Source organism: Impatiens glandulifera, chromosome 3 (assembly GCF_907164915.1).
Source record: "Impatiens glandulifera chromosome 3, dImpGla2.1, whole genome shotgun sequence".
Lineage (NCBI taxonomy): Eukaryota > Viridiplantae > Streptophyta > Magnoliopsida > Ericales > Balsaminaceae > Impatiens > Impatiens glandulifera.
In genome coordinates, this window is record NC_061864.1 from 15441089 (window position 1) to 15584558 (window position 143470).

General features: G+C 30.2%; 17 protein-coding genes, 1 long non-coding RNA gene and 1 other non-coding gene across 22 annotated transcripts in view; 11 read left to right on the plus strand and 8 right to left on the minus strand.

The window, feature by feature from the left end:
* The window catches only part of LOC124932322 (cytochrome P450 CYP82D47-like), a 1927-nt gene extending 435 nt beyond the window's left edge, over positions 1-1492 (minus strand). The window contains exons 1-2 of the mRNA XM_047472943.1: positions 495-1492; positions 1-366 (exon numbers count right to left, since the gene is read on the minus strand). The exon at positions 1-366 is cut by the window's left edge and continues 435 nt beyond it. Coding sequence (XP_047328899.1) covers positions 1-366; positions 495-1481 — 1353 coding nt within the window. The 5' untranslated portion in view covers positions 1482-1492. The remainder of the gene's footprint in view (positions 367-494) is intronic.
* Positions 1493-8436: 6944 nt separating this feature from the next.
* LOC124929825 (nucleolin-like) lies at positions 8437-14093 on the plus strand. Its single transcript, XM_047470212.1, has 7 exons — positions 8437-8642; positions 12903-12942; positions 13086-13183; positions 13284-13448; positions 13547-13630; positions 13748-13865; positions 13975-14093. Exons 3-7 carry the CDS (start codon positions 13106-13108, stop codon positions 14091-14093), a joined length of 564 nt encoding a protein of 187 aa, XP_047326168.1. The 5' UTR covers positions 8437-8642; positions 12903-12942; positions 13086-13105.
* On the plus strand, positions 12570-12950 carry LOC124929824 (histone deacetylase HDT1-like). The gene has a single exon (XM_047470211.1). It carries the CDS (start codon positions 12570-12572, stop codon positions 12948-12950), a length of 381 nt encoding a protein of 126 aa, XP_047326167.1.
* Positions 14094-22934: 8841 nt separating the features above from the next.
* On the minus strand, positions 22935-24860 carry LOC124928735 (cytochrome P450 CYP82D47-like). The gene is made up of 2 exons (XM_047468982.1): positions 23864-24860; positions 22935-23735 (listed from the first exon to the last, which is right to left on the minus strand). The coding sequence occupies exons 1-2, from the start codon at positions 24848-24850 to the stop codon at positions 23112-23114; spliced, it is 1611 nt and encodes a 536-aa protein (XP_047324938.1). The 5' UTR covers positions 24851-24860; the 3' UTR covers positions 22935-23111.
* An 8057-nt stretch (positions 24861-32917) lies between these two features.
* LOC124929826 (histone deacetylase HDT2-like) lies at positions 32918-34632 on the plus strand. The gene is made up of 5 exons (XM_047470213.1): positions 32918-33462; positions 33608-33708; positions 33809-33988; positions 34259-34376; positions 34490-34632. The coding sequence occupies exons 1-5, from the start codon at positions 33090-33092 to the stop codon at positions 34630-34632; spliced, it is 915 nt and encodes a 304-aa protein (XP_047326169.1). The 5' UTR covers positions 32918-33089.
* Positions 34633-37958: 3326 nt separating this feature from the next.
* Positions 37959-39608, plus strand: LOC124932443 (histone deacetylase HDT2-like). Its single transcript, XM_047473072.1, has 6 exons — positions 37959-38065; positions 38325-38395; positions 38463-38745; positions 38830-38981; positions 39061-39153; positions 39236-39608. Exons 1-6 carry the CDS (start codon positions 38053-38055, stop codon positions 39422-39424), a joined length of 801 nt encoding a protein of 266 aa, XP_047329028.1. The 5' UTR covers positions 37959-38052; the 3' UTR covers positions 39425-39608.
* A 6362-nt stretch (positions 39609-45970) lies between these two features.
* On the minus strand, positions 45971-49176 carry LOC124929216 (glucomannan 4-beta-mannosyltransferase 2-like). The gene is made up of 6 exons (XM_047469517.1): positions 48719-49176; positions 48527-48625; positions 48191-48443; positions 47310-47420; positions 46593-47238; positions 45971-46500 (listed from the first exon to the last, which is right to left on the minus strand). Exons 1-6 carry the CDS (start codon positions 49040-49042, stop codon positions 46344-46346), a joined length of 1590 nt encoding a protein of 529 aa, XP_047325473.1. The 5' UTR covers positions 49043-49176; the 3' UTR covers positions 45971-46343.
* A 12375-nt stretch (positions 49177-61551) lies between these two features.
* LOC124931840 (DDT domain-containing protein PTM-like) lies at positions 61552-69183 on the plus strand. Its single transcript, XM_047472412.1, has 11 exons — positions 61552-61678; positions 61771-61785; positions 61900-62811; positions 63211-63909; positions 64078-65290; positions 65609-65900; positions 66003-66127; positions 66215-66681; positions 66784-66812; positions 67204-67704; positions 67785-69183. The coding sequence occupies exons 3-11, from the start codon at positions 62006-62008 to the stop codon at positions 68783-68785; spliced, it is 5133 nt and encodes a 1710-aa protein (XP_047328368.1). The 5' UTR covers positions 61552-61678; positions 61771-61785; positions 61900-62005; the 3' UTR covers positions 68786-69183.
* Positions 69184-69554: 371 nt separating this feature from the next.
* TRNAR-UCU lies at positions 69555-69627 on the plus strand. The gene has a single exon. It is a non-coding gene; the product is annotated as a tRNA-Arg (tRNA).
* A 1738-nt stretch (positions 69628-71365) lies between these two features.
* On the plus strand, positions 71366-72722 carry LOC124929827 (GDSL esterase/lipase At5g22810-like). The gene is made up of 5 exons (XM_047470214.1): positions 71366-71624; positions 71692-71825; positions 71896-72123; positions 72190-72445; positions 72524-72722. The coding sequence occupies exons 1-5, from the start codon at positions 71366-71368 to the stop codon at positions 72715-72717; spliced, it is 1071 nt and encodes a 356-aa protein (XP_047326170.1). The 3' UTR covers positions 72718-72722.
* A 9077-nt stretch (positions 72723-81799) lies between these two features.
* LOC124932138 (protein argonaute MEL1-like) lies at positions 81800-88742 on the plus strand. Its single transcript, XM_047472744.1, has 21 exons — positions 81800-82370; positions 83235-83434; positions 83541-83690; positions 83809-83942; positions 84037-84146; positions 84255-84358; positions 85323-85461; positions 85562-85678; positions 85917-86024; positions 86096-86155; positions 86250-86372; positions 86458-86629; positions 86704-86825; positions 86944-87081; positions 87186-87328; positions 87410-87472; positions 87547-87610; positions 87708-87843; positions 87930-88003; positions 88102-88228; positions 88331-88742. Exons 1-21 carry the CDS (start codon positions 81885-81887, stop codon positions 88504-88506), a joined length of 2946 nt encoding a protein of 981 aa, XP_047328700.1. The 5' UTR covers positions 81800-81884; the 3' UTR covers positions 88507-88742.
* Positions 88743-97771: 9029 nt separating this feature from the next.
* Positions 97772-102923, plus strand: LOC124929828 (protein argonaute MEL1-like). The gene is made up of 20 exons (XM_047470215.1): positions 97772-98250; positions 98808-99007; positions 99086-99235; positions 99372-99505; positions 99597-99706; positions 99800-99903; positions 100191-100323; positions 100422-100538; positions 100652-100759; positions 100833-100892; positions 101018-101137; positions 101227-101398; positions 101513-101634; positions 101717-101854; positions 101945-102087; positions 102178-102240; positions 102312-102375; positions 102451-102586; positions 102658-102731; positions 102825-102923. The coding sequence occupies exons 1-20, from the start codon at positions 97777-97779 to the stop codon at positions 102921-102923; spliced, it is 2721 nt and encodes a 906-aa protein (XP_047326171.1). The 5' UTR covers positions 97772-97776.
* Positions 102924-105669: 2746 nt separating this feature from the next.
* On the plus strand, positions 105670-112327 carry LOC124928674 (paladin-like). Its single transcript, XM_047468926.1, has 18 exons — positions 105670-105770; positions 105886-106096; positions 106234-106365; positions 106559-106630; positions 106729-106799; positions 106897-106996; positions 107100-107198; positions 107586-107712; positions 108286-108419; positions 108503-108562; positions 108639-108874; positions 108947-110270; positions 110361-110534; positions 110689-110919; positions 111028-111314; positions 111391-111642; positions 111723-111848; positions 111925-112327. Exons 1-18 carry the CDS (start codon positions 105745-105747, stop codon positions 112055-112057), a joined length of 3795 nt encoding a protein of 1264 aa, XP_047324882.1. The 5' UTR covers positions 105670-105744; the 3' UTR covers positions 112058-112327.
* LOC124928672 (protein COP1 SUPPRESSOR 2) lies at positions 112081-113697 on the minus strand. Its single transcript, XM_047468924.1, has 6 exons — positions 113531-113697; positions 113206-113454; positions 113003-113126; positions 112837-112910; positions 112578-112735; positions 112081-112495 (listed from the first exon to the last, which is right to left on the minus strand). The coding sequence occupies exons 1-6, from the start codon at positions 113644-113646 to the stop codon at positions 112317-112319; spliced, it is 900 nt and encodes a 299-aa protein (XP_047324880.1). The 5' UTR covers positions 113647-113697; the 3' UTR covers positions 112081-112316.
* Positions 113698-114402: 705 nt separating this feature from the next.
* Positions 114403-116842, plus strand: LOC124928673. The gene is made up of 7 exons (XM_047468925.1): positions 114403-114550; positions 114696-114770; positions 115625-115682; positions 115999-116054; positions 116209-116271; positions 116349-116417; positions 116490-116842. Exons 1-7 carry the CDS (start codon positions 114491-114493, stop codon positions 116697-116699), a joined length of 591 nt encoding a protein of 196 aa, XP_047324881.1. The 5' UTR covers positions 114403-114490; the 3' UTR covers positions 116700-116842.
* Positions 116843-116968: 126 nt separating this feature from the next.
* On the minus strand, positions 116969-121912 carry LOC124929829 (ABC transporter B family member 4-like). The gene is made up of 12 exons (XM_047470216.1): positions 121616-121912; positions 121471-121525; positions 121214-121389; positions 120919-121140; positions 120605-120843; positions 119989-120514; positions 119626-119899; positions 118618-119447; positions 118202-118468; positions 117861-118124; positions 117406-117699; positions 116969-117323 (listed from the first exon to the last, which is right to left on the minus strand). Exons 1-12 carry the CDS (start codon positions 121910-121912, stop codon positions 116970-116972), a joined length of 3798 nt encoding a protein of 1265 aa, XP_047326172.1. The 3' UTR covers position 116969.
* A 3550-nt stretch (positions 121913-125462) lies between these two features.
* Positions 125463-128602, minus strand: LOC124928675. 3 transcript variants are annotated; one of them, XR_007098576.1, is made up of 4 exons: positions 128543-128602; positions 128042-128219; positions 127853-127941; positions 126382-127614 (listed from the first exon to the last, which is right to left on the minus strand). It is a non-coding gene; the product is annotated as an uncharacterized LOC124928675 (long non-coding RNA). The 3 variants fall into 3 exon arrangements; XR_007098575.1 differs by having other exon boundaries at positions 128538-128602; XR_007098574.1 differs by lacking the exon at positions 128543-128602 and having other exon boundaries at positions 125463-127614; positions 128042-128531.
* A 3545-nt stretch (positions 128603-132147) lies between these two features.
* On the minus strand, positions 132148-134010 carry LOC124929203 (S-adenosylmethionine synthase 5-like). Its single transcript, XM_047469504.1, has 2 exons — positions 133872-134010; positions 132148-133557 (listed from the first exon to the last, which is right to left on the minus strand). Exon 2 carries the CDS (start codon positions 133554-133556, stop codon positions 132378-132380), a length of 1179 nt encoding a protein of 392 aa, XP_047325460.1. The 5' UTR covers position 133557; positions 133872-134010; the 3' UTR covers positions 132148-132377.
* A 4473-nt stretch (positions 134011-138483) lies between these two features.
* LOC124929581 overlaps positions 138484-143470 on the minus strand; it is a 9141-nt gene continuing 4154 nt past the window's right edge. For both annotated transcript variants that reach the window (XM_047469982.1, XM_047469983.1), the window contains 11 exons: positions 143125-143296; positions 142503-142685; positions 142149-142346; positions 141984-142076; positions 141418-141602; positions 140664-141173; positions 140504-140584; positions 140329-140414; positions 139145-139726; positions 138874-139027; positions 138484-138791 (listed from right to left, as the gene is read on the minus strand). In XM_047469982.1, the coding sequence (XP_047325938.1) occupies positions 138728-138791; positions 138874-139027; positions 139145-139726; positions 140329-140414; positions 140504-140584; positions 140664-141173; positions 141418-141602; positions 141984-142076; positions 142149-142346; positions 142503-142685; positions 143125-143296 (2308 nt within the window). In that variant the 3' untranslated portion in view covers positions 138484-138727. The remainder of the gene's footprint in view (positions 138792-138873; positions 139028-139144; positions 139727-140328; positions 140415-140503; positions 140585-140663; positions 141174-141417; positions 141603-141983; positions 142077-142148; positions 142347-142502; positions 142686-143124; positions 143297-143470) is intronic.

A 143470-nucleotide genomic window follows, 5' to 3' on the forward strand; every position in this document is an offset into this window, starting at 1 on the left:
AGTTATGAATCTCTCTGGCCGAAACTCTAATGGCTCCGACCATATCTTAGGATCGCGATGGAGTTTCCAAAGATTTAAAAAGAGCCTTGTCCCTGCTGCCACATGATAGCCATCCACGACACAATCTCGTATGACCTCTCTTGGGGCTCCTAGTGGAGCCGGTGGATATAGTCTTAACGATTCTTTGAAAACAGCTTGGAGGTATACCAATTTGGGAATATCCGACTCCTCCACGTTCCTTTCTTTTCCCACATGGATGTCCAACTCTTCCTCCACCTTTTTCAACGCATGGCGGTGGTTCATGAGTAAGCAAAGAGTCCATATAAGCATGGTGGAGGTGGTCTCTACTCCCGCAACATTCAAAACCTGATAACCAATTACCATACATCACATTAATTAGTTTCGTTACCTGATATCTAAACAGGACGAAATTTTTATAATAAAAAGAATTCATTATATGATCATATGAGATAATACATAATAAATTGATATACCGAGCAGGTAGACTTGTTAATTGTATCAGCATCATAACCATTTATATCAGTCTTTTTAAGCATTGAGATCATTACATCCATAAAATCACGATCAACATTGTCTGGACCATTATGTCCCTTCCGCCAATTATTGTGCTCTTCTAGCAACTTCACCATGAGATGGTCGTATTCTTTTGATGTTTCTTTCATGACCTTCTCGTAACCTCCTATATCTAGCCATCTAAGCCACGGTATCATGTCTCCCACCACATTTAAACCAAATAGATATGAGAACCTCTTAAAAATTCTTTGATACTTTCGAGCTTCCTCTATGTCAACATCAGCCCCAGAATATCTTTTCCCATAGATCATCCTAAAGATCACGTTTGTTGTCAAGTCTGATATCCATTGCTTCATCTCCACTGTGACACCATTAGTCAAACTCAAGTTGTCATCTCCTTTTTCCGCCCACAACTTATAAAGTTGTTGGATTGCGGATTTTGTCTCGGACACCCTTATATGGCCGAACGAATTGACTCGCCGCATAGACAACAGCTCCAAGGACACAAACTTTCGAATCTCCCTCCAATATGACCCGTACGGGGAAAAGGCAAACATGGCATAGTTGTACCCCAAGTGCTCTGAAGCTAGCATTCGAGGACGCGATGCCACGGCTAGGTCGTGAGTGGTGGACAGTTCTTTGGCCAACTCCCAATTGCTAACCACAATGGCCCGTCGAAGTCCAAGACGGATGCTGAAAATTGGGCCATATTTGTCGGCCATGTCAGACAGTGCTAAGTAGAAAAAGTTGGGACCACGGAGAAGAAGGAGGTGACCCAGTACAGGCCAGGCTCCGCTTGGTTCGGGCGGTTTATTAAGCTTATGTTGAGCTCCAGCACCACCCAGGTAGAGGAAATAATAGAGGGACATTAATACTAAAATAAACAACGAGCCCGCTATTGAAGAGCTAACAAGATCAAGTGAGGAAAAATAATCAATGGAAATCATGGCTGTATGATGTGGGAATACTGAATGCTTCCAGCGGTCAACTTGTAGCTTTTTATAGAAAGTCTCATTATTTTTCTTTTTTTATTGACCAGACATTCTAAGGCAATTAATTATATCTTATCCTTTTAAATATTTGGATATTTAATACTAAAAATTGGCTGTATGATGTGGAATACTGAATGCTTCCAGCGGTCAACTTGTAGCTTTTTATAGAAAGTCTCATTATTTTTCTTTTTTTTTTATTGACCAGACATTCTAAGGCAATTGATTATATATCAGTATGAACTTATCTTTTAAATATTTGAATTTTTAATACTAATTTTTTAATTTTTTAAACGGTTAGATAATTTCATTAAAATCTCAAAAGTGAGAGGGTTAGAAATCAAAGGACAAATCCTAACTATGATTAAGGATGATAATCAAATGAGCATGAAAAAAATTGATTCAAAACATTCATACATTCTATTAAAAATAGATATTACAAACAGAAAAGAATACATTCAAACATAACTATTCCAGCCTAGCATTTTCCCATGCCATCTGTTTTCATTGAGAGTCATTCTTCCCCTTCCTCTTCCTTTTTCTGCTCCTCTGACGATGAAAGGAGGTTGTATTGAAAATGATGATGAGTATTGTTGTTTTTCATTTTGAATTCTCTCTTTGTACGAGTCCGTTTTGATTTGATAGAAATAATTATTTCTGAAAATTTTAGGGCTTTTATCTTTGTTATCTTCAACTTAAATTTGTGTGTTCTTGTCTTCATTATCTTCGGCTTCAGCTTCAAACTCCACATTGATTTTGGAATCTTTTTTATCGGCTTTAGAATTCTAAGTTTCAGTTTTGAAATTTTGGGTATCTTCCTTTTGAGTTTCCTCAACAACAACTCAAGGTTCATCTTTCATTTCCATTTTGATCATTCGCATTATAGAAAATTTTCTTTTCCTCTTCACCTTGATTCCCTTTACTTTTTCCTTAACTGTTTCCTTTTTCCCAGAATATTTCTTATTTTCCTCCTCTAAATTTTCCTCATTTTTGTCTTTTTTATCACTATCCATTACTTCCACAATATGCTCTTCCATTCTTGATTCTTCCGTTTCATTTTCCTGTTTTTTTACTTCCTGGGCTTTCATGATTTTATGTTCTTCCTCAATTGTTTTTGCACATTTAGTACTAACATGTTGGAAAGTATTGCAGAAAACACACATGTTTGGCCTCTATTCATATGAGATTTTTATTACTATAGTCTTTCCCTTCCTATCAATAACTGTCATTTTTTTGGCAGTGTACTTTGAAGATGTACTTCAATGCTTATTCTAGCAAAAGTAAGGTGCTCTCCTCCCTCTGTAATTGGGTTCATATATAATGGTTTCCCCAATAGACTTGCAAATTGACTTAGAGCTTCTGCATTATACATGTGTGTTGGGATGTTCCTAAGTTTGAACCATATTTGGGTTGTTTTCTTTGGCTTGCTTAGAAGGCTCAATTCTTCAGACCATCTCTCAAAATTCATACAGTTGGATCCAATATAAGTTTGCCCAATTTTCAGAATATCATCCAAGTTCGTTCCCTTTTTGAATTGTAGAAAATAGAGATCATGGATGTTTGCATAAACCTTCTCTAGTCCTTTCTTCTCCCATTGTTTCATTAGTGATTCCTTAGTGTTTGAGAAAGATACACAATTATTTCCTATGTAGTTCTCAACAACTACATTTTCTCATTCTTTGACGCATTTCTCCTCCATTTTAGTGGGCAATTTAAATTCAAAATGAGAGTTGGGAATCTCAACTTTCGTTTTAAACTCACCCAAGTAGATTTGACCTTTGTATGCATGATCTTCTGCTTTCTTTTCTGCATTCTTTTTCCTGACTTCATTTACTTTCTAATTGGAATTAGCTCTCTATAATATAGCTCTTTGATTTGGGGGACTTCATTAGCTCCCTTATTGTTTCCACTAACTAATTTATTATCTTTTCGTATTCTTCCTTCTTTAGTAAGTTTCAATCTTGAAGATAATGTATATTCAATTGGACGGTTATTTATTGTATTTTCTCTTTGTTGAGAACAATCTCTCATTTCTTTGCATGCATCAGTAGTTTTGTGATTTGATTTTTAAGTCCAAAGAGGTTTTGCTTTCATTATACCCAACCTTCCATATTTCTTCATTTTTTCTCTATTTTTCTACTGCACGTTCTTCAGAATTTATATAAGTAATTGGTTCTTTACCTTTGCTGCATTCCTGATTTTCATGGATAATTTCTTCAGCAATCCTATCGATTTCTTTATTAGCTACCTCTCTTACTCTTTTCATCACAAATTCTCTGACTTCCTTATTCTTATTGCTTTTCTTTCTTTCAATTTTGATGAAAATTTAAATTCTAATTTTATAATAAATAAAATTAATTATAATGTACAAATCATTACATTAAAATAAAAAATAAATAATAATAATAATAATAATAATAAATAAGTTAGTATCTCTTCTATAATTAACTTTATAATATAAAAAATAATTATTATATTTTAATACTATTTTGAACTTGTTTAACTTTTTTTAATAAATAAATAATTTAAATTTATATACATATAATCATATTTATAATATTAATATTTAAATTATATAATTCGTATTTTATTAAGTGAAGTTTTAATTATTATTGTTATTATAATTTATTATTATTATTTAATATTTTAGTTCCGTATTTATTTAGTAAATATTTTATTTCAAAATAGATTTTATATATATATATATATTAAAATTTACAATAAAATTATAATTTCAAAAGAAATTAAATAAAATTATTAAATGAAAATAAATAATCTGAACAATTGAGTATTTTGCAAAATTGATTAAATGTAAATATGATGGATAAGTTTGGTTAGTTTACAAAAAATCCTATAAACCTGTGGGATGCTTATGAGGTGATTTTATGCTACGTGGAAAGATTATCGGGAGCATTCAATTGTTATTGTGAGTAATGGATGTTCGATTAGTTTTGAGACGGCACTTGGTGTGCGGGTAATTGCTTAACAAAAGTGTTCCTGACCTCGCTTCTATTTATATTTGTAAAGATTCGGTAAAAGATATGTTTGACATCAAATCTAGTGGTATTGCTAACCGTATTAGATATAGAAGAAAATTAACATAGAGAAAATCATTTCCAATGATTGACCTTTGTTCATGGTTAAAAATCATGAGTTATATATACCCGTCTTCTCGGGATTATATGTAGTGACGTGGTCTGGATAACTTTCATGTGTGATATTGTTACACTATGTTTAATAAAGTTAGTCATATTAATCTTTGTTGAGAAAATTTATGGGAGATTAAGATGTTTACAAATATTTTTTTTTGGAGTATTATTCAAAGTAGAATTTTCATTGATAATAGATGTAAAAGAAAAAAACATGATTATTTTTAAGTTGTATGTGTTACAATGAGGTGATGACAGTCAGTTTATCATATGTTTTTACATTGTCACGTTATTACAAATATATTTGGTAGAATTTGACTAGTATCCAATTAGTTATGTCGGAGACCGTTAGTGACTATTGGGAGACATAAATTGTGACAACTAAAAAAGAAAAACTTAGAAGATTCACTTTGTTAGATAAAATTGACCGGTTAACAGAACTTAACAAAACAAACTTATTGTGCAGGAACGGTCAAGAACTTCAATCGGTCAAGTAATCAAGCTGGCTAGAAGAAGCAAGTGACAAATCTAAAACCTAAAGTCATCCGGTTGAACTGAACAACCGGTTAACATGACCATTTGAAATGAAGTATTCAATCCAAATCCAACGAGAAAACTATTTAGATAAAGAAGTCAAGGATATCAAATTGAGAATAGTGGACAAGTTAGTACAAACAGACACTTTGAGTATATGCAGAAGATGACATCAAAAGATCAAACTGTGACATTGCCATATTCATACAAGTCTGATGATATGCTGCAGGCTGCAGAAGATTGCCTAAAGAAAAGTTATCATTCTGGTACAAGTCAAAGGAGCAACCTCCCATGTGCAGGCAACTGTCCAACCGACAATTGCTATAATCAAGCAAAGACAAATCAAGTCGGTATGCTCCATGCCTTGGAAGTCTAAACCGCATTTAATGATTATGTTGATCCTCTACTCAACCAATCAGATTCAAGGATTACCCTAAAGGTATCCGTTGAAGAAATGTGATTGTTGGCACATTTCACCTATAAAAAGAGAAGCTGAAGAAGCAAGAAGACACATAATAAAGAGAGTGAAAGTACAAAGAAAACAAGTTATAAAGTGATTATCTCTCTAAGATTCAAAGCTTAAGTGTGTTTGTGAAGTGTATTACAATTACTGTGAGAATTGTAAGAGTGATTATCGAGCAGTAAATAAGACTCGATCGTGTATTGTGTTTGTGTATTCCTTAGTGAATATCCTTCTCGTGGTTTGAGAAGAAGGGGTGACGTAGGAGTTTTATCTCCGAACATCCATAAAAACTTGTCTCGTGCTTTATTTCCTACCGGTTCCATATTCTAACTGACTCATACTATTCTAACCGCCCTACTATTTTTCAAACCGATATTCTCCAAATCCCACCTTTATTCATCCTGTGTGTGTGTTGCTTCAATCTGAAACAAACCACTTCCGCACTTGAACTCGGTTCAAGGGTTTGTGACAGCTTGTGTAGTATTGAAACCAGGTGTTAATTCTTAACCGGGTTAGCGCCAACCATTGAGTGTTGTCAGAGAGTATCCTTTAGCCGGACCCCGGTCCACTATCGGCGGTCTAGATCCTAACACACTTATATCCCTATAATTTTCTGGTGGACTATATATCTAATGGAAAAAAATCGAAGTGTATTTAACAACCAAAATAGGTCGTTCATAATATCATTATTATGATGATATCGATATTAGATTTGAAAAACTTGTGAATTCGTGTGAAGACCTTATTGCTCTGTTTGAAGTTCTGAGTCAATTAAGTATTTCTCAATAATTAATATTTACTCTCATGTTATTTTGTCTTTGTGAGTAAACAATTTTTTCAATTAAAGGGTTATTTTAATAAGAATATTTTATTTTAATGTTATTGTAATTATTTTATTTTAGTTTATAATATTTATTTGAATTATTTAAATTAATATGTTTAATTTTAACCATATATATATTATATTTATAAAATTAAATAAAAATAAAATATATGTATTATTTTTAATATTTATGTAATATATTTTATTTATTTTAATATATAATATTTAATTATATATATATTTTTTTAAATGTGGTAGACAAGAAATTGTCCACAAAGTTGATGGTCCCCTTTCAAGGATGTGGAAATGCAGACGATACACTCATTAGTAGTTTATTAAATTGTTAATATATTAATATTAAGAAGAGTCTAGACTTGCTTAAAGTTTTTTCCTAAACGTTAAAAATTAAATAACAATATTTTAAGAATCACGACAAAAAAGTATTGTAGACACCACATTTTTACATCTTAGATATCTAATAAAAAACTCGGCCCAAAATAATACTCATGTTTGTTTATTGAACCGGGAAAATAAAAATAGAAACACCTCATGGAAAACCGATCTAGAAAAACTTAAAAAATAACGATCCAAATATCGAATATCATAACGACTCTGTTTTCCCAACTCGTGACACGTTCAGGTTGTACGTTTTGAAAAATCTTGAATTTGAGTGTAATATTATTATTTGCAAATTTGTGCAGAAGTGCTCGAAAAGAGGGAAAACAAGAGAACGGGTCAACCCGAGTCAACCTGCCAACCGACGAGTCAACCCGGGTCAAAGAGGGATCAAGCACGTGCCAAGAAGAAGTGGAAAAGAGTAGACTGGTCTTCTAAAGTGGGAAAATCGGATTATTTGAAAAGTGGGTTATTTGAAAATTGGATTATTGAAAAAGAAAATCAAGCATCTTTAAGTTTGAAGTCCCCATTGAGCTTCCATTGGAACCCTAGACTTCATGAATTTATCTCGGCTTCAATACTTGATGAAATTCAATGATCTTGGATGTTTTGAAATAGAAATTAGTCCTCTTTCATATGGTGTAGCCCAATCTCCCATTGGTGCCCTATATCTAGACGAAATCCGGTCATGAGTGGAAGGTGTTCCTAAAAGGTTTAAATCGAACACCCTTTCACTTAAAAATTCGCAACTTGATCTGTGCTTGATGGTTTTGAATAATTCAAGTTGGGTTGAAAAGATAACTCGCATATCTTTCCAATGGCACCATCCTCGAATCGTGATTCGAAGGTTAAAGCCCTCATTCGATCTGTACAAGAGAAGCAGTACTACCGATTCAAATCCTGGGAGCCAGTTGAACTCATATCTTTTGAACCAACGATCCATCTTCAGTGTATGAGCTACCGTTGGAAAGTCCTTTGAATTTTATTTCCAACGATACCAAATAGTTCTCCCAGTTCTCCCTGAAGCTCAGTCCAAGTCGCCTACAGCGAAGGTGATGCGTGAACTGACACGTTTCTGTGAGGCTAGTCTCCTGACCAACATGTACCATTTAGTGAGAAAAGGAGAAAATGAGGATGTAGGAAAGAGTCTTGCCTTTCCAATGGTGCCAACCTCATTGTGGGGAAAGCTCTGTGCACAAAGTTATGGGCTATTAAAGTTATGAAAATGAAAACCGCAGGATTGAAAAGATTGAAATGGAGGGGTGACTTTAAAATATCATAACTTTGGGTTCATTCAAAAAGGAGATTCACGTTCTTGATGTTAAGGATTGACCATAAAATTTTCACAATTTTCTGAGCAAAAACGAGGCCAGGGAGATTTATTTGGGATGATGGTGCAAATAAAGGGTAGGAAAAACGGGAATAAAATAAAGCTGAAGAAATATTTTTTTTTTCAAGCGTACCCTTGATTTTATGAAGTATTTCCAATTTAACCTCTGAGGTTAAGAGGGGCGGTTTTTTTTCAGAAGACTACGGAAATAGATCCGCTGTTGAACAACGAAGATCTGTAGAGATTTTTTTTCACGGGCGTTCTTGAACGCGAGCCTCGCTTAACGCGAGTAGAGTTGAGAAAAGAGATTCGATAGTATTTGAAGAGAGGAGAAGTTTGCATTGACGAAGCAGGTTCCGGTTGAGATTTTTGCAATTTCAGCCGATTCGTTTTTCTCTTCATTTCCTCCTTCTCGCTAATTCAGGTAATTACTGAACCAATGTAGACCTGTATTCAATGATTGAGGCATCGGTTCTGTACACCGATGTCGTTGTTTCGTTTTTTATTTTGTTTTCGTTTGATGATGAATCTGTTAACTGTTGTTGCTGAATACTATATGTGTTGATTCAAACCTTGGCTGATGATTACTTGGATTAGGATTAGCCTAGATTTAGGGTGAGATTAGGATTCTTTTCGTCCTAAAATCACTGTTGTGTTCTGTTGAAATTGTGAGAGTCGTCTTTGCCAAAAGAGAGAATACACATGTGAGTTTTTTTGTAGTTGTTCTTTATTTGGTGCCTCTCCTGCGAGTTTCTGTAGTTGTTCTTCCAGCGCGAAACGATTTCCCGGTGGTCAGACGGACCGTTGCGGCAAGCTTCATCGTGTTTTAGAAGCGAAGGTGGAGATTCAACAGAATCTCTAGTTGTCCTTCAGCTCAATAGAAAAGTATTCTGATTCTTTTTCTCTTGAGGATGAGATCCCTCCGAACTAAAGCTGTGAACGACAGAAGGAGGATGGAGACGGAGCTTCGACGAGCCAAACAGATCAACGGAAGGTCATCCTCGAGCGCGAGGGGTCGCCGGAAATCGCCATCGCCGGAGGACGAACGAAGGGACGCCGGAGAAGACGCCGGAGAAGTCGCCGGAGGAGAGCATAGAGCCGGCTGGAGTTCTCATTCCTTTTGTTATATTTCATTTCCTTCAACTTCTGTAGAAGTTTCAAAGAGGCTCCTGGGTCTCTTTTATTTTTAAATAAGTCTGAGAATTTAATTTCGAATTAATTTATTAATTCGAAATTAAAGTAGTCCCTAATCTCTTCCTGATGTTTTAATTGGACCCCTAAACTTTCTTTTTCTTTTATTTTAATTTAAACTTAAAAAAAACAAAATTAAAATAAACTTAGGTCCTGTTTGTTTCCCAATTTTAACAAACCACCTTAAAATGATGATTCTAACATTCAAACCACTTTCAAACTTTCTAAAATTTTCCCAAAAACTCCAAAATATTATTTTCTTCAAAAATAATTTTTCCCGTAATTTTTAGGGCCCGTTTGAAAAAATGTCTATCTTTGCAATGTCATATCGGGGGTTCTATAACTCCGAAAATTCCAAACTTGATTCCTGTGAACTTCTAATAATAATTTTGACTATCATACGAAAGCTTTGGGATTTTTAGGATTTATTTTGAAAATCACTTGTTTTAACGTGTTGTACTCGGAGTTCTTTTAACTCTGAAAATTTTAAAAGGAGAAACATTTGGAACCTTAGGTTATTTCATTCACTTCTCACCTTTACTCAAAAGAATAAAATTCTAGTCCTCTAATTGAATTGTTGTTTTCCTCATCTATTCTTGTTTGATCCTTCTCGGGAATCCTGATTCTTGTTTTTCTTTGAAAATGTTGCCTTATGTCTTGCAATGCTCTTCGATGTCTTTCAATGCCTCTTAATGTTTTTCGATGCCTTTCAATGCCTCTTAATATTTTTCGATGCCTTATCCTTGTCAAATACCCCATGAATAGGACTAGCCCCTTGCAAAATGATTAAGATTTTCTCACACAAGCAAAAGAGTTCTGAACTCAGAACGAAAACGTAATAATCCTTCAAACATCATATGGCCAATTACTTAGGAGTAGAGATTGTCTGTAAAGACAGGCGTATAGGACATAGCGTCGTAGGTTCTTTCCTAATACGTAACCAAACACCGGACTCTTAAAACAAATCTCTAATTTTTTATATATTATTGACTTATATAATTGTAAAATATATTTATTAAAAATATAAATTTAATTATTTAAATTTTAAATATTTTATTTGTTTAAATATTAAAATGATAGATATTTTATATTTTAAATAATAATTAATTTAGTAATGAAATTTTAAATCTCAATTTTATAAAAAAAAAATATTATTTTTAAAATAATTATAAACTATAATTATAAATAAAATAATTATTAATTGATTTTTATAAAAAAATTAAAAAATCAATTATTATTTGTTTAAAATTTATAAATAAATTTTAATTAAATTATTTTGTTAATAACCATATTAATGTTTTTGATTTTTTTTAGTTTTTATACTTTATTTTAGTTTAAAAATTAATTTATTATATTATTTATAAAATTTTATTTTATTAACTAAAAAAATATTTTATATAAAAAAATCACAAAATCTATAATATACATTATAAATAATATAATAAATATATCAAATATTACTTTAATTAAACTCTCAAATAATCAAATCAATATAATATAACTTTAATTAAATTTTATTTTTATAAAAATATATTTTTTTAATGTTTTATGTAATTATAATATCACGATTATAATTTTTTTATTGGTATACTATTTATGTTATTAAAACATATTAAAAACATTTAACTAATTTAAAGTAATTAATTTGTGTGAGAACTATTTTAAATTTTGATTTTTTTGTTAAATATTAAAATATATATATTAAATTGATTTTTATTTTAAAATAATATATAACATTTTTTAACCATTGTTAATTAATATATTTAGTTACATGGAGAAATTAGTGCTTTTTTAAGTTTCTGGGAGGAAAATATATAAGAGGTGTGGAGATTTGTTTTCAAATCATCTTTGTATTTTATTATCTGTCTTATCTTCTCGTTTACATCAAAATCTGATTAAAAACAACTTATTCCTAATAAATACCTCATTTTTAATTAGACACATGATGAATGAAAACTTATAATTTAAAAACTTCAATATCAATATATAAAATGTTCTAATATAGTTGGCTTAGATTATATCTTATACATACGACCAAAATTTAATTTTTACCTCGATAATATTCTTTCTCGAATAACAAATCTAAAATAGGGCGAGGAGTTGATGAATTGATCCGCTCTTGATACACTACCACCGGTCTACTCTTCATTTTTATAGCATTAAAAGTGGCATCCCACCGTCCAATCTCAGCTTGCAGAACACCTCAATTTGTCAAATACAAAGTCGACAACTCATACATGCTGATTCGACAAAAACTCCCGATAAAATGGGACAAGATAGTATAACATTCGAGGCCACACAATCACCTTATATACACGTGTTAAGTTATAACACACTCTGATTTATATAGATTAGAATGATGCAAAATGATTTTAACCCAACCATACACCTACACTATTTAAGTATTTCCTGCTTTTATTTTATTTATTTACATATTTTTTTAAAATTTAAGATTTTTTTGGGTTTAGTTTTTCTAAACTAATATATTTTGTTAGTTTATTTTTAAATTAATTTAATATTAAAGTTCAGCTTTAAATGTATAAATATAGAGATAATAATAGTTTTAAATATATAAATAATATATTAAATATTTTAACTTAATAAATAATAATAATTTAAAATAAAATATTTTTAAACAATAATTTTATTTTGCAATATTTTTTATTCAGATTAATATATATATATATATATATTAATATATATATATATATATATATATTAAAATATTTGTAAAAAAAAGTAATACTATAAACTTATTTAAAAATAATGTTTATATATATATATATATTTAAAATAGCAAGATTATATATATTATTATTAATATTATTAAAAAAATTATAAATAAAATTATTATGTATTTTTTTCCAATATATAAAATCCATTAAATTTTCATAAATTAAAAAAATATATATTTTTTATTTGAATATAAAATGAAAATAAAATCAATCATAAATTTCGGTGTTACAGTTAAAGAAATAATAAATATTTTTAAAGATTTATTTGACCTAGTACAAAAATTTTTTATTTAAAGGTATAATTTCCCATATTCCTATTGCCATCTTTTCCTCTCTCTCTCTCTCTTTTTTTTTTTTTTCCTCCGGAGGAGATATCCTTGTTTTCACGCACGAGAGCAGCATCCATCAATCCATCATAATCCATCATGGAGTTTTGGGGTGTGGAAGTTAAGGCTGGTGAGTCCGTTAAGGTCTTTGATGAAAAGTTTTCAGTCATACATATTTCTCAGGCGGCTCTAGGCGGCGATCTAAATGGAGAAGACAAGGGTTTATTAATCCCTCTTCGTGTAAAGATAGAAGGAAACACGTTCATTATGGGATCACTATCCGTCGAAAACTTTCCTCAAGTTTTCTTTGACCTAGTTTTCGATAAAGAGTTTGAATTGTCTCACGATTCCAAGCATGCCAGTGTCCACTTTATTGGATATAAGGCTATGGTAGATGATGATGATTTTTCATCATCTGATGATTCTGATCAGGATGATTTGATCGCAGCAAAAACAACAACAAAAGATGATGGTACGTAATTAATTAGTACTATAACTTGCATGCATATATAAAATTTGATATTTTTTCTTTAATAATTAACCTAGCTAGCTAGCTAATTAATTAACTAATTAAGGGGATTGTTTTATTTTTCAAATAATTCTTATTATATATAGTTCATACTATTGAGAAATTAATGGGTACCGTAAATGGGGACAAATCTACTCTGCCCAAAGTAACGGAGCCAGAGAAGAAGAAGAAAGAGGGTGATAAGGTATATATAATTGTATATAAAAAAAAGTTTCTTTAAATAAATCCCAATTGAAAAACTGATCAATTACTTACTTCTTCTGTTTATTATTATTATTATCCAGGCCATAGACGAGGAAGAAGAGTCGGATGATGATTCTGAGGACGAGTCAGACTCGTCAGAAGATGAGGAGGAGGAGACGACACCTATAAAATCTACTCATAAGATGATCAATGAGGGTGATGATCATGATAGCTCTGATGATGATGATGATGAATCTTCAGATGATGTATATATATTTGTTTTTATTGATTAATTAAAAATGAAAGTATATATATATAAATTAATTATAAATGATCCCAATTGATTTTGTTTTCTTTTCCTCAGGATGATGATGATGATATCGAAGATTCAGAAGAAGAAGATGATGATGAGGATATAAAGACGAGAGCTAAAGAAGAGGAGGAGGAAGTATGTTTTTGATAATAATCTATAATTGGATCGATCGATGAAGATGATGATGATGAAGATTAGTTAATTTAAATATTTAATCTTGTTGTTGTTGTTTGTTTTGATGATTTTTAAAAGATGATGATGATGATGAAGGGTACTGGTGGTAATAAGAAGAAGAAGAAGAGAAGTGCCGAATCTGTTTCATCGATTCTATTCTCCTCTAAAAAGGCAAAATCTCAAACTGATCAAATAGGTATAAATTAATCTTCTTATATTGTATTGTATTATTGTTATGGCTTCATTATATATTAATATTGTTTTTCATTGAATGATTAATGTAAATTGTGTTTTATATTAATTAGGTAGAAAGAAGGGCGGCGGCGGCAGAGGCGGCAGAGGCGGCGGCGGCCGTGATCGTGGAAAGAAATCTGATGTTGGGAAGACTCCTTCTTCTTCTTCTCTCAACAAATCAAGGTTTTAAATCGGCAAATTTGATGCATAGAACTTATAATCCACACATTTTTTTACACTTTATTTATTTTTATTTTCTTATAATTACAAGTATAGCACTCTTTTTTTACCCTATATTTTACTATTATAAGTATCCATACAATTTTAATAAGTTTTGTTTAATTTGGTTCAACTATAAGACCTTAAATTCATTCTCATACCCAAATTAAATCATTCTCTTTAGTTACTCTTAATTACTGAAATATAGAATGAGTTTAAAATAATATATATGTATATATATTTTTAAAATATTTATTTTCAAATATCTCATTTAAATATTAATTTTAATAATATAATATGTTGTAATATATCTTAATTATATATATATATATATATATATATATATTTACAATTTAATAATCATAACTCTAGTTTTAAGTATTTTAAAACAAATTATTGTTTTTGTTTTTATTTCATATTTCAACTATCTTGAAAAAAGTGGGGATCTTCTTAAATTAATATAGATTTTATTTTATAACTTTTAAAATAAGATTATTAATAAATAATAGATTGTATAAATTTTTAATTTTATTTCCAAAAATTCAATATTTGTAAAGTGAATATTAAGAATATATAATTATTATTACTTCTATTATTATTATATATAATATATTTATATATGAACAGATTTTTCTAATATTAATATTTAAAAAGATTCATTCATATTTTGAATATGTAAAAGTTTATTTATATATATATATATATATATATATATATATATATATATATATATATATATATATATATATATATATAAATTTACAACGTTAAATTTTGTAATTGTAACACTCTAATATTTGAATTAAGTAACAATGTGAATGAAATGTTTAATTAACCAAAATTTAAATAAAATAATGAGATTGTTGGTTGAGTAATACTAATAAAAAAAGTCTTAATACGGAGTAGTTTTTCATTCGGTAATATCTTGATTTTCAATGAGTATAAGAAAACACCGATCAGTTCTAATACGAAAGATAGAAGTACAAAGAAAGAATTTCTTAAAAAAAAAATTTAGACTAGTAATTTTATTAAGGAGCTAAGAATGGTAATGATTTCATCTTTTTAGAGTTTGTCTCATATATTTGGTTTGTTGGATTTTTTACGTATCAAAATTTTTGATCACTAGTAAAAAAAGAGTTTTACCGAAAGATTTTCCCGACAGATTTATATCTCAATCGATAGAGGTGCCGAAAGGAAGAAATCTGCAGCAAATGAAAAAAGATGCCGACAGGTTCTATATATCTTTCGGCTTTGAATACTTTCAAAAAATAATATTTTTTTGAATGATGAATACCGAAAGATATAGACTATATCTTTCGGCTTTAATCCTTTTCAAAAAAAATCAAAAAACGACTAAGTGTTGGTTTTTTTAGAGGTATACTGAAATATATAGATTATATCTTTCGACTTTAATCCCTTTAAAAAAAATCAAAAAACGACTAAGTGTTGTGTTTTTTTAGGGATATACCGAAAGATATAGACTATATCTTTCGGCTTTGATCCCTTTAAAAATAATAAAAAAAAATGGCTAAGTGTTGAGTTTTCTTTAAGGGTAAAACCGAAAGATATAGACTATATTTTTCGGCTTTGATCCCTTTAAAAAAAGTTAAGAAAACGGCTAAGTGTTTAGTTTTCCTTAAGGGTAAAACCGAAAGATATAGACTATATCTTTCGGCTTTGATCTCTTCAAAATAAAATAAAGAAACGGCTAAGTGCTAGTTTTTTTAAACCAAAACCGAAAGATTTAGGTATATCTTTCGATTTTGCTAAAGAATACAGAAAGATTTATCCTATTGGGTTTAACTATGAGAAGATAGATGCATGCTATTTTGGAAAGAACGACAAAAATTTGGAGTCTTGCAGAGTTTGCGGCCTTTCTAGATTGAAAGTCGACCAAACAAGTGACGTAGTTCGGAATAAGCAAAATGGAAAATTTATGCCCACTAAGGTGTTAAGATATTTTCCTTTAATACCAAGACTGTAGAGGATGTACATGTGCTCTAAGACCGTTCCAATGATGAGATAGCACAAGAATGTAAGAGTTGAAGGTGATATGTTGAGACATCCAGCTGATTCATACACTTGGAAAACGTTTGTTGAGAGGTATAAGGATTTCGCGTCGGACCCCCGTAGCGTGAGACTTGGTTTATCAAGCGATGGGTTTCAACCTTTTGCAAATGAAAAAAAAGTCATTCAGTATTTGACCGGTTATTTTAATTTCTTCTAACGTGTCACCCACTTTTTGCATGAATTCTAGCATGGTAATTCCAGGTCCAAATAGTTTTTCTAAAATATATATATACAATATAGTTCAAATTTCATCGTGAGATTAACGTATTAAGAAATAAATAATTTAAAATACATCTTAAAAATATTTTGAATATATGGGAGTCAAATTTTGACAACCAACCGTCTATTTAATTAGTTGGATATTGGATGTACTTTTACAATTATTGTTTTTTATTTTTTATTTTCTCTAGTTTTTTATTATTAAATACTTATATTTTAATTAAATAATATATTATATAAAAAATTTAAGTATATATATTTATTTAAAAAAACATTTAATTATATGATTTAAGATAAATTATGTGTAAATTATATAAATTTTTTTATTAATTTATTAATTTAAACATGAATATAAATATATATATAATTTTCAATATTTTTATTATAAATTAATAAATAATTTAAAATATATATATATTAATTAAATAAATATATTTAAGTTTGTTAATTGATATATTATTTAATTAACATATAAAGAAATTGAATAATAAAAACATAAGGGTTTAAAATTAACATACGGGTTTAAAATTTCACTTCTAAATTTCGACTTTTATATTTTTTTGTTTTTACGGAAGTTATGTCACATTACTGTTTTTCATTCGAATGCCTCATCTTTAAAGGTGTGTTGTACAATCTGAAAATTGATTGAGTTCAATGCATGCCTTATCTATCCTTTCGTGTGTTCCGCTCTAGAATGGACGCAACGAAAGACTTTGATAGTAAGCTTAATCTCGGGTACTGTTTTAAAAAAAGTTTTTATGTGGGTTATATTAAAGAACTCACTTACCTTTCTCTCGAATCTCGTAAAAATATAAACAAGAAGACTATCCTTGCGAAAGTTGTCTGGTCTTATTGAGATGAGGAATCGAAAATGATGTTCTTTAGTATGAACATATCATTTGGCCCGTACATGTTTAGATTAGTTCATACTAGGACATATTAATTTAATTAACTTTGAGAGGCACCACTTTAGTTTACTTCATAAAGAATATCAGAGATTTGCTTTTAAGGGTTCGGTTCTTGGTTAAGTATTAGAAAATGGTTGTAGCGTTATGTCTTATATTCCCGTCCAAAATGACAGTCGCTACTCAAACATATTTAGTCATTAGATATTTGAAAAAGATTGTTATACATGTGTTATGAATTCATAAATCTTTTTCTCTTGTGTATCCTATCATGTATCTAAATGAGGGGCTAACCATATATCTTGCTTAGAGATGACTTTATGCGTTCATTAAGTTTAATTTAGACAAGGTTAAGATAAAAGAGTAACGAACGTGTCCCAAGCATGAAGAAAGCACAAATGTGAAGTGAAAATTCACAAGTTACTTGATTGAAATTTAGACCGTGGATCCTTGTAGAAAAGGAGTCCACGAGTGTAGGAAAAATCCCATTGAAAATTTCGATGTATTGAAGTCCCGTTTATGACACTACAAAAGTCGAGTGATTTTTTTGAAAGTATTTGAAAATTTCTAAAACTTTTATGCATGTCAGACATAATTTTGGAGCACGTTGCACTCGAGTTTGAAATTTTTGGAGTTTTAGAACTCCAGATACGATACTACGAAAAAAAATAATTTTTCATACATGCCCCAAAAAAATTTGAAAGTTTTGTTGGAGGTCAAAAATATTTTATGAATGGTCGTAAAAGTTCATAATTTTTATAAATGTAAAACTCAAGATATATATGAACTTTCAAAGATAACTTATGAAATGTAATTTTTTTATTATCGTAAAAAATAATATTTTTGAATAGGATTTGTGGGGTTTTCTAAAATTATTTAGAGACTCCAATTAAATGGTTGAGACTTCATTGTCAAAATTGGACACAAGTGAAATTCAGGAGTTGATTTGAACGTGATCAAATAGTTTAGGGGTTGAAATATTTAGGAATTATTAAAAATAATTCGAAAATGAAATTTTGATTTCAAAATTGGATGTTAAAATAGTCTAAGGGCTCAATTAAAAAGGACTGGAATTATAAGGACTGAAATAAGTTAAAATCGAGAAGATTGATTAATTTAAATGTTCATCAATTAGGAGGACTAGGATAAACATTAGTTGAAAGTTCAGGTATTTGGAACATTTCTGAAAACAAAAAATAACAAGAATCGGATTTGTCTTATTCCCTGTGAGTTTCAATATTGAGTAAGTTAGGCAAGGACGGATATATGTAGTGTTCCTAAGTTATTTTATTTTTTTAACGTTAAAATATAACTTTATCTCTTAATTTTTTTATTTCAAATTCAGTATTTTATTTATTTAATTATTAATAAAAAAAACTTACAATTATTTATCCGTTTAATCCAAAATTTTATAGTTTTTTTCATTTTAGCACACCTAAAATTTTTTTAAGCCTACCCACTACCTCGTTGCTCGGTCGAGAAGACCTCGGAAAGATCTCATGTTCGTCGCATTGTCTTCTGCCTAGCAGCGATTCTATGTCTGAAGGTCTGTCGCGACGACTTCTTTCGGTCTGGATGCAAGGGACTACCGAGTCCGACGACAGGCAGAAGATATGAATTCGGCTTAATCTAAGTCTCAAAGTAAACGATTTCGCAAGATATCCTTCGTGGCATCGAGCCTTTGTCGAGCGAATAATTCTAGCTTCTGGAATCAGCTGCGATAGAGGATCCACCTTCTCTGAATCATTAGAAGAACTTCCGTTAGCATAATATCAGTTCAAGTCATACCTTGACGATGCTTCCTCTACTCGATCTTTTGAACCTTCCTCATCTATTCGTGCATCGATTCACGACTTGTGTTGGTACCTGGTCAAATTGGACACAAGGAAAATGGTGAGATGAGAATAAAAAAAATCTATTTATTGAGTTATGGGTTATAGTAAATGAAATAAGATCCTCTCCTATCAGGTTTGTCATGTTCTACAGGTGAGCAGATAAGCTTTAGTAGCTGAGCATTTTAAGTGGTAGTGAAATAAGATCATTTGCTAGATTTGTATGCTCCTCTTGTTCTTTCTCATCCAGAGGGGTAGTAAGATAATTAATATTTTTTATTTAATATATATATATATATATATATATATATATATATATATATATATATATATATTAATTACTTACCTAAGGCTATGTTTGGTATGTAGTACTACACTGTAGATAAAGTATATGTATAACTACAGTAAGTTATAAATATTGTTTGGTTAATTTATATTTATATGTACAGGATTCTTTAGGTATAATTTATACCTTTAAAGTGGTATAATATTATACCTACTCACACTCGTTACAAGACTGTATAGTTTTTATAAAATTTAATATTTCAATTTTATCTCTTAATTTTATTAAAATTTTAAAATTTTAATTTCTTTTGATATATTTTAAAATATAATAAAAATAATAAATTATAATTAAATATATATTTATATTTAAGAGTGTTTTTTTATTTAATTTTTTAATTTATATATATATATATATATATATTTTATCTCTGTAAACAAAAATTTTTAGAATTTTAAGTATTAAATTTTTATTGTGATATTTTTATAAATAATTAAATATAATAATTGTTTTAAAAACTAATAATGTTAATTAAAAAAAATAGTAATCATATATAAATTAATTTATAAAATAAAATTGTGTTTCTTTATTAATGAACTATATTTATAATTAATTATATAAATTAGTAATATAATTATTAATTAATACAACTTATACATATAATTTATTTAGAAACTAATTTATAATCATATCATTTTAATTTAAAATATATTTATTTTAAAATTATTATTATTATTATTATTTTATTTTTTATAAACAATTAATATTGTTTTAATATACAAAAATTTACAAATAACAGTTACATTTTAATTAATTTATAAATAAATTTTATTTATATAATTATATAAATTAAATTATATATAAAATAATGTAAGTAATATAATATAATAGGATTATTTATTTTTAAAATATATTTATATAATAATTAGAATTATTTTTATTAATTTCAATATAATTAACTATACAAATTATATATAAAATAAATATTAAAATAATAATTTATCCAAATATAAGGGTAAAATAGTCTTTTATACTTCTTATACCATCAACCAAACACAAAATAATAAAATCTATATAATTTATATCTATTTTATATTCTTAACCAAACACTACCAACTTATATAATGTATACCTCCTAATAACTCCTTACAATTTATACCCATTATAACTTATACCAGTATAACTAGTACCATATACCAAACACTACCTAAGCCTCTCCCTTGAGAAGGAAAGGGGAGTAGCTTAACTTTGGTAGCAGAGAGGATCTAGGTGGTAGTAAATGATCAAAATATTGATTGATTCGAACCGAACAATATTGTTATTTAAGAAAAAAAAAATTGAATCAAGATTTTTGTAGCCAAGATTAATTCAAGCTTTTCGTTTATCTAGTTTACTATATAAACTCACTTATTTTATTTATTTTTATATTTTTTTATTAATATCATATTTTATTTTAAATACATTTTAAATTTAAATTTTATATAATTATTTATATATTTAAATTATTAATTTTATATAATATAATAAATGTTATCCTCACTTAATATTTTTATAAACACTTATTTAATATATAATTAATTTAAAATATTTTAATAATTATAATTCAACAAATTAATAATTAATAAACATTTTAATATATATATATATACACATTTAAATTAGTATTTGATCTAATATAATAAATATGCACTTCATTCTTCAAGTAAATAATTAATAAATATTAATAAATTTAAAACATTTTAACTATATATATAATATAATAATAGAATAAATAATTAATAAAAATGATTATAATATCTCTTTATAAAATTAAAAATTTCAATATTTTTAAAAAGAGAAGATTATAATTATATTTATTAATTATTATATTATTAAGATTAAAATATTTTTAATTTATTAATATTTATTAACTATTCATATTCATGAGGATGATTGAAGTGAATATTTATTATATTATATAAATAATTACATTTATACAAAAAAAAATTAAATATAAATAATCAAATTTAAAATAATTAAATTTAAGATGTATTTAATCAGTTATAATTGTTAAATTAATAAACAATAAATTAAGTTGGTTTGGAAATTAATGAATAAAGTAATTAGTTTAGCAAATTAATCCTAAATAATTTAAATTGCAGCATTTGTTGGAACAGATGCATCGCACCTTATCTCCTCATTAATCACTTTGTCTTTTTTATTCAGTAATATTGTCTTCTTAGAGCTTGTTTGTTTGATGAATGACTTATTTACTTATTTGAATAAATATTTTTTTCCAAATAACACTGTGTGATGAAATTAGTAAAAAATCAGTTTTTTTTAATTTTAATCCTATTATACTTCTCCCTATCTTATCTATCTATCTATCTATATTAATATTTATCTATCTATCTATCTATATATATATTAATATTAGGATTAATAATATTTTTTAAATGAAATAATTTAATTTATATTAAATAAAATTTTAAAATATAATAAAATAAATATTAAAAAAATTATAGATATATTAATATTAACTTTTATTAATACATAAATAAAAATTTAAATAAATACTAATTTTATAAATCACTACTATTATAATTTAAATATTACATAAAATAATATATTATATTATAATTTTATTTATATTATTTATTTATTTTTATTTAATATAATTAATATAATTTTTTTACATAAAATAAATGTTATAAGATAATAATCAAAATTCAAATAAGTTTATTAGAATATTTATTTAGAATAATTGTTTAAAGTTAGTTTATACCAAAAAAATTAAATAAATTTATTTATAAATATTTAATTTAAATGAGATATATTTATAAATAAATTAATATTTTTATTTAAATATATTTTACTTTATTTTCTAATATAATTATTTATTTAAACTATTTAAAATTTAAATGGTATATTAGATAATATATTAGGTTATAATTTATTTATATTTTAAACTTATTTATATTTAATATAATTTTTTAAATGAAATAATTTATTAATTTAATTTATATGAAAATAAATTTTATAATGTTAATAAAATAAATATAAGATATATATATATATATATTGTTTTTTATTAATATAAAATAAAATATTTAAATAAGGATAATTTGAGTATTTTAATTAATAAAATGATTATTTGGATTTATGATGGAATTGTTGAGTTTTATCCTAAAAATCCAAAGATCGAACCAACCCTTAAAGATAATATTTTTTATATTATCTTTTGTCTTGTTATTTATATTATCTTGTTATCCTTTTAAAACTAAATTTATAAATGTGATGTTTACAATTAATTAATCAAATTAATAAATAAACACTTTGTTCACCCCACTAAATATCTGAAGTGATGATTAAATTTAAATATCGCGATTTTAATTTCTACTTAAATTAAAGTGATCTTTAAGTGAGAACATTGTTTAGCCAACTCCCAAACTTCTTGAGTTTCATCCTTTATTCCGTCCTTTTGAATGATTAAACTAAGTAGACTTAAAAAAAGACACAAAACATCTAAACATGATCGTAACAAGAAAAAAGATTTAACAAATATCATTGAAAATTCAACTAAACACCAATGGACTTAACCTAGTACCAAATGTGCTAGATAGGAATGGAGGAAGCCAAACTTGAACTAATACATATTCCATGCTTCACATGTATATATATATAGTGGAATGTGCAATGAATCATGCATAAAGATCACTAGAAAGTTTGGGAGTGATGATCAGTTGAAGGGGAGTAGCTTTGGATATTGTACTTCCTTCGGTCTCAGTCATATCTACTAATTCATTGTTGATATTTGAGATCTGAAAAGAATGAAGCAAGCTAGCTAAGACCAAGTGCCCCATTTGCATTCCAAGGTTTATTCCAGGACACACTCTTCTACCAGCACCAAAAGGAATCAGCTCAAAATTCTGACCACGAACATCTATGTTCTTATGTGTAGTTATGAATCTCTCTGGCCGAAACTCTAATGGCTCCGACCATATCTTAGGATCGCGATGGAGTTTCCAAAGATTTAAAAAGAGCCTTGTCCCTGCTGCCACATGATAGCCATCCACGACACAATCTCGTATGACCTCTCTTGGGGCTCCTAGTGGAGCCGGTGGATATAGTCTTAACGATTCTTTGAAAACAGCTTGGAGGTATACCAATTTGGGAATATCCGACTCCTCCACGTTCCTTTCTTTTCCCACATGGATGTCCAACTCTTCCTCCACCTTTTTCAACGCATGGCGGTGGTTCATGAGTAAGCAAAGAGTCCATATAAGCATGGTGGAGGTGGTCTCTACTCCCGCAACATTCAAAACCTGATAACCAATTACCATACATCACATTAATTAGTTTCGTTACCTGATATCTAAACAGGACGAAATTTTTATAATAAAAAGAATTCATTATATGATCATATGAGATAATACATAATAAATTGATATACCGAGCAGGTAGACTTGTTAATTGTATCAGCATCATAACCATTTATATCAGTCTTTTTAAGCATTGAGATCATTACATCCATAAAATCACGATCAACATTGTCTGGACCATTATGTCCCTTCCGCCAATTATTGTGCTCTTCTAGCAACTTCACCATGAGATGGTCGTATTCTTTTGATGTTTCTTTCATGACCTTCTCGTAACCTCCTATATCTAGCCATCTAAGCCACGGTATCATGTCTCCCACCACATTTAAACCAAATAGATATGAGAACCTCTTAAAAATTCTTTGATACTTTCGAGCTTCCTCTATGTCAACATCAGCCCCAGAATATCTTTTCCCATAGATCATCCTAAAGATCACGTTTGTTGTCAAGTCTGATATCCATTGCTTCATCTCCACTGTGACACCATTAGTCAAACTCAAGTTGTCATCTCCTTTTTCCGCCCACAACTTATAAAGTTGTTGGATTGCGGATTTTGTCTCGGACACCCTTATATGGCCGAACGAATTGACTCGCCGCATAGACAACAGCTCCAAGGACACAAACTTTCGAATCTCCCTCCAATATGACCCGTACGGGGAAAAGGCAAACATGGCATAGTTGTACCCCAAGTGCTCTGAAGCTAGCATTCGAGGACGCGATGCCACGGCTAGGTCGTGAGTGGTGGACAGTTCTTTGGCCAACTCCCAATTGCTAACCACAATGGCCCGTCGAAGTCCAAGACGGATGCTGAAAATTGGGCCATATTTGTCGGCCATGTCAGACAGTGCTAAGTAGAAAAAGTTGGGACCACGGAGAAGAAGGAGGTGACCCAGTACAGGCCAGGCTCCGCTTGGTTCGGGCGGTTTATTAAGCTTATGTTGAGCTCCAGCACCACCCAGGTAGAGGAAATAATAGAGGGACATTAATACTAAAATAAACAACGAGCCCGCTATTGAAGAGCTAACAAGATCAAGTGAGGAAAAATAATCAATGGAAATCATGGCTGTATGATGTGGGAATACTGAATGCTTCCAGCGGTCAACTTGTAGCTTTTTATAGAAAGTCTCATTATTTTTCTTTTTTTATTGACCAGACATTCTAAGGCAATTAATTATATCTTATCCTTTTAAATATTTGGATATTTAATACTAAAAATTGGCTGTATGATGTGGAATACTGAATGCTTCCAGCGGTCAACTTGTAGCTTTTTATAGAAAGTCTCATTATTTTTCTTTTTTTTTTATTGACCAGACATTCTAAGGCAATTGATTATATATCAGTATGAACTTATCTTTTAAATATTTGAATTTTTAATACTAATTTTTTAATTTTTTAAACGGTTAGATAATTTCATTAAAATCTCAAAAGTGAGAGGGTTAGAAATCAAAGGACAAATCCTAACTATGATTAAGGATGATAATCAAATGAGCATGAAAAAAATTGATTCAAAACATTCATACATTCTATTAAAAATAGATATTACAAACAGAAAAGAATACATTCAAACATAACTATTCCAGCCTAGCATTTTCCCATGCCATCTGTTTTCATTGAGAGTCATTCTTCCCCTTCCTCTTCCTTTTTCTGCTCCTCTGACGATGAAAGGAGGTTGTATTGAAAATGATGATGAGTATTGTTGTTTTTCATTTTGAATTCTCTCTTTGTACGAGTCCGTTTTGATTTGATAGAAATAATTATTTCTGAAAATTTTAGGGCTTTTATCTTTGTTATCTTCAACTTAAATTTGTGTGTTCTTGTCTTCATTATCTTCGGCTTCAGCTTCAAACTCCACATTGATTTTGGAATCTTTTTTATCGGCTTTAGAATTCTAAGTTTCAGTTTTGAAATTTTGGGTATCTTCCTTTTGAGTTTCCTCAACAACAACTCAAGGTTCATCTTTCATTTCCATTTTGATCATTCGCATTATAGAAAATTTTCTTTTCCTCTTCACCTTGATTCCCTTTACTTTTTCCTTAACTGTTTCCTTTTTCCCAGAATATTTCTTATTTTCCTCCTCTAAATTTTCCTCATTTTTGTCTTTTTTATCACTATCCATTACTTCCACAATATGCTCTTCCATTCTTGATTCTTCCGTTTCATTTTCCTGTTTTTTACTTCCTGGGCTTTCATGATTTTATGTTCTTTCTCAATTGTTTTTGCACATTTAGTACTAACATGTTGGAAAGTATTGCAGAAAACACACATGTTTGGCCTCTATTCATATGAGATTTCTATTACTATAGTCTTTCCCTTCCTATCAATAATTGTCATATTTTTTGGCAGTGTATTTTGAGGATGTACTTCAATGCTTATTCTAGCAAAAGTAAGGTGTTCTCCTCCCTCTGTAATTGGGTTCATATATAATGGTTTCCCCAATAGACTAGCAAACTGACTTAGAACTTCTACATTATACATGTGTGATGGGATGTTCCTAAGTTTGAACCATATTTGGGTTGTTTTCTTTGGCTTGCTTAGAAGGCTCAATTCTTCAGACCATCTCTCAAACTTCATACAGTTGGATTCAATATAAGTTTGCCCAATTTTCAGAATATCATCTAAGTTCGTTCCCTTTTTGAATTGTAGAAAATAGAGATCATGGATGTTTGCATAAACTTTCTCCAGTCCTTTCTGCTCCCATTGTTTCATTAGTGATTCATTAGTGTTTGGGAAAGATACACGGTTATTTCCTATATAGTTCCCAACAACTACATTTTCTCATTCTTTGACGCATTTCTCCTCCATTTTAGTGGGCAATTTAAATTCAAAAGGAGAGTTGAGAATCCCAACTTTCGTTTTAAACTCACCCAAGTAGATTTGACCTTTGTATGCATGATCTTCTGCATTCTTTTTCCTCACTTCATTTACCTTCTAGTTGGAATTAGCTCTCTATAATATAGCTCTTTGATTTGGGGGACTTCATTAACTCCCTTATTATTTCCACTAACTAATTTATTATCTTTTCGTATTCTTCCTTCTTTAGTAAGTTCCAATCTTGAAGATAATGTATATTCAATTGGACGGTTATTTGTTGTATTTTCTCTTTGTTGAGAACAATCTCTCATTTCTTTGCATGCATCAGTAGTTTTGTGATTTGATTTTTAAGTCTAAAGAGGTTTGCTTTTAAATATACTCAACCTTTCATATTCCTTCATTTTTTCTCTATTTTTCTACTGCACGTTCTTCAGAATTTATATAAGTAATTGGTTCTTTACCTTTGCTGCATTCCTGATTTTCATGAATAATTTCTTCAGCAATCCTATCGATTTCTTTTTTAGCTACCTCTCTTACTCCTTTCATCACAAATTCTCTGACTTCCTTATCCTTATTGTTTTTCTTTCTTCCAATTTTGATGAAAATTTAAATCCAAATTTTATAATAAATAAAATTAATTATAATGTACAAATCATTAAATTAAAATAATAAAAAATAATAATAATAATAATAACACTCAATAAGTTAGTATCTCTTCTATAATTAACTTTATAATATAAAAAATAATTATTATATTTTAATATTATTTTAAACTTGTTTAACATTTTTTAATAAATAAATAATTTAAATTTATATACATATAATCATATTTATAATATTAATATTTAAATTATATAATTCGTATTTTATCAAGTGAAGTTTTAATTATTATTGTTATTATTTAATATTTTAGTTCCGTATTTATTTAGTAAATATTTTATTTCAAAATAGATTATATATATATATATATATATTAAAATTTACAATAAAATTATAATTTCAAAAGAAATTAAATAAAATTATTAAATGAAAATAAATAATCTGAACAATTGAGTATTTTGCAAAATTGATTAAATGTAAATATGATGGATAAGTTTGGTTAGTTTACAAAAAATCCTATAAACCTGTGGGATGCTTATGAGGTGATTTTATGCTAAGTGGAAAGATTATCGGGAGCATTCAATTGTTATTGTGAGTGATGGATGTTCGATTAGTTTTTAGACGACACTTGATGTGCGGGTAATTGCTTAACAAAAGTGTTCCCGACCTCGCTTCTATTTATATTTGTAAAGATTCGGTAAAAGATATGTTTAACATCAAATCTAGTGGTATTGCTAACCGTATTAGATATAGAAGAAAATTAACATAGAGGAAATCATTTCCAATGATTGACCTTTGTTCATGGTTAAAAACCATGAGTTATATATACCCATCTTCTCGGGATTATATGTAGTGACGTGGTCTGGATAACTTTCATGTGTGATATTGTTACACTATGTTTAATAAAGTTAGTCATATTAATCTTTGTTGAGGAAATTTATGGGAGATTAAGATGTTTACAAATATTTTTTTTGGAGTATTATTCACAGTAGAATTTTCATTGATAATAGATGTAAGAAAAAAAAACATGATTATTTTTAAGTTGTATGTGTTACAATGAGGTGAAGACAGTCAGTTTATCATATGTTTTTACATTGTCACGTTATTACAAATATATTTGATAGAATTTGACTAGTATTCAATTAGTTATGTCAGAGACCGTTAGTGACTATTGGGAGACATAAATTGTGACAACTAAAAAAGCAAAACTTAGAAGATTCACTTTGTTAGATAAAATTGACCGGTTAACAGAACTTAACAAAACAAACTTATTGTGCAGGAACGGTCAAGAACTTCAACCGATCAAGTAATCAAGCCGGCTAGAAGAAGCAAGTGACAAATCTAAAACCTAAAGTCATCTGGTTGAACTGAACAACCGGTTAACATGACCATTTGAAATGAAGTATTTAATCCAAATCCAACGAGAAGACTATTTAGATAAAGAAGTCAAGGATATCAAATTGAGAATAGTGGACAAATTAGTGCAAACAGTCACTTTGAGTATATGCAGAAGATGACATCAAAAGATCAGACTGTGACATTGTCATATTCATACAAGTCTGATGATATGCTGCAGGCTGCAGAAGATCGCCTAAATAAAAGTTACCATTCTGGTACAAGTCAAAGGAGCAACCTCTCAGGTGCAGGCAACTGTCCAACCGATAGTTGCTATAATCAAGCAAAGACAAATCAAGTCGGTTTGCTCCATGCCTTGGAAGTCTAAACCGCATTTAATGACTATGCTGATCCTCTGCTCAACCAATCAGATTCAAGGATTACCCTAAAGGTATCCGTTGAAGAAATGTGATCGTTGACACATTTCACCTATAAAAGGAGAAGCTGGAGAAGCAAGAAGACACATAATAAAGAGAGTGAAAATACAAAGAAAACAAGTTATAAAGTGATTATCTCTCTAAGATTCAAAGCTTAAGTGTGTTTGTGAAGTGTATTACAATTACTATGAGAATTGTAAGAGTGATTATCGAGCAGTAAATAAGACTCGATCGTGTATTGTGTTTGTGTATTCCTTAGTGAATATCCTTCTCGTGGTTTGAGAAGAAGGGGTGACGTAGGAGTTTTATCTTCGAACATCCATAAAAACCTATCTCGTGCTTTATTTCCTACCGGTTCCATATTCTAACCAACTCATACTATTCTAACCGCCCTACTATTTTTCAAACCGATATTCTCCAAATCCCACCTTTATTCATCATGTGTGTGTTGCTTCAATCTGAAACAAACCACTTCAGGTTTGTGACAGCTTGTGTAGTATTGAAACCAGATGTTAATTCTTAACCGGGTTAGCGCTAACCGTTGAGTGTTGTCAGAGTATCCTCTAGCCAAACCCCGGTCCACTATCGGCGGTCTAGATCCTAACACACTTATATCCCTATAATTTTCTGGTGGACTATATATCTAATGGAAAGAAATCGGAGAGCATTTAACAACCAAAATAGGTCGTTCATAATATCATTATTATGATGATATCGATATTAGATTTGAAAAACTTGTGAATTCGTGTGGAGATCTTATTGCTCTGTTTGAAGATTTTTTAGTCAATTAAGTATTTTTCAATAATTAATATTTACTCTCATGTTATTTTGTCTTCGTGAGTAAACAATTTTTTCAATTAAAGGGTTATTTTAAAAAATATATTTTATTTTAATGTTATTGTAATTATTTTATTTTAGTTTATAATATTTATTTGAATTATTTAAATTAATATGTTTAATTTTAACCATATATACTATATTTATAAAATTAAATAAAAATAAAATATATGTATTATTTTTAATATTTATGTAATATATTTTATTTATTTTAATATATAATATTTAATTATATATATATAAATGTGGTAGACAAGAAATTGTCCACAAAGTTGGTGGTCCCCTTTCAAGGATGTGGAAATGCAGACGATACACTCATTAGTAGTTTATTAAATTATTAATATAATAATATTAAGAAGAGTCTAGACTTGCTTAAAGTTTTTTCCTAAATGTTAAAAATTAAATAATAATATTTTAAGAATCACAATAAAAAAGTACGGTAGACACCACATTTTTACACCTTAGATATATAATAAAAAACCCGGCCCGAAATAATACTCATGTTTGTTTATTGAACCGGGAAATAAAAATAGAAACACCTCGTGGAAAACCGATCTAGAAAAATTTAAAAGATAACGATCCAAAGGTTGAATATCATAATGACTCTGTTTTTCCAACCCGTGACACGTTTAGGTTGTACGTTTTGAAAAATCTTGAATTTTGAGTGTAATATTATTATTTGCAAATTTGTGCAGAAGTGCTCGAAAAGAGGGAAAACAAGAGAATGGGTCAACCCGAGTTAACCTGCCAATCGATGAGTCAACCCGGGTCAAAGAGGGATCAAGCACATACCAAGAAGAAGTAGAAAAGAGTAGACTTATCTTCTAAAGTGGGAAAATCGGATTATTTGAAAAGTGGGTTATTTGAAAGACAACTGAATCTTGACGAGCTCGTGTGGACCAACTAGATGAGCAACACGTGGGGCTCTCATCCTTTATACTACAAGATATACCGAATTCACGCATCAAATATATCACCTTTTCGATAATGTTTTTTTTACAAATTAATATTTGAAATAAAATATAATAATTTTTTAGTCAAAAAAAATATTAAAATTTATAAATAATATATTTTTAATTTATTTTAACATAAATTATATATTATTGACTTATATAATTGTAAAATATATTTATTAAAAATATAAATTTAATTACTTAAATTTTAAATATTTTATTTGTTTAAATATTAAAATGATAGATATTTTATATTTTAAATAATAATTAATTTAGTAATGAAATTTTAAATCTCAATTTTATAAAAAAAAAATATTATTTTAAAATAATTATAAACTATCATTATAAATAAAATAATTATTAATTGATTTTTATAAAAAAATTAAAAAATTAATTATTATTTGTTTAAAATTTATAAATAAATTTTAATTAAATTATTTTGTTAATAACCATATTAATGTTTTTGAATTTTTTTAGTTTTATACTTTATTTTAGTTTAAAAATTAATTTATTATATTATTTATAAAATTTTATTTTATTAATTAAAAAAATATTTTATATAAAAAAATCACAAAATCTATAATATACATTATAAATAATATAATAAATATATCAAATATTACTTTAATTAAACTCTCAAATAATCAAATCAATATAATATAACTTTAATTAAATTTTATTTTATAAAAATATATATTTTTAATGTTTTATGTAATTATAATATCACGGTTATAATTTTTTTTATTGGTATACTATTTATGTTATTAAAACATATTAAAAACATTTAACTAATTTAAAGTAATTAATTTGTGTGAGAACTATTTTAAATTTTGATTTTTTTGTTAAATTTTAAAATATATATATTAAATTGATTTTTATTTTAAAATAGTATATAACATTTTTTAACCATTGTTAATTAATATATTTAGTTACATTGAGAAATTAGTGTTTTTTTAAGTTTCTGGGAGGAAAATATATAGGAGGTGTGGAGATTTGTTTTCAAATCATCTTTGTATTTTATTATCCGTCTTATCTTCTAGTTTACATCAAAATCTGGTTAAAAACAACTTATTTCAAATAAATACCTCATTTTTAATTAGACACATGATGAATGAAAACTTATAATTTAAAATTTTCAATATCAATATTAATATATTGATATAGTTGGCTTAGATTATATCTTATACATACGACCAAAATTTAATTTTTACCTCGATAATTTCTTTCTCGAATAACAAATTTAAAATAGGGCGAGGAGTTGATGAATTGATCCGCTCTTGATACACTACCACCGGTCTACTCTTCATTTTTATAGCATTCGAAGTGGCATCGCACCGTCCAATCTCAGCTTGCAGAACACCTCAATTTGTCAAATACAAAGTCGACAACTCATACATGCTGATTTGACAAAAACTCTCGATAAAAAGGGACAAGATAGTATAACGTTCGAGGCCACACAATCACCTTATATACACGTGTTAAGTTATAACACACTCTTATTTATATAGATTAGAATGATGCAAAATGATTTTAACCCAACCATACACCTACACTATTTAAGTATTTCCTGCTTTTATTTTATTTATTTACATATTTTTTTTAAATTTAAGATTTTTTTGGGTTTAGTTTTTCTAAACTAATATATTTTGTTAGTTTATTTTCAAATTAATTTAATATTAAAGCTCAGCTTTAAATGTATAAATATAGAGATAATAATAGTTTTAAATATATAAATAATATATTAAATATTTTAATTTAATAAATAATAATAATTTAAAATAAAATATTTTTAAACAATAATTTTATTTTGCAATATTTTTTATTCAGATTAATATATACATATATATATTAAAATATTTATAAAAAAAATATGAACTTATTTAAAAAATCATGATTATATATATATTTAAAATAAAATTTTATTATAAATAAGATTATATATATTATTATTAATCTTATTAAAATAAATCAAAATAAAATTATTATGTGATTTGATTCCAATATATAAAATCCATTAAATTTTAAATTTAAATGGGTCAAAACAAAATGGGCTAGTTTTCATAAATTAAAAAATAATAATATATTTTATTTGAATATAAAATGAAAATAAAATCAATCATATATTTCGGTGTTGCGGTTAAAGAAATAATAAATATTTTTAAAGGTTTATTTGACCTAGTACAAAATTTTTTTTATTTAAAGGGAGTTAATTTCCCAATACCCATATTCCTATTGCCATCTTTTCCTCTCTCTCTTTTTCTTTTCTCCGGAGGAGATCTCCTTGTTTTCACGTACGAGAGCAGCATCCATCCATCCATCAATCCATCATGGAGTTTTGGGGTGTGGAAGTTAAGGCTGGCGAGTCCGTTAAGGTCTTTGATGAAAAGTTTTCAGTCATACATATTTCTCAGGCGGCTCTAGGCGGCGATCTAAATGGAGAAGAGAAGGGTTTATTAATCCCTCTTCGTGTAAAGATTGAAGGAAACACGTTTATTATGGGATCACTATCCGTCGAAAACTTTCCTCAAGTTTTCTTTGACCTAGTTTTCGATAAAGAGTTTGAATTGTCTCACGATTCCAAGCATGCCAGTGTCCACTTTATTGGATATAAGGCTATGGTAGATGATGATGATTTTTCATCATCTGATGATTCTGATCAGGATGATTTGATCGCAGCAAAAACAACAACAAAAGATGATGGTACGTAATTAATTAGTACTATAACTTGCATGCATATATATATATATATTGTTGATAAAATTTGATATTTTTCTTTAATAACCTAACTAGCTAATTAACTAATTAAGGGCTTGTTTTATTTTTCAAATAAATCTTATATATATAGTTCATACTATTGAGAAATTAATGGGTACCGTAAGTGGGGACAAATCTACTCTGCCCAAAGTAACGGAGCCAGAGAAGAAGAAGAAGAAAGAGGGTGATAAGGTATATATAATTGTATATAAAAAAAAGTTTCTTTAAATAAATCCCAATTGAAAAACTGATCAATTACTTACTTCTTCTGTTTATTATTATTATTATCCAGGCCATAGACGAGGAAGAAGAGTCTGATGATGATTCTGAGGATGATTCTGAGGATGATGATTCTGAGGACGAGTCAGACTCCTCAGAAGATGAGGAGGAGGAGACGACACATATAAAATCTACTCATAAGATGATCAATGAGGGTGACGATCATGATAGCTCTGATGAATCTTCAGATGATGTATATATATCTGTTTTTATTGATTAATTAATTATAAATGATCCCAATTGATTTTGTTTTCTTTTCCTCAGGATGATGATGATGATATCGAAGATTCAGAAGAAGAAGAAGATGAGGATATAAAGACGAGAGCTAAAGAAGAGGAGGAGGAAGTATGTTTTTGATAATAATCTATATATAATTGGATCGATCGATGAAGATGGTGATGAAGATTAGTTAATTTAAATATTTAATCTTGTTGTTGTTGTTTGTTTTGATGATGTTTAAAAGATGATGATGATGATGAAGGGTACTGGTGGTAATAAGAAGAAGAAGAAGAGAAGTGCCGAATCTGTTTCATCGATTCTATTCTCCTCTAAAAAGGCAAAATCTCAAACTGATCAAATAGGTATAAATTAATCTTTTTATATTGTATTGTATTATTGTTATGGCTTCATTATATATTAATATTGTTTTTCATTGAATGATTAATGTACGTAAATTGTGTTTTATAATAATTAGGTAGAAAGAAGGGCGGCGGCGGCAGCGGCGGCAGAGGCGGCAGAGGCGGCGGCGGCCGTGGTCGTGGAAAGAAATCTGATGTTGGGAAGACTCCTTCTTCTCTCAACAAATCAAAGTTTCAAATCGGCAAATTTGATGCATAGAACTTATAATCCACACATTCTGCACTTGTTTTCTTACACTTTATTTTCTTATAATAATTACAAATATAGCACGTGTTTTTTTTACCCCATATTTTTATTTTTTTTACTATTATAAGTATCCATACAATTTTAATAAGTTTTGTTTTGGTTCAAGACGTTAAATTTCGTTCTCATACCCAAATTAAACTAAATATTTAATCGCAAATAAATCTTATATTTGTAACTGAGCTGTTGATTAAAAAGAATAGTACCTACATGTTCCCTATTTGTGAGTTACTCTTACTGAAATATATATAGAGTAAATCTTATATTTGAAACTAATATATACTATTTTTTTATAATTTGAATTAAAAAAATATATTATTTAAAATATATAATTTTGTAAATATCTCATTTAAATATTAATTTTAATAATATAATTGTTGTATATATATATATATATATATATATATATATATATATATACTATTTTTTTATAATTTGAATTAAAAAATATTTATTATTTTAAAATATTTATTTTTGTAAATATCTGATTTAAATATTAATTTTAATAATATAATATGTTGTAATATATCTTGATTATATATATTTATAATTTAATAATAATAACTCTAATTTTAAGTATTTTTAAACAAACTAGCATGTATCCCGTGCATTTGCACGAGTAATAATATAAAAAACCGTGAAAAAATATTACGGTAAAAATTTTATCGGCGGGTCAACCCACAATCCGACCCAAGTATTCATTTACTCTCACATATATCCAAATTAATCACAGTTCTCGACCCAGCAATTCAGACACTTTAAAAATTAAGCATCATTATATATATAGAAATTAGTTAAAAAGTTGAACTTATATTGTTAAAATGTCACGCGTTTATTAAATTTTGGGTTGAATTTAAAATATGAAGTGTTATTAGTCTAGTTGGTTAAAAGGTTGTACTTGTCCATACCTATAGCATTTTTAATTTTATTTTTAACCGTTTTAAGTTTATGGGCGGGTCAATCCACAATCCGACCCAAATATCCATTTACTCTCACATATATCCAAATTAACCACAGCTCTCGACACGGCAATCCAGACACTTTAAAAATTAAGCATCATTATATATATAGATTATTGTTTTTATTTTATATTTCAAATATCTTGATTAAAGTGGAGATCTTCTTAAATGAAAAAAATAAATATATTTATATATATATATATATATATATATTAATAACTTTTAAAATAAGATTATTAATAAATAATAGATTGGATAAATTTTAATTTTTATTTCCAAAAAATCGATATATTTGTAAAGTGAATATTAAGAATATATAATTATTACTATTACTTCTATTATTATATATAATATATTTATATATGAACATATTTTTTTAATATTAATATTTAAAAGAATCATTCATATTTTTTGAATTATGTAAATATATATATATATATATATATATATATATAAATTAACCATGTTAAGTTCTGTAATGGTAACACTACTATAATGTTTGAATTCCCTAATAATATGGAATTATGTGAATGAGATTGTTAATTAACCCAAATTTAGATAAAATAATGAGATTGTTGGTTGACTAACTGACACTCGTAAAAAATTGTTAATATTGAGTGGTTTTTCGCTTGGGTAATATCTTAATTTCCAATCAGTATAAGAAAACATCGATAGGTTATAATACGAGAGAAAAAAGTGCGAAGAAATAATTTCTTAAAAAAAAAATAAAAAGTAATTACCAATTATATCATAGATTGCTAGAGGAATATCGATTAGGCTTTAACCAATTGATTGCCCAACACTGGTTATAATACCAATGGCTATACATAATTTTTTATATATAAATTGATGTCAGATTCTAGTTGCTTTACTCGAAGATTTGATTCTTTACCCTGTAAAATACTCATTAGACCTTGTTCAAAAGACTAGAAGATTTCTAGAAGGTTGTTGAACACTCTTCTCCCGTCATGGAAAAACATTTCAAAAACATTGGCAAAGGATTGTTTTTCAGCATGTAAAAGTCTACCTAGCTCACAAACAAACCCTAATTGTAGAAGGTTGAGGAATGTTGCAGAGAATAAAAATTTCCCCAAACGATCTACTAACAAGTTTCTAGAGTAGAGATTGTCTTTTCTGTTCCATCAGTATAATCTATCCCCAATTCCTCCTGCAAACCAGTCAGTACTAAATGTTACCTAATTTTATGTTAATATGGAGAAGAATGATGTAGTTTAATTAAACCTTACACACACACACAAAATAAATTTGATCAACAGTATATCCCTGTTCCATAATCACTTCTCCTTGCAGAAAAAACTCCTCGTCAACTCTTTATAAGAGAACTTCAGAATCAGATACTTTTTACTTATGGAGGAGAACAAAAGGAAAACAGTGGTTAGGACTTATTGTCCGACTGATGATTTCGGGTGAGCATCCTTTGAAAAGAAGAATTTTTTCGATGAAAAATTAATATCAAGATTGATAAATCTGCAATAGAAATATTTTTTATCATCTTGGACACCGTCACACCAAACCAGAAAATAAAGAATGTAAATGACTATCAAGAAACTATACTAGAACAGATGTACAAAAAGAAAGAAAGTTATTTTTTTTATCTTACCACGAATAGAATAGAGATAGGCATGTCTTAAAGAAGAGGAGGCAAGGGATTTGGGTTTAAGGGTAGCTCGTCGCAAGGGGATTTCAGAAAAGGGATTTCGGAAATTGGGAAAGAAGAGAAGCTCTCGGGTTAATTAATTGAGCAATACCGATTGGTGTTTCTACCACTCGGTACTTATAGGTTAGTTTGAAATAAGAATTTTGGCTATAAAATTAATATATATAAAAGATACATGTGAATATCATTTGTTAGTGATAGTTTTTTTTTTAAGTCAAAATTTGACTTTTTAACAAGTTTGTATACATAAATAAAATTTTACAACTTAATATATATATTTTATTTTATTTTATTTTGTTGTATTCATATTATGATAATAAATAAATAAAAATATATACATGGAATCTTCGTATTAAGAATATATATTTTAATTTGAGATAGAGAAAATTAAGAATATATTTATATAATATAATTTATTTTGTGATAAAGAAATCTATTTAATCTATTTTGTGGTAGTTGGTAATATTTGAATATCTATTTATATATTATTATGAAAGATTAATATTATAAAATATATTTAGAAATTAGAAATTAGAAAAGGCCAGTATTTGGGCCTGTCAAATGGGCCTAAAAGATAAAAAATAATACCCTAATTTTCATCAGAAGCTGGCGGCAAATTTACTATTTAAAACCTTCTCTTTCAGTTCTTGAAACACAGCCTCCCAATTCCATTCTTATTCTTGCTTTCTCTCTCTCTCTCTTCATTCTCTTCTACGCCTTTCTTCGTTTACAGCATCAATGGAGTTTTGGGGTCAGCTTCTTTCTCTCTCTTTCTATGTTTTATTTAGTTTTTATTTGGTAATTTGATTCTTCGCATATCACTGCATGTGTATCTTCTAAATACATGATTGATGTTGGGTTATTTTATTGAAAGAAATCTTTTTATGTTTGTTTTAATCTTACTCTTTCCGTTTTCTGTCAATTTCAATCTATATGCGCTTTTAGATATAGATAATCGTATGTTAATCTATCAGAATTTTATACTCAACTTTATAAGCTTTTGATTGCAGGTGTGGAAGTTAAAGCTGGTGAGACTCTTAAGGTTGTGCCTGAAGAGGGTTCAATCATACATATTTCTCAGGTATGTTCATCATTGTGTTAATTCAATTTGAAGTAAGTTTAGTCATTGATGTATAAATATTATCTAGGCTGCACTTGGTGATTCTAAAGTGAAAGGGAAGGGTTTTATTCCTCTTCGTTTAAAGATTGAAGACAAGAAGTTTATTTTGGGATCACTATCTGGAGACGGCATCCCTCATGTTACCTTTGACCTAGTGTTCCACACAGAGTTTGAATTGTCTCACGATGCTAAAGATACAAGTGTCTTCTTCCTTGGATATAAGGGTGAAGTTGATGATGATGAAGAATTTCCATCTGATTCTGAAGATGAATCATTGGATTCTGAGGATGAATTGGCTGCAGTCAATGATGGTACTTTTTGAATTCTCAATTTAAGTTAATTTGTATTTTCATTCAATGTTTTATTGACTGTTTTTGTTTTTATATATTTCACAGAAACTCTTAAGAAATTATTGGGCACTACAAATGGAGCCAAACCCAAATCTGATAATAAGGCAAAGGTTGCTGTGAATGAGCCAGTGAAGAAATCAGAGGATGATGATAGCTCTGATGAAGATGATGAAGATGATGATGATAGCTCTGATGATGTAATTATTTTCTCATAAAATTTCTCTAAATCCCTTTATTTTATCATCCCAAGTGAAACTTAATATTATTCTTTCTCAGGATATTCCTGCCATAGGTGAGGAAGACGATTCAGATGATGATTCTGATGATGATGCTGATGAATCCTCAGAAGAGGAGGAGACACCTAAGGAGGTATATTTTGAATACATGCTCTAGAATTCATGATTATGAGTTATTTGCTTATGTGGGTTTTCATTTTGTTTAATTATAAAAGGTCACTCGTGGAAAGAAGAGAACTGCTGAATCTCCTAAAGAGATTCCATCATCTGCTAAAAAGGCCAAAGTTGGAGGTCAAGCTTCAAAGGCTGCTATTGTGAAGGCTGCTGCTGCTCCTGCTGGGAACAAGCCAAAGGGTCAAGCCCAGAAATTTCAAGGAAACAAGGGTAAGAAAGGAGGCAAATGAAAGACAGCAGCTATGATATGAGGACATTCAACATCTTCCCCATATTTTTTAAACAAAAATTTTGATATCTGTTGTCATTTCATTGTTTTTAGTTTTTGTTTTTGAAAGTAATTTCTGCTACTGTCTTGAAAGAACTATTTCTCCATATTATTTATTCAAAGGTTTATTGACCTATTTTGAAATTGTGGTTTGTTATGTTTATCTGTTTACTATTTTTTTTTAATAGTTTTCTATCCATGAATTTATATTATTGTTTGGGATTCACGCCTGCATAATATCTTGTGATGGTTGTCATACATCCACATTTAACATCCCTTTTTTTACAAAACATTCATTCAATCTAATAAAAGACCAGTATTCTTTACATAATTAAAACAGGCATGTGTTTATTTTTATGTATTCCTCAAGATTTGTATTCAGGTTGCACTGATGTTGTGCAAATCTATGTTTTTATTTTCTTATAACAAATTGTGGTTCGTCCAAACCTAATTGTATTCAGCAAGATTAACTCACCATTAATGCAGTAATTTAATTTTATAGATTAAAAACAAGGCCTTATCCAATTTGGGTTATTTGAAAATTTTCAAATAAGAAATAACAACATATTATTTCCTTTCAGTAATTGATCAAAAATATTCAATTTATCTTGAAATTTTATTTATTTTTTAATATTTTTTCTCCAAATAACTCCACTTTTTCCTACCTCTACAATTGTTTAAATAACTCATATTTAAAATAATTATTTATATGTCCAACTCAAAGCTGTCAAAATCGCGAGTCAACTCGTAAACTCGTCCGAGTTTGCGAGTCGACTAAGAGAAAACGAGTTAAGAGTCAAATAAACTCGTTTAGAATCAAAATCGTAGCGATTTAACTCGTTGAAATCGATAAACGCGATAAAATCGATATATTATCGGACCGATTTTACCTTTAGTTTCTTCCTAAATCTTATTATAGTGATCTATGAAATGGAATAGAGAGATCGGTGAAGAATCGGAATAATGAAAGAAGAATCGGTCTAGCTGTAAGTGTTGCTTGTTAATGATGGAAGAATAAGTATGTGAGTCGCTGAAAGAAAATAGAAAGAAAAATCCGGCTTGCGGCTATGGATGGAAGGAAATAGAGAGAAAGAAAAATACGGCTATATGCTTCAAAAAAAAGAGAAAGATAGATAGAATGAAAAAAATTAAGGTTCTCCTATATTAATAATATATTCTTTGAATAATAAATAATAATATATACATTATTCAAATTTATTTAGTTATTTACTATTTTAATATATATCCATAAATATGAATACTTTTTTAAAAATTAATAAATAAAATTATTTTATCTTTATTTTATATATAATTTAATAATTAATCATTTTTAAATAAAATTTTAGGTAAAAATTATGAATAAATAATACATTTATATTATAAAATTTAAATCCATTAAATATTAGAATATATTAATTTTTGTATTGAATAATTATGCTTCTCTTTCAGATATGAATTTGATTATATATTATTTTGAAAATTATTTTTAAATAAATATATATTTATGTAAACTCTTACGATTTTAAGTAAAATCTAGATTTTACGAGTTTACATATGCAAAACGATTTTACGTAAACACTCGATTTTAACCGCCTTTCATTTGGTTAATTTCAAAAGTGGAAAATATTTTTTAAAGTTATCACAATTAGGAGTTCTAATTTTAAAACGTTTTAAATGATAACCAAATTTATTACTTTCACTTTTTATTATTACAAAAAATTAGTTATCACTAAATTTAATTGATAGTTACGTATAATAAATTAGTTAGTAAATAATACAAAATAATTCCTACAAAATTAAAATAAATAATTAATGATTTAGATCAAAAGTCAAAATCAAAAATTTACTTATATAGTAATAACTTCTAAAATTTAGAGTTACTTAAAATCATAAAAATTTAATTAAAAAAAAATATTAATTATATATTATTATTATACTAGCCAATTTTAAAACTTATATATTTAACTATAAAATTAATTATAATAATTATTAATAAGTAAATAATACAGTAAACAAATTATATTTACAAAAATAATTATATTAATTTATTTATTTGAATAAATAATAATTTATTCTTAATTTTAAATATAAATTTGTATTTTTTAGTGTAAAATTATAAAATTAAAATTATTTATAAACTCGTAATTATTATCGTAGATTTAAAATTGTAAGAGTTTACCAATTTAAGAGTTACTTAAAAGCAAATTCGTTAACCTTCTTTGAAATCGTAAAATTATAAGATTATAATAATAAACTCGATATTTTAACGGCCTTAATCTAGATGTTAAATTTTACGAACAATTTATCAAAATAAAATTTTCAATGAAATAGATCTTAACAATTATATAATTTTAACAATTATATAATTTGTTAAGAGTCACTCAAAAAAAAAATTTAGTGATAAGTGTTAAACTTAAGAAATTAATAAAAGGGAATAAAAATATCTCTAGCAAATATTTTGAACAAAAAATTATGTCAAATGATAAATATCAATTTGAGTAGCTATTTATTGAAAAAATAACTCTAAATTCGTTAATTTTTTTTTGTTTTTTTTTTTTTTTTTTTGCTAAGAATGGGTTAATTTTTTTTTGTTTTTTTTTTTTTTTTGCTAAGAATGAGATGAATCTCTTTTTTTTAACCAAACGATAAAAATAGACATGGATATCAATAGCCACTTAATATCTTTGATTCGAGCTCGTTTAATTTCGTGAATTTCTAATGATAGCCATGTTCCAGGGTAAGTATGTAAGTTCGAGCTGCCCCAATCCAAACTATTGTTTTTAATCAATGAATTGTATAAGCAGAGAAAGGAGAAGATAGAAATGGATTTTTTATATAGAAGTTGGTCTTTGGGCTATCCAAGGTTGGGTCTGCCCAGCCCATGGGTTAACTATGATCGTGTTCTATACATACAATAAATTTCGCTCGTTTGATTAATTGATTAAGTGTGTTTGCGAGCTATTTATTTAATTCATGAAAATTAGTCGCACATTGAAGAGGAAGCGGAACCCAGTATTCTTGAAAAAATGGGACATACATAATCTCGAAAAATAATCACCAATACAATCGTAAGGTATGAAAAGCAGACAAATTAGGGACGAATCTATGTAGAAGTTCGGGTGGGCTGAAACCCACCCCGAATTTTTTTATTTTTTTTACGGTAAAAATATGACATTACCCTTAATTTCTTTTAAAAATTTAATATAATTCAATTTGTTTTTCAAAATTTTCTCGTTATTATTTTAAGTCTACCTTAATTTTTTTTCAAGTCTACCCTAGTTCAAGATCTTGGGTTAGTCCCTGAGACAAATCACTGATGTCTGAAAATATTTTTCGAATTACAAAATTTGAGAAGAAAAGTTCAATCAAATTAAATCGGATAGCAAAATAACAAAGTGCAACACTAATTCAAATTTGAATAATTAAAAGCGACTTCCTTCTTCGAAATAGAAAATCCACTTGAAAGAGAAAAAAATGACATTTCAGTTTGTTCTTATAATAATTGAAATAGCCGAAATGTTTTTAGATGAAAAATAACGAAAAAGGTAATTTTTTTATAAATTTTAAAAATAGTTTAAACAAAAAAATCAAAAAGTAATGATTTTGATTTTTGAAAATAAAAATAATTTTTTTTTTTAACAATTATTCATGTACTTACTTTTAGAAAACAATCTTGTCAAAATAATGGCAGGTTTTTACTATTAATCTTTTTTATAAAAAGTTGGACACATGTCTCTGTCTCTATAGTCTATACGCCTAAAACTTCATATTTTAGTAAATGATTTTAATTATTACACTTAAATATTATTATAATAACAAAGTTATTTTGTTTTTCTTTCAATAGATTTTTTATCACTAATTTAGATATTTTATATTTTAGAGAATACATTTTTTCTTCCACTATACTGAATTAATAATTAATAAAACATAAATAAGAGAGAAATGCATCATAAATTTTCTATCCATATAATCACCTATTTCTCTAATGAATTAATATTTCGACAACCAAACCAGGCTGAGATATGTTGTGAAATGGGACCAAAAATTCCAACAAATATTATTTATTGAATTATATATTATATTATAGTGATAGGGTACTTGGGCCTACTATGCTAAAATAATAACAATGATAAATATAAAGATATGGTGATTTTTGTTTTTGGATCAAAGGAGAGGAAATATTGTATTATTATTTATTATTATTGACATATGTACCATTTTTCTTTCCCAATAGCCATATGACATGCATCCTAATAAGACAGCAATATTGAGGAGACATCCCAACAAACACAATCCCTAATTTAGTGCCAAATTATTGTGACAATGTCTAAATATTCTCTCTACATCCTCACTCAAATTCAGCATACATCTACAATAAATGGATTTTTTTATATAAAATATTACATCATAACCATTTAGAGAATTAATTGTACATAATAAAACATCATCATCTACAATTTACATGTTACTATTAAAATATGCATAAATATGAGATGCATCTATTACTATATAAGTTTGTAACAATATGTGTCGTGTTTTTGCCTATTAGATTAAATGTCTCGGATTTTATTATAATTAAAAACAACTTGAATTGAAATTAATGTTTATAGAATATAGTTAGAGACAGATCTAAGAATTCAAGTTGGGTGGGCATAAGAAAAATTTATGTGGACTTAAAAAAAAAAATATAATAAAACGAGAGTAGATAAATGTAAGTTTTTTATTTTCTTTAAAATTAGATAAAAAAAATAATAATATATTAAATTAAAAAGTTAAAAAATTATTAGTAATGTCAAATTTGAACCTTGATTTTTTTTATTTTTTATTTTAAATAGGGTGGACCCGATCTCTTACGTAGATCTGTCTGGGTATAGTGTTAACTTCCTGTAATAAAAAAAATAATATGTTTATTTTTTATATTATAAGCAACTTTAGAGCTAATGTGGATTATAAAAAATCGTAATATTATTAAACATTTTATAATCGCCAATTCAAATATCGATCAGCAAATTAATTTAGAAGCTTCACAGTGGAATAAATTCATAAACCCATTACGGATTTTGAGCTCTATGTTGTCCATTTCTTTAGACAATCTTGATTTGGAGCTTAGATTGAAATGAACTTTTTTCTTATAATGTTTAATACATATTTACTTTTTATTGGATTAACTGATGACAATTTATATCATAATAACTTGTATCTGAACATTGTTTTGTTTGGATACTCCACCTCAATCCATGCAAGTTTCACTTATTTCATGAATTAATAATAATAAAAAGTTTAATCTATTACAAAATACAATAAATTATATATTCTCAAACAATAAATAGTTCTGAACACTTTTTTGCCTTATTTTCAAAATTCATATCCTAGATGAAATGGTATTATTTTTAATGATAATAATATTGTCACAAATCTCAGATTTATTTGGGATAGTTTTATTGAGTTCAAGGAAGATAAAAACATATGATTTGTTTGACAAGCTAATTAAACCATGCTTTTGAAATGATACCACCACCACAAGAAATAAATAAATAATACAACAAATTAATTAATTTCGTGTCATTGAGGAAAGAAATCTACTTTATTACTTTTTCTTATTTATTCAATTGCAAGGAAAAGGAAAGAAAAGTAAGATCATTTGGAAGATATTGCAAGGAAAGTGACTCCAAACATCTAATCTATACATTTTCTTTATAGTCAGACTGGTAGATAGAGGTAACAGTGAAATTCAAATTCAAATTCAAATTTTAAAGAAATTCAAATTAATGTTAAGATATTGATGCCTAGGATGCCACATTTCTACAAATCAAGTTAACTGACAAGTTTTTGTCATTGTTGCATAAACAAATAAGATAATACATAAATAACTATAAAATCACATGAAGATAATTAAGTGTCAAAAATATTATTTAAGAGGCCAAAAGTCTCCAATTTGATTTCCTAAACAAACAACTTAAATTGAATTGGGTCATGATGGTGGGATCGTGTTAGTTTTATATTAAATACAATCTCGAGAAATCTAAAGTTGAGTGAAAAATTATATTCTCTAGTTGGAGTGTTATTCATGATGAGACTTTAACGGGTGGAAATTGATGTATTATGATTAGTCGTGTTATGACAATATGCGCTCTCATGGAGATTGAATCAGTGTTTCAAATTGTCCCAATTTCCTAACAAATATGTTGAGAAATGTGTTTCATAAACCAAAGTTGTAAAAAATAAATAGCAAATTGGTCCAAATTCTAACTTTTCGAAGAAATGTAGTTAGTTTCAATTGCAAATGTCAGAAGAGTTGCTAAAGGTTATTACTTTCAATGCTATTGACAGTTTTCTTTGTATTGTAAAGTGTTGTAAAGGTAGAGAGTAAAGTTGAATATTGATGGATAAACTTTTGGTTGTAAAATATTTCATTAGTAAGGCCATTGAAGGTAAAAATCTCCACATGTTTGAGTTGGAGTTATTCGATATCATCGTTCTAATCCAAAAACAACATAATGAACACATGTTCTAGCCATACAAATTTCTATAGCAAAAAGTTGAATAGAGAAATCAAATACACCCAAAGACATATTACAAACCATTCTCTTTTCTGTTTAAAATAAAAAATCAACACAAGTCTCTAATTAATCTTTTTTTTTCTCTAATTGAACAAACCTTTTGCTGTTTCATCTTCACCTATTAAAATAAAAATAAATTGAGTTTATTGATGTAGTAATAATAATAATAATAATCTAAGACCCGGCCAGTCCACATAACCACTCCAAAATGAACTAAACCATTGATCCGAACTAATGATTCTGGCTGAAGGAAGAGCTTGGCACACTCATGACAAAGACTTTAGCTCCATCGATTCGATTCCACTCGACCCGGTGGCAATTTTAAGGAACAATGGTGCCTATGTAACCGAGTCCGGTAATGGTATATGTAATGGTTTGGAGAAATAGGTATACGAAATAGTAATGCTTTCCATATAGGAAATCATAGCAACCACAGAAGAACAGAAATGCCCCAATACACAGCTCTTGTACTAAAACCCTGCAATTCATAAACCAAATGGAATGAATGGAATGAATGAAACTAAATTAAATTTGTAAATTTGTAATGGGTATTGAATAGAATTGACATACCTGTCAGCCATCTTACTAAAAAAGAGTTTTTTAGGGGCTTTTGACTTGTTGTTCTTGAGAGCATCTCCAAGTTTTTCAGTAACAATCCATTCATTGACTCTTCCTGTCTCAAGTAGACCGATCAAGGAAGCCTTGGTGCGATGAAAAGCCATGACATTTTCAAATAAGATCCAATAAAACAACAGATGAATCGATCTGGGTGTTCCAACTGAATTCAAGATTGTGATGATAGCAGGAATGTAGATAGCTCCCCAAATTGGAACATCAACCTCAGGGATCAAGATTGTGAGAGGAAGAACAAGACAGTAGAACCAGAAAGTAACCATATGGGCAATGATCTTCCTAACGAAGAAGAAACTGTAGATAACATATACCTTCTTCCAGAAATTCACATGTTTATTCCTAACAATCTCCATGAACATCTTCCTGAATAAGTTTGAAGGTCCACATGACCATCGATGTTGTTGAAATCTAAAGGCTTTAAAAGTACTAGGAAGTTCACTCTTCACTTGAAGATCACCAAGATATAGAAATTTCCATCCTCTAAGAGAAGCTCGAACTGCTAGATCCATATCCTCAACTGTTGTCCTGTCTTTCCATCCTCCTGCTTCATCAATGGCTGCTATTCTCCATACACCAGCAGTTCCTATAAACACAAAATCAAATTTTAAAAACCATTTTTTACTCTTTTTCAAATAAACTCAATTAAAACTTTACCATTGAAACCAAAGAAAGCATGAGTAGATGATCCAACTTCCTGTTCAACTTTGAAATGATAATCCAATGACATCTCTTGCATTCTTGTCATTAAACATTCATCAGCATTCACTACACAATCAAACAAAATCATAATTAATTAAAAAAACATTTTTAATAATAATATCTAAGGCACATGATTCAATGTTTGTATATTATAAATAAAATAAAAAGTGATGAGGCAGCTTAGGCGGGGCAGCCACAAGTCACATCTCACATGCAAAAGAGAAATAAGCATCTCGCGAGCAAGCAGGAATCATATGCATCAGGACCCACTATTTTCGTCTGCAATCTAAACACAGCTGGCGATCTACTATTGGTTGGTTGTTATTTTCTCTAACGATAACGATCTCACAACGTTTACTTTTTTGCTATGCCACGTGACTCTAACCCCTTGTTTCACGGCCGTTAGTCTTTTAATTAAGGTGTCGGTGAGACAAAAGTGGGCCCCTCTTAATAGTCAAAATTACTTAATTACCCTTTGTCAACCTAAGGGTAATTAAGGTATTTCCTCCAGTCCAAGACAAAATCTAATTACTGATTTTCCAGATTAAAAACATAACCACTAATTAATAAAATAATATATTTACTTAAAACACATACAACCAGCCCAAAATGGGAGGGTGGTTGTGCTAATCCATTGATCAGAACCGGCCGACAAAAAGAAAAATTAAATAATAATATGATATTCCAATTCTACCCTCAAAATAGGTCACCGACACTTTCTACTTTTACGATTTCACCCTTTCCTATTGTCGTAATCTATGTGTGTTTATTCTTATAATCATGTTTTAAGTAAAAAGGATATGTATTGACTGACTATATGGTAAGAAAAAATTTACCAAATCTCCAGCGAGCTTGAACAAGGGCAATTTTGGGATTATGAATAAGGAAAGGAATGGCTCGTCGGAGATAATCCGGTTCCGGCCGGAAGTCGGCGTCGAAGATGGCGACATATTCACAGTGTTTAACGTAATCGTGTTTCAATCCTTCTTTAAGAGCTCCGGCTTTATATCCTCCCCTGCTTTCTCTAATCTGATACTTTATATTCAGACCTTTACTTGCCCATCTCTGGCATTCCTTCTCCACCATTTCCTGCTCACATTTAAACCATTAATGAATGCATCATTTTCAAGAAGAAGAAGAAGAAGAAGAAGAAGAAGAAGAAGAGTATGTACCTTGATGATAGGATCGGTTGAATCATCCAGTACTTGAATCAACAAACGATCAGACGGCCATGAAAGGTTACAGGCAGCTCCAATGGAGATCTTGTACACCTAATTCAAACAAACAAAACAATGGGTACTGATTATAATCTTGATTCAACTATTGAAAGAGATAGAGAAAAGGGATGGATCGAAAATGGGTACCTCTTTTTCATTATACATGGGGATTTGGATTAGAACATGAGGGAAAGCAGCATTGCCGAATTCAATATCATCACGCATCGGTTCCCAATTATAACGTTTCTCTGGTTTCTTCCAGAAAAGTTTAACAAGTATAATCACGATACCCATATAAAGTCTTTCCATGAACAGCATCAATGACATGGCTAAACATAAATAAACAGCTACCCAAAGAACAGGGATTATCAATGGCTGTTTAATTAGCTCCCACATTAACCCAATTTGACCCATTATGTTTTCACGAGCCGTGAATGTCGTCTCCGGCAGAAAACTTACCCCGTCTGCCATTTTCTCTATCAATTCTCACTCACAGATTATCAACAATCTCTTGAAGATCTCTCTGTTATATATAATGGAAATTCACCCAAATCTCTCTCTCTTTTTCTCAACCCCCAACTCTTTCAGCCACACTGTGAATGGAGAGAGAGAAAGAGAGAGATGAACAAATAAGGAGAGACTTAACTGGTTATATATAGAGAGAGAAAAGGAACTCATTATAATTATTTTTTTTTTAATATTTTCATGATTTGATTTATGAACAAATAATCTATTATTAAGAATGTCCTAATTATCGGGTTTAATTTCAATTTTTTATTATTATATTTTATAACATTAATTTATTTTTATTAATTCTAAATAAATTAAGTCAAAAGTTATCTGAAGATAACTTCAAATCTTGAAAATCTTTTTTATTTAAAATAATAATGATTTTTGATGATGATATTGGGAATTTTGATTTTTTATGTTTTTATTGGTAAAAAGATTTAAATATATAATAATATATAATTAATTAAATGATGGGATTAATAAGATATGAAATTTGATTAATTTTTTTAATTGTGTAATTTAATCAAATCGAACAAGCCCTTAGTTTTATAGAAAAATAAATATTGTTTTATTTGATTAGAGGTTGTTATTACATAATTAATTAATATTTAATATAAAAAAAGAAGAAAAAATAGTTATTAAATAATAAGAGGAAAGTAGGTCAGCGTCGGTGACCGGCGGCGGGAGCTTCAGGGGAATATGCCGGCCAAATATTTTATAAGAGGGAAGGAATCTTCTGCTGCCGAGGATAAATATTTTGCTTGTAATTATATTTTAAATAAATAAAATAATTAATGAATATTGGTTAAATTAATAAGATATATAATTTATATTAAAATACTCTTTTAGTATAAATATAGTAAATTAAATCAACCCATTAGTGTCGGCTGAAAGATGAAAATGAAATGCCAATTATATTTGGGCCCGGTTTGGTTATAATTTTTAATTTATTAGCTATTGTTGCATTCATTGGTCGTATAATCAATTGTTTTTTTATATGTAATAATTTTTCACTCATTTCTATTCACTATGAGACGGCTATTAGAGTCGAAATTCTATTATTATTATTTTTTAACTAATGCTGTTTTAATATAAATAAAAAATATAAACATGAAAACAAAATACCATATTTTTATATTGTCAAAAAGACTATTATACACCATACAGAATAGACTAGACAACCGAAATGAAAACCGGTGGTCAACGTAACTAAATAAGATTTACCATATTACAACCCATTTGGTAATTTATTAATAAATCAATTTATAGTTGTTTTTTTGGAATACAAAATCAATTAGCCTATATTTCAATGGAATTAGCTTACCCGGAGATATTGTCAAGATATTGTCTAAATTTTATACTTTATTTTGAGTAATTATAACATGTTTATATATATATATATATATATGAATACTTTAATTTAAAAACAATGGGTATGTCTTTATTAGTAAAATCTTTAAATTTTAAACGTATAAATATTTATACATCTTTGTATTATTATCTCAACCACTTGCAAATTACTTTATTTTAAGCAATTTAATTTGTATTTTTCCATTTAATAAAGATCTGCATTACTTAGTCCACTAAAGCCATCTTATGTATGAATTTGACTGAAATAATAATGCCTTTTCCGCCCCTTTAATTCAGAAAAGTTTCAATATTGAGGTTTTCAAATCTTATTTTCCAAAAACACAAAATAAAAAACTTTTCTATAAAACACTAAAACATACCAAAACTTCTCTTAATTTTTCAAATAATCAAACTTTATAAATACTATAGCAAATATGGTATGAGCACACCAACGATAGTTTGGAAAATATTGGTGTTTTTTTGTATTTTAAAACATATAATTTAAGTGCAAATAATGAAATTAAGAATCTCGATGAGTTCGAACAACTTTTTTCAAGAAAATAAAAAGTTATATTGTCAAAAAAGAAATGTCAAATATTGACAGCATCATATTTAATTAGATTGTAAATTTATTATCAACATTGGTTATTTGATAACAAAATTATTAGTAAATAATAGTTTTTAAAATAGTATTTTATGGTGGGCGGGTATACTAGAATATGGTGGCTTGATTGAAGGTGAACAAATTTGAAGAGATTTATGGTCAGCAGCCATCAAGAAGACTTATGACTTGATAAAGATTAACAATTTATATTTATGTCTAAGATGTGAGGTGGGTATTTTATTTAATGGTCAAATAGTGGTTAATATAATAAGAAAATTTTGAGTTTTAAAATAATTGAATTGTTCGATCAAATAACAATTGATATGTAAATATAACATAAGACATGTTTAAATTGTGAGTTGTTATATTAGGAATTTAGGATGAGGTATTTTAGTGATTTTATAAACAAAAAAATATGAATTTGATTTTAACTACTATATATTCTAATATTAAGTATATTCTTTTAATGAAACTTCTCACATTAGATAATTGGGACTACAAGTTTCTCACTTTTAAAGAATTTTCAGGTGTATCTAGTTGCGCATAAATAATCACATTGATAAACTGGTAGTCAGTTTTTGTTTTTAATAATTATTTCCTTTTCTTTCTAACTATTTGAAGCTAAGGTCTTCCATATTGCTAGGTTCAATGATATTTTTTTTTTTGTTAATGAGTTGAGTTTTTTTTTTTTTTTTTTTTTTTGTTAAGATTTAACTTCTAACTAGAAATATTTTACAATTTTGTGTGTTTTCGATACGACTTTCTTACCTAAACAAATATGTCGAATTAGCATATGTAACATGTGTTTGTGGTTTAAGAATTGTGTTGCGTTTTCTTTGTTTAATGACAACTTTGAGAAAATAGTTTAATTTTTCATTTGTATAATATTACGACATAACAGTTTTGGGTATTGAGTTTGGGCTATGCTCGAATAAAATGGAGTAAGTGGCTTAGAAACGAAAGTCAATACATGGATTATACATATAAGTTTGGGACCGAGAAATTTATTACGATAAGAAATTTAATCGATAACATCATACGGTCGGGAAGCTACAAAGAAATCTATTGAGTATCCAGTCAAGCGCAAAGATAGTGGAGGGAGTACTAAAAAAAACATACGCTCAAACAAAAAATTACAAAATTCAAATTGATCTAAACTACTCTTAAAAATGAGCGGGAAGACAACTTTACAAAGAGGATGACTTAGAATTCCCGACTCCCCGATTTTCAAATCTCCTAAATATTATAGGTTTTTTTAGAACAAATGATTTGGTTGTGATGTTTTATTTTTATTTTTATTTTTTCAACTTAGTGATTGATTCTTTATTGTTTTTTTTAAATTGTTTTTCATAATTTGAGACAATTCATATCATAACTTGTAATGAATTATTAATTTTGTTAGGTTTTCACAATTAAATGAATTAATGACACATGTGTTTTATTATTTCAAAAAAAAGTAATGATACACCACATGATCTCTTACATTAGCACATTGACTCTAATCAATTAATGCAAGGCTTTAAACACTTTCAATATGCCACATGGCATCATTACATTTACTTGGGCAATCCACAACAATTCAAAGATCGAGGTACTTCATCAATACTTCCCTAGGGTCGAGGAAGAAAAACTTTTCATCTGCCACCTTACAAATTGAGTGGGAGACAACCCAACAAATATCCTTTAGTGGCAAAGTGAAAGGGGTTTGAATTTGATTATCCTAATTTACACAAAAATTAATATTAGATTGAGCAATTGCATCTAAATAGGTTTGGTGATTTTCAACCAAGAACTCATTGTTGAGCCACATCTTCGACTCAAAGTTCAGTTCATGCAATATTGGATGGACCACATTCATTAAACCATGAACAATTGGGATAAGCCAATGGTGGCCTATTTGTCATATATAGATGCGAATGATCGATGAAAACAAATTGTGGATCATATTTGAAGTTTGTTTACATGCATATTTTAACAATATGTGTTCCAATCATAAAAAAAAATATCCAACTATAAAGTAATATATAATTTGTAATGTCTAGTTTGTAGGGCTTTCAATTTCCTAATATAGATGGTATAAGATGCCAAGGTTTTTATTTTTGTGCTATGAAGAAAATCTTATTTAAGTGAAAATAACAAAAGAAATGCAGAAATAGGGAAGGTTCCATTTTTAGTAGTTAGTAATTTTTAACTTAGATTAGAGAATTGGACTAGGTGCACCCGATAGTTGTCGAAACAAAAATTATTCTTATTTTTTTTATTTAACTTATATCTTATATTGAAATATATAATAATATAGAATAATATTGTATTTAAATTTAAAATCGTAATCTAGTCTAGTTGGTTAAATGTTTTAATAATATTATTAAGTTTGAAGTCTGCGGGTTAAACTTATCCTATGTAGTTTATATTTTTTGACACTATGCGGTTGTCTAGCTCTCCTCATCCTAAGGCTATTAGATAAATCTTTTTTCGCCTGATTTTCCTAAGGCTATTAGATAAATCTTTTTTCGCCTGATTTTTGTGTTTGTTTAGTTTTAATTATTATTAATTTTGAAGAATATTTTTTTTTTGTTATCAAGACTATATTTATTATTATTGTGTAAGAAGTTAGTCGGACTTTCATTTTATTTTATCTTAAAGCGTTCTAATTGAAGAATTAAATTTGTGATATAAATTATCAGTTGAAGCTATCTTAGTCTTAATGAGTTATTATGCTTTGTGTTTTTCTAAAAAGTTGTTTAGAATGTAATGTAAAACAAATCTCAATGTATTTTTTTTATATTTTTTAAAATTTTATAAAATAGCACAAACTCTATAATCATTCTTCCACTTCATAATGAAATTTAAATTATTTTTTCACCTCAAATAAATTATATCATTGTACAAGACTACAAAGACCCAGAATACAAGCAACTTTCTCTCTATATTTCTTTAATATCCTTATTACTTATATTATTTGCTAACTCCTAATTAATATATTTTCTTTTTAAAATTTCAATATGAATTTTCTTATACTACATTTCTATACTTCTAATCAAAATTAAATTATACAATTTATACACACCAACCCAACATTAATAATATACATAACCTTAGACCAATTAATACTAGTTTTTTTAAACATTTATATATACCTCCTTATCTTATCGTTTATACTAATATTTCTAATATCAAGTAAATTTATCAAACACACAATTTTGAATATTTTTTTGTTTTTATTTTATTTTATTTTGGACCATGTTAATTCATATTTTCTTTTGATTTTGTTTACAAATTATTGTTGAGATTATGATCAAATTATAGTGTAATTTATTCTTCCAGCTAGTTGAATGCAATTATTTATTTATCATAATTCACTTGTTTTTGAATTATCAAATTATTTTTAGATTTTTTTTATAAACATAATAAATTAGATACTTTTTATGTATCATTATCAAAATTATAAAAATGTATTAACATTATATATATGTATATGAGAGTGGTCATGAAAATAGAAGGACAATAAATAACTAAAACAATCAAGAATAACAAACCCATAAAAATACTACATGGTGTGACAATAATATTATGTACAATTAATTTAAATAAAAAACTAACCGAGTTAACCATAAGATAAATATGCTATTATAATGTCACGTTTCGTAGTCTATTCTCCCTATCTTTGTATGCAAATATTAGATTCTAAAAATATTAGTTGATATTTATTTCAAATAATTTTTCTTAAGGACCCAAATAAATAAAATGATCATTGACTTGACCCTATCAAAAAATGAAATTGTAAGTATGACGAGTCTAACGTTAACATATTGGGGTCCATAACAAGCCCTTAATTAGTGACTTGATTTATGGCATAAAAATAGTAACAATGTTTACCTCACCTAACACGAAAACAACCAAATTGATAAGTCAAATTATTTGATTTTTTTGTTGTTTTTTTATTATTTATATCTTTCTAGTAATAATATTAGTAGTTCAATCATACAAATATATAATATGTTTCTAACCATTGTGACTTAATTCATTTATACTAATTAAAGTAAATTATGCCCAAAAAGATAATTATTAAGTAATTATAATTATTAATTTGATGAGACAAATTAATATAATAATTAAAAATATATGAAAATGTAAAATCATATAAGTTAATGTGTCTTTGTCCTTTAATAATTATTTAGTGCATTTAATTAAAAGGATTTTGGAAGGGTACGGTTGAAAAGATGTGTACACTAACTACATCTTTGTCACGTATATAGATAATTGATCAGTTAATTATTATTATTAATTTTTTTAAAATATAACAAATCAATATATAAATAATTGGTCAACTAATTTATTGAAGTGGAACGGGTAAGAAAATGGTTTATATATAAATTAATTAAATTAAGTCCATATATACATTCAAATGTCAAAACATTGTTTGTCAATGCAAATTTTAATCTTTAAACAAATATATCATTTTAATTTTCATTTCAATAAAATTAAAATGATGTAATATTAAATTGAATATAGAAGATGGGAAAGACATATTAGAAGGAACGCCATCCCATTCACAGTTAAAATTATTATTTGCTTTTCCATCTTTGAATTTTACATTATGAAATTGGCCTAACTTTTATGGGCTCTAGGAAAATAAAATTAATATTTAAAAAATATATATCTTATCTAATTTAAGTGAATTATTTATCGGATTCAATTCTCACTAATAATGTACTAAGTTAGTCTCGAAATTATATTCTTTCTTCTAAATTAAAAATATATATAAAAAAAATTACTAACTGACATCATATGATCAACTAAATTTTGTTACAAAAAGGAATGTAAATATTTTTTTCAAATGGGGATGAAGATTAAAAGCACATATGTAATTATACACTTTATACCACCAAATACATTTATTTATTTTAATTGATCACACACTAATATCTTAAAATTCATAATCACAAAATGCCACATGCAGTTTTCATATTAAATAAAGAAACAATTAAAATAAAAATAAAAAATAAAATAGAGAATGAAACGAATCTCAATAGATTAGAACCACAATTATAAATATATATATATATTTATAACATTTATTATGGTTTTGAAAGCAGCTACTCAATAATTCATCTGACATAGATGGGGCCATTGGCCATCTCACGATCAACAATTGCATAATATATAAATATATATATATAAGAAGAAGTAACGAATCATTTTTACATTTTAATTAAGCTTATCTGTCATACCAGTCTTGTCCCTTTCTTTCATTTTTCTCACATTTTAAATCTACTCTTAATTAAAATTATAATTATTTCAACTTCTAAATAATTTATATACATATTTATTGCTTTTACAATTGATATTACAATTACAATATATAACATATAACATATATAAATATCTTACTTGTAATTTTTATCTTTCTTAAAACAAAAGAAAATATGACTGTCGGTGGGCTTGTTTGTAGTACAAATTAAGAAGATGATAATATAAATTAAGATATATTGTTCATATTAATTATCAATGATCATGACTATAATTCTCATTCCTGAATTGACTTTAATCACTAAAAAAATATAGTATAATTTTTTTAAAAAAATTTCATATTCACTCTCTCACACTGTCACACACACATACATATATATGATTTAAAAAAAGAAAAAAACTTATATAAGTGAATAGAGTAAGTCAATAGTTTTAGTAGTCATGATTAGCTTAATATACAATAAAATGAAATCATATGAAATTGCCCCTATAGGCTAATCTTAACTTATTATTATTTGATGAAATGTTACACTATTACTATTTCAATGAAAGAAGAAGAAGACTGTAATTAATGCGTCACACTCACACAAACCATTAACAAATATATGTCCTGCCATGTCAGACCAAAATTTATATTCTAAAGACCTTTATTTTCTCCCAATCATCATTTGTTATTAAACCCCTTACAATGTAAAAAATTATTATTATTATTATTATTATTGTTAGTTCACATGTAAAAGAGAAATTGTCGGATAGTGTAAATAAAAAAATGAGAGTAAATATGTAATAAAAAAAAAGACAGATGCACCTAACTGTATTTTTGGAATTTAATGGAGAGTCTAATTAGAAGTTTTAGCTGTCAATGCTTCTGCTATCATGTGGATATCACGTGGATGACTTCTCATTGCCATGTTATCCTCCTTCTCACATGCTTATTACAATTCATGTTTACCAATATATATATTTTTTATTTCTTAAACGAAGACTTTAAATATATAAACGTTTTCGTAAAAATTAAACCCGGGATATTTTGATCTCTTAGACTAACTCTTTCCACCGGATAGTTTATTTACTAAAATGATAAGTGTGACGAGTTATTCAGTTGAGAGTCTGTGTATAACTTACATTTTATTTTTACTTTTTACTATAAATTATATATGTATACTTTCTTGATATGAATTTAAAGGAAGCACTGAAATAGTATAAAGCATATTATAATTTCCTTGTGCAGAAAGAAATGCATCGTCAATAAAGCTAAAGTGCATTATCTACTTTAATGTCTTATATATTATTATTATTATTATTATTATAATATCTACATAATAATTCATGCAAATATATATTATTTGTTGTAACAAACTAGCATAATCAATTCAATTTGACTATACCCACCCATTAGGGCTTTGTCTTGTAGCAAATAAAGGGAATGATTCTTTCTTCTTTTTATTTTAAAGAAATTAACTTTTTTTTAAAAATTAATTAATATGGACATAAAAAATTATAGCTTCTACACTATCTACTTGATATATTTTTACTTTTCTAAATAAAAAATATCTGTTAAATTCAGGAAGAAAAATAAGATATATTCTGAATTATTCTGAAAAGGATAAAGCCATTTAAATGACCCAACACTGTTTAGGCGCCTTGAAGCCAGCCCAGCCCGTATTAACTATTTGTAGTTTGGACATAGGTGTAAGATTATTGGGCCAAATTTTCACGGCCCATTACAATTTGTTTTTCTTTTATTTTTTTAATTTTTTTTAAGTGGTACAAATGTAAAAACTTGAAGTCATTACATTTAGTACATCAATTTTGCTCTTTACCCCTGACTTATGAATTTTCTGGAATATTTTCCTAAAACAATATTGCAAACTAATGATTTGAAAACATATGGAGCAAATGAGAAGGAGAGGGTCCTAGGATTCTTCATAAGGGAAAGGGACAATGGATAATTGATGGTTATTTATTGGCCACAAAACCATATATGGAGAAGTAGGTTGGCAGAGGAAGAGGTACAATTTAAATATGTCAATTTTTGGGTTTGAATATTGCTGGATCTACCATTTTGTCTCCTAAAAGCTAAACAAGGCATTATTTTAGGGGGGGAAACAATGATTATGAGATTAAGGATATGGGTTTTTTTTAAAGAGTCAAAATCATCATTAATCTTGATAATCCACTTCTCTCTGGCTTTACCATAATTAGATAGAACCTAAAATATGAAAAACTATGAGACATTTGCTTTAGGTCATGTGGGTTATTGGGACATGATAAAGGTATATGTAAGGCCAGCAAGCTATGAAGAGTGATGTGGTAATTAGGATTATGTTAAGGGATAGGTTTAATGACCCTGGTTTGGATTAAGGGCTGTTAGTGGAATAGTATAAATCCATAATGACTTGATTAATTATAAAACCAACATTAAAGATTTTGTAGAACAGCTTGTTAATGGTTTTCAGAACTCCATAAGCATAAAAGGAGTGGCAAAAATCTTTGTAGGCAATTTTTGTTTACACAAAGAAGACGAAGATGTCTTGGAAAATGGAAGAAACCCATATTGCTAGTCCCAAAAACAAATGGAAATGAGGTAGAGATGACCACGATCTGCCATTCTGAAACAAGAACAATTACATCTAAAGGGATCTAAGTGGTTGTCCTGCAACAACCCCAAAGGGTTAAATGAAGATCTTGTGATGGAATTTGGCATTAGATTGATAAGTTGTTGATCTTTTGTTGACTAATGGTGATGGCGAATTTGGCATAGATTGACAAGTTTTCAATCTAATGATGTTATGAAGATAAAAGAACATTCATACCCTATCCAAGCATTCCCTAGATCATTTGATCATTTGGAGAAACTGCCCTCATAGGGATTATTTACTAAAATTAAGTTCTAAGTTTCTATGTAATAAATACTTGGATACCTAACCATGACCTTCATGTTCATCGATTCAAATGGATGATTATTTCTAAGATTGTTTGTGATAACGATTGATTTATGTGTGGTTCTAGGGTTGAAATCGGTGTATCCATTTCCGGGGCTCAACTAAAGATTCAATTTGATAATATTATTCATGGCAGGGTAGGTACTAGGTAAGGAATCCATGTTGATGCTATACTCATGACATGTTTGGAAATCTGGTGACCAAGGAATGACAAATTTTGAATTAAAATGCAAAATAACAAAATGGTAGAGCAAATGAACCCGCGAAGGAAACAAATAAGTACAATTCATGTACACATACACCATAGTATAAAAAAAAAAGCAAACCAAGAAAAAAGGTTATTAAACTAGCATAAACATAATGGAACAAATTCAAAACCTAAAGGCTAAATGGTACCACTAAATGGATTGAGCCCATGGATCCACTTAGGGTTAGCCCAAGTGTAAGCCCATCAAAACTTCGCACTAGGTGGTCTAGGACAACTCAATCTTTATGACCGACACTAGATTCATTCTTTTTTGAATACTCATTTATACGAGGGCTAGGCAGCAAGTTAATTTTAGAAACAAACACTTTTAAGACTTGTATGGTCGAATCGAGTTGGGTTGACACACTTAAGTTAGCGATTTCGTGTTTATGCTCTGGATCGGGTCAAACATTAAATTTTAAATAGAGCTGGTTGTTAAATATATTAATCTCACTTTATATATATATATGTATAATTGTAGCATTTTATGTTGGCCTTTTATATTCGGGTATAATCAATCTATTAGATTTAAGAATACAACATTATATTCTTATTAGCTCAACCATTAAACTAGTCCAAAAGTCCAAAATGTCTCTTGTTGCCCCAGCAACCTTAGGCTTCAAATTCATGCTCATTGAGCAACCTAGGGTTTCCTCGTGATATGATTGAGTGCGTACTATTCGATGCATCTTTGTCGCGGTGTGTTTTACATTTTTTTGGGTTTTCGTTGCCCTTATTTGCTTATTCGCGTGTTTATTTAAAATTTAATAATTTGTCTTTTTTATTCAAGAAAGCGCAAAATCTTATTAATTATTAATATATTTATTTTATTTTAAAAATAATAATTTTTACTATCCTAGTCCCCAACCTGTGAAAAACTTATTAAGTCTTTAATGACTTATTTTGTAACACCTTATATGTGAAATAACTTTTGAACATGAATTAAGAAATAAAAAAATAAAATAAATAAAATAATGGGTATTAATTATTACGTTACACAACTAATAGTAACAAAAATAGTAATAAATATGTTAATAATAATAAAATAACGGAATTATAAAATATTCTTTTATAAACAAGTCATCGGGGAGTCTTCCCGCCATTTTGAACGACTGCTATTTTATTTTTGTTCCCTCCCTTAATTCACTACGCATTTATTCATTACAAAAAGTGCTCTTAACCACCTCGAGTTATTACTGAGTTGACTCCATTTCCAAACGTCTTCTTCCCCGTTCCATGTTTTCATTTTACACAGATTATATATTAATTAGTTTATTATAAATATTAATATATGCTAATAAATAATAATACAAATATTTCTTTAACAAAACTTAATTTATAATAAATATATTGATAAGTGTGTAATCAAATAGGAATGAAAAATAAATATTATTACTCTTAAAAAACATATTTAATTCATTTAAAATATAAAACAACACCAAAAAATAACAATATTGATTTTTTTTTTAATTGGAAATAAAATTATTTCTTAGATATATTTTTTTCACTTACATTGATATAAAAATTAGTTTTATTTATTTATTTTTAAATTTTAAAAAGTTATTACTACTAGTGTTTTAATAAAACTTTGTGAAATTTATTTGTTTTTTCGACAATCCTCTTACCATCTAATAATAAAAAATGTATAGTATAATTTCTACGCCTTAAATTGAATTGAACCATTAAAATCATAATACTAATGGTATATTTAATTATACTCATCTATTTATTATCGTGACGTGTTTTTATAAAAAAATAATAATTTATATACGATAAATACTTAAAAGTATATATAGTAAAAAATATTGCATTTACTTTCAATTTTAACATTTAAATTTTTTTTCTTATATGGAAGAATCAAAGAATATTTTTAATTAGAAAAAATGAATAACTAATATAATATGCCTATGAAATTATATTTTTTATAATTAAAAAAAGAATTTATATAGAATTAATTTGAGCAATCTGGATCTATCCGAGTTATGAGTGATAGAATCGGAGAAGACGAGTTACGAGTTATGAATCGGTGTTGAATTGGGTGCACTGGTTATAACTAGGCGCAAGTTTCTCTCTCCTCTTCTCTCTCTGCCGTTAGGGCTCCTTCTGCTACATTTCTACTCTCGCTTCTCTCTCTACAAGCCGTAGGAAGGTCCACTCAATGGCGGTTTGTTGATTCTCGAGCGCCCATTCTTCACTCAAAGGTACGGATGTACAGCCATAACCTAGGCAGATGTATATTTTATAATGTCTATCCTGACGTGAAAGTGCCTAAATTTCTTATTATCTGCCTCAGGACTTAATATATAAGGTATTTGTCCCAATCAGAACGGGAATTTCAATATTTTCAATCAAATCGCTCTTTTACGATTTGTTCTTGCGATCTGGATAATGCCTGATTGTGCCTTCATTTTGTTTAAATCAGGCTCAATCGAGGTTTCAATCTTCATTTAGAGAAAGTGACGTTTTATTCATTGGAACATTGGAACATTGGAACTTGATCTAAGCTAGGTTGAAATATAACTTGTCTGATGGAGACTGTGGAGATCAAAACAGAGCGCCGAGGAAGAAAGAGGAGAAGGAAGGATAACCCTGATGATGCAGAAGAGCAAATGGGGAAGAAACAAGTGCTTGGAGCCAGGTCTCAGGCATTTGTGGGGAGATACATAAAAAAGAAATTTGCTGGTAGTAGAGTTTATATTGGTAAGATTGTATCTTATGATAGTGGATTATATCGAGTGGAGTATGAAGATGGGGATTGTGAGGATTTGGATAGCATAGAAGTCAGAAAGTTCAATATCAGGGATGATTGTTTTGATGATGAATTAATAAAGAAGAGGCAAAAGCTAGATAAATTTCTGTCAAGGAAAAAGATTAAGGTAAAGGATGCGGCAGATGAGACTACACCTGTTTCAATTGATGACCTAAAGACAAGTGAAGCTGCAAGACAAAGTGGGTTAAGTACATCTACACCTAACGAAAATGATGGAGATGGAGATGATTTGAGTGACTCATGTGAGCACTCTCAGGACCGTGATTCTGGTTCTAATGTTGAATTTCCATCAATCCCGCCTCCAGATTTGCCACCATCAACTGGCAATATTGGAGTTCCTGAGGAATATGTTTCACACCTATTTTCTGTGTATACCTTCTTACGATCATTTAGCATTCGCCTATTCTTAAGTCCATTTACACTTGATGATTTAGTTGGATCTCTTAATTGCACCTTCTCAAGTACCTTATTGGATTCTATTCACGTAGCACTGATGCGTGCAATAAGGCGGAATCTTGAAACTCTTTCTACTGATGGTTCTGAGCTTGCTTCAAAATGTCTGAGGTATTTATTTTGCCCCAGCTATTTTAGTCATGAAATAGCCATTGAAAGTGCTCTTTTTTGAAAGAAAGAAAGAAGTAAAAGCTAGAATGATATAGTTGGTCTAGTGGGGTTTCAGATATTGCTCCTTTAATCACACATGATATATTTGAATGTGTATATTTGTCCATTATGTGTCATTCGATTGATATGAAAAAGGCAAAGGAATGAAAAACATAGTATCCGTATCAAAAGTAAGAAGTATCCTGTAGTGTCTAGTTCTTAAAGAATTGTAGAATGTTGTGCCATATATAATAATCAACATAGTATATGAATGAGAGATTTTCCTAATCCCTGTCTGCAGTTGATCTTGTACCTTTATATTTTTCAGTGTAGCCCAGAATTAACACGTATTTGTTTTAGGTATATTAATTGGAGCTTGCTTGATACATTAACTTGGCCTGCTTTCTTGGTTCAATATTTAATGGTAATGGGTTCCGCAACTGGACCTGAATGGGAAGGATTTTATATTGATGCATTGGAGAGAGACTATCATGCCTTGCCTACTGGCAGAAAGCTGATGGTCTTACAGGTATTGTGCAATGATGTTTTAGATTCATCGGAACTACGTTCAGAAATCGACACGCGGGAAGAATCTGAAGTTGGATTAGAGTCTGATGCTGTTGCAGCAACTGTCAATGAAAGTGTGACAAAAAGGGTTCAACGTGGGCGCCCTAGAACTTCTGGTGGCATAAATGGAGCTGTGAAATCCTCACTGGAAACTGCTCAACCGAATTCTTATAGCTCTACGTTGTCCATTCCTAAAGCTACGGATGTCAACGCAGGTGATGATGTTGAGGATGATGGTAATGGTGATGAGTGCAGGCTATGTGGTATGGATGGAACATTACTGTGTTGTGATGGATGTCCATCAGCTTACCATTCAAGATGCATTGGCATAAATAAAATGTTTCTTCCTGAAGGACCTTGGTTTTGTCAGGAATGTACAATCAATAAGATTTACCCAATAATTGTGACGGAAACATCTCTAAGGGGCGCTAAAAGTTTTGGTATTGATCAATATGGGCAGTTGTTCGTGGGTACCTGTGACCATTTATTAGTGTATGTACATATCCCTTTTTTCTTATATCTTCTCTTGAAGTGCTTTTTATTTTTGTTATTCATTGATTTATATTTTTAGCTTATTCTACCTTATTTATATTCAAATCATTTTCAATTTCTGATTCTAATTTCACAACCACTTTAACATTTTCAATTTTCTGATTGCAGGCTGAATACTTTGGTCAATTCAGGACTATGTGTGAGGTACTACAACCAGAAAGACATTCCTAAGGCCTTGGAAGCACTCTGTCTATCTATCCCCTATATTGATTTGTACTTAGAAATCTGTAGAGCAATTGTGCAAAACTGGAATCTTAATCAAGATCTTTTGGCTTTTATGGAAAGAATTGAAATGGTTAAGAATTCAGCTGGTTTAAATGGTAATGGTCAAATGTCAGTTCCATTACCGTTTGATGATGAAAGCCAAAGATCTTGTGCAGTTGAAAATGAGAACGCGGCAAATTCTTTAACTACGAATAGTAATTTGAAACACGTCCATTTGGTTACTCCTTCCATGGAGCTTGTTTCAAGCAAGACTTCTTCACATAATATCATTCCAGCAGAACTTGCTTTTCCTTTTGATAATGCCGTGCTACCCAAGCAGTCAAAAGTGGATAACATGTCCTCTAGTTCACTTGTGCAGCAGGCCTACCCATTTGGCCTGTCCTATCAAAGGGTACAGGAAAAATCGAATAGCATAGAACATACTTCTGGTTCAAGGAATACAAATGAAAATTCCAGGACATATGTGAATGGGGCTACAGTAAATGTGCATTCCCAGGCTCATATGCTCAATGGACCATTTAGTGGAAAAAATCATAAGTATTTATCTGATTGCATCTACATGGGATTGCAGTTTAAGTGTCATGCCTATATAAATCATTACACCCATGGTGATTTTGCTGCATCTGCTGCAGCAAATCTTGCAGTTGTTATGTCAGAAGAAAACCGGACTTCTGGGCTACAAGCTTCTGATCGGAAAGTTGTTTCTGCAAGCATATCTTTACAAGTCAAAGCATTCTCTTCAGCATCCATTCGTTTTTTCTGGCCTCATTCTGAGAAGAAGCTTGTGGATGTTCCAAGAGAAAGGTGTGGCTGGTGCTTTGCTTGCAGGGCTGCCGTTACAAGCAGGAGGGGATGCTTGTTAAATGCAGCTGCCTCTAATGCTATTAAAGGGGCTACCAAAATCCTTTCTGGCCTTCGTCCTGTAAAGAGTGGAGAAGGGAGTCTTCCTTGTATTGCTACATATATTATGGTGATAGAGGAGAGTTTATTTGGTCTGACGGTTGGCCCCTTCCAGAATGCAAATTACAGACAACAATGGCGCAAGGAACTTGAACAGGCTAGTACCTGTAAAGCTATAAAGTCAGGTCTGCTTGAGGTTGGTGCATGTATGCCTTTGTCTCTCCTACAGTATAATGAGCATCATCCAGCCTGGATTATGTCTTCTATTTTTTATTATGTTCATAACGTCCTTTATTCTATTTTACAAACACAGTTTGTTGTGAAAACAAAGCTACTCGATGTGGGGCTCTCCATATTTTCCTAAACCTTACATGTTTAAACCTTTTGCTTCCTGCAAGAGAAATTATACTATTTTTCTGAAACTGGGAAAAGAAGATAATTTTTTGTTAGGGCACTTCACATGGATTTTAGTTCCTTCACATTCTTATCCATGCCTTCACTTTTATGTATGCAGCTTGAGGAAAATATTCGGGCTGTTACTCTTTCTGTTGACTGGATTAAGCTTGTTGACATCTTGTCAGTTGAATCATCTGCTTCCCATAATGTTACCCATGTTTCTGGATCAACTCAGAAACGTGGTCCTGGAAGAAGGGGGAGGAAACCTGCTGCAGCATCTGAAGTAACAGATGATGATAGCAACAACAAGTTAAATGTCTTCCTTTGGTGGCGAGGAGGGATGCTGTCTAAACTGATTTTTCAGAGAGGGCTTTTGCCTTCCTCTATTGTCAGGAAAGCTAGTCGCCTAGGTAACGACCTGAATCCCTTGAATATGTAATTGATATAGATTGCATGTTAAATTATATTGGAAATTCAGTTTTTCTTTTATTTTTTCTATGCTTGTTTATTAGGTGGTTCTAGAAAGATACCTGGTATTCATTATACTGACGATTCTGAGATTCCCAAGCGAAGTAGACAACTTGTGTGGAGAGCAGCTGTTGAAATGAGTAAGAATACATCGCAGCTTGCACTCCAGGTCTCTATTTTTGTCATGCATATGATATTTCTTTCTGAATTAATTATCAAATAGTTTTTGACATTAGAGCTGGCTCTTGTTGTTCAGGTGAGATACCTAGATCTCCATATAAAATGGGGTGATCTTGTTCGCCCTGACCAGAACATTCAAGAAACAAAAGGTGCAGAGTCTGAAGCTTCTGCTTTTAGAAATGCCTTTGTTTGTGCTAAGAAGGTTTTGGATGATAGAATTATTTACGGAGTAGCTTTTGGAAATCAAAAGCATCTTCCTTCTCGTGTCATGAAGAGTATCATAGAAGTGGAGCAAAGGGAATCTAAAGAGGAAATTTATTGGTTTCTTGAAACTGGAATTCCTTTGTACTTGATCAAGGATTATGAATGCAAAACAGGGAATGCATGTCTACCATTAACTCACAAATCTGTGAGTGTGTTTTCTAAGTTACAGAAAAACCAACTAAAAGCATCTCGTAAGAATATATTCAACTATCTAACCCGTAGAAGAGACAATTTGGACACATGCTATTGTGCATCATGTCAAACAGATGTTTTACTTGGGTAAGGCTTTTATTACTTTTGATGACTTTTTGTAATTTTTTTTTTTGGGAAAACTCTTTGTAATTTTTTATTTCATACTGATGAGTACCTTTTTACATTCAGGAGTGCGGTCACTTGCCGTTCATGCCAAGGTAAAGATATTATACATTTGTTTATCCTGCATATAATAATATCTAGACTGAGCCTCGTATTTTATTATACCAATTTTAAAATTAATTCCTTGCGGAACATTTGGGAGCATTCTAGTTTGAAATCCATTTCTTTTCTTTCTTTTTTTATTGGACTTGCCCTATATGCTTAGTCAATACTTGTAATTAATAATTAAACTTGCATTGCGAGTTATCATAGGGCGGGGTGAGCTATCAATGGAGTAACATATTTCCTTGTGTCCTCTTCTGTTCCATTGCCGAAGCATAAATTTTATTTTCTTCCAATTCTAAAAGTTGAAGTCTACGTTTTCTTTTACAAAGTCTTCCATAGCAAACTTTCACTAATGATCTGCTCTATCCTTTGTGCCGTCAGGTTTTTGTCATGAACGATGTACACTCAGTTCAACAAGAACTAGCCTGAAAGGCGAAGTTGAGCACTCAGTCACTTGCAAAAAATGTTACCGTCCCAAAGATCTGCCCCTAAAAGAAAGCAACAATGATTCTCCAAGCAGTCCTTTGTTTTTGCTGAGGCAAGACTATCATCAGAAAGCAGAATCCGTCGCTAAAAGTGCCAAGCAAAAGATCCATGCTCCACTGCCACAACCATTAGCATTTGTTGAAAATACCAGAAGTCCTGTGGAGACGAAATCGGCCAACGACGAGTCTATTTTGAGCAAAAGCAGACGCAAGATATGTTCATGGGGTTTGATTTGGCGAAAGAAGAACACGGATGATTCTGGTACGGATTTCAGATTGAAGAACATTCTCCTTAAGGGCAGTTCTGATACTAGTTGGGCTGGATCCATTGAATGTCACCTTTGTCACTCGCCGTACAATCCTAATCTCATATATATTCGCTGCGACACTTGTGGAAGTAAGGCTGCTTTCTCTTGCAAAAGTGCCTTTATTATTATTAATAATTATTATTAATTATTATTATTATCCTCTTTGCAGATTGGTATCATGGTGATGCTGTTGAGCTTGATGAGTCAAAAATTTTCGAGTTACTTGGATTTAAGTGTTGCAGGTGTCGCAGGATAAGATCGCCCCTTTGTCCATATCTGGATCTAAAGAAACGGAAAGAATTAGAATCCAAGAGGACACGAACACGGGTCCATAAGCAAGGAAATCCCGGCGGGTCAGACGCTGATGTCATCATCACCGGTGCTTCTCAACTGCAGAAGGAGGCCACAGTCGGATATTCAGACTCTGAACCTGCAACTCCAGCATTACAAAACAATAGTATATTTTCTGCAAGGCAGGATGATCATATCCTTGTTTCTAATACAAAATTCCCGCAATTCTCTGAGGAGTATGAAGCGGACGCCTCTTCCGTTGGATTTGTAAATGGCCCAAAGAAGCTGCAAGTGAGAAGACAACTGAGGCGGGAAGGCAGCCAACATATTGACGATGTTTCTTCAACAGGTAACGATGACGGGTCAAATTTTGCTGTTCCTAATGATGAGACGATGAATACAAATAACGGGGGATCGTTGGCTTGTACGGATTGGGAGATTTCTGAGGATGGGTTTCAAGATGAATTAGGATTGGATTATGATGGGATGAATTACGAGGATATGGAATTTGAACCTCAGACGTACTTCTCCTTCACGGAGTTGCTGGATACAGAGGAGGAAGGTGGCGGCCAGGTGGCTGCAGAGGTGGCAAATGGAGACGAAGAAGCATCTGGAGTTGAATGGCGAAATACAGAGGATGGTGGTGGTGGTGGCGGCCAAGATGATCAAATGATGATGATGCTGGAATGTGGAGTTGATGAAGTACAGAGTAATAATAATATAGGGTTTCCATGTAAAATGTGCTGTCAAGAAGATCCAGTTCCAGATCTTCGTTGCGGAAATTGCGGGTTAATCATACACAACCATTGTTCTCCGTGGGTTGAGGAATCGGCTTTAGATTGTAACTGGAGGTGTGGTCATTGTCGCGACTGGCGATAGTTGAATGAGTTTTAATTTTTATTTTATTTTTTGTGGTGAGTTCATCTGTCGGTTATAATCAAAGGTTTGGTTGGTTGTGGGGTTGGATTGGTTGTTTTGACCTAGACGAATTGCAATGTGCCCGCCAACCAGTCTGGCCGAAGAAGAAGAAGTATGTATTTTGCTAGCCAGCCAGCCAGCCATAGTTCTGCTGCAGTGGTTACAGGTCCAAGGCCAAGTTTTCTTTAAATGATGATATGGAAAAGACCTATTCATGAACATTTCATTGAACAGAGATAGATGATACACTGGTATTTTGATGCTTGCCATAAAAAAAAGATTATATCTTCTTTCTTTTTTTGCTATTTCATGTTGAGATGGATTTTGGAGGGATAACCATATATTTTTTCTTTTCTTTTCTTTTTTAAATCTCTTATAAACTCAATTGCTCATTTTTATTTTCTTTGGACACTGTGATTTTATTTTAAAATATAATTTTGCTTCTTTTTTTTAGTTTGATATATAAATTATTATAATGTTATAAATAATTTAATTTTTTTAAAAAAATATGGTTAACCTTACCTTTTATTGAGTTTATCCACATTATTTTTTAATATTCTTATCTTTTATCTAGTTCAATCTTAATAAAAAGTAATGTGAAATAATAATGTTTTTTTTAAAATGTAAAAAAGATACACTATTAAAGTAAAATGATATCATGTTTTTTTTATTGTTTATAGATCGAATTAAAACATAATATTTAAATTAAATATATTTATTCTAACAAATAGCACCCGTGGCCTAATGGATAAGGCGCTTGACTTCTAATCAAGCGATTGTGGGTTCGAGTCCCACCGGGTGTGATTTTTTTTTTTACACTTTCTCTGTTCTTAGTGATTTCATAAAAATGAGTTCAAATGTCTGTGTCACACAAACAACCTTTATTTGAAATTGATTTCATAAATATATTTGTTCAAATGTTTCTCTCATTCATCCCACAAATAACACTTGGGTTAATTATGGATGACAATAACTTGAATATGATTATAGTCATTCCTATTCATATTCATGAATCCCTATGGGTCAATTTGATATTATTTAGTAAATTCTATTAAACATTTTTTACATCTTAATAATATGGTTAAGTATATTATATTTGTTCTTCCATACTTTTTATTTACTCATCTGGAATTAAATTTTATATATTCATATCAATCAGTTTTTATTTATTTATTTATTGCTAAAGAATATCAATCAATTGATTGAAATTAAATATGATGTTTAATTCATTGTATTTATGATATACATATTTGACCAAATCTCATTAATATATTTTAGAAGTTATAGATTATTTTAATTGTATATGACAATTATATGTATTTATGATCAATATTCTTGTATGAAATATTGTACAGTAAGTATATTATTGACATCAAATATTTATAACTTAATTTTAAGGCATTAATTTGTCATTTCTTCTATTAACTAAATCTATTTCAAAATAAAAACACTCCTAATAATTCATCTAGTTTATTTTGCAATTCAAATAAAAAATAATAATTTTACATTTAAAGTTTAATGAACAAGGAAATGATGGGGTGCCATAGATAGAAGAATAGGGTAAATTAAATGACAGCTATAAATTTCATTTGAACAAGACACTGACTTTTCGTTACATAATCCACCAAATTCATTAAATCAATTTTATTTACTCATGAAAAAATATTGGATAACGGTTAAAACATATACTTCTAGCCAACTATAACATATATTTCCTTAATTATACTGTCTGCAGGTACACTTGAATATGCAATTCAATTCATATACTAATAATCTCTTCATCAATAAGACTCTATCATCACATTCAGAAAAAAATTGTTCTATTTTTCTAAATCAAAATTTAATATAACCCACTAAAATATGTTAAATTAAGAAAGTTATATCTCAAATTTGATCGTTTTAAAATAGAGACTATTTTCGGTCGAACGAGGGATGCTAGCGTTGTTTACCCTTCACCTCACTAAAAAATAAGTCTTAAATCGAAGTCGTAAAATTGAAGCAACAAGGCACGACTCTTTTATGCTAGCTTCCTCCTATTCCTAATAAAAAAAATACTGATGAATTTTCCTCATTTGACCTAGAATTTAATTTAATTACAATTAAATAACCACGTTATATTAGCCATAAACATTAATTAATTTAGTCAAAATAATAAATTTAATTTATATTTTTATAAATGATTTGTTTATTAGACAATTTTGAGCTGGTTTAATCTTATTTTATTTGATTATTTGAAAATAATCTTTTGATCACATCGTACTATCCTCAATTTCTCTATTCATTGATCAAATTCATTTATTTTATTTTTTATTTAAAATAAACAAACAAATAAATAAAGACTATAGATATTTTATTTGAATTAAAATGTTTATAATGATTACCCATCCCCACATTGATCTGATCTAATCAATTATTAGCAATATTTCATAATGACTTGTATACCAAAATTTGTGTTTTACACTTAATGCAAAACAAGTAACTAATATAAAAGGGCATTCAACAATCAAAGTACATATCCCCATTTTATTCTTGAATTGAGTGATGGAATTGTCTTCATCACTTAGATTTGAATCATGTGTTTGTTTTCTCCTATTTTTACCATTATGGATGATTAATGGCAATGGACAACCATTAGTCCCAGCATTGTTCATATTTGGTGACTCTATTGTTGATGTTGGAAATAACAACCATCTTTTAACCCTTGTCAAAGCTGATTTTCCTCCTTATGGTAGAGACTTCCTCAACCAACATCAACCCACCGGCCGGTTTTCCAATGGGAAACTCGCATCCGATTTCACTGGTACGTACATATAATACACATGAGTTCTTACCCTCTACCACTAATCGTGTTTGTCTTGATTAAACAGCCGAGAATTTAGGTTTCACTTCATACCCACCTCCTTACAATAGCAAACAAGTGAAAGATGGTTTAAACATTACCCTTGGGGTTAACTTTGCTTCCGGATCTTCTGGCTATTACCATGGAACCGCTAAACTATATGTAATATTATCTTCTCTTTTTTCGAAATTTTTTACCCATTGTTAAGTAATTTGATTGTTTTTACTTGCAGAATACAATTTCATTGAACCAACAAATTGAAAATTATAAGGAATATCAGAATAGACTATCTGGTTTAACCGAAAATGCTTCTTCAATAATCAATGGCTCGATTCATATCATAAGCGCCGGCAGCAGCGATTATATTCAGAATTACTTCATCAATCCACTTCTATTTGCAGTTTATTCAACCGACCAGTTTTCCGACATTCTAATCAAATCCTATATCAACTTCATTAAGGTACAAACAAAACATGGTTATAATTAATCGCAAATGTTGTGTTAAATTTGTGTATAAAACATGCAGGATCTGTACAAATTGGGTGCTAGGAAGATCGGAGTGACAACTTTGCCGCCGATGGGATGTCTGCCGGCGGCGATTACTCTGTTTGGGAAAGGAAGTAATGAGTGTGTTGAGAAGTTAAACAAGGCTGCAATTTCATTTAACGGGAAACTGAATGTTACTTCAATGAAGTTGAAAACAGAGTTGTTGAATTTGAATTTGGTGATTTTGGATGTTTATCAGCCTCTTTTGGCCCTTGTTAATCATCCATCTGATAATGGTAGATGATCAGATCAGATCTATTATGTATATTAAGAATGTATAAAATTAGGGTTTAATGGATTATTTGAAAATGCAGGTTTTGCAGAGGCGAGGAAGGCGTGTTGTGGCACTGGGCTGGTGGAGACGGCGATTCTTTGTAATAAGTATTCGCCGGGAACATGTAAAAATGCGTCGGAATATGTTTTTTGGGACGGATTTCATCCAACTGAATCTGCAAATAAATTTATTTCCGACGCATTGCTTCTTTCTGGGATTGCTCTTATTTCTTAATTATAATATTGTCATTTCTATTTTTATTTTTTTACGTTTTTTTTTATTGATGTTGGTTTGTTAATTGATATGAGTGGAGATGAACTTAAAATTTGTAATAATAATAATAGTTAGTATTGCTTTATTAATTTTTTTTTTATTATTTTTAATTAACTATATTTTTTTAAATGATTAATGCAATTTTTTTTTTATGAAACGGATAGTCGTTTAAACACAACAACAAAAATATAAAATCACATAAATAATACAAAATTAACGTGTACGAGTTTTTCTAAAGGGCAATGATCAGCTAACTGAATTTGTCGGCTTCCCACTTTGGACCTCATATATTAATGCTAGGATGATAGTATTGGGAATGATTCGCAATGGTCGTTTCAGATTATTGAAAATTCTACGATTTTTCTCCAACCAAATTACCCACCAGAAAATAATGGGGATAAAACCCCATTGTTTCAAGCCCGCAAATTAGTTACCTCAATCCACATTTTCCAACACGCACCAATAGTTCTCGGCATAGCCCAATGAATATCACTAATACTCCAAATACTAGGGAAGCTCTTACAATTTAAAAAGAGATGAGGTGTTGTATCACATCCTTTAGACACATAGAACATTGACTAACTAAAATAAGACATTTGCGCATACATTTATTATCAATTAGAATATCATCGTGGATCTCACTCCATTCGGAAAAAATCTTAGTGGAAATCTTAGACTCCCATAATTTATCCCAGCACAACTCAGCTGGAACGACTCTATTAATTTTTCTCTATCGCATTGTATCCTAGTTCAACGGAGACACTCATTTGTTGGCTATTAATGATAACAATCTATCATGAGAATAACTTTCCTCCAATGATAACCTTCTTCTATATCAGATATGATGCGCAAACCCTTGAGAGCGATGGTCGTACATATCTTTGACTGTGGCATCTCTATAAATAATAATATAGGTCAGGACGAAGAAGATAACAATAAAACTTTTATCTCCATACCATGCATCCTCCCAAAAACGGATAGATGAACCGTCACCCACGGTAAACAAAGAATATTCACGAAAACTTTTTCACATGATTATGTCACTCCATATGCTACATCCCACGAGATGACTGAATATTTTTGAAAACCAACCAGACCAATTCAACCCATATTTGCTTCTAATCATATTACCCAAAGACTTCCCTGTTTCGAACCAAAACGTGCACACCACTTTGACAATAAGGCATTATTAAGATCTCAAACGTCATTCATCTTTGAGCATTTTTACTTTATCCCAACTAACAAGATGTGAAAATGAAGACTCAACCATAATGGCATCACAAATAATGGCATCATGTAAGTAGGCATAGATTACAACGCGCTCTTGATGAGGACCATACGATCTCCCTTATAGATCAACTTGCTTTTCCAAATAGGAAATTTTTTTTCATCTTAAAGATAATCGGCTCCCAAAAGACTTTAAATCAAGTATTTGCACCTAGTGGAAGACCAAGATACGTGGCCAGAAAATATCCAATGTCAAATCCCAAATTACCCGCCAAACGAGATCTTTTCTTAGCCGACACAGAATTAAAGAAAAAAAACAGATTTGTCAATATTAACACGAAGTCCCAAACCAGCGCTAAATAAAATATATATATATATATCACCAAGGTGAAATATGACCATCTTAAAAAACAATTTCATTCAAATAATATTTTTAATTAACTACTAAATATGACAAGCTTAAAAAAAATAATTCAAATAAAGAAAGTTATTATATTATTTTAGAATACTATAAGAATTCTAAACTAACTTTGAAATAAATAACTATTAGGTTACTATTGTTAACAATATGAGAATATTAATTTAAATTTAACAATTATGAGTATAATCAACATGTACATTAGCGGTTCACTGGTTCGATTTTTGGGTTATCTGAGTTTAAGTTATTCGTTTTTTTAGTAAATTTAAAAATCGAATTCGAATAAATTCTAATAAAGTTGAATCGAATTTATTTTTTTAATATAATATATAATGAAAAAAATATTTAATTATATGTAATAAATTATATAATATATAATTAAAATAAATAATAATAATAAATTAATTAGTTTTAGGTTTGTTTTCGAATTGAACCTTATTTATAATAAAAAAAAATAGAATCAAATCGAAAATCGAATCGAATTAACGATTCGAAAATATAAAATGAAATTTGAATTCGATTTATTGGAATTTGGTGAAATGAATTTATTCGATTATTGGAATTCAGTGAATTAAATTTATTCAAATTCGGTTGGACAATCCACCTACTATTATTGAACTTAGTATATATATCATAGGCATACCAAAAAAATTAGAATTAAAACAAATTAATATTATTATTTTGACTTATGTGTAAAAGATCACTAGATACATAGATAATAATTTTATAAAGTATCAATTATTATTTGGGACTAAAATTTGTGTTTTTAAAAATAGTTCTAAAATGCAATCTTTAATTACTTAAAAAAAATTGTGATCACATTGTTTGTATTTACATAAAAATAAATTACTTTTAACAAATTAAGACAGATTTCAATTTAGGGCCTTGTTTGTCATTATTTTTATCTATAAATTTGACTAATTAAACAATTCGTCTTAGTACTGTGTATTTTTATTTTTATTTTTATTTTAAGTTTTACTAATGACTAATGACACATTGGTTGGGCTCGAGCCTAACATGTCATATGCATTTCCATCATGGGCTTGAGCATTTAAATTGGACCAAGCTTATACAACAAGGCCCAACATAATATTATGAAGGATTTCTCAGTGGGCTTGGCCCTCCATTTGATACCACGTTCTGTAATCAGTTACAATATATAAGCTTCTGTCCAAAACTTTAAAAGTTACAAAATTATTGCAACTATATATATAAAGAAAGTTAACAAATAAAACAAAATTAAAAATAAAAATAAAAAGAATAAAGAATAAAGTTGATAACTTTCCATCGTCATCATCGTATAGTTTATTAGTCCTATATTCCATATATTCCTAGCAGAAACTTCCCATTGCCACTTGCCCATTATTCCTTATTTTATTATTATTTCTCAACTGTCATCATTAATAAAATTATATTTTAATTTCAATAATCTAATTTCTATAAATAAAATTATTTTCATTGTCTAACCCAAATAATATATATATATATTAAGTATTTTATTCAAATAACTCCAAACTCAAAGATAATATCAAGATTTAATATATTTAGTTTTCCAAACAGGGCTTTAAGCTTTCTTCACATCAAAGTAACAATAAATATTAGCAATCATTACTTTTAATTAATAGTGTTTACGACAGTTTATTGATAAACGTCAGACTAATGACGTCACATTTAGTTTTTATTAAAATATTATTATTTCTATAACATAAGCGAATAGATCAAATTTCAAACCTGTCAAAAGAGAGAGAAAATTTTATTTCCTTTTTCATGTTTAATTAAATAAAAAAATAAAGGAATGCTCTTTCCTTTCCTTTGGACTTTTGGAGGCTTGTTTGATCATTGATTATTTTGAATGTTTTTAAAAATACATAATATTTAATAAAAATAAATAAATTATTTGAAATTTGTGTATTGATAAATTATTAAAATATATTATTAAATTTTACAAAATATATATATTTAATATTTTAGTTAATCAGTTAAATATTAATATTTAGTTTAATATAGTTTATAAGATTAGATAAGTTATGACGGTGTAATAAGTTGTTAAATTAATCTTAATTAATAAAGTATTATAAATATATAAAATTTAATATATTTAACGAAGAAAATTTAATAATTTATAACGAATATAATACATAAATTAAAACAATAGAAAAATATCAATGATGTTACACTTATACAAATATTTAAAGAATAAATTACAATATGCTATATCAATGTAATTTAAAAATCTCAAAAATAAAATCAAACCAACTCCCACCTTTAAACGTTATAATTTCAATCCTTCATATTTTCAATCAATACAATTTCTTTCTTTATTTTTAAATTGGCTATCCATTATTGTTTTTTAAATAGTAATATTTATTGATAAATCAAATACTTACATTTGTTTTTTTCTCCTTTTATCAAACTAACCCTTAGTTGATCTTAATTATTGATTGATCACATTTCACTTGAAATGACTTGTTACCCATTCAATTTAAATTATTAATTTAAATATCAAACATTTTTTTAAAAATATACCAAATAAAGTGATTTAAAAATAACATATCAATTATTAAAAAACACACACAAACAAAAAAACAAGTGCATGTTCTAATACTTTTACCTATACCGTAATATTACATCTATTTCAATTTTTATGTCCAAACAAATATAATTTGATGCTCTCCTCTTTTACATTATTCAATTAATCAAACAAAATAATTAAATACTCTCTTTTTAAATTATATTATTATTTTATTATTATTATATATTAATACTTACACCTTCTTAAATTTACAATAATGATTATTTTTCAAATAATTTAAAGTTTATACGTTATCTGAACAAATCCCTCTAAGAACTGTCCTTTCTTTAATCATGAGTGAGTTATTTCAATTTTCAATAAGATAACTGATTTGACATAAAACTTGAATCATTATCATCATGGTCTTTGTTTGGATTTGATAAAGTAAATATGGTTTTGTTTTATTTATGAGATTATGACCAAATAAATTATTTGGTAAAACAAATTAATATGTATTAAAATATATAAATATATATTAAAATAAATAATATATATATATTTTTTAATTATTTAATTGATATCGATAAAAAAAAAAGTAAATATATTTTTTTTTTATTCAAAATTAATTGAAACCATGTAACCATTAGTCTCTTTATAAGAAGATGCCTGCCTTGTGAGTTTGAAACATCTTTAATGGTTTTACACTTTTAATATTCCCTTTGGTTGATTTTTGATTGGTTTTTTAAACTTTATTTTATTAAAGTAATTTAAGGGATAAAAATCAATTCTCAATATATTAAAGATGAAAACATTTCATTTTACATTTAATAATTAAATAAAATAAAAATGTGGAGACTTATACATGAAGCAAAATGATAGTATTGACATTTCCGCTCTTATCATCTTACGTCGTCGTTTTCGCGAATGATAAAACATTAAGGGACATTAACTATGAACCAGCAGATATGTTACATTTAATTATTAATCATTAAAACGTTATTTAATACTAATTAATAATTAAACCGTTAATGTTTTATTTAAATCTGCTTATACTTTCATAAAAAAACGTTTAAATTGTTGCAATTAAATAATCATTAAAACGTTAATTAATACTTACACTGATAATGATGTAATTAAATGTGCATATTAAATATCACAAAAGGTTTCAGGTTTAAAATTGAGATATTTTGTAATATGCAAAAAAAAAAAAACATTTTTAATTAAATAAAATAGTACGATCTTTCACTCTATTTTAAAAATAATTTAATAGAAATTAAATTTGTGACTATTCTATTGCCACTTTAATTATTTATTAAGTTGGAATAAAGAAAAAAAATTATAAAAAAATAATAATTCCACATTGGTTACAATTACATGTGTATAAAAAACAACTTAATTTATAGAATATATTGCAAAAAAATGGTACAATGAACCATGCCTATTTTATATATATATAATAAACAAACAAAATTGAAAAAAAACAGTGTTAATTAGACTAAGTACATATTAATGTAGAAATTGGAAGACTGAAAATGACATCAAAATAAATAAATCCAAGAGCACATGGAAATGATTAACTTAAGTCTTTAGGCCTTGTTTGATGTCAATTTTTTTTTGTATTTAAATAATTAATCCAATATCACATTGATCAACTTTTATCTTTATATTATTAATCAAAATATCATTATTTTTATATTTTAAAATATTTATAAAGACATTGGATAAAGACAACACTTCGTGAAATATGTTAATTATTCGTTAAATATGAGTAAATGGTTAGTTAATTACTTACGCATGACATCGATGGAAGGGAAAGAAAAAAAATACTCTTTTTTTTTTTTTTGTTGAAAAAAAATCATATATTAAAAAAAGTAGTTGTTAACGAGTAACGACAATGAAGTATATTCAAAAAACATAATGGATTTATGAGCCACTTGGATTTATCAAGAATTGTGCTCATTATTAAACTAGAACACACAGTTATTTTATTTTATTAATTTTTTAAAATTTTATTTTGACTAAAATGACTTTGCATACAGCATACTGTATTACTTAATAAAGAAGTTTCAAAAACTGATATCTTATTCAATAGTTTTCCTTCTATTTTTAAACAAATTAAAAATCATCTATCAAATCTATTTAAATTTGATATGGATTTTTAATTAATAGAAACTTGAGTTAAGGGAAATTCCATAAACCTTAAATCCAAGGATTAACATAAACCATTGTATTTAAAGTAACTGTATTTTAATATTTTAATGAATCAATTAACAAAAATTAATAATTAGAATGACAATAATATAATAATTAAAAAAAACTCAGAGCTGGGAAGTTATTTTAAAAATTTAGAGGGAGAAAAAATAATAATTGTTGATGATTTTGAGGATGTGATGATTATTTTTGGTAAAAAGATTTAAAGAGTATTGATATATAAATAAAATAAAAAATAATAATTTAAAATAAAGAGTATTTTAATATTTTGGTTAATGATTTGAAGTGATATTTGATTTTGTATGAATTTTTTTAAAAACATATAGAATAAAGTCTTACAAAATTTACAAACAAAAAATCAAATTAAGTACTAACTTGTAAGGCGACCAAGGCGACCAAGACTCCATTTTGGTCAACTCCAATTATTTAATTTATGATTAATTTTTAAATAAAAACAAGTTTATAAAAGAGACTAAATAATGGTAGGCTTCCTAGAAATAGCTTTAAAAATATATATATATATATATTTTTTTGTTAAATCCTTTACATTTTTATTTATATAGAATATTAGAATATAGAATTTCTATGATTTCCGGAGAGTAAGAAGTGAACTAATTAATAGTTTTGATATAATCAGTTTATTTCTTGTAATTTTTATTACATTTTTGGCCAATCTTTAACCATTAATTTATTAAACTTTAATTTAAATAAATGAGTAGATTTAGAGGTAGTTTGATTTTTTTTTTACTCAGAATCTATATATTTTATCATTTTTTTTAATCATTAAATTACTTAATTAATTAGACTATTAATTTTTCTTAATTTTTTTTATATAATTTAACAAATTATGTTTTCTAATAATTCAACTAATTAAAAATACTCTATTTTAAAAAATTTATAAATCACTCGAAAAAAATCAATAAATAACGAAGAAGTGGAGTTATATTTTAATTTTAAAGAAAAAGAGATTATACGACAAAAGAAAAAATTAAAATTGAGTCCCAGAAAAAATAGAGTTGGTCCCACACTCCCACAAAAGCGTAAATTTCCAAGGTAGTACTAAACATCTATTTTGTTTCTCTGAATTTCTTTGTAAGGTCTAAAAGCCTGGTTCTTTAATATATATATAAATAGAATAAAATTTAATATTTTAAATTATAAGAAAGAGATTAAAATAATGTTTGATTTATCAATAATTCAACTTGAAAGCTTTATAATTTTTTTTATTATACCTTATTTTTGTTTAGGATTTTTTATTTTATTTAATTAATAATAAAAAAATGCTAATTTTTTGGGGACATTTTCATAATTTATAAATTATTTAAAACTAATTTTGATTAAATTAAAATTTTGTTAATTGTGTAGAAAGATATTAAAGTAAAATTTTTAATTAGTAAATTTAAATTATTTTATTTTTATTAATGTAAAATTAAAAAAAAAAAAATATATATATATATATATATATATATATATATATATAGGATCTTTTAATAAATGTGTGAGTGTTTTACTATTATTTTTGGATTTTATTCCATTTAAAATATTTTTTTTATCATTTTAGTATTATTTTAATCATCAAAATACTTATTTTTCCAACTAAAATAATTTTATTATATTTGTATTAAATTTCAATTTCAATTTTAAATATAAATAATATTTTCATAATTAAACAAATTAAAATCTTAAATAAAACCCCAAAAATTAAATCAAACAAGCTTGTGATATGTAATTAGATTGTGATTTTATTTTAAAACTAAACTTAAATAATTCCAACTAATTGAAGAACCTCTAAAAGAGTTTGTTTAAAAAAAATATTTTTTTTGATTATGATTAAATTTAAAAAAATAAAATCAACAAGTATAATATTTTGGTATAAAAAAGTGTCAATCGATTTTTTTTATAACTGTAATAGATCATAATTCCTCTAAGAAATAAATTAAATCAATATAAAGTTACATGATCACAAAATCTTATATACAAAATTAGAGTGATACAATTTATTTTTATTAAAACATTTTAAGTTTAGTTTTCTAAATAAAAGTTAAAAACAAATTAATACATCACTGAAATGGACAGAAATCTTAGGGAAAATATATAGTAAAATAAAATATATTCTTGTACCACGTTCACACCCACCTCTCCCAGACTCCCACTCCCCCTTTACCTTTATCTCCTTTAAACCTTGGGTAAATTAAAGATAAAACCATAATAATATAAAGTAATTAAATTAATATTTATAAATAATTAAATTAAAATACTTTTTTAGTTTGATTTTTTTCTATAAATTTATTAAAATATAAAAATAAAAAAAGATAGATAATTATGTAAAACTTAAAAAAAAAATTCACTTTTTTTAATTTACTTTCACTTTTATATATTAATAATCTTGAAAAAGTAATGATAATTATAATTATAATAAAATATTAATTTTTAAATAACTTTATTATATTAAAATAATATTTTATAATATTGTAATTAATTAACACGTCCGTAAAATAATTTATAAAATAAAAAAGAAAGAATAAAAAAGTCATTACCATGGATATGTTCATAATAACACAATTGATCCGGGGGCAAAATCGTCTTGAAAAATATTTAGGACGCGCAAATCATTTTCTGTATATATAAGTTTCCATTTGCAAGCAGTTGTTCTCTCTCTCTCTCTGTCTCTCTATATTCTCTCTTTGGTCTGCTCTCGTCGTTCTTCTCTCATTTTCTCTCTAATCGGATCACATTGTTTGTTCACTTTCATCTGAAAGGATGTCTGGACGCGGTAGAGGACGCAGCGGAGGAAGAGGCCAACCTCGACCGGAACAACAACCGTTACCGCAGGCTGGACGCGGCGGAGGAAGAGGCCAACCTCGACCGGAACAACAACCGTTACCGCAGGCTGGACGCGGCGGAGGAAGAGGAACCGGCGATCGAGGATCATCAACTCCTTATGCTGCTGCGGCAGCATCTTCCTCACATGTTCCTTCAGTACCTGTTGTTGCTTCTTCTTCATCTACGGCTTCTTTAGCCGTAGATTTAGAAGAAAAAGTTAAACTATCTTCGACTTCATCAACTGTTGAATCGGCTTCGCAGAAGCCTCAGACAAGCCAGGGGCCGGTTGTGACGGTACCAGTCTCTTCTAGAGGAATCGGACTACCGGATAGGCCTGGTTACGGTACAGCAGGAAAAAAGACGATGATTCGAACTAATCATTTTGCAGTTAATGTAGCGGACTCTGATATACATCAATACGATGTGAGTATATGATAAACACTATATATTTAGACTTGTTTGTGTTCATTTATCTGGTATACAGATCAAAGAGATGAATCATTTCTCTTGATCAGTAGACCAGAATGTGATTTTCTTTATTTAGTCTCTAGGTTTACCACGGCCGCGCACATCTCGGCACAAGTGACGGTTCGCCTTACTTGCTTATTTAATCATCTCTCATTAGAAGAGATTCTGTTTTTTTTTGTTTCTTAGGTTTTATAATAGATTTCATTTCATTTTGATATGTCAAAATTTGATTTATCTCTTGATCTAGTTGCAGTCTCTAGAAGCATCTACTGATTAGATACTTTTATTGATATTTTGCACGTTTCATTTATAACAAAATAATAAGCTCTTTGTATTTAAGATTTGATATTAACATTTCTTAATTTTTTTTATTTCAATGTCATTATAAGATATTCAATTTTGTTATAACAGTCTCTTGTACTTCCACAGAGGTTTATATTTGTACCATATATGCATATAATCTTGTTAGAAACAGTGGATGCTTTGATTTATATGTAATCACTTAGTTTTATTGTTAACAACTCATAGCAGGTCATTGGTTACATCTACACTGTACAATGTTGATGTGTGTTTGTTTTATGATGTATGTTTTTCAAATGAATACTATTTCTTGTCAGTTTTTTGAGATGCTGGAGTTGGTTTATTATTCTAAACTAATTTATTGGTGCATGTAAAATGATTGTGGTATGATCTTAGGTTATTCAAATGGCATGAATTTAATGGGTTTTCACCATTTTAGGATAATGAAAGCCTTGTTATTTGCATTAAGGTTTTATATGTTTGAAGTGCAATTTGATCTTTGTTTGATTTTTTGTACAGGTCTCCATCACTCCTGAGGTGATATCAAAGAAGGTATGCAGGGATATTATGAATTCTCTGATTGATTCTTACATGGAATCACATTTGGGAAAAAGACTGCCTGCATATGATGGCAGGAAAAGTATCTACACTTCAGGGCCTTTGCCCTTTGTGTCCAAGGATTTTGTTGTGAAACTTTTTGACAAGGATGAACCAACAAGGTGATTTCTCTATTAGTTTTTTATTTTAGTGTTTAACATTGCTTAATGCTTCATTTTACTTATTTGATTTGACTTGAAATGAATGATGTGTATGTTCTTGAGGCAGAAAGGAGCGCGAATTTAAGGTGGCAATTAAGTTTGCTGCTAAAGTTGATCTCTATCACCTTCAGCAGTTTTTACAGAGAAAGCAACGAGATCTTCCTCAAGAGTCATTACAAGCTCTTGATGTAGTTCTACGTTCAACTCCTTCAGTAAAGTAAGAACTTGATTTTATGCTTGCAATTATTTCATGCATCACTTTTCTTAAATCGATGTGCTTCTTATTTGTGTATATGAAATTTGTGTTTTTATTATTTTACCATTTTTTGTTGCAGTTATACGGTCGTTGGAAGGTCTTTCTTTTCCCCCAGCCTTGGGCCCCAGGGGACACTCCAAGATGGTCTAGAGTATTGGCTAGGGTTCTACCAAAGCCTTCGTCCTACTCAGATGGGGCTATCGCTTAATATCGGTTTGTAGTCTATCTACATGTCTTCAATTCTTTTTACATCTATAAGCTGTGGAGCAATTCTAGGTTAATTCAACATATAATTTTGATTTTGTAGATATGTCTGCAAGAGCATTTTTTGATCCCATTCCAGTGACAGATTTTATTCAAAAAAATTTCCATATTAGAGATCTACTTAGGCCTTTATCTGACCAAGACCGCATCAAGGTAATTTACAGCTTTCTTTTACATTTGATAAGAAATGTATGATTAGGTGTCAAAACTGACCTGAACCGAAACTTACATTTGATGATCTAACTTGATGTTTATTTCCAGGTTAAGAAGGCCTTGCGAGGTGTTAATGTGCAACTGACACACCTTGAGAATGTAAGGCGAAGAAAAATAACTAATATAACTCAACAACCCATTAGCCAATTGATGTAAGCTATTTTTTCACGCTTCAAAGGATGTCCAGTATCATTTTAATTTTGAATCTTTTTTGTCTTTCTTACTCTTCCAAATTCAAGCTTCAAAGGGTGTAATTGGAAATGCATCTAGCTGTTATGATAAGACATGGTATTGAATTTGGATATTTAGTACCAAATTCATTTATAGATCTACATGAATCTGCAGATTCTTGATCTCTTTATCATGGCATTTTGTTGTCATGAAACATTGGACTGAATTTGGGGTTGCATTACAATATTTAATGCTATTGTAGTCCTTTTAAATCTTAGTTCAATATATATCAAATAATAAATGTGTTTATGTTTGTTTCTTTGTACACCTGGAAACCAGCCACATGGAAAATGCCATTTGAAAGACCATACTTATTCTATTATGCATTAGCAAATACACTTCCTGAGGTGTCTGAAAATTCATTTTGGCTTTATTCTACAACCATCCCCTTTAACTTGAAACTATAAATGTGTTTGTAACTGTTTTTTAGTTTGTTTATTCCTGAACAATGTGATTCAACGTTTTTGCACCTTAGCCATATATTATATATTTTTTTTCAATTGAAGTATTCTTCCCACTGTTAGTAAACTTCAATCACATGTTATTGTTACACTATCGAGCTTTGATTAGTTTGCACATCTTAGACCTGGCGATCTTTTTGAAAGACCATATTTGCACTACTAGTATGCTCTAAAATGTGCATCATGTAGGCAATATCTTGTGTTTTCCTTGGTACTTGGGTATTTTTTTCATATCAGACATTTATCAAAAATATTTCTCCAATTGAATTATTTTTTTTAACCTTTTAATGCACCTCATGATATGTTGTATTTGTTATCACAATTGAGATGGATTGATAAAGTGTGGAACATCTTAGATTTGATGATCTCTCACTTTCTGTTATTTGTTTTTATTAATCTTAAATGTGATTTATCACTTTTATAGGTTCACTGTTGATGACAGTGGTAAAAAGATGTCTGTTGTCCAATACTTCCAGCAACGGTACAATATCAAAGTTAAGTATCCGTCATTGCCTGCTATTCAGTCTGGAAGCGACACAAAGCCTGTTTATCTTCCAATGGAGGTACCTAATACTTGAACTGTTATTCATTTTATGCAAGTCTTTATTTGACTTACCTTGTTTATCTTTTATCAAAACACATTTTCCTTATTTTGGACTATAGCTGTGCAAAATTGTGGAGGGTCAGAGGTACACGAAGAAGCTAAATGAGAAACAAGTAACCAACCTTCTGAAAGCTACCTGTCAAAGACCCAAGATGAGGGAACAGAGTATTAAGCAGGTACTTTTGTTATAGTATCCATGTCTTTGATTAGTTCCTTTGAATCTAATCTTATAGTTCTTTTGTTATATTCTAATGCTGCACAATGATTTTTTTTGGTAGGTGTTTATATTATTGATAATTTTTTTCTCCAGATAAATTTGTTTCCATTCGGTAGATAGATTGAGTCTTTGATTAATGTAAGGTTGACTTACTGCACAATGTTATTTGATTTCTTATTGATAATTTTCTTCTCCAGATGGTTACAAGGAATTCTTACAACAATGACAAGTTTGTTAATGAATTTCGGATGCGTATGAGTCTTGAACCTACAACAGTTGAAGCAAGGGTTCTCCAGCCCCCCCTGGTAATTTCTTTTTCCTGTAAATTATTTGGTTTGCATTTCCATTACTAATAATCTTAAGTAAATCTTTGCAGCTTAGATATAAAGGGTCACAAGAGGCTCCACACGTGGGGCAATGGAATATGATTAATAAGGTATTGTTTGACTTGGCCGTCTGTCTACACATAGTCAAAGCACCCATTTTATGGCATCTCCTAACCTTTTGTCTTCATGTTTAATTATGGGCAGCGAATGTTTACTGGCGCAACCATTAATCACTGGACTTGTGTCAACTTTTCCTCCAGAACACATCCTGATGCGGTAGGCGATTTTTGTTGGGAACTTGTCCAGATGTGCAAGAGTAAAGGGCTGGTATGTATTGTTTTCCATTTCATCTCCTTGTGCATCTTACGTTCTCTCGATGTCACAGATCCTTAATTTAATTTCTCTGTTCTAGAATTTCAACGAGGAGCCACTCATTCCCTTCCAAACAGCGCCTTCTAACCGCATTCCAAAAGCACTGGCTAATATACACACGGAGTGTAAAGAGCAGCTAGCAAAGGTGAAGGAAAGTGGAAAACATCTTCAGTTGCTGATTGTAATATTGCCTGATTTTTCGGGTTCATACGGTAACAAAAACTATATTATTTTAATTAATGTTGTGCACACCTAGCTCCTTATTAATCTTATGGTTTACTTACAGGGACTATAAAGAGGGTTTGTGAAACAGAGCTGGGAATTGTTTCTCAATGTTGCCAGCCCAAACATGTTTCAAGAATTTCTAAGCAATATCTTGAAAATGTTTCATTGAAAATTAATGTGAAGGTTAGTTTAGCTTTTATATATGCTTTTGTTAGAAAGAAAAGAAAAGAAAGGCCATCACTTGAGTTGATAATTAGCATATGAATTACTTTCTTACTTGAATGATAACAATCCCAACCAGGCTGGAGGACGCAATACTGTGCTTGCGAATGCTGTGGATGGAAAATTACCATTTGTGTCTGACATGCCCACCATAATAATTGGTGCTGATGTTACACATCCTTCACCAGGCGAGGACTCAAGCTCCTCCATTGCTGCAGTAAGATGTAGTTTGATTTTTGTTTTTAAATCTATTGTTGGTTGGTCGGTCTTGGTCTTGTTAAAATGTAGTGGTATATTATATGTATATATATTCATTCTCAGGTTGTCGCTTCAATGGACTGGCCTGAAGTAACAAGATACAAAGGATTGGTCTCTGCACAAGGACACAGAGAGGAGATAATAAGTGATCTTTATAAAGAGACTGAGGACCCTAAAAAGGGAAAAGTCATAAGTGGGATGATCAGGTAAAGTTGTACTTACATATGTTTTTGTTTTGCTTCATTTATCCAAATGAAATATCTTTTATTTCTTTCCGACTTGGGTAGGGAACTCCTGATTTCGTTTAGGAAATCCACGGGACAAAAACCTTTTAGAATAATATTCTACAGGTGCGTATCATTTCTCTGCTTAAGTTGTGCAGTTTTGTTGGTTTTGTTTAATATTTCATGTTGCTTAAATGCAGAGATGGTGTAAGTGAAGGTCAGTTCAGCCAAGTATTGCTGTATGAGATTGACGCCATCAGGAAGGTAGTGTTTTCTATTAAAAAAGAAGAAGCCATTAATATTAGATTAATGTTTGTATGTAAATTGAGAAGTACATACATACATGCTTACACTTATGCAGGCATGCTGCTCTCTGGAGGCAAATTACATGCCTAGGATTACATTTGTAGTTGTGCAGAAGAGGCATCACACTCGCCTCTTCCCAATGAATCATGATGACAGAGGATCAACTGACAAGAGTGGAAACATTTTACCAGGTACCTAATATTATTGGGTTGTTGATGTAAATATTTGTTTTAATTTAATTAGTTATTGATTGGATGTCGTGAGTTTGTATATATAGGTACGGTTGTAGATACTAAAATATGCCACCCAAGAGAGTTTGACTTTTATCTGTGCAGTCATTCCGGTATCCAGGTAATGACTAATTAATAATTAGTTAGACTGTAGGAGTAAAATTGAGTTTATTTCTTCTTAATAACAACACTAAGATGAGTTGCTGTGCAAACAAACAGGGGACCAGTCGGCCAACCCACTATCATGTGTTGTACGATGAGAATCGTTTTAGTGCGGATGCTTTGCAAACACTCACCAACAGCTTGTGTTACACTTACGCAAGATGCACGCGATCAGTCTCTATAGGTTTGTCTTTCTCGACAACATATAAAACCACCTTCCTTGCCTATTCTTTATATATTTAATTTGATGAGAATAACAATTGATTGATTTCCCTGATGTGTGCAGTGCCTCCGGCATACTATGCTCATCTTGCTGCGGCGAGGGCGCGCTATTATGTGGAGGGTGATGTTGTTGATACCGGGTCCACAAGTGCCGGAGGGAACACAAGGGAGGGGAGTGCAGCTGTCCGCCCCCTTCCAAATATTTTGGATAATGTGAAGGATGTGATGTTTTACTGCTGAACAACATATTCAGAAGATATTATAACTAAAACCTCTTTTTTGAACAAACACTGGATGGTAAGTTTTTGGTTTTGATATTAGTGGAGGGTTTTTTTTGGTGGTGGAATTAGTAAATGGTGTGGAAATTTGGAGTAAAAGAAAGAAGTTAGTGTGAAGTTGAGTTTTTGATAATGGGAAAGGTATAGAGTTTCATCTTATAAGCTTTTATTTTGACTTAAAGAAATAGTTGGGTTGTGAACTGAAATGAGATGAGATGAAATGAGATGAGATGCATCTTGTTTAAACATTTGGGAATTTCTACAACAGTATCTATAAGGATAAATAGTAATGTTTGCAATTCCTTGTCAGATTTTAGATTTTCTTGTATGTAGTTTTTACCTTTAGTTATATTTATTTGTTATAGATAAAATCATCATGGTTGAAAATTTTAGTTGTTTTTAACTGGAGGGTAAAATAGTTTTGCTCATTTGCTAAATCCATTCAAAATTTCAGTTTTCCTATCAAATATTTTTATATTACATTTTTAGCTATTGAATATATAGAATATTAATGCAAATATGTTTGTTTTATGGGCAAATAACATTATTTGAAATTAACTGAATTATCGGACAATCAAACATGTGCCCATGTTTAATATCTCTACTCATAGATATTGTTTTTTTATTTATTTTTAGAGATACAAAAAAACGTTACTTATATTTTGCTACATAAAATTCATTATGTTTTCAACAGAATACACAAAAAAGTTATTTATTTTTTACATACAATTAAAAAAATTAAAATATGTATAATTTATAAATACATGGATATTTTAAGTGAGCACTACTACCAATTCTTTTTGTCTATTTAAAGCAAATGGGGTTAAATTTCAATTCAAACACACACTAGTACCCATTCATTGCATTGCATGCATATTTGGGTCTGTCAAATAAAAAATCATTTTTCATCTGTACGTTCATAAGAGGAAAAAGGATTGGCAGATTACTTTTTCAGTCCTTTATCTTTTTCTCTTTAATTAATTTCCACCTCTTTTTTTTGATGTATCTCCTTTGATTCAGGAATATAATGCTTTTCCTCCTTATTTGATAGTTAATGATGTTTTGATACAATATTAATTTCTCTTAAAAGTATTTAAAATATATGGATATAAGATGCTGTTATTCTTTTTGTTTCTGAATAATTAGAGAATTACATCTCAAACCAAACAAGTCCGGACCTTCTTTGCTTTAAAAAAAGAAAGATTTGATTTGATACCTTTAAGTTGGTCTATTTGCACCCCCTTTAGACTTGAGGTGGAAGCAAAGAATTAAAATATATGTATTGATTTTTATTCAGTCAATATTTTGCACCCTTATATTTAAAACTTTAAATATACGAATGAATTAAATTTTGCTTGCTTTATTTTGCAGAAAAAAATGTAAGAGAAATATTGCATGATAAACGATAGAGTATATTCTCGGCTACCGAATTTACTTATTTTTCCTTTCTCATTGGAGGAGAAAAATTGTAATTTTTTTAATACAATTTTGCCCCTCCTTAATTCGGCAGCAAATGATCTAATTTCGGTAAACGAGGCCCGGGTACAATCAGAAACCCAGACCCATGACAACAATCCAAACAATGTCGGTCGTAATTTGAATTGTTCCGACATTGTTTGGACTCCCGCTAATGCTTATTAGGTTAACCTTGTACACGAAAATATTGCTTGCCTTACTATGAATTAAATATTTTGATCGTAATAAAATAAAGTGAGTTTTTGGTTTTGATATGATAATAATATTAATTACAACAGTCAGTTCAATCTATATTTATATATCCTTTTTATTTATTTTATTATAAATAAATAAATAATAATATATACATGTATATAAATATATGATATATGATAAAATTTTGATTATTAAATATATATATATATATATATAAATAATAAACTTGAATAAGAGTTTGTTTGGATTTTATTACCATTCAAATTAATATTTAAACTTTTAATTTTTTTAAGTACCATTTTTTAGTCTCATTTCTCGCTTACAGGTATTAATATTTTATTTTATTACACTTTATTTAAGACCATGACATAGATGTATACTTTAGGAACAAAATGATACAAAACTAAACATGTATTTAGACTTGAATTATCTTTAGATGCATGCCCTAGACTTGGATAAATAAATAAGGTGTTGAATAATATTTTTTAAATGTCAAAAATTTAAAGTAGAGACCGTAATGTGACAAACACGTGAAACATAGCGTCAGAGTAATTTCTAACGTTTAATCAAGTACCAAACCATGAACATAATTTCTAAAATGCGGTTGAATACGCAAAATATTTGTTCTTTCATAATTTCTCGAGAAATAAATTATGTGACGACTCTAAAAAGTTAAAGCTAGTTAAAATCGATATTTTTAAATACTCTCTAGTCAAGTTTACCATTTTGATTCCTCGTTTCACTCGATATTCGAGAGGAATATGAGTTATAAGACGCGACTATCTAGTAGCAAAAATCCCTGGTCGGGAATGATCGATTTTTGGCAATTCGATATGAAAATTTTAAATTCTTCACAATTCTTCCGATCAACTATCATATTTTATTTTTGGCAATGTTAAATAGTTTGTAATATATTTTTATCATATTTTATTTATTTATTTTTGATTAATTGTCTAATTGATTAATAATATAATGAATGAAAATAGAGCTAGTTATTAAATATTTCGTTTAGAACAAGTACTCCTAGAGTTAATATAATAATAATTATTTTTGTATTCACATCATAATCTTTTTAAAAAATGCTTTTGGTTGAAAATTACCATTAATAATTAAGGGTTTGTTTGATTCTGCGTTTATAAGCCGTTTATGGGCGTATGCCTAATAAGTTAAGTTGTGTTATAGTAACTTTGCGTAATAAACTCACGCAAAAAATTATAATCAAATATACTTTTGCGTTTAAACTCAATTTTCTCTCTTCCTCTATCCTTACGTTTAAAATTATAATCTCAGCATTTTTCTCTCTCATTATTTTAAAATATTTTTTTATTCATTATCTCTTATCTATTTCATTCATTTCTAATAATTTTATTCATTCTCTCTCATCTATTTAATATCTTTCTAATCATTTTATTCATTATCTCTCATCTATTCCATATATTTATAATATTTTTATATATTTATATAAAATTATTATAATATAAAAACATATATTTAAATATATTTTTATTTATTAATTATAATATATGTATCTTAATATAAAATAATTAAGTAAAATATAAAATATAAATTTTTTTTATTTATAATTATAATTTTAGAAATTAAACTAGCCTTAATTATCTAAAAATATATATTACAATTGAAATGAATAATAATACGAATAGGGTGAGAGAGTTCGAAAATAAATTGACAATTAAAAAATTGAATTAGAAAAGAGTGTGTAAATGTGAAATATATATATAATAATAAATTATTTTCTATATTCATATGATTTATTTTAAAATATATTAATTTTTAATTTAAGTCACTTATTAATATTTAAAATTATATATTATCAATTTTTTTTATAAAAATTAATATATTAATATAATTTATTTTGAAATATATACTATCTTAAATTTAAATAATTTATTCATATTTAAAATTAAATTAATAAATATATATAACATTATATATATATATATATATAATATTAATTATTAAATAATATTATAAATATAAAAAATAAATGAGCTGAACGTATAAGCTGAATCCAACATACTTAAACTTAAGAATTAAATAAGTTAAAATTCATATCCAACATATTAGAGAATAAACTGATAAGCTAGCGTCAAAATGAGAATAGGCAGAATGAAACTAGCCCTAAGTTAGTTGATTTGAGTTTTTGTTTCTTTTCAAAAAAAAATTGGCATTTTTTTTATAAATTATATATATTTTGTAAGTTAAAACCCTTCGTTTATTAAATTTAGATTTTAAATATAAATAAACTAATAATTAAAACAATTAAAACTCAAATAACTTATATTTTTTATTAAACAAATTTAAAAAACAAATAAAAATAATAATAACAAATAGCTCTTAAATAATTTATGAAATTACATTTCATAAAAGTTAAACAATAAATATAAATATTTTTAATAATTTAATTTAAATTGGACTAAAATACCCTAAATCAAAAAAGAATTAAAAAAAATAAAGGAAAATAAGTATACGGGTAGTGTGTAAAAAATTCAGTGAAAAGAAAGTAGGTCCTACAAAAACAGAAAAGTAATGGTAAAGTAGGTCCCACAAAAGCATAAAAGTAATATAAAATGATTACTTCGTACAAAATCAAATCAAAATCCTAGGTCGTGTTCAGCGTGTTTTTTATTTAATTTATACCAAAAAAAAAAAAAAAAAATCAATTTTTTATAATAATATTATATTTTAATACTTTTAAATTTTTTTACTAAAAATAATTCTAATTTCCTCAAAATTATTCATTAAAATTATTTTTCTCCCTCCGTATACTAGAGTTGTTATTTTTTAAGTTATTCATTATTCTAATCATAAATATTTTAATAATTCGTTACAAATATTTCAAACAAATATTAACAATAAAAAAAGGGGTGATACGAAAAATTTGACGAGATGATTCTAAAAATCCCATTAAATGCGTTGGTATTGCGCAAATGATCATTTCAAAATATTCTGACGAAATTACTCTGTTGCGTAACGCGATGGCAGGATTGTCTCGTAAAAGAAAAATATTTTGGTCAGTCTATAATTGCATTACTTCAATGGTGTCGTCGCGAGACGATCTTACCCTTCGCGAGACGATCTTGCCATTTGCGAGACGATTTTGCCTGGGTAGTCCGAACTTTTTACAGGTTTTTCTGTCGCAAAATTATTCTGCCATTCAAATTACGCGACATAAATAATTTCATCAGAATATTTTAAAGTGATAACCAGCGCATTTAAGAATTTTTAAAATAATATCGTCAAATTTTCAGCTTATACTGGGCAGACGGGGTATAGAAAAAGTAATCGAAATGGTTTATTCTATGCTTCACCTCCTATTATTATCTGTTCAAAATACAAAATATATTTATACAGTTAATAAATTCAGTATTTATTTATTTTTTTGTTTAAAGTATTTGAATTAAAACTCAATCAGTTTCTAGTTCATATATATATATATATATTAAAATAATTTAAAGAAAAAGAAGGAATAATCAATGAATAAATTGGTTGGATGAATTAAAGAGGATGTAAGATGATGTTTGTTTTTTTGGTTATTAGAATAATTCAAAATCAAATCAGGCCGAATTTTTTTTTTTTTTTTCAGATTTAGATTATTTATATTCAGTTATTGAAATAATTTTGTTTGTCATGAAAGGTTAAAACTACTGAGTACACATATTTAAATTATATTATATATATATATATATTTTAAAAGAGAATAAAAAATATTTTATGTTTGGATGATGGGTTTTTACTTAGAAATGTGAACAAATGAAAATGTTTGGTTAATGAGTGTAATTCCATCTTATTAATTTTATTACCCAATTCACAATAAGAGGAATATTCAATTTTTTCTCTATAATAATTATAATTATATTACTCCTTTTTTATAATTAAAATTATAATAATTCTAGTTTATTTATTAAAATAAATTATTTAAAATAACATCAAGTGATTATTTAAAATAAAATAAAATATAATTAATAATAATTTTAATAAAATACATTTTTATTAATAATTACAATAATTAATAACAGTATAAGTCATTTTTATATAATTAGTTTTAAATATTATATATTAATAAAATTATAATAAATTAATTAAAATGAAAAATATAAAATCTTAAAAATAAAATAAAAAATTTAATTTTATATAATAAAAACTGTTATAAAAGAATTATATCATGTTAAATTTGTGTTATATTTAACTTAAATGTGTTTGATTCATATTAATATATAATATTTTAACGATTTTATCTCATTTTTTTTTTATGTTTGATTGGTACTTTTTTTTTTATTGTAATTTTACAAAATTTGGTAATATGCTGACAAATTTTGTAACTATTGTAAAATTTTTGTAACCATTCAACTATTTTTGTTTTAATTTATTTTAGAAAAAAAATGTAACTTATATGACTAAGTGATATTAAATGTTTATATATTTATTATTTTATTTAAGTATGTCATACTTGAATAACCAAGGTCTTGTTCGGATTGGAGTTTTTGAAAAAACCTAGAGAAAAAAAATAATAATGATTGGTGATAATTTTGAAGAGGTGATGATTATTTTTGGTAAAAAAATTTAAGGAGTTTGAATATATATGAATAAAATAAAAAATAATAATTTAAAATAAAATGTATTTTAGTATATTGGTTAATGAAATGAGTGGTGTGTGTGATTGTTGAGAAGTGATTGATTGGAAAATTGATTTTGAATGAATTTTTTAAAAAATTGAAAGAAAACCAAAGCACAAGTGTCCCTTTAATTTATAAATTGATTGATCAAAGAATATATATATAAGATTTGTTTTTGTAAATTGTGCAATTGTAAAGACTCAAACTTATGACAATAAGAAATGAGTTTTCTGAACTATGTATATATAAAAATGGTTGATTATTTAAATAATTGTGCATTCATTTCAAATTCCGAATGAGATAAAATATGATTAATTAAAAAATATAAGAGTTAAAGGTATTGTTTAATATATTATTTTGATACATATTTATTTTAAAATCTTGAATGATGAAAATGTTTAGAAGATTTAGAATGAACAAATATGTTACAACATTCAAAAATATATAACCCAACTAAAGCCTAGATAGCTATCAAATTTGTTCAATTTTTCTATAAAATTATTACAAAAATTCTGCTCATTAGTCATTAATGGACAAAATTACATTGTCACAACATAGTGTCTTCATTCAAGGGAGGGGAAGATTCAAGATAATGTCTACATTGCACAAAATTAAAGTTGATGCACAAGTTTAAAATGACAAAAAAATGAAGAAATTTAATTGTGCAATTAAGCTATATTATTCTAATTAAAGCATCCAATTCAATAAAGTTGAAAATGCTTTTAATAAATGAGTTGATTTAATAATAACCTGCATATCTTTTTGTCTCACAATCAAAATACTTCAATGGTGCAAAGTTAGGGAAATTTAGAAAATCAATATACAAATAACAAATAGATCATCTATCTTTAATTAGCCTTCTTTACAAAGATTTACAAATGATGAAATCTTATGAATCATAATGTGAAGAAATGGATTGACCATAAGGATTGACCATAACAAATCATATATATATGAACAAATTTATAAGATGAATGAATGACTAAAGATTAAGCAATATATAAAATAAATGTGTCTTTTAAATACTTGAAATATAGATATCCCCTTAAAAGAATATGACATTTTTCTCACAAGTAAATAAAGAAGCATGGTTCAATCAATTGTTACTCACTTATATAAACATATTTATTTTGTAACATTATATACTAAAAAAATGAACATCATCAAATCTTAATGAAAGGTGCATTGGTTCCTAAGGTGATTAAATGAGAAATGAAATTCAAAAATGGATATGAAGATATTAAAATAATGAATTAGGCAATCCATTCCTAACCAAATCAAGCACGTGTACATTGATTATTAAGGTGTGATTAAATGAGAAATGAAATTTAGAAATGGATATGAAGATATTCAAATAATGAATTAGACAATCTTAACTAAAACAAGCATGGAGAATATATATAAAAAATTATATATATTTTGTGAAACAATTTCAAGACATAAATTTTGCACGCACCTCAAATAATCTTACAAAAAATACTCAATATTTTATCAAGATCTTCACTTCAATTCATTTGATATAGGATAACTTAAATAGACCATACATTATACAAAACCATTTATTCAACTTGTATGAATGATAATGAAACATGTAACATGATTTGGCAACATGTCCATTTATATATATATCAACCATTTTGGAATTGCTGTCCATTTCTTTTCAAATCCACACATATATATTATACTATTCTTTTTAGATTTGGGTAAATACAAAATGATAAGATCATTTTCCCCAAAAAATAAAATAAAATTAAAAGATCAAGGACAACTTCAATTGTGACAAATAATTATTGATAATTCTAAGTAATCTTACAAATCATGTAATTAAAGCATCCTCACTCAATCTTCAACATCTATGAATGTAAATTTCAAAACCATATATACACAATTATTAAAATATTGAATGATAAAAACTCATATATTATTGAGGCATACACAAGACAAGCATGTAGTTAGATTGTCAACTGGCAATAGAAATATTAATATTATACTAACTTGTAATAAATATTGGAGAACATCCACAATTTGTGAATATGTAAAACCAATATTATTGGATGAACATTAAAACTTCAAAGTTGAATATGTATAAGGAGACATCAAGATAACCCTTCTTAGTCTCTAACAACCTTAGAAATGAACACAATTATCTTAAAATTTGAGTATAGTATACCAAAAGATCAATAAACAACTATGAAATCATATAAACGAAGATAAACAATATTCAAAACCTAGAAGACGATGAATCAATTAGAATCAAACACATAAACGAGTAGAAATAGACATTCAATTATATTCTTCGACTAACGAAAATATAGCGAGATAATGAGAATCAACAAGAATATACGATAGTAGTATTAAGAAATCCGAACAGAGAAATACTCGTTTCATAGGGAAGAAAAAAAAGAAAAAAAAAGTGGCGGCAGAAAATGAGCTAAGATTAATTAGGGTTATCAATAACCCTAAACTTAATTTTAGGGTTTACAGCAAAAATTAATAGGTCCTCTTTACCCTTTTAAAAAATTGATATTTAAATAATAATAATAATATTAAGTAATTAAATATTGAGTTTATTTAAATTACTCACAGTTATTATGTTTGTTTATTATTTATATTAAAATATTTTTGATTTTAATGAATTTATTATTTAATTACAAGTTATATTCAAAACATAGAATTTTGTGAAAGGAGGGTATAATTGTCTGTAGAAAATATCTCTGACGAGTGACGCGCCGTTCTTTAAATAGCTCCCTTTCTGCCTCCTTCTTCCTCCCTCGTTTCATTTCTCTCTCTTTCTCTTTCTTTCTCTCTCCATATCTATCTTTCTCTCTCTATATATACACACATACACTGTATACAGAGCACCAACTATTTCGCTCTCATTTCTCGCCATCACATTTTGCTTATTCACTTGAATCGGAAGAACTACAATGTCTGGACGCGGTAGAGGACGCGGCGTTGGTGGAAGAGGCCAAACAGGTGCAGATCAATCGTTGTCGCAAGCAGGACGCAGCGGCGGAAGAGTGTACGGTGGCCGCGGATCATCAAATCCTTACGTTTCTTCTGCTGCAGCGCCTCAAACTACTTCTAGTTCTGCTTATTCTCAATCTCATTCTTCCTCATTGCATGTTTCTTCTTCATCGGCGGTTTCCTTAGCTACGGATGTTGAAAAGAAGCTTAACCTAGCTTCGACTTCACGAGCTGTTCAATCGGCTTCTCCGCAGCCTCAGGCCATGAAAGAGCCGTCTCCTACTCCGGTTGTGATCCCGTCACCTTTACCTAGATCATCAAGAGCTGTCGAAATGCCGGATAGACCAGATTTCGGGAGGATCGGCCAGAAGATCACAGTCCGTACGAATCATTTTGCTGTTAAATCATCGAACGTCGATGTTCATCAATACGATGTGAGTATTTACGTTGAGTAGTTAGTCGATTATTCTTTGATTTACTGTTCATGTGAATCTCTTGTCAGTTTTGATAAATCATGTAAGAGATCAAATCATAGGTAGTCAAGAGTCAATTTCTTCCTACCGAGAACGAACGCCTTCCACGCCTTAAGAATATCTAGGAAATATTGCTGTAGATTCGATAGTTCTATCCACTGTTTAAACATTAAATATATTTTTATTAATATTTTGCACATCTTTTATAATATAACTACAAAATAGTCAGCTCTTTATATTTTAATATTAATATCCCTGCATATACCTTCTTTGATGTTTTCTCATTTCTCAAATTAATACTATTTTCTTGTCAATTTCTTGAGATGCCTGAGTTGGTTTATTTATTCTAAACAAATTCATTGGTGCATGCAAAATGATTGTGGTATGATCTTAGGTAATTCAAATGGCATGAATTTATTGGGTTTTCACCGTTTTAAGATGATGAAGGCCTTGTTATTTGCATTAAGGTTCTATATGTTTGAAGTGCAATCTAATCTTTGTTTGATTTATTGTAATAGGTCTCCATTACTCCTGAGGTGACGTCAAAGAAGGTATGCAGGGACATAATGAATACTCTGATTGATTCATACATGGAATCGCATTTGGGGAAACGGCTGCCTGCCTATGATGGCAGCAAGAGTATCTACACTGCAGGGCCGTTGCCATTTGTATCAAAAGATTTTGTTGTGAAACTATTCGACAAGGATGATCCTACAAGGTGATTTTTACATTGCTTAATTAATGCTTCGTTGATTTGATTTGAAATGAATGACATGTCTGTTCTTGAGGCATGCAGGAAGGACCGTGATTTCAGGGTGATAATAAAGTTTGCTGCTAAAGTGGATTTGTATCACCTTCAACAGTTTTTACAGAGAAAACAAAAGGATCTTCCTCAAGAGTCATTGCAAGCTCTTGATGTAGTTCTAAGATCAACTCCTTCTGTGAAGTAAGAAGTTTATTTTATATATGCTTGCATTCATTTCATATATCAGTATTGTTGAGTTGTCATGAATGTATTTTCTTGCATCAATATTGTTCTTATTTGTGATTTTATGTTTTACCAATATCATTTTCTTTTGCAGTTATACTGTTGTGGGGAGGTCATTCTTCTCACCTAGCCTTGGTCCAAAGGGGAAACTTGATGCTGGCCTAGAGTATTGGCTAGGCTTCTACCAAAGCCTCCGACCTACTCAGATGGGGCTTTCTCTCAACATAGGTTTGTAGTCTTAGAAGCTTAATTATAAACATGTCTTCAACATTATTTTTACATTTGTACTAACTGTGGGAGCAATATTTTGTTTTTGTAGATATGTCAGCAAGAGCATTTTTTGATCCAATCCTAGTGACAGACTTTATTGAAAAACAACTCCATATTAGAGATCTATCTCGGCCTTTATCTGACCAAGACCGAGTCAAGGTAATTTACAACTTTCTTCTACATTGGAGAAGTGCATGATTGAGTAAAAACTGAACTAGGGTCAGAATTCACTTAATTGGTGTTTTATTACAGATTAAGAAGGCCTTGAGAGGTGTCAGTGTGCAGCTAATTCACATGGAAAATATCAGGCGCAGAAAGATAGTTAGTCTATCTCAGAAACCAATTAGCCAACTCATGTAAGCTAATTTTGCACACTTCAGAGCTTGTTTTTCAGTATCATCAAATTTTGTTTGAATCTGCTTTCTCTTGCTAACTCTCTATAATGAACTAGCAGATGGTGCACATTTTGTGCTTTCCATGGTGCTTTCTTTGGCACTTTTTATTATTTGATTTTTTTTTCTCCAATCGAAGTATTCTTCCAACCTATGTAATACACTTCATTACATGCATGTTGTATACGTTATCAGTTTTGATCTTTTTGGTTGATTTTCTTAATATTAAATGAGATTTTGCACTTTTATAGGTTCACGATTGATGATAAAAAGATGTCTGTTGTCCAGTACTTCCAACAACGGTATAATTTCAAAGTTAAATATCCTTCCTTGCCAGCAATTCAGTCTGGAAGCGACTCAAAGCCAATTTATCTACCAATGGAGGTACCTATGTCATTTGAACTATTTTTTTTGCCAGTCTTTATTTGACTTACCTGGTTTATCATTTTTCTAAAACTCACTTTCCTTATTTTGGACTATAGGTGTGCAAAATTGTTGAGGGTCAGAGGTATTTGAAGAAGCTAAATGAGAAGCAGGTATCCAACCTTCTGAAGGCTACCTGCCAAAGACCCAAGATGAGGGAACAAAGCATTAGAAAGGTATTTTGGTTTCCATTCTGTAGATAGATTCTTGTCTTTGATTAGTTCCATTGAAACTAATCTTTCAGTTCTTTTTTATTAATTAGTTTCTTATTGATAATTTTCTTCTCTAGATGGTGGCTGGAAACAACTACAGCATTGACAAGTTTGTAAATGAATTTGGGTTAAGTATAAATCCTGAACCCACAACGGTTGAAGCAAGGGTTATCCCGCCTCCCATGGTAATTCACTTTAGTCTTGTAAATTAATTAATTTGCGTTTCCATTACTAATAGTCTTAAGTAAATCTTTGCAGCTCAAATACAATGGATCTCAAGAGGCTCCACGTGTGGGCCAATGGAATATGATGAATAAGGTATTGTTTGATTTGGATGTCTGTCTGTCTGTCTGTCTGCGACTGACATATATAGTCATTTTATGGCAGAGAGCTTCTTGTTGTCGTGTCGCCTAATCCTTTGTTTTCATGTTTAATTGTGGCAGAGAATGTATAATGGGGCAACCATAGATTACTGGACTTGTGTGAACTTCTCAAGATTACAACATGATCAGGTCGGCAATTTTTGTTGGGAGCTCGTGCAAATGTGCAAAAGCAAAGGGCTGGTATGTATTGTTTTTCATCTCATCTCCTTGTGAATCTTATGTTCTCTCGATGTCACCGATATCCTTAATTTAAGTTCCCTCTCTTCTAGAATATCAAAGAGGAGCCGCTTATTCCCTTCTATGCATCACCGTCTAACCGCATTGGAAATGCACTAGCTACTATACACACGCAGTGTAAAGAGAAGCTAGCAACGTTGAAGGAAAGCGGCAAACATCTTCAATTGCTGATTGTCATCTTGCCTGATTTTTCGGGTTCATACGGTAACAAACACATTCTTCTTCTATAGAATTATTTGAATTAATGTTGTGCAAACCTAGATCCTAATTAATATTTTTTTGGGAAAATTCCTAATTATTATTATGGTTTACTTGCAGGGACGATAAAGAGGATATGTGAAACTGAATTAGGGATTGTTTCTCAATGTATTCAGCCTAAAAGAGCTGCCAATGTGTCTAAGCAGTATCTTGAAAATGTTACGATGAAAATTAACGTGAAGGTTGGTTTAGCTGTTAGAAAGAAAAGACAAACCCTCAGTTGAGTTAATAATTTCTTATTTATTTGAATGTTAACAATGCCAGACCGGAGGGCGCAATGCAGTGCTTGCGACTGCTGTGGATAGGAAAATACCTTTTGTGTCTGATCTGCCTACTATAATATTTGGTGCTGATGTTACTCATCCTCCTCCAGGAGAGGACTCAAACTCTTCAATTGCAGCGGTAAGATGTTTTTGTAAGGATTGAAGGTCTTCTATTCTATTAGCTATTGGGTTGGTGGGTCTTGTTAAAAATGTAGGATTATATTATCAGGTGGTTGCTTCAATGGATTGGCCAGAGGTAACCAAGTATAGAGGATTGGTATCTTCTCAAGGGCACAGAGAGGAGATCATCAGTGATCTGTACAATGAGATTGATGACCCTATAAGGGGAAAAGTTAAAACTGGGATGATTAGGTAAAATATTAATCACATGTTTGTGTTTAATTACTTCTTTTATGGAAGTCAAATAATAACAATAATTTGTTTATTTTGGTGACTTTGTAGGGAACATTTGATTGCGTTTAGGAGATCCACCGGTTATAAACCTTCGAGGATAATTTTCTATAGGTGCATTTATTTAGTCTTACGTTTGCTTCCATGCATGCAAAAGCTAATAATAATATGTTGTTTAAATGCAGAGACGGTGTGAGTGAAGGGCAGTTCAGCCAAGTTTTGTTGTTCGAGATTGATGCCATTCGGAAGGTGGTAGTTTGTTTGTTGTTTGAATATAATTAAAATGAATAGCAATTAACACAGTAGATTACATGTGTTATGCAGGCATGTTGCTCGCTGGAGGAAAATTACCTGCCACGAATTACATTTGTGGTTGTGCAGAAGAGGCATCACACTCGCCTCTTCCCAATGAATCATGATGATAGAGGATCAACTGACCGGAGTGGAAACATTTTACCAGGTATGTTAATATTATTGTTTGTCTAGCTAGTTTTAATTTAACTTAATTATTGATTGAATTGGTATGTATAGGTACGGTTGTTGATACTAGTATCTGCCACCCTAGAGAATTTGACTTCTATCTGTGCAGTCATTCTGGCATCCAGGTAATGTAGTTGAGAGTAAATTAATGAATTAATGAATTGTTAATGAAAAGTAAAGATTAATGTACTGTTAATGTGGTGAACAAACTGAAACAGGGAACTAGTCGGCCAGCCCACTATCACGTGTTGTACGATGAAAATGGTTTTAGTGCAGATGCACTGCAGGGACTTACCAATAGCTTGTGTTACACGTAAGCATTGCCTTGGATCTTCTTTTTCTTCTTCTTCCTCGTATAGTTTATAGAATAGTTGTTTTAATAACAGTGGAATCTGAATGTTGTTGTTTCCTAATTACTTACAGGTACGTGAGATGCACTAGATCAGTCTCTATAGGTATGTGTTCCTTAATAATTCCTGAGGAGAACAAACTATTTAATTTAATTAGTTGATGAGAATAAGAAATGATTCTGATGTAAATATATATATGCAGTGCCTCCGGCATACTATGCTCATCTTGCCGCGTCAAGGGCACGCTATTACGTGGAGGGTGATGCAGGCGCAGTTGATACGTCCAGCAGTGCAGGAGTGGAGAACACAAGGGAGGGGGTTGCAGCTGTCCGGAACCTTCCAAAAGTTTTGGAGAATGTCACAAATGTCATGTTTTACTGCTGAACAACATGCATGCATCATACATACACATTAGATACTAATTGAAAAACTCTCTTTGGAAAGAAAACTAGATCAGGTTTTGGTTTTGGTTTTGGGATTAAGTGTTTGTTTGTATGTATGTTAGATAAACTTGATGAATTTCAGATATGTTTACTAGCTAAAAGATGGTCTGTTTTCTACATTGATTATGATCAAATGTTGTTGACGACCCACCTTAATTAGGGTTCTAAATATTCCTCCCAATTCTAGTGCATGCATGCTTACAAAAGTGTTTTATTTGACTTAATTTATTGATTGTTTTCTAGTTAGGAAAGGTTAATTTGCTACATCTTCATTATTATAGTGTAGGTCAACTTTGTGTTCAATGTTTTGCTTCCTCTATGAATCGTATGCAAACTATTTATGACTTCATCCTTTCATTCATAATGTTATTTTCAAAAACAAAATTCCAAATCTAGTTTTCTTAAGAGGAATTATTCCATACTAGTGTTCCTTCTACTCAAATTTATATTTGGAGTAGGAAGAAGGATATATTCAAATGTTTTAAATATATTTATATATATATATAATTCTTGATTTAATTTGCTATTTTTTTTTGTCAGATTTTATCACATTTATTTAGTTAGAAAATTTTATTTTAAATAATTATTATATTTTATTATTATTTTGAGACTTGATATTTATAATTTTTAAGTAAGAAAAATTATTTTAAAATTTTTATTACGTAATAATTTTTACTTTATTTTGCTTGATTATTTTAAAGTTAACATATTAGAATATAAATGATTGAACACATGTATAAGATCTGTTATTTAAAAAATAAAAAAAAGATTTGTATTGTATTTGATGGTGCTTGTGACAGTTGACCTGTTGTCGTGACTCGTGACTCACATGAGGATTTTAATAAATTTGCCCTTCAAGTATAATTAAAATTGTAATATAACCCTCAATATTATATTATCTTGATTTTGTACTCTTTACTTTGTAAAATAGTACAATTTTCTACTAAAGAAAAAACCTCACCGACCACCTTCGTGTACGTGTAAAATAGTCTATGGTAATAATTATAACTCTAAAAACCTCACCGACCACCTGTCAATATATTTATTATTATAAATTATTGTATTATTATTATTTAATATTTTAATTATTATATTTAATTGTTCATTAAATTTTAATTAATTATATTATAAAAATTTATGTGAATTATATTTACTTAATTTAAACGTTATTAATTGATTGTAACAAAATAAATATAAAATAATAATATTGTTTTTTATTAAACTGTTTTTTACACATTTTATTTGATCTATATTGTCATGTAAGTGGTGGTCATAGTCATTCAAATTGGATACCCACCGTAATCATTAAAATTTAGTTTTAATTTGAAATTATATATATAATTAAAACAATAAAATTAGAACAAATTGATCATAGCAAAACATATGAAGCAACCTATATTTTAATAATAATATATATATATTTTTTTTGTTGTTTTTAGAGAGTAAGCTTAAAAGTTATTCTTTTATTTTAATTTTAAAAACGAAGAAGTTAGTAAGTTAGTTCATATGAAAACAAAAGTTACAACGATTCTCAGTTATAACATCTAAGTTGAGACGGAGATTACAAAATTATACTAGTTTCAACCTTATAAAATAAAGTTAAAAAGTTCAATTTTATATTATAAAGATGAATATAAGTGATATAAAAATATTCTTCTAAATGTGGAGCAATTTTATACCATATAAAAGTGATGAGCATAAACTTGTATGAACAATAAAAATATACAAAAATTGTTTAAAAATTCAACTTTCAATTATATACCCTTACCAAATACAACTTTTAAGAGTATAATTAAAAAATTCAAAAAAAATCCAAAAAAAATCAATAGCAGATAGATAAGAGACCCATCTTCTATTGTACGAATAAAAAATATCTACAATTTTGACAACGTGTGGTCAGATCTTTACCAAAATCTATTAAAAAATATTATGGATATTTTTTATTAAAAAACAAAATAATGTGCACAATGTGCAATAATACTATTATTAACAAAGTTTGTTTTCAAATTACCATAAAAAGTTCTTAAATCTCAAACATGCTGATTTGATATTAAGTTTAAGTTATTTTTTATTTATTATTATTATCTTTAATCATCAAATCACTTTTATAATTCTTTCTATAAAATTTTCAAATAATTTTATTTTAACCCATAAATGAGTTACATACTTTTCTCAGTCTCAACTGAATTCTCCTGTTACAGAAAGTGAGGAGATAGAGAGAGAAATTGAACTGCACGCATTTCACGTTGTTGGATTGGATTTATATATATATATATAGATAGAGATAGATATAGATAGATATATAGAGAGAGAAGGAAGAGGTCAGGATGAAAGGATGAAGGAATATGCTGCTCATTAGTTGGACTCATCGGTGAATCCACTTTCCTTTTTAATTCTTCTTCGTGAAATCAATCAATCAATCAATCGTTTATCCATTTCTTCGTCTTCTTCATCTTCTCCTGTCCGTCCATTCTTTCTATACTCAGTCAGACTCCATTTTCACTTCTGCAAATCCTTTTTCTTAATTGGAGGAGAAACAACAAAGCCATGTTGATGCCGAAGGAGCTCGAACAGGTCATGAAACAGAGAGGCGGTTCTGTACTTGGGAAGAAGACTATTCTGAAAAGCGATCATTTTCCCGGTTGTCAAAACAAACGTTTATCTCCTCAGATTGACGGAGCTCCTAATTATCGTCAGGTTCTTGCTTCTTGATTCACTACTTCCTTACTACTTGCTATACACTTTAAAGAAATTTACTCTTAACTCTATTTTTTTACGATCGATCATGCATTCCTTAATCGGTTCATAATTCTGGTAAATGTAATGTTTCATAGGCTGAATCATTGCATGTTCATGGTGTTGCGATCCCTACCGTGGATGGAATTCGGAATGTTCTCAACCATATTGGAGCTCAAATAGAAGGGAAGAAAATGCGAGTGCTATGGATTAGCCTACGGGAAGAACCAGTAAGTATTATGTAAATATTAGGGTTTAGGGTTAGGAAATGATTGTAATTAGTTATAGTAAAATAGATATGAGTTAGAGTATGTTGAATGAACTTCAAGTTTAATTGCAGTATTCTCGAATAAAATCAGAGATTCCAATGCCTTCACGAAATTAACGCCTTAAATATTCACTCAAATTATGTTAATGAACCAGGTGGTTTATATAAATGGACGGCCCTTTGTTTTGCGGGATGTGGAGAGACCCTTCTCCAATCTCGAGTATACGGTATGTAATTTACTTTGAAGTAGATGATTTTACTTCATTCTTTTGTTCTTCGTGGTCTTTTGTGCTATTTACATTATCTAACACGTTCAGTAAATCAGGGTATCAACAGGGATAGGGTGGAGCAGATGGAAGCTCGTTTAACTGAAGATATTATGCTAGAGTCTTCGAGGTACTTGTTTCTTTTTCCACCTTGATTATTGGATTTATGTGTGAAGTTTATTCCGTCTTGGTGTTTCAAGCTTTATTTGCATAACTGATATAAACAGCTATGGAAATAAGATCCTTGTAACTGATGAACTGCCAGATGGTCAGATGGTGGATCAGTGGGAACCAATAACACATGATTCTGTGAAAACACCACTTGAGGTAGTTAAATGTCTTTAGACAGCCATGTGGACTGTTTTCTTTAAGTTCTCACTGTTTTTAATTAGTTTTAATTTGATTGAAGATGTTTGGCTGTCTATTTCAGGTGTATGAAGAGCTACAAGCACATGGTTATCTTGTTGACTATGAACGTGTTCCTATAACAGATGAAAAATCACCTAAGGAGCAGGATTTTGATAGTTTGGTGAGAATCACATACTTAGATTTGTGATTGATTGATTCTAGAACTGTTCTATTTGAATTTGCTTAATCTCAATTTCAGATGATTCCTATTAGGCATGGATTGGTGATTGCATGACAGATCAAAATTGTTTTCCTCACAGACTTATCTAAATCTATAGAATTTGAACAGCCATGTTGATATTGAGGCAAACTATTAAATGTAAAAATAACTTGTAAATGTGATGTATCTTTTGGCATTTGGGAATTGGGATGCCTGACGAGTTTTTGTTGTTTATGGGACATTGTAAATGTGATGTATCTTAGGCATCAACAAGTATATTATTAACCAATCTCTTTCCTGATCTCATATTTCGGTTGATTTCTTACCTTCCTAACTTTTACTTTTCAGTTCAAGAAAATTTTGCGAGCCGATATTAGTACAGAGGTGATCTTTAATTGCCAAATGGGTCGTGGAAGAACTACAACTGGGATGGTTATTGCCACATTGGTTTATCTCACCCGAACTGGGGCTTCTGGTAATGAATAATCCTTAATAAATTTGTCAATTATCATCTAGTCACTTTTCTGGAAATTCACTAGGACATCGACTAATCTCAATGCACATATATCTTGCAGTATTACTGAAAATTTTACCTCACAGAACCATAGCCATATTCCTGAAACCTGCTTCAGTTAATATGCATGATTTCTCATCAATATATTTATAACTAATTTGTAATAGAATATCTGATGAGGATGGTTTCCCCAACTTTCAGGAGGGGTGTTTTTATTTTGTGATTCATATTTTTTTAACCCGCTAGCCAAAGTGGCAAGAGTCTTGTAGATCTTGAGTTCGATTCCCACTAGTAACGTCTTAAGTTGAAATGAATGTTTAACAAAATAAAGAAATTATATTCATTTCCAAACAAACAAAAACTCATCTTCCTCTTTTCTTCTATCTTCTCACACGATTCTTCATAATCTCTTCACTTTCCACCGTCCATTGCAAGCAAAGGAGCCTGTTTTGAAATGTATTTGGAACACTTTCCATGCCTGACATCTTTCAATGCCTTTTGTTGACATCTCTCAATCAATTATGCATCTGATAGGTATTCCAAGGTCCAATTCAATTGGGAAAATTTCAGGAAACAGTTCCTTTGTTACAGACAATTTATTGAACTCGGAGGAGGCTATTCGTCGAGGAGAATATGGAGTTATTAGAAGCCTGATTCGGGTTCTAGAGGTATTGCATCGTTTAATTCATGTTGTGTTTATCACAGTGATGAATATTTACTTGCTTTGCTGTGTGCTGTGATATTTTTATAGGGTGGTCTCGAAGGAAAACGACAAGTTGACAAAGTGATAGATAAGTGTTCTACCATGCAGGTAAGCGTAATCATCACATTCCACTTTATTTTCTTTTTTTTCGTTGCTTCTTTAGCACACATGTTTATTTTTACAGAACCTACGTGAAGCTATTGGTACATATCGTAACAGTATTTTACGTCAACGAGATGAAATGAAAAGGGAGGCATCACTTTCATTTTTCGTGGAGTATTTGGAAAGATATTATTTCCTCATATGTTTTACTGTTTACCTCCATACTGAAAAAACCACCCACTCGCCTACATCCTCTGGTCAAAGCAGTTTCACTCATTGGATGAAAGCAAGGCCCGAGTTGTACAGCATCCTTCGCAGGTAAAACATTTAACAACAATTCAAAGAGCTTCATTTATTCCATGCATGAAAATAACGTAAATATCTTTGCAGGTTGCTGAGGAGAGATCCAATGGGTGCACTTGGTTACACAAACTTGAATATATCGGGGGCTAAAGTCACCAATGGACGCCCTTCTGAGATGAGTGTTGTTGCTGCCTTAAGAAATGGCGAAGTGCTCGGACGTCAAACTGTTCTTAAAAGTGACCACTATCCTGGCTGTCAAAATCTTACTTTACCAGATAGAGTTGAGGGTGCACCAAACTTTAGGGAAATTCCTGGATTCCCGGTTTATGGTGTTGCGAATCCAACAATAGATGGGATTCGATCTGTCATCAGGAGAATATGCAGCTCTAATGATGCCCGACCTGTATTGTGGCACAATATGAGAGAAGAACCTGTTATTTACATCAATGGGAAGCCGTTTGTTCTTCGTGAAGTTGAAAGACCCTATAAAAATATGCTAGAGTATACGGGAATTGACCGAGAAAGAGTAGAGAGAATGGAGAATCGATTAAAGGATGATATACTGCGGGAGTCTAACAAGTATGATGGTGCTATAATGGTTATCCACGAAACAGATGATGGGAAAATATTTGATACTTGGGAACAAGTGAGTGCCGATTCAATCCAGACTCCATTGGATGTTTTCTCATCCTTGGAAGGTGAAGGCTTTCCTATCAAGTATGCCCGTATGCCTATAACTGACGGAAAAGCTCCAAAAAGCTCGGATTTTGACGAGATGGCTCAGAATATTTCATCAGCTTCTAAGGATACGGCTTTTGTTTTCAACTGCCAGATGGGTAGAGGGAGGACAACTACGGGTACTGTAATTGCTTGCCTTTTGAAGCTTCGAATTGATCATGGCCGACCAATCAAAATACATTTTGAAAGTAAAACTGGTGATGAAGAAATAGTGGAGGGTGACGACATGTCAAGTGGCGATGAAACTGCTACAAATGGTTTGAAAGATAACAATAATCATGCTTTTGGAATAGATGACATATTGTTGCTGTGGAAGATTACGAGACTGTTTGATAATGGGGTTGAATGTCGAGACGCTTTAGATGGTATAATCGATAGATGCTCTTCTCTGCAGAATATTCGTCAAGCTGTGTTGCGATATAGGAAGGTATTCAATCAACAAAATGTGGAGCCGAGGGAAAGGAGAATGGCTTTGAATCGGGGAGCAGAGTACCTGGAACGATATTTTCGTTTAATTGCTTTCGCTGCATATCTTGGAAGCGAGTCTTTTGATGGGTTTTGTGGGCAAGGTCAATCTAGGATGACATTCAAGAACTGGTTGCATCAAAGGCCAGAAGTGCAAGCTATGAAATGGAGCATAAGATCGAGGCCTGGACGCTTTTTCACAGTCCCTGTATGTCTTCTTCTTTTAAATATCTGATCATTTTTCAATCTTTTTATTTTTTTCTTTATTTGATATCATGTGTATGTATCACTGCTGTAGGAGGAGTTGAGAGCACCACATGAATCTCAACATGGAGATGCAGTGATGGAGGCTATTGTAAATGATCGTAATGGTTCAGTTCTAGGGCAAGGCTCCATACTGAAGATGTATTTCTTTCCTGGTCAAAGAACTTCAAGTAGTATTCAAATCAATGGCGCACCACATGTCTACAAGGTAAAAAAAAAAAAGGTTCAAAACTAGGAGGCTCCTCATATTTCTCATCACATCACATTGAAACTTAACACTAATTCAGACCAGAATCCAAATGTGGCTAATTTGCTGGTATTGATTGAAGCTGGGTTTTTTATACATAGTTTTCTTCCTGCAGGTGGATGGTTATCCTGTGTATAGTATGTCGACTCCAACAATTGCAGGTGCGAAAGAGATGCTTTCATATTTAGGCGCCAAGCCAAGCACTACAAAAAGTTGCGCCCGCAAAGTTATTATAACAGACCTGAGAGAAGAAGCTGTAGTTTACATAAATGGTTCACCATTTGTGCTCAGGGAGCTAAATAAACCTGTCAATTCACTCAAGCATGTTGGAGTCACCGGACCTGTGGTGAGTAGTCTCTGTCTTTTATTCAACACTTGGAATATACTTAAAAAAAAGAGATTTGAATTGCATTGGAAAATACTTAAAAAAGAGATTTGAATTGCATTGTTTCAGGTGGAAAACATGGAGGCACGACTTAAAGAAGATATAATAAGTGAAATAAAACATTCTGGCGGGAGAATGCTTTTGCATCGTGAAGAATACAGTGAGGCTCCAAATCAGGCTAGTGTGATAGGATATTGGGAGAACATATTTGTGGATGACGTGAAAACTCCTGAAGAAGTGTACGCCGCATTAAAGGATGAGGACGGTTACAATATTGAGTATAGGAGGATACCGTTAACAAGAGAAAGAGATGCCTTACCTTCAGATATTGACGCAATCCAATCTTGTATAAACGAGTAAGCATCTATCAGTATATATCTATCATAAACTTTGCGAATAATAGTAACATAAAAGACGATTCCTTCTCTGCAGCACTGCAGGGTCTTATCTGTTTGCATCTCACACGGGATTTGGAGGCATTTCATACGCGATGGCTATTACTTGTATAAGAATCCGTTCGGAAGTAATAAGTCGAGCAAAAAATGTTCATTTTTCTCCCCAACTTCATCAGACTTGTGACGAAGAGGCGCGTCGAAGTGGCGACTATCGTGACATACTGAGTCTCATCAGAGTCCTATCGTATGGTCCTCGAAGTAAAGCAGATGTTGACATTATAATAGAAAGGTAATTTAGGTTTTCTGAGCTAGCTGGTTTTGAACTAGAAAACATTGATTACTTCCAAATTGACCATTGCTTATCTACAGGTGTGGAGGTGCGGGGCATATGAAAGATGATATTGTGTACTATAGCGAGGAACTTGATAAGCTAAATGATGGAGACGATGATGACAAACAATCTCAACTGGTGGATATGGGAAACAAGGCTTTAAGGTATGTTTGAGCTCGCTCCCAAATGAAGAATCTTTTTCTGCTGCGGTTCTTGACAATTTTGTTGTCATTTTTGCAGGCGGTATTTCTTGCTGATAACGTTTAGATCGTACCTTTACTGTACAACATCAAAGGATACTACATTCTCAAGTTGGATGGATGCAAGGCCTGAGCTTGGTCACCTTTGTAATAACCTCAGGATTGACAAATAAAATATTAGCTAGCTGTATAGATATGATGGTATGTAAATAAATAATAATGCAGGACAGTTGATAACTAAAAGTTAGAAGCTGCCATGGATATAAAAGTAGTAGTAATAGATAGATGCAAATGTAGAGTTGTATCATATATGTTGATAAAACTGCTTGGTTTTGTTCTTTGAAGAGGCTGAATAGAATCGATTGTCAATAAGAACAACTAGGTTGAGATACATCATGTTTTTAAATGTGACAAATAATTGAAGTAATGATTTCATCTGCGCATACGATGGCGTTCTCTTTTGCGGAATTTGTCAAGCATGAACTCATCTGTTGCGGCAGCTCGCCTTTGTACTCCTCCATCTTTGGCGGGGGCATCAGATTCTGTAGTTTTGTTGTCATCTGTAGTCGTGGTGGTGGAGGTGCTTCTGTCCTTGTAAAGCTCCGGGTGTTCTATAAAATCATTTATTTTTCAATCATCAGAACAAAATCATCAATACTCTTACACTATAATGTATTGAATTGATGAGCTGACCTCTTCTTAGCTTTTCAGCATAATCTCTTCCTCGTTGAAAATAATCAGCACTGTAACTAGATGGCATGTTTGATTCTGATTTGGGTCTACCCACAAGCCTCTTCTCTTGTAGAAGCTTCTTTGCAGCCTCGGTTTCCTCGATGTTTCTAAGTTTGAATCTGCAACCAATAAATACAAACAAACCCAATGGGGAGAAAGCAACAACAAATTAGAGTCTAGGGTTTTGATTGAATTGGGGAAAAAAGGAAGCAACACATACTCAATGGGGAGCTGAATCTCAGCAATTCCAGTTGTCCATTGAGTTGAACTTTCCTCTGAGTTTCTCTTCTTAACCTGAATCAAAATAATATAGCTTTACTTTAAGAGTTGTAAAGAAGAAGAAGAAGAAGAAGAAGAAGATCATCACATAATAATAACTCACTCACTTTAAGATGGTCAGGAATTTTGTACAATTCATCTTCAGCATGCTTGATATCATTCTCAGTCTTATTTTCATCATCAATGTTCTTTCCTCTCTTCTTTGCCAGTTCTTGTTCAACATATCTCAACCTGTTGTACATAACAATAAACACACTCATCATATGATGTTTGTAGTTTTTGAAGGAAGGAAGGAAAGGGTAGAGCATACATATTGGGATCTTCCTCAAGAACAGCAGTTTCTTGAGCGAAGGTATCTTGCAAGACAAGCTCTTCTTTCTCTCCTTCTCCTTCGTTTTTATCCTTGACTCTCTTTTGAACCAATCCACCTTCGCTTCCGTTGCCGACACCACCGACACCTCCACCGGCCGTAGCTCCGGTTTGAGGTGCAGGTAGGGCAGGCATTCCAGATTTCTTGCATCTTTGTTTCTGAAGGAACTTCACCTCTTCTAAAGCCAATCTGAAAATAATAATAATAGTATGATACTACGATGGGATGGCGGAGAAAGAGTAGATGAGTTGAGAGTTGATTTTACCTCCTCTCTTCTTCTTCTTCTTCGTCGTTGGAGTTTCTTCTAGCTAGCTCAGATTCATTATCGCCTTCATCCTCGAAGGTTCGCTTACGGAAATTCTTCTTCAGTTTAGAAGACATATTTCTCTTTCGATTATAGATTTCTGGTTTCTCAAACGGGTTTTAGGTTGCTACCCCCTAATTTCGATTCGGAGATTTTATATTTTATTTTCATCTTAAATTTATACACCATATTATTATTATTTTTTTAATTATTATTATTATTTTTTTAATTATTATTATTATTATCATTATTATTTTGATAAATAAAATTTAGAAAATGTTAATTAATTTAAAAAATAAAAAAATTTGTAATTAATAAGTTGCTACGTATACAACTATGATAATGGAAAGTTCAATGGTTCAATGGTTTGACTATAACCAGATATTCTATAAAAAAAAAAAAAGAAATTTTTTTTTTTAATGATAATTCAAATAGGTAAGTTTGTTATATTAGGCACATCAAATTAAATTTTACAAAATAACTCGGACATTACCAAATAATTCCCGATACTACTTCACAAAAAACTTTAAATATAGTTACTCTTAGACAATACAAAAATAAATGAGTTGTCGATTTAATCTCTTAGTGACACATACGACTAGTCATAATACATCATCATTTTTTCATGCAAATATTCGTAAAAATTTTAACGTGAATAATGTTTCATCCAAAAACGAGATTTTGGATTAAATCTTGATTACCAAAAAAAAATTATTTAAAAAAAAAAATTATATGGAATAATCTTTAAAAAGAAAAAAAAACCCTTGTATTAATAATTATTGTTATATATTATTATAGATATTTAGGTATAATAATAAATAAATATGCACGAGCTTCCGATCCATCCGCGAACGAATTAAAGATCAGTTCCTCACCGTTGGCGCCTCTGCAGAAAACGCAGGCAGGCATTGCTGGTCGGAAATGTCTGACGATGATTTTGCTCCGGCAGCAAGGTTGGTCAATTTTGTGTCCGAGGATCAGGTAAGCTATACTCCATCTCAACTCTAGATCCAAATCATTGGACAACCCTAACTTCAAATTCATGGTGCTTTTATCTTTTATCGGTTCGGAATCGAATATTATCTCACTAGTTCAGGCACCAATTGTTTTTGATTGTCTATGACAGTTGGCTGAAGCTAGGCGAACTCGAGGTCCACGAGTCGAGGATGGTACTGCTCAGAGAGATAGACCTCTCTTTGAGGTTAGTTTTCCGATCATACCATTTCGATTGAACGAGTAACTTTAAATAACTGCTGAGAATCTGAGAAAGGTAGTCAGACATTTACTTCAATAATCACATACTAGTGTTATACGTTTGTAGTTTGCTCTTTGCTGAGGTAAGACCTTGATTAGGATGCTTGAGATATGTGTGTTCTTATTCCTTTGTCTTGGTTGAAGGTGAAGAATTTCTTCAAGTCTGTAGGATATAGTAATTCCTACAATTTTAACCAATATGCTCTTTAGATGATCCACTTATTTATTTTCCTCAAATGCTTCAGAAAATACATTCCTAGGGCAGGCAGTAGTTCTTCAACCCTGACATTTTATTTAGGGTAAAAGCTTGTTTTGTGTCTACTGAACTTGTGAAAAGGATTCGATTCTTTGACTCCCACCTAGAAGCTAGGTTTGGAGACTTGAGGATTTGCATAACTTAGGGTTTTCCGTTATTCTCCTTCGCATGCTTACAGAATGGTCTTTTTCTTAGAAAAAAAAGTCCCAATGATCTATTATTAAAGGAAGGATAATGGCATAGAAATTGGATATGGATATGCTTGTTTAATACCCACCTTTGTATCTATACGTAGGTATTTTATAGGGGAAACAAGCAAACGTTAATTTTGGTTAAGTTGATGAATCTTGATAAAGTGAGAAAGGTTCTTCACTCAACTGCAAAGTAAAGTCTTGGGACCCTAGACCATTTTATTTATTTGAATAGCTCAATTCCAATATCTTTCATGTGCTATGACGTTCCCTTCACTGACTGACTTTTATTGCTTTAGAAGAATAATCTCAAGATTCTCATCCTTGCCGATATTCTCCTTTACCATAATGCAGATTTTGAGAGAAAACAAAGACAAGCGTGATGCAGAATTTAATGAAAGGTTCAAGCATAGTAAGTGTTCATATCTTGTCTTAAGCTTTTTGTTTTCTTTATACATGGAGTTTGGTGGACTTGTAGCGAAAAAGCTACATGAAGCTTGGGGAAAGTTTAAGCTGAGTCAATGCATCTATAAAACTAATACCAAGTATTTGTATATTTTCCCAAAGTTATAGAATTATGAGATGCAGCTTAATTACAAATAGTGTTCTTTGAACAGTCTGATTTTCTTTCCTTAGACTATAATATAAGAATCACCATGAAGAGGTTACTAATGTTACACAAAGAATTCAATGAAGAAACTATTTGAAATGAAACACTTATATTGCAGGGCCACCAAAAGCTTTGGATGAAGATGAGACTGAGTTTCTTGAGAAATATGAGACGGTTAGTATTTATATTTTGTGATACTATGGCTCTCATTTGGAAAACTAAACTTAGTTAGACACAAATTGAGAAATCTATCTACGTTTCTGATCTGGATACAGAAACAAAAAACTTATGTTCTATTGCCATCTGAGGTGCTTGTTTTTTCACTCAGTCAAAGAGAGAATATGAACGCCAAATAGCAGATGATGAAGCTGAACAGTTGCGAAGTTTCCAAGTATATTTTTAAACCCGACATATATTTAACCTATATTCACACATAACATAAACTCATTCTACTTCCGTTTTTTCCAGGCTAGAGTGACAGCAAAGTCTTTGATGGTTCATGAGCTGAAGGAAGTACCTCCTCCTCCGAAGGAAGAGGTCAGAGTCTTGAACCGATATCTGCTACTTCTAAGTTTATTAATTTTTTTTTTAAGAAAACTCTGGTTACAGGAGTTGAAGAAGCCTATCAACAGGAAAAACCCGCAATCTAATCCTTTAGTCCGTTTTATAAAAGTTGTGCCGCAAGCAAAGAAAGCCAAACTTGATCCACAGGCTGAGACTAACGAACCTCTTGATTCTGGTAAGGCTAAAACTTCTAGTGTAGTAACTGCTAATGTTGGTTTAGTTTCATATAGCGATGAAAGTGACGAAGACGATTAGTTGCCTCAGATAATTATGGGGAAAATACTTTCATCTACTTGTTTATTTGAACTTTCTGGTTGAGTTAGGTCCAACACTTGAAAATGGATTTTAATGTAGAAAGCATAGAAAGAAATCCTTGAATTAATTGTTTGATTATTAAATTTCAGTTTAGGGCAGAAAATGAATATTATTTTTTCAATTATTAATTAACAAGTATATATATATGTGAAAAAAATGGCTTAGGATTTCCCCTCAGAAGTGGGGTGGGGGTTATGAAAAAAATTTGGCTTAGGATGAAGTACTCATGTGAAGGGCTACCAAAGAAGCGTAAACGCCATCATTGATGTGGATAAGTGTATCGTGGCTTCCCTTCTCCACGATGACACCATTCTTTACAACCGCAATCACATCTGCATTCTTGATTGTGGACAAGCGATGGGCTACTACAACTGTTGTTCGGTTCACCATCACACGGTCCAAGGCATCTTGGACCACCCTCTCTGACTCTGCGTCGAGGGCACTTGTTGCTTCATCAAGCAACAATATCTTAGGATCCTTCACTATAGCTCGGGCGATTGCCACTCTTTGCTTTTGTCCACCGGACATCTGAATTCCTCTCTCTCCCACCATCGTGTCGTAACCCTACATTTATTTTTATTTTTCTTTATACATTTTTCTTTCTTTAAACTATATAAGGGATGTGTCAGATTGGGTAGTTTGTTACCTGGTTTAATCCGCTGATGAACTTGTGGGCATTTGCCAATTGAGATGCTGATAAAATTTCTGACTCTGTTGCATCCCCTCCTTTTCCATAAGCTATGTTGGTGCGAATTGTGTCGTTGAAAAGGACTGGTTCTTGACCCACCAACCCCATTTGCTGCCTTAGCCACTTCAATTTAAGCCTCTGTATGTCTACCCCATCTAGTGTAATTTGACCGGAATTAGGGTCGTAGAATCTTTCCAATAAAGCAATCACGGTTGACTTCCCACTTCCACTTTCTCCGACTAAAGCCACCGTCTAAAGACAAAAATAGAGTACCATATATGAATGAGTATGCAAGTTTTATTGAAGATTAAAATTTTGGCATACAAGTTCTAATATTCAAGGGTTAAAATCAACAATGGGTCGATAACTAAAACAACCTTACACCCCTCAATCTGAATAATGTTAATTATTACCTTGCCACTGTGAATGGTCAAGCAGAGATCGCGAAAGATATGGATATCTGGCCTAGTTGGGTACTTGAAGCTTATATGTCTTAGCTCGATCTCACCCTTTACCTCATCTAGGATCATACCAGACTCATTACTTGGGTCTATCTCTGATTTCCTGTCAAGAATGGCAAATATCGAACTCGCAGCTGTCTTAGCTTTGGTGGAATCCGGAGCTAACGAGCTCGACTGAGAAATTCCCATGGCTGCCATTGTCAGTGCAAAGAAAACCTGCGGAATACCAAATACAAACACATTATTTCATGGTTAACAAAAACAAGTCTCATCTCAAGTAACTAATGACTTACTCTGAACACGTCTGAGAAAGTTATCCGACCAGCTTTAACAAGAAGTGCTCCGGCATAAAAGCTTAGTGCATAGACTAAGTACAACAAAGTGAAAGATATCCCAAAACCTACTCCACTAACCAAACCTTGCCTTATCCCATTCTTCCTAGGTCCCTCACATTTCTCATTGTACGTTTCCATTATTTTTTCCTCAGCAGAATAAGAAGCCACAGTTCTCATGCTCCCAACTGCATCTGTTGCAACTTGGCTTGCTTCCTCATACATCACCTGAGTCCATTTCATTTAATCAGGAAGTTATAACTATTTATTGACGAGAAATTGTCAATAATGAAAACATTTCTTTTTAAGATATCGAAGATATCGAGAAAGTGTTTTCAAATGGTCCATATAAGATCTTTTAAAAATTAAATCCTAACCTTTGCATCAGCAGCAAACCCTTTCATGAACTTCACTTGAATCAATCCACTAATCATTAATAAAGGCAACAATGCGAGGATGACGAGAGCCAATTCCCAACTTGCTAGAAACGCGATCAACAAACCAGCAACAGCTGATGAGCTATCCTGAACGATCTGAGCAAGCGCGTCTCCAACCAATGCTCTGATAGTGGCAGCATCTGCAGAGAGTCTAGCACCAATGGCCCCGCTCGAGTTCTCAGGCTGATCAAACCAGCTTACCTCCATGTTGACTACCTTTTCGAAACACATTGACCTGATCCTCTTTATCAACTTATTACCAGCAATTGAGAATAAATATGTTCTTGTTGGATATGCCAAGAATGATGTAAATCCAAGAGCAACAAAAATAATTGCCCAGGATCTAGTATCCCTTCGTAACTCGTTTGGAGGCTCGAAAAACGACTTGATCACGACGGAAATCAGTAATCCAAAGACTGGGAGGATGGAACCATTGACGATTGCAGCTAGAGTTCCAGCTAATAGAACTGGAATTTCTGGTTTGTTGAGACGAGCAAGGCGACTAAGTGGGACTGTTGGAGGTTTTTCTGTTTTAGGGGCAGCCTCACCTTCTGTTAAAGTTGTTTCGGGAACAATGAGCCCAACAGGGATACCAAATGAGGCGAAATGAGGGTCACTGCTGCTTCTTCTTGACAACCGTCTGCTGGGAGCTCTAATAAGCTCGGTTTTGTCATGATCAACGTCTCTTTCTGAATCTTTATTCACTTCTTGCAATTTTATCAGTTGTGAATATGCTCCTTCTGGATCTCTCAGCAATTCAGAATGTGAGCCTGATTGATAGAACGAACCAAAACAAGATAAATTGGTGGTATATTTAATGAAAATCTTCAATATCATTGATAATTAGTGCATGGTTAAAGCTCTACTTTTGTATTTATCATGGTTAAATGAAAATTTTCTATTTTCAGAAAAAGAAGAAGAAGAGAATTACCCTATATTATTTTGTACCTTTTTCTGCGATTTTTCCTCTGTGAATGACTGCAATCGTGTTGGCGTTTCTCACAGTGGTTAAACGATGGGCGACAATAACAGTAGTTCGGTTACCCATGATTCTATCTAGAGCCTCTTGTACAACCCTCTCGGATTCTGCATCGAGCGCACTAGTCGCTTCATCGAGCAGTAAGATTCGTGGGTTCTTTAGAATTGCCCTGGCTATGGCAATTCTTTGCTTCTGGCCACCAGATAGTGCAGTTCCATGCTCACCCACCATTGTGTCTAACCCCTATATAATACATGATTAAAACAAAAAGTTAATGTGAGATGGTATACATAAAAATAAAAAACCATGAAAAGGATGTTTGAAGTTTAAACCTGAGGTAATTTGTCAATGAACTTTGCCGCGTTTGCTAACTGAGCTGCCTCTTTAATCTCTTCTAGTGTTGCGTTTTCTTTCCCATATGCAATATTATCCATAATACTGGATGTGAACAAAACTGGTTCTTGGCTCACAAGACCGATTCTCTGACGAATCCATTTAAGTTGATATTCTTTGAGGTTAATGCCATCAATAAGTACTTCACCCTCCATTGGATCATAAAACCTCTCTATTAGACTAATCACAGTTGATTTACCACTCCCACTTTGCCCAACCAAAGCCATCCTAGTTCCACAAGGGATGACAAGGGAGAATCCGCTAAATATCGTCTCATCTGGCCTGGCAGGATAGTTGAAATATACATTTTTCAATTCAATATCACCACGAATATCATTCAATATTTTCCCTTTCTCCTCGTATGGGTCAATCTCAGGCTTTCTGTTTATTGTCTCGAACAGCTTGTATGCAGCAGCTTGACCTGCTGAAAATGCACTAATGCAGGGAGATGACTGCCCAAGCGACCTGAAAATACCAAAATTCGATGAAATAATTTTTAATCGTGTAATAAGCTTCAAATGTCTAGGAAAATAATGACTGCCCAAACATACATACATTGACCCGGTTAAGACTGCAATAATGACATTAAGAACATCACCACCAGTATACCCTTTTTCTATGATTAGCTTCCCACCATACCATACAGCCAAAGCATAACTACAGAATATCATTAGCATGAGCGACCCTAAACCGAACCCTGCGGCTAAACCTTCGTGAACACCAGAGTCATAGGCCGTTTGAAGGGATGTGTTGTATCTAGCTATGGCTTGATTCTCCCCAGTGAATGATGCAACCTGTGTTGAAAATCCCAAAACATTTTAGAATCATATGCTAAAATCCAGAAATTTTAGAATTATGAAATGACTCACTGTTCTAATGGAGCCAATTGTCTGTTCAACCAAAGTTGCAGCTTTTCCATATGCAGTTTGCCCTTTAGAAGCCATTTTTCCAATGACAATGGCCATGGCAGCACCGGTTATCACAAGCAAAGGAATGCAAGTTAACAGAACTAGAGTTAGAAGCCAACCCTTGATTAATGCAATTACAAAACCTCCCACGAATGTAGAAATTAGTTGTATAAATTTTCCAACCTGCATTTCAAGTAAATGAAATCATACACTGTGGATGCTTTCATTGTATTAACAATCAAGCAGAGCAGTTTACCTTCTCTCCCATGGCTTCTTGAATAAGAACAGTATCTCCAGACATTCTACCAACAACTTCACCTGTATTTGTCTCTGTATCAAAGAAAGCCACGTCTTGTCTTAGAATGGCTTTTAGATACAGGTTTCTAATTCTCGCCGCTTGTCTTTCTCCGGTCACCATCCAACAAGCTACTTCTGTTAGTGTTAAACAAAATGTCAAACAATTGATGATCGTAATTTTGTATGGAAGGAACGTGAAATTTCATTTTTACTCACGAAGAAATGCTGCTCCTCCAGCTCCAAGAGCCAAATAGACAAATTTTAAAGATACCTAGAATTATTAGCAAAGCAAATATCATATATACATTCAAATGTGAAATTCTGATACTGAAATAGATTCATTCAAGAATGCTGCGCTTACTTTGGAGACGACGGTAACTATATTTGCTTGATCACTTTGATTCTGTCCAAAGGAATCAATGAGTTCACCGAACAGTACAGTCATGAGAGGCATCGTCATACCGTTCCCTATGGAACCAACTATCCCGGCAATCATCAGCCACAGGTCCGTTCTGTCTGCAAATGTAAAAAGCTTGAAGAATGGCACCGTCTTGGACTTGTCAACTTTCTCCTGATCTCCACTGCTACTGGAATTACTGGCCAGCGCAGGTAGTTCTGTTTCGAATGCTTGACCTCGATTCTGGCCATCTTCGGCCATAGTTGACAGTAGAAGATCCGGCAATCAATCGAGCGAGCTGAAGATGAAGGAATTAATAACACAAGTGTAACTAATCTGTTCCATATTCAAAACTAAAAGAGAAAATGGCGGGAAAGAAGAGAAGTTTTGAGTTGTTTCTGGAGACGACGAAGAAGATCTTCAAACAAAGAAAGTAGAATTCGATATAAAAAGATGAAATAACATTACAGATCATATGATCAGTCACCTGAATGAAGAAGGAGATTACAATTGCAGATTGTACATTGAACTTTCTTCTTCTTCTTTTAAACAGAACTCATAAGAAGAGTTGATCGGCTACAAGTCATTATAAACTAATTTGAGATTAGATAAAAATAATTAAATTAAATTAAACGTGTAATTTTACAAATAAACAATCAACAAAGTAATATTATTATATATTAAACTGTAATCATGAACCAGCTGATTAATGATTGTTATATTTATTATATGAATATTGAAGATACGTTTCCGAAATAAAATATAAAAATAAATCAAAAGAGAAGATACATATTCTCTGCTAACATGCTTTCACGTTAATCCTACTATTCCTATTATTATTTTATCTCTATTTGTGATCATACTCAATAACTCAATCTTCATAATTATATAAATTCTTCTACATCAAAATTTTGTATTAACAATGTTATCATCTTACATCTTACTAATATTTTTTTTTTCTTTTTCAAAGAGATCAAAATTCTTAAGTTAGATTTCCACTAAAGTACTAAATTAAAATAGAATGATAAACTTACTCTATAAAATAAATAGTAAAAAATGAATCCTTGTGTAGATTTTTGAGTTTTTTTCTTCTAAACAATAATTGAAAGCTTGTGATTTTAATAAATGCCAAAACAATTTCTGTGTAGTTCCCATTCTTATAAATAAAGATTTCATAATTTAGGCTAGGAGATGATATTAACCCTAAGGTCTTGAGTTCGAGCCTGTCAGACGACAAATTATGCACTTGGTTAAATTGTTAAGTGTGTTTGAGGATTACGTGGTTAGCCCTTGTGACAGATTTTTGGTTTAACCGTTTTTAAAAAAAAAAAATTATAATTTAAGTTTAATCGGACTATTAGTTTACTGTATTGAAATGACTCTTGACTAAATATTACAAGTCAAATCTTGTAATTATATATGTGTTTGTGTATATTGATTGATATCCATACTCAATTTTTTGCAAAGAAAAATATTAATTGAGACCACACAGGTAAATTAATTTTAATCTTCAATGGCATCTTCTTGGTCATGTCTATTTTGGTAAAGTCCCCAATACACTTAGCATATAATCTAGTTATATATTACTTTTGCATTTAGTCACTTTTGGAGCGTTATCTTTAAATGTCTAAGACTGTATCAAGACAACTTTTTCTTTATTTTCATTCCTAATCACAATTCAAATTAATGTACATTTTCTATTCAAATGCATCTCTTAGGTTTTAGGCGACCAATTTCGATAACTTTTACATCTCGAAAGCCCGTGCAATTAGAGTTGATTGTTAATAAAAAAATTAGTCAAATTCAAATTAAAACCATCACATTCACATATAAATGTATTTAACCATATTAATTATACCTTATTGAGATTCCATCTCGGCCACCAATAAAAAGTCATCATCAAGGCTGCTATCATATGGATTTAGACACATTTGAATTGTCTGTGTAACTATCAAAATAATAAAATGAAATGAAATGAAATGAAACACTAATATTATAATATTGTATAAATGGAATAATTCCTTCATACAAATCAACACTCATAATTAGTTAAGGCATGTTGTATGACATCTAAGGTTTTCGTAAGAGTCCAAACAAAAAAGACAAGGGAAAATGTAAACAAAAAAATGTACTTTGTAATGCAGATCTGCAATCTAATGTCATGATTCATTGACATATTTACACCATATATGACAATATGATACTTACATTATTATACTTTTAAACAAAGTTGAGTTTACATAATTGCTTTAACAAAACACAAAGTATGAGATGAAAAGACAAATATAAAGACAAAAACTAAAAATCACGGTAAACCATTTAAAATCGTCCAATGTTACAAAAAATATTATTATATATGGTAGCAAATACATAACTCTAAAAAAATGTGTTCATAGAAAGAAATTGAATATTGAAGTTTTAACCCACCAAATATTTCAGTGGTAAGAATCAACTTAAAAGACAAAAAAAAAAATTATAGGTTCGATTTCATCTAAAAACGCTTTGTGTTGAAGCGGGGATCATGACTGTAGATAGCATGACTGTGAGTGTCATATTAGTTCTCCTTAACTAAAATATTTTTTAAAAATTTGTTAAATAAAATATTCACATTAATACACCCCGCCAGTTTTATTGACCTTTTATAATTTATTTTAAATTATTTTCAAGTCAACTGGTCCATTAAAATTTGATTTTTATTTGTTGATTATCATTTCTTCCATCCATATATTTTGTATGAGAGTAATCTCACCCGTTCCAAATATTTTAATTAAAATCAAAATTTAGAGATTAGATAAATTGTCTTACATAAAAATATTATTGACATGTCTGAGTGAATGAGTGATGTCTGAGTGAGTCAATCGTTTGGTTGTTAGAATGTTTTTGATAGAAACGGTGAGCTCGATTGGATTAAGTCGATGAGTTTATATCCCGATTATTTTCTAGTGGACTATTGTGTTCGGAAAAAACCGTAAGACGTTTAGTGATCAGGATCGATCATGGCGTTTACTTCACAACGCTATTATTATGATGATATGTGAGATCTCTTCTGGAAAACCGGTGCAAACGATCAGTGAACTAATTGATTTTCTTGAAATATTCGATCTCGTTAATGTTAGAGTTTATGTTTTATTTTGTTCGTTGGTGAACATTTTTTGTTTATATTTCATTGTTACGCTTAATTGGTTAATCTCATTGTGTTTTGAGTGTTTTGGTGACTAGGTAATCAAACGTATTTTTATATTATTTTTATCGTTATGTTTAAACAATTATCATTTATATTATATTACATAAATTTTTTTAAGATAAATTGTCTCACTACATATTAAACTATTATTATTTAATTTTATGGTGAAAGTTAACATAACCTCACAACATGACTTTTCCTTTTAAGTTAAAATGTTCTATTACATATCTCTCTATAAAGCTAATTCAAAACGTAATAAAGGTAATACAAATACCTAAAAAATTAAAACAAACAATTATCTATGTAACATACCATACATTTTTTTTTAAAGGGTAATACCACTTGATTAAAAAATGATAAAGAAAAGAAAAACATTTTACAAGTCCAAAAAATGCTGCGAGTCAGCATCCTTACATCAGCACTATTGAGTATTGGAGTGCATACTGATTAGGATCAGACTTTTAAAATCTATTTAAACATTTAATTTTAGAAAACTAATCCCACAGTAATCTAATGATTCACATTTTAAATTGAAGTTACAGTAGTATTAAGAATTGAAAGTCACATTTAATTATCCATTTCACTAGCTAGCAAACATAATATACTAATAATATTTTAAAGCAATAGTAAAGGATTAATGGATGGATGGCATGGATGTAGTCAAAACAAGTGGGTCCAGATTCTTAGGAGGTATATTTGTCTATAATAATAATAATAATAATAATAATAAAAAGTATATTATCATATTTGGCAGGGGGGAAACAGAAGCAATCGGACGATCGCGATCGTTTCTCACTTTTCTGTTTTGTTTTGATGCTTTGAAAAAGTATTATTTATTATATACTCTCTTCCTAAGACACACTGGTCTGGTCAGCAGCAATTCATTCACATGGAAACTAAACCAACAAAACAACTTCACAAATCTCTCAATTCCTCTTTACTCTCCGATTCAGACAGGAGACCTTCTTCTTCTTCTTCATCTTCTTCGTCCTTTTCTTCTTCTCACTCTCAATCTCACTCTAACAGCCCCAACCCTTTCCCTTCTTCCGTCTTCCTCGATATTATCGACAATCAACAACACAACAACAACAACGATTCCCAAGAACAAGAAGAAGAAGAAGAAGCTCAATCCTTAATCCGTTCATCCTCTTCCTTGGAATCCCCAACCCTCCTCCTCCTCCACCACTCTAATGTCCCTCGCAACAAGATCCGACGATGCAGGACAGCACCCGCCATGGCAGTCGTCGGTCGCGACCTCCATCCCTCCTCTGAACACGCTGCTGACGACCCTAAACCCCAACCCGAATTATCCTCCCTCGTTCGTCAGGCAGCAATTCTCCTTCTTGTCTACCTCTCCTTGGGCGTAATAGTCTACTCTTTCAACTCCGGCAGCTTCTCCGGCATCGAGACTCACCCTGTCGTCGACGCACTCTACTTCTGCATAGTAACCATGTGCACAATTGGCTACGGTGATATCGCTCCTTCTTCTCCAGCCACCAAGGTGTTCGCATGCGTCTTCGTTCTACTGGGTTTCGGATTCATCGACATTTTGTTAAGTGGGGTCGTGAATTACGTCCTGGATAGGCAAGAGTCAATGATTATCGCCGGAATTAAAGCCGGCAGAACCCCTGGTAAAAGCTTCTCGCCCAGGAATTACATTGTGGATGTCGAGAAAGGGAGGATGAGGATCAGACTAAAGGTATTAATAGTAGTAGTAGAATCAACTATCAAGTAAGAACGAACCCTAATTAGTAATATTACATATAATTGACAGGTGGGTTTGGCGCTGGGGGTGGTGGTGCTGTGTATTGGGTTAGGGGCGGTGGTTCTGAAACAAGTGGAGGATTTGAATTGGGTGGACTCTTTTTACTTATCTGTAATGTCAGTGACAACGGTTGGATATGGAGATAGGGCATTCAATACACTATCCGGCAGGCTTTTTGCGGCACTCTGGCTGCTGGTCTCGACCCTGGCTGTGGCTAGAGCTTTTCTTTACCTTGCTGAGGCTAGAGTTGACAAAAGGCATAGGAGAATTGCTAAATGGGTTTTACAAAGAGAAATTACTGTACATGATCTCATTGCTGCTGATATCAATCACAATGGTTTCATCAGGTCTCTTTCCTAATCAATTATTATATTCTCTATTCTTAATAATATTATATAAAATAGTCTTTACATACTTTCCTAATTAAAATATCTTCAAACAATCATTAAATAACTCAAATAATCTTAAAAAAAAGAAGAAAATCTTCAAACAGACAAGCTCCTAGATCTGTCTTTCTATTAACATATGCTATAAAACAATGTGTATAAAGCTATCTCCTTTATATGGTTTATGTGTTGCCCCTATCTCAACCATTGGAGTTTTCTAGATTTGAACAATTAAAACAGTAAATGTCTAATGTGATTGAAATCTTGGCTGCTTGTGTTAGTCACCTTTGTCTCTAAACACACTTCAGCTAGTTCAAGAAACAATCATATTATTTGATAAGGACAACTCCTACTTTAGTTATAATCTAGCATTTCTATGACTTCAATTTCTCCTAACCAAAATTTAGTATAATTTTTATTTTACTGTTTCTTGAACAGTCAATCAGAATACGTGGTGTATAAGCTGAAAGAGCTGGGGAAGATTAGGGAGAAAGACGTGATACAGATATGCGAGCAATTCAATAAACTTGATCCAAATAACTCGGGAAAGATCACTTTGCCTGACCTGTTAGGGAATCGTTTGCCTCATGGATAACCGGTGCTGCTGAAAATCCCAATATGGCTCCTCCTGCATATAAATGGGATTTTGATTCTTATTACTTTTGGTTATTGAACATCTTTTTAATGTACAGTTAGACATTTTCCATATTTAATTGATTAAATCTTCAATGATGGCATTTGAATAATTGAGATCACTGTTAAAACACTTGAGATGCAGTAAGAAAGAAACAAAGGTGTAATTGCTTTCAAATTTTCCAGAGGATATTTGAACAATGAGAATATTGAATTGATTATATATCCTTTACCTGAAGTTGTTACAATATTGAGTTACACTTTCATATTGGGTGACCAATTCAAGATTGTTTTCATGTTTCAGCATCAGTAGTATAGAAACCTGCAGTTTTAGGAATACATTGAACAAATATATAATTATCCAGAGAGATTTTATCAAGAACAAGGCAAAGCTAATATTTGAAAGGTTGTGGCCTGAAAACCTGAGTTAAGAACTCATTGTCTGGTTGCTGCTTGCTCATCATTCTTAAGTAGACCATAATTTATACTTCCATATGAACCCTCTCCAATTAAAGCATTAGATCTGAAGTGGAAGGACCTTCAATTGGTTTGATTTCACAGCTTGGGAGCCTTTAGATGATACTACAGCTCCAAGATTTCCTGGACAATGTAGTTCTAGAAGTTAATTTACACTAGATTATGGATATTTGAAGGGGATTTTCCAAGAGAATACAGAATCGGATAGGTTTTCTGTGAAATAGAAAGAACTAGACAGATCTATAATAATATCTGGAAGAACAAATGTGTGTGGAGCTGTTATTTTCTATTTGGTTGAAGGAATAAGATTCATCAGCAAATGCAATGCAACGAGCAGTCGGAAGAAATTAAGAAGCATAAAAGTGAACATTAGGGCAGCAAAAGCGTAGAATCAGTGTAAAAATCTCATATCTAGATGTCCAAACATAGAATCGACATTACCGTACTCTATTTTTAACGAAATTGTTAGCAACAATGGAGAATTGAACTTGATGAATTGGAATCAAACTTCAAACGAGTAATAACGATGTCAGTTTATACAGATAGAAAGTATACAGATAGAAAGTAAACGAGTAATACGAAATTGTTATCAGCAATGGAGAATTGAACTTGATGAATTGGAAACAACGATTCTTTCAACTTCAAACGAACAGTTCTGATAGTGGAATGAATTGATTAATAACGATGTCAGTTTATACAGATAGAAAGTAAAAGAGACAATCGGAACCTGAGATGTTAAAAGCAGTAGGGAAGTAATTACATAGCAAGCGACTCGCCATGTTTTCTCGATATCTACAGAAATGGAAGAAGAAGAAGAAGAAGGCGATCCTCGACGGCAATGAATTGCAGAAATAGGCGTGTTTTGGTCTCCTTTTCCCACCATAATAATCACATAGTCAACCGTTTAGTCTCCTTTGAAAACGACCTTCATGCGTATTATGTATCTAAGAGCTTCTTTCTTTTCTTTTCTTTTAAAAATCTAGCCCACCAACTGTTTGATTTAATTATATTTAAAAAATTTAGACTAGGTTTTAGTTTAGTGTGCACTTATTTTTGCATATTCTTATTCTTTTTAAATTAGTAATAGTTGTTTGTTATTTGATTAATTCTTAATAGGTAGTTATAGCGAAGAAAACTATTGAAATCTATAGACTTTGCTAATAATATTATTAGTTTTAACATTCTTTTATCAGTTATTTACAATTGGTATCGGGGCATAACATCGATCACCGAGAGAGGGAAAGAAATCGAACTCTAAAAGTCGAACGTGAAATTTGACCGTCGAAGAATATATCGCAAAGGGATACTATCAAGTTGTGACTTTGAAGTATATATAAATGACTGAAATTCAAGGCAAGTCATCGATTGAGAATTCTAACGTTTGGCGGACAACACTACAATCATTTGAGTGAATTTATAACCGAGGTTCAACAGAGTCAGTTGGAGGAGGTGAGAACCAAAGACTACAAGGTAAAACACTCACTCTATCTAGCAGTCAATAGAACTATATTCGAGCAGTTTCTTGATCGTAAAACCTCTAAAATAGTGTGGAACTCTTTGAAAATTAAATATGACGGTAATGAAAATGTGAAGATGTCCTTGCTAAACACTTTAATAAAGGAATTTGCTACATTGCTAGAGTCACGGTTGTGGCAAACCAAATGAGAACTAATGGGGAAATAATGACCGACACCATCATAGTAGAGAAAATTCTTACAACTTTAACCGAGAAGTTCACCTATGTTATGGTATCTATAATGACCAACCACCAATGTGAAGCAATGTAAAGTCATCTATAAGATTCTTGAGGATCTTTGGCTGAGAAGAAAAAAAACTAGATGATAGAAGTCATGTTTGTATTTTTTTTTTTTTGGAGTAAACAAGGAATCTAAAGCCTATAGGCTTTATGATCCAGTCTCGGGGAAAATTATCATCAGTAAGGATGTTTATTTTAAGAGAATAAATGTTAGAATTGTGAAGTTGGAATCCTAAATACAAACAAATAACCAATGTGGAAAAGTGGTGTCTTTAAAAAAGAAGTTAACAGTGAAGGTGAGAACATTGTTTAATCAAACTCACTTTGTGTGAATGAGGAAAAACAACAAACTATGACTGAAGAAGTTGAACATGTGCCATGTGGGGAGTAGCGTACATGCAAAAAGTTCTTCAATTCAACATGCTACTCTAACAAGAAGAGTTAGGAGAGCCCCATCTGACACTAAGGCAATTGAAGAAGAAAAATAATGGAGTGATATATGTCACTATGGATCCAAATTTTTTTTAGGAAACTTCTCTAAATGAAACCAATACTTGTCATAGAAAAGAATGAACTTGAAAAATGATGGAGTTACCTAAGGGAGCTAAAAGGATTGGAGTCAAATGGATTTACAAAACAAAACTCAATGAAAAGGGAAAAGTTGAAAAACGCAAAGCCAAGTTAGTTGTTAAAGGTTATGCACTACAGTATTGACTATTGATTATAATGAAGAGATGTGATACAATTAGAATGATAATTGCAGTGGCGGCTCAAAAGAAATGAAATTTGTTTTAAATTGATGTAAAAAGTGCATTTCTTCATGGTAAATTGACTGAGGATGTGTTTGTTGATCAGCCTAGAGGCTTTGTGAAAAAATGAGAAGAAAGTAAGGTCTATAAAAACTTAAGAAAGCCATGTATGGGTTGAAACAAGCTCCTAAGACTTGGTATAGTCGCATTGATAATTACTTTTTTAAACATGGTTTTGTCAAATGTCCATTGGAGCCTTACATTGTTCGTTAGTCATAAATCCGAAAGTGAAATTCTGATTGTTAGTTTGTATGTAGACGACCTGATTCTTATAGGTAATAATGAAGGACACGATCAAACAATTTAAAGAAATTATGAAGACTGAATTTGAAATGACTGATCTCGGTCTCATGAAGTTCTTTTTGAGAGTTGAAGTAAACAGAAAAAAGAAGGAATCTTTGTCAGTATATAATTGAAGTGTTTGAAAGATTTGGTCTGATTGAGTGTAATCCAGTTAAGAATCCTATAGTTTCAGGAGCTAAATTCTCTAAAGAGGAAGATGAAATTAAAGCTGATCCCACAACTTATAAAGAGATGGTTGGAAATCTGAGATACCTTACGATTACCCGACCAAATATCATGTTCATAGTCGGGATAACTAGTAGATATATGGAATCTCCTACACAGGTCTTTAAATCTGGGCATTCTCTATAAACAGGGCAAGGTGGATGAATTAGTTAGATACACAGAAATGAACTATGTCGAGACACCAATGATCAAAAAAGTATCTCAAGGTATGTTTTTTGGTTAGGAGGAGGAGTTGTAGCCTGGTCTTCTAAAAAAAGCCCATAGTTATTCTTTCTACAACTGAAGAAGAACTGGTGGCTATTAATGCTGGAGAATGTTAAGCTTTGTGGATGAAAAGAATTTTAGAGACTCTTCACCATTCACAAAATAAATGCATTGTATTATTATGTGATAATATATCTATAATTTGATTGTCTAAAAATGATATTATGTAGGAGAAATGAATAGATCTTATACATCGCAAGACTGATGATTAGATATCTTGACATTATGATTAAGTCACTGAAGATTGAAAATTTTGAAAAGCTAAGAAACACTATAAGAATTGTTGAAAATAAACTAAATGAAAATACAGTCTAGTTTAAGGAAGAGCTAGTTTAGTACCATTTATTATTTGATTAATTCTTAGTAAATGGTATTAATTAATTATATTTTGAACTTTTTAAGCTAATAACACTTTTAAGTCTATAAAGTTTGTTATTACTTATTATTAGCAATTCTTGCATCCTTTTATAAGTTATTTACACATCATTATAATAAACATATAATAAACTATTATTAGTTGAATTTAATATGAATGAATGAATCATGATCCATAAAAACCCACTCAATCCGATTAAAGATCATCAAATAAATCCAAGGCTATATATTCAATAATAAAAAATAAGGCATCTTTTGGATTCATCATATTACCCAACAAAATGGGCAAAAGAGAGCAACTGAATTGATGCCCTTAGCAGAAGAAACTACATTCCAATTCATATAACAAAAGTGTATTAGAGATCCCTCCAGTTTCTCCAGAAATAGAACAAAATCTCTTATAATCTATCTGGAGGGTGAACCAATACAACAACAATAATAATAATAATAATAATAATAAAATGCAATAGTAAATGACAGAACAACATCAAACAAACTAAACAGGTAAGAAGATATTATTATTCATTACCAAGAAGCAGAAGAACTTTCTTAAGCTTGGGGCTTCTCCCATTTGAGTGGCTTAACAACTTCCCAGGTAAAGTCGGCATCATCCCTTCCAAAGTGCCCATAAGCAGCAGTCTTCAAGAACCTCCCATTTCCCCTCTTAAGATCAAGGTTAATCGCAATCATACCAGGCCTGAAATCGAAGTTCTCCTTAACCAGTTGAAGAATCTCCTTATCCGGAATCTTTCCAGTTTTGTAACTGTCAACAAAAACCGACAAGGGTTCAGGGACACCAATAGCATATGACACCTGAACCAAACACCTCCTAGCTAGTCCACTCGCAACAATGCTCTTAGCAGCCTGCCTCACTATGTAAGCCCCACTCCTGTCCACTTTCGTGGGATCCTTCCCTGAGAAAGCACCGCCACCGTGGGCACCCCAACCTCCGTAGGTATCGATGATAATCTTACGCCCGGTGAGACCCGCATCTCCGTGGGGTCCTCCGATGACGAATCGCCCAGAAGGGTTGAGATGGAAGATTGTCTTCTCGTCTAGGTATTGGGCAGGGATGACCGGTTTGATCACGTGTTCTTTGAGGTCGGCAGCGATTTCGTCGTTGGTCACGGTTTCATCGTGCTGGGTCGAGATCAGGACAGTGTGGACACGAATTGGGACCATTGCACCGTTCTCGTTGTAGTACTCGACAGTTACTTGTGTCTTCCCGTCTGGTCTCAGCCATGCGCACGTTCCGTTCTTCCTGACTTCAGTCAGCTTGGCTCCAAGCTTGGTTGCAAGGACGTGACTCAGAGGCATGAGTTCAGGGGTTTCGTCGGTTGCATAACCGAACATGTGACCCTGGTCACCAGCTCCAATCTCTTCAGGGCGTTTGGTGAGATGTCCATGGACACCTTGGGCGATATCAGGGCTTTGCTGTTCAATGTTGACTAGAACCTTACAGTTGTCAGCGTCAAGACCTACATCATCTGAAACAAAACCAATTTCGCGGCAGGTGTCACGAACGATCTTCTCGTAGTCTACATTGGCCTTGGTGGTGATTTCTCCGAAGACCATAACCATGTTGGTTTTGGTGCAGGTCTCACAGGCGACCTTGCTGTCGGCGTCCTGTGCAAGGCAGGCGTCGAGGACTGCATCGGAGATCTGGTCACATAGCTTGTCAGGGTGACCTTCGTTCACAGACTCGGAGGTAAACAAGAAGGTCTCCATTCTGTAGAGCGAAAAACGATTAAGATCTTATAACCTAGTAAGAAATCTAATCGGCAATTCAACAAAAATGAAAACGAATCAATACGATTTAGCCTACAAAGAATAGATCAAACAAACTCAATCGGCGGACGAACACAAACCACAATGAGGATTTGAAGTAACTAAAGATGATTTGAGTAGTCAGTCAGATCTAGTAGATTTGAATCAAAGTCCTAAGACAGACAGAATCATATAATCTGATAAATTACACAGACGTTTGTATATGAATGAAATAGAAATAGAAATGAAGAGGCATGCAAAAGTAAGGTATATTACCGGAATAGCGCGAGATAGGGTTTGCAGATCTGGATCCCTTAGATTCAGTGAACTCCGATATGGCTGGCTGCCTGGACGATTCTATTCTGAAGAATGAAGCTGCTATTTATAGACAGACGGAGAATCCACCAAACATTACACCTACTGGAGACCGGATTAGCCCGTTGAAATGCTCTAAATTGTAGTTAGTGCGGGAGATCTCATTAGACATATATAAAATAATTAAATAAATTATATATCATCATACATTTACTTTATAAAAAAATATATATATAAATCGTGTAGAGGAGTTGGTGATCATTTCGAGTTCATGTCCAACCTTTTTTTTATTAGTAATAAAAAGTTATTTGATTTTTAAGTATTATTGTCTTTTATTATTTTCTGACACCGTCTTTTATTGGTTCGTTCGGTTTGCTCTATTACAACCGTCATGGTTAAAAAACTTAAATGAGTTCTTTTTTTTAAAAATTCTCAGTAAATCACATAATCGTTAGATAATTTCTAATATAAGTTTTATTTGTTAAAATTGATTATGCAATTTAATATTTTGATCATTAATTATTATTATTTTTTAATTTTAATTTGTATTATTTACTAATTAATTTATTACTCTTATTTGAATTTAATGAGAATTAATATTTATAAAAAAATAATATTTTTTTTAATCTTTAGACAAAATTTGAATAAATTATTTATTTTTTAAGATACTACATGAAATTATCATATATATTGATTTGAATTGTTATGTCATGTATCTCAATTAGATTAGTTTAGAATAGTAGAATTAAATAAGACAATTTTTACTTTAAGTTAGCTTAATGAGTTATTACATACACACTTTTATAAAAAAAAAATTAAAAAAAAATGTTAAAGATGTAATTTTCAAATAATTATAAATGGATTGATTGTTTGCTACTTGCTACAAACATTCAAAGGAGCTTTTTGATAATGGGTTGGAAATGCGGTGTTGTTGAGTTGGAAATGTTGGGTAGTTTTTGTCATATTGTGATTTTCCTAATAAAATATAAACCGTGTTTACGTCATAATTATAAATATATACAATAATGTTAAAGATAATTTTATTCATTTTCATTTAACTTTATATGAATATTGAAAATTTATATTATAAATTTATTTATTATTCTATTTTTTTTAAAACTCACATTTTTTATTTTCCAAATTTTGTCTAAAAATAATAAAATTTTAATTTTTTTTTACTAAGAAATTTTGAATTGAAGTAAATTATCAGGACTATTTGTATAACTTATTAAATTTAAAATAATATACAATTTTTTATTTTTATTTGATGCAAATATATATATATAATGATACTTAATTTTTAAAGTGTTCGGACTGAGAGCTGTGGTTAATTTAGATATATACTGTATGTGAGAGTAAATGGATACTTAGGTTGAATTATGGGTTGACCCGTTTATAAACTTAAAACGATTAAAAATAAAATTAAAAATGTTATAGGTATGGTTCGAACTTGCAACATAACAAAATAAGTACAACCTTTTAACCAACTAGGTTAATAACACTTTATATTTTAAATTCAACACCAAATTTGATGAACGCGGTGGTTAATCAATAATTTTAATCAGTCATAATTCTCTTTTGACTCTGCGCACTATTATTAGTGAGCAATAATGAAATAATTTCGTCATATTTATAGAGATAGAGAACATAATTCATAAGAATATAGTAAGTCTTGTCTGAATTACTTTAATGCAGTCTTTACATTTTCCCGTTCACTCGAAGTATGGAGAAGAAGTGGCCTCTAGAGGTCAAACTAATTGAGTTGAGGAATCAAACTGTATCAATTGTTTTAGAGATCGTTCTGCAATATGAGATTGAGTCGGATTGTGGGTTGACCCGTCCATAAACTTAAAACGGTTAAAATAAAATTAAAAATGATATCACATTTTTACCGTAATATTTTTTCACGGTTTTTTATATTATTACTCGTATAAATGTACGAGAATAAATGCTAGTTATTTTTAATAGGAATATATTTGTAAGATTCATTTACATCTTTATCCTCAAACACAACACTAAAGTAGTCATCCATCATTCCATAACATTTAAATTTGACTTTTCCCCTCTTTTTAACATTCAATACCTTTTTTAAGAATTAAAGATTCATCTAAATTGCTTTGATCTTTATAAAGACGTGAAATTAATTTTATTAATTAATTTTTTGGCAAAAGAAAACGGTGAAATCCCATTAGAAAATAAATTCAATCAAATAGACATTTATTTTTATAAATAATTCAAACAAAACAAGAAAATAAATACTCATACACATAACCATTCAACTGGAATATTAGAAGTGTCAAGACATTCTACTTCATATGGATTGAGATTAAGGCGAAATAATTAATTTGATTATTGTTGTTTACTTCTTTTTAGTCAATTGTTTTAATTAGCATTATTCATTTCCTTTAATTTTATGTATAAAATTATTTATTTTTCTTTTAATAAAACAAATTTTATTGAAAAAACACCAAGAATTTTATATTAATAAACTTAAAATTTAATTATACTCCTATTTCATTCATGCATGATCATGTTTATATAAAATATATCATTTAATATTCCATTCAAATTAAAACACGTATATTAAAATACACAAAAAGTAAATAAATAAATAAATAAAAATGCAGTTGAAACGCATGAAAAAATTGAAGGAAATTGGTAGGTTGAATATTTTGACATTTCAACTTATTGGTTGATTTTTTTGACATTATATCTCACGCATGAGAAAGAGACTGCGGTTGTTGGGAAAGGTGCAATTCTATCATATGTATGAAAAGTTGTAAATGTGAATAATTATATATTTTTATAGAAAAGTATTTTGGTTGAGTTATATATTAGTATTATTTTTTATTTTTTAAATATGTGTAATTTAATTCTTATTAAAAATACTTTAACTGGGTCTCCAAATCCAGTGTTTATAAGGCCAAGGCTGTTTTCTTGGCAGTATCATTCACTTTCTCTCTCAGTTTCAATTTCCAAATAATATGTGAAACAACCTATTTACATATATGAAGCCCTTAAATTGAAGGAAAAATTAATTAGTTCGTTCAAGTTTTTTAAATTAAAAAATATTTGTTTGTGTTACTTTATATAATTTTAATTCCAACAAATTCATAATGATTAACTATTTAAATAACATCAATCTAGTGGTTCTCCGATATAATTGATAGTCAATAGAGACTAAAACGAGAATAATATTTATATCATAGTCTCAATACTAATAAACACAATTAAATATATAATATCATTATTATTAATATATTATTTATTATTTATATTTTAATTTTAATTTTAATAATTTTTAATAATAATATGAATTTTTAATATACTATAAAAACATAATTTTATATCATTTCATTCTAAAGAAGTTTTAATTTTTTAATAAATGGTATAAATTGTGTCCCACTAGAATTATTATGCAGCTTTAATATACAAACTTTAATTAGCTCAACATTAAAAATTATCAATCACGCATAGCTATGTAAACTAAGTTTTTACTGGTCACCACAATATATATAAGCTGTTAAAATAATTCACTAATATAAAATTATATTTAAATAATATATATATATAGATAAATAATATATAAAAATCTAAAAATTATTAAAAATGAATTATCTGTTTAGATTTACTTTCTCTATAAATAGTTAAAAAATTAGAGATTAGTAAGATTTTTTTGCTAAAACAAAAAAAAAAATATAAAATTAAAGAAACAAATTATAATTTTCATGCATTATATAATTGAGCCACCTGAACTTGAAATCGGGTGACCGGCACCTCACGGTTAAACATGGTTGGTGATGAGGTATTACTTTTTATTATTTTTTTCACTTTTAAAATAATGCAAAATACCAACGTGCTGACATCAACCGTTATTCTTCTTTGCTTTATATTCGGTTTAATAATTCATTTTCGTGAAGAATTATGGTTGATTACTAACTCATATTAATTTCAAATTGGACATTTTGGTCACAAGGGTTAAACATATAGCCCGTAAATATATTTAACTGCAGAACTTATCGTCTGACGGACTAAAACTCAGAATCTCTCAAGGAAACTTGTGATATCCATTAAGGTAGCCCAATAGTAAAAATTAACATAGAAATCATTAGGTCACGAAATCATTAGGTCACGTATTCACGCTCTGAATTAATGTATAGAGCCATGTCTATAACCTATAGCCTATAGGATGTCATGCTAGTTTTCATCAAAATTTGAAGTTTTTAAAATAAGATCCAATAAACATTGTTTAATCATTTTTCTTTCATTTTATCACTTAATTTATTAATTAAAATGTAAAATTCTCTTTATTTTAAATTATTATTTTAATTTTAGAATTATATATTAATACCTTTTAAATACTTTTAAAATTTTTTTTATAACTCTTCAAAATCACCGTCGATCATTATCTTTCAAATAATAAATAAACTTAAAGAACATTGTTTTCTTTAAATTAGAGAAGGAAATAATTGATTAATTTTGTAATTATTTTATATGTAGATTAAGTAGAAAGGGCTGACTATATGAACAATACTTCTTGTTCTTATGCTACCTACCCATTGACTATTGAGTGTGAAACCCAATAAATTCCACATTAAAAAAACCAACATGATCATCCCTATTTAGCCATTTTCCTTAAATTTGTTCAACATAATATATAATACATAAAGTATCATCATTTTCAGTTCTTGAGGCTAAACTACAGAACAATGATATGTTGGGCTAAAAATAATTATCAAAATTTATACCAAAATGTGAAATTGAAGGGGATTAAAAAGAAGATAGAAATAGCATCCACCCGAGCTGATTCGCTTCGATTATATGCTTGAGAATTCCATTATCTGCATACCCCTTCCAGCTACTGCAATCTGATATCTATCTCTGAAGAAGTAACAATGTTATTATTAGGTTAAAAGAATCCTGAAATAAGAACCAAGGGTAAATGAACATCTTTTTTTTTTACCTGCCATATAATTGCACGTCAAGAGCTTCCGGTTCTGGAACACTGACAATCAGATGAGCTCTTTCGGTTAGCCTTCCTTGGTTATCAAGTCGCCAACATCTTACTCGCTGATCAAGACCCGTGGAGAATACCCAATTCCCATCTGTCCAAATTCCTTCATACCATAAAAGTCATAATATATTTGTTATTAGCTCATAAAATACCCTCTAGACGTTCATTATATACATAAAAAAAAAGTTTAAAGCAATCATGATCAAATTTTAATGCATACCCTTCACAGCTGAGCTATGGGCGGAAGCAATTCTCTCATGATGAGTAACTATCATTCTCGAATTTTTGTCCAAAGAAACTTGAAGACAGTTAACTGCCTGGTCATCTCCACCACTAACAACCATGATGTGTCTCGAACCAGAATCTAAACCTGTTAAATTCTGTATATGGGAGACACGGAGACAGTTAACTCCAGATTGATGGATACCATTTAGAACATGCAAAGGTTGTATTCTAACTATTTCAGATGAGGAAGAATCGACATCCTCCGATTCAACCGTTTTAGAATCAGCCGATTCATCTGAACATGCAATGGTACCATTTAGCATGTTTCCATCCGTTTCCTTGGTATTATCAGACTTTTTTTCCGAGCCAACGCTTCTTTGAAGTGTTCTCCACCATCTTCCACCCTGGCTTCCCCTTCCAGTTCGTGGACGCTTCTGACAATCAATAGATTTCTCCAATTGGGAAGCAGATATTGAGTGCATAAAATCTGTTATGCTCTCGGTAAGATTCCAAATGGCAATGCCTCCATCAGTAGATCCGCTGAATAACAGGAAACAACTCCCATTGTCAATGCCATCTGCAAATCAAACATCTTTTTAGTATTACAATGTAAATATTATTAAGGTTTTTGCATACTAAGGATGTGTTTAATATGAATGTTGAATATTAAATTTTAAGTGCCAGATAAGTTAAGTGTCAATAAAATCAATGTTGAATAAACAAAATGAAAATAGCTAAATTTTAAGTAATTGATATTCAAGTTGATTTGATAAACTCCGGAACTAATGTAGGGAAAGTCATTAAAGACTATTTTACCACTTATAGTGACATAATTCGATTAATTTTTAGGGGTTAAAGTTGTCTTTTGAACGTTAATACTATATTACCGAGTTAAGTCACTCGTAGCTACTGAGCTGAGCCATATTTTTAAGCTTAACTTTTTTAATTAGTTTGAGTTGGATCTAAAGAAATAAGAATCAAGTAATTCTAAATAATAATATTATTATATGAACTTCATTTTTTTGCTAAGACTAAATAAGATGTGTTATCAGCTATTACACCAAATAGAAAAAGAGAGTAGTATTACAATGGAGACACACAAACCAACAAAGTTAAATAGTTCATTCGCAATCAAAAGCTTACTTTTTTTTATTAGCAAAAAAGAAAAAAGAAGCTTACTTTCAGGAGATGGGTCTCTAGGAACAACGACATGCTGCAATGCCAAAACCGGTGATAACAAGGGTTCCAATATAGCAACATCAAACCTGCAAGATAAAAAAAAGATCTCTTAGAACATCAGTAAAACATATCCTCAGGACAGTTTGAAATCATTAATATACTTATTTGTGAATACCAAAGTCGATAGGGTAATAATAGAGCTCGTAATGTTAATGTGGCATCTGAACAAGCCACCACAACAAAGCAGACAGTCATCCTGTGACAAGAACAGAAAATTAGTGCAAGTCACTTCATTGTACAAACAGATCAATGCTAGTTAATCAAAACAAGCATACCCCAAAAGTTCCACAAGAAAAGCAGTAACAGCAAGGTATCGCCAATCATCTTCAGAAACATAAGTATTGCAAGACTGTGATTCGACCTTACTGTTTTCAACGTTTTCATCAGCTTTAATCTCTTTCTTGGGGTAAACTTTGATTTCACGTGTACTGCAATGCTTAGCTGGCATGTCTGTAGAAAGCCACTGGAATGACATTGAAGATGATTTTGATAAGGACTTGGCTGCTCTTTCATTTCCATCAACTGAGACAGTGTCTAAAACTCCTATGTTTTTCCTTTGCTTCCATGAGGTTAGGACTCTCTTAGCGCCAACTGAAATTAGAAGACTAATATTCTCTCTGTCCTCAAAGGATACATTCAGTCTACTTGTGTCATAAGGTGTTGTTATCACATCTGCTGCGACTTTATGTACTTTTGATGCAAAGCATAATGACCTTACAGCTGATCCACCAACATGTTCCCCAAGCAATTTTGACAAAGACCAATTCATGGCATCTACATCATATCTTAAACAATACATAATAACCACCCATGTTAGTAATCGTATTAGCTTTTGTGGAAAAGGAAATATTTTAAGCAAGGTAGCATTGAATAGACAGGAATTTTTCTACATGTTTTGATATATTTGTGAAAATATGAAGACTCGTTTAGCTAAGGTTCACGGACACAAGGTCATGAGTTCAAACCTTCATGAATCATGACCATTTAAAAAATAAATTTGTGAAAATATTAAAAAGGAAACAATATTACCTAGTTAATCTCACAGTTCCATCTTCACATCCAGTAGCAATCCACGTGGAACTACTTGGGGAATCTTCAGAAATAAAACACATGGAATGTATCTCTCTACCATGGAACTGCACATGGAGACTCTGAGGATATATCTTCTTCTCATCATTTGGCATCCAATGACTATGGATATAGATGATCTCATCCTGTTAATAGCAGAAAAAACATCATATTAATGTCCCAAGACTTTCTCCACACAAAAATTCACTAGCAAGAACAGGTAAGAGTAAAGCATCAAAGCATCTTTGCCTATTTATGGGGATTCCAAAAATGGATCTTGTGAGAAAGAATGAGGATAAGTTCTTGATATGACAATACCATAAAATGGCATATTTTTTCAATTTTTAGACTAGGGATTTTTTCTGGAGGAAGCTAACACAACATCCGACCACCGTGAGCACCCTCTAAACATTAATCAAGGTGTTTTCAGTGTGAAACAAACTTGAGACCTCAACCTCTTTGTTCAAGTCTTCTAAACCAAATATTTACAGTGTTCTCATTGGCTTCAAGAGGAGGGGAGATGAAACCTTGACAAATGCGAAGCGGTTCATAATCTCTGGAACGTCACCGAGGTAGTAAGAATGAGGTCGCCGCCATCCACCACATGGAACATGAACAACCTGCCTTGTGTTAGTCTGAAGAACATAATATTCACATATTTCCAGGAAAAGTCAATAAGTAGAAGAAAGTACCTTTGTTTCAGTCAGTAAGTTCCATATTAGAAAATTAGTTGATGAAAACCCTACTGCATAACTGCCGCTGACCAATTTACTGGCACCAGTAGAACATTTAATAACACTCAGTTCTTTCACTTGTTTCATCCCCATGAATTCCAATTTTTTACGATATTTGTCATATTCCAAATAACATATACATCCATCTCCTCCAGTCTGAAAATTACAAACATTACAAAGCAGTCAACAAAAGGCACACATGAAACTCGAGTTAGCCCATATAGTGAGGCACTTTCAACTTTTGAGCACTGTACAGGGCAATACAAGTTTTTTGTTCTGATTAAAGACGAAAGGATCTATATCAAGCCATACCGAACATATCTCAATTTGACAGGAACTATATACAGACACTGAAATGCTGCAAACACCTGATATCCCATGGGCCCCTTTGAAATGGGTTAAGGTAGCTATTTTCTCTTCTGTTGCAGCTGATAGGAGGGTTTGTAACAAAGGGAACAGCATCAAGTTACCACGTAGATCACCACACACCAGCATCTGAAATGAAAATACTAGATCAAGTAATAATAGATAGCTTCACATTGATTGAACACAACATTCTATGGAGTTTTTTAACAACGTAGATCTCCACAAACCAGCATCAGGAGAAACTGAGACCAACTAAAATTGCAGTTGCAAAAAGCATCATTAATGAAATTCAGGAGCATAGCTTTTTATGTTCTGGATCACCAAGTCTTAACAAGGTCTTGACGGTGAAGTTCAAAGTGAGATTTAGTGCCTAAATAACCTACTCCGGAATGAATAGGTCAATTCTTTTATAAATGAGGAAAAAAATATAAGTGCCAATAAGGTATTCAAAAGTCATAGTCTAGTAATTAATAATGAGAATCAAGTATCATTTAAGAATCTAGACTGTTTTCGATATATGAAAAAGATCACCAGAACCCCCAAATGAAAAATATATATATAAATTTACCTCCCCTTCAAGACATGCGTTCAAACACATAATCCTTGTCCCAAAGCATGACACAAACTCTGCTACTAGAGACACACTGCAACTATCATCAGAACAGCACAAGTCGGATTGTGTAGGATCACCTATCCTCCACAGTTTTAGTGCACCTTTAGGATCGGCAGTGAAAATGTACCTAATAACAGATGAAGAGAAAAAAAGGCATACATTGGCTTTATAACTAAAGAACCTAATAACCAACAACCATGACTTTCTAAGTTCCATCAGACTCCCACACCCAACAAAAAAAAAGAACATTTATCTGTATGGTGTAGGAACAACTAAAAGAAATTAACAGCTCAGTACTGGT

Coding starts and splice junctions, on each gene's coding strand:
- LOC124929827 (XM_047470214.1), top strand. CDS start 71,366: ATGGAATTGTCTTCATCACTTAGATTTGAATCATGTGTTTGTTTTCTC. Junction 71,826..71,895: donor ATGGAACCGCTAAACTATAT/GTAATATTATCT, acceptor TTTTACTTGCAG/AATACAATTTCATTGAACCA. Junction 72,124..72,189: donor CCTATATCAACTTCATTAAG/GTACAAACAAAA, acceptor TAAAACATGCAG/GATCTGTACAAATTGGGTGC.
- LOC124929829 (XM_047470216.1), bottom strand. CDS start 121,912: ATGGCCGAAGATGGCCAGAATCGAGGTCAAGCATTCGAAACAGAACTA. Junction 121,526..121,615: donor TAGTTACCGTCGTCTCCAAA/GTAAGCGCAGCA, acceptor TAATAATTCTAG/GTATCTTTAAAATTTGTCTA. Junction 118,125..118,201: donor CTTTCTCAGACGTGTTCAGA/GTAAGTCATTAG, acceptor GGTATTCCGCAG/GTTTTCTTTGCACTGACAAT.
- LOC124932138 (XM_047472744.1), top strand. CDS start 81,885: ATGTCTGGACGCGGTAGAGGACGCAGCGGAGGAAGAGGCCAACCTCGA. Junction 86,373..86,457: donor TGTGCAAGAGTAAAGGGCTG/GTATGTATTGTT, acceptor TCTCTGTTCTAG/AATTTCAACGAGGAGCCACT. Junction 88,004..88,101: donor GCAGTCATTCCGGTATCCAG/GTAATGACTAAT, acceptor GCAAACAAACAG/GGGACCAGTCGGCCAACCCA.
- LOC124929825 (XM_047470212.1), top strand. CDS start 13,106: ATGGGTACCGTAAATGGGGACAAATCTACTCTGCCCAAAGTAACGGAG. Junction 13,449..13,546: donor ATGATGAATCTTCAGATGAT/GTATATATATTT, acceptor TCTTTTCCTCAG/GATGATGATGATGATATCGA. Junction 13,866..13,974: donor ATCTCAAACTGATCAAATAG/GTATAAATTAAT, acceptor TATATTAATTAG/GTAGAAAGAAGGGCGGCGGC.
- LOC124929216 (XM_047469517.1), bottom strand. CDS start 49,042: ATGGCAGACGGGGTAAGTTTTCTGCCGGAGACGACATTCACGGCTCGT. Junction 48,444..48,526: donor CAACCGATCCTATCATCAAG/GTACATACTCTT, acceptor AAATGTGAGCAG/GAAATGGTGGAGAAGGAATG. Junction 47,239..47,309: donor TGCTTTCTTTGGTTTCAATG/GTAAAGTTTTAA, acceptor TTGTGTTTATAG/GAACTGCTGGTGTATGGAGA.
- LOC124928735 (XM_047468982.1), bottom strand. CDS start 24,850: ATGATTTCCATTGATTATTTTTCCTCACTTGATCTTGTTAGCTCTTCA. Junction 23,736..23,863: donor TTAACAAGTCTACCTGCTCG/GTATATCAATTT, acceptor ATTGGTTATCAG/GTTTTGAATGTTGCGGGAGT.
- LOC124929826 (XM_047470213.1), top strand. CDS start 33,090: ATGGAGTTTTGGGGTGTGGAAGTTAAGGCTGGCGAGTCCGTTAAGGTC. Junction 33,709..33,808: donor AGAAGAAAGAGGGTGATAAG/GTATATATAATT, acceptor ATTATTATCCAG/GCCATAGACGAGGAAGAAGA. Junction 33,989..34,258: donor CTGATGAATCTTCAGATGAT/GTATATATATCT, acceptor GATGTTTAAAAG/ATGATGATGATGATGAAGGG.
- LOC124928672 (XM_047468924.1), bottom strand. CDS start 113,646: ATGTCTTCTAAACTGAAGAAGAATTTCCGTAAGCGAACCTTCGAGGAT. Junction 113,455..113,530: donor GAAGAAGAAGAAGAGAGGAG/GTAAAATCAACT, acceptor TATTATTTTCAG/ATTGGCTTTAGAAGAGGTGA. Junction 112,911..113,002: donor AAATTCCTGACCATCTTAAA/GTGAGTGAGTTA, acceptor ATTTTGATTCAG/GTTAAGAAGAGAAACTCAGA.
- LOC124929203 (XM_047469504.1), bottom strand. CDS start 133,556: ATGGAGACCTTCTTGTTTACCTCCGAGTCTGTGAACGAAGGTCACCCT.
- LOC124929824 (XM_047470211.1), top strand. CDS start 12,570: ATGGAGTTTTGGGGTGTGGAAGTTAAGGCTGGTGAGTCCGTTAAGGTC.
- LOC124929828 (XM_047470215.1), top strand. CDS start 97,777: ATGTCTGGACGCGGTAGAGGACGCGGCGTTGGTGGAAGAGGCCAAACA. Junction 101,138..101,226: donor TGTGCAAAAGCAAAGGGCTG/GTATGTATTGTT, acceptor CCTCTCTTCTAG/AATATCAAAGAGGAGCCGCT. Junction 101,635..101,716: donor CGATGAAAATTAACGTGAAG/GTTGGTTTAGCT, acceptor TAACAATGCCAG/ACCGGAGGGCGCAATGCAGT.
- LOC124928674 (XM_047468926.1), top strand. CDS start 105,745: ATGCTGCTCATTAGTTGGACTCATCG. Junction 106,800..106,896: donor ATTATGCTAGAGTCTTCGAG/GTACTTGTTTCT, acceptor TGATATAAACAG/CTATGGAAATAAGATCCTTG. Junction 106,997..107,099: donor CTGTGAAAACACCACTTGAG/GTAGTTAAATGT, acceptor TGTCTATTTCAG/GTGTATGAAGAGCTACAAGC.
- LOC124931840 (XM_047472412.1), top strand. CDS start 62,006: ATGGAGACTGTGGAGATCAAAACAGAGCGCCGAGGAAGAAAGAGGAGA. Junction 66,128..66,214: donor CATCGCAGCTTGCACTCCAG/GTCTCTATTTTT, acceptor CTTGTTGTTCAG/GTGAGATACCTAGATCTCCA. Junction 67,705..67,784: donor TCGCTGCGACACTTGTGGAA/GTAAGGCTGCTT, acceptor TCCTCTTTGCAG/ATTGGTATCATGGTGATGCT.
- LOC124928673 (XM_047468925.1), top strand. CDS start 114,491: ATGTCTGACGATGATTTTGCTCCGGCAGCAAGGTTGGTCAATTTTGTG. Junction 115,683..115,998: donor TAATGAAAGGTTCAAGCATA/GTAAGTGTTCAT, acceptor CTTATATTGCAG/GGCCACCAAAAGCTTTGGAT. Junction 116,418..116,489: donor CTCCTCCTCCGAAGGAAGAG/GTCAGAGTCTTG, acceptor CTCTGGTTACAG/GAGTTGAAGAAGCCTATCAA.
- LOC124932443 (XM_047473072.1), top strand. Junction 38,746..38,829: donor ATTGGCTGCAGTCAATGATG/GTACTTTTTGAA, acceptor TATATTTCACAG/AAACTCTTAAGAAATTATTG. Junction 38,982..39,060: donor ATGATGATAGCTCTGATGAT/GTAATTATTTTC, acceptor ATTCTTTCTCAG/GATATTCCTGCCATAGGTGA.